The 108,918-nt window shown below is 36.8% G+C and overlaps 5 protein-coding genes across 8 annotated transcripts; 4 read left to right on the top strand and 1 right to left on the bottom strand.

The window, feature by feature from the left end:
• The first annotated feature begins 4,740 nt into the window (after nucleotides 1-4,740).
• Nucleotides 4,741-52,028, top strand: LOC121727402 (putative fatty acyl-CoA reductase CG5065). Of its 3 annotated transcripts, XM_042115238.1 has the most exons (14): nucleotides 4,763-4,857; nucleotides 20,499-20,507; nucleotides 33,188-33,395; nucleotides 38,239-38,396; nucleotides 39,381-39,471; nucleotides 40,137-40,282; nucleotides 41,102-41,211; nucleotides 45,190-45,273; nucleotides 46,596-46,704; nucleotides 48,170-48,246; nucleotides 48,845-49,007; nucleotides 50,346-50,496; nucleotides 51,235-51,341; nucleotides 51,865-52,028. In XM_042115238.1, exons 3-14 carry the CDS (start codon nucleotides 33,198-33,200, stop codon nucleotides 51,953-51,955), a joined length of 1,485 nt encoding a protein of 494 aa, XP_041971172.1. In that variant the 5' UTR covers nucleotides 4,763-4,857; nucleotides 20,499-20,507; nucleotides 33,188-33,197; the 3' UTR covers nucleotides 51,956-52,028. The 3 variants fall into 3 exon arrangements, with proteins under 3 accessions (XP_041971171.1, XP_041971173.1, XP_041971172.1); XM_042115237.1 differs by lacking the exon at nucleotides 20,499-20,507 and having other exon boundaries at nucleotides 4,741-4,851; XM_042115239.1 differs by lacking the exon at nucleotides 20,499-20,507 and having other exon boundaries at nucleotides 4,754-4,849; nucleotides 33,183-33,395.
• Nucleotides 52,029-53,663: 1,635 nt separating this feature from the next.
• LOC121727407 (peroxisomal biogenesis factor 19) lies at nucleotides 53,664-59,470 on the bottom strand. The gene is made up of 8 exons (XM_042115246.1): nucleotides 59,313-59,470; nucleotides 58,730-58,891; nucleotides 56,479-56,529; nucleotides 56,181-56,269; nucleotides 55,860-55,988; nucleotides 55,275-55,426; nucleotides 54,556-54,676; nucleotides 53,664-53,846 (listed from the first exon to the last, which is right to left on the bottom strand). The coding sequence occupies exons 1-8, from the start codon at nucleotides 59,374-59,376 to the stop codon at nucleotides 53,736-53,738; spliced, it is 879 nt and encodes a 292-aa protein (XP_041971180.1). The 5' UTR covers nucleotides 59,377-59,470; the 3' UTR covers nucleotides 53,664-53,735.
• A 4,415-nt stretch (nucleotides 59,471-63,885) lies between these two features.
• LOC121727408 (BLOC-1-related complex subunit 5) lies at nucleotides 63,886-66,982 on the top strand. Its single transcript, XM_042115247.1, has 8 exons — nucleotides 63,886-64,081; nucleotides 64,371-64,485; nucleotides 64,776-64,886; nucleotides 65,302-65,468; nucleotides 65,812-65,887; nucleotides 65,986-66,098; nucleotides 66,373-66,507; nucleotides 66,808-66,982. The coding sequence occupies exons 2-8, from the start codon at nucleotides 64,395-64,397 to the stop codon at nucleotides 66,892-66,894; spliced, it is 780 nt and encodes a 259-aa protein (XP_041971181.1). The 5' UTR covers nucleotides 63,886-64,081; nucleotides 64,371-64,394; the 3' UTR covers nucleotides 66,895-66,982.
• Nucleotides 66,983-72,860: 5,878 nt separating this feature from the next.
• Nucleotides 72,861-106,919, top strand: LOC121727399 (putative fatty acyl-CoA reductase CG5065). Of its 2 annotated transcripts, XM_042115231.1 has the most exons (15): nucleotides 72,865-72,935; nucleotides 84,621-84,628; nucleotides 96,279-96,443; nucleotides 97,962-98,055; nucleotides 99,401-99,567; nucleotides 100,239-100,329; nucleotides 100,710-100,855; nucleotides 101,134-101,243; nucleotides 101,856-101,927; nucleotides 102,298-102,418; nucleotides 103,205-103,327; nucleotides 104,045-104,164; nucleotides 104,624-104,775; nucleotides 104,991-105,096; nucleotides 106,336-106,919. In XM_042115231.1, exons 3-15 carry the CDS (start codon nucleotides 96,307-96,309, stop codon nucleotides 106,469-106,471), a joined length of 1,575 nt encoding a protein of 524 aa, XP_041971165.1. In that variant the 5' UTR covers nucleotides 72,865-72,935; nucleotides 84,621-84,628; nucleotides 96,279-96,306; the 3' UTR covers nucleotides 106,472-106,919. The 2 variants fall into 2 exon arrangements, with proteins under 2 accessions (XP_041971167.1, XP_041971165.1); XM_042115233.1 differs by lacking the exon at nucleotides 84,621-84,628 and having other exon boundaries at nucleotides 72,861-72,935; nucleotides 96,299-96,443.
• Nucleotides 88,970-89,593, top strand: LOC121727040. Its single transcript, XM_042114719.1, has one exon. It carries the CDS (start codon nucleotides 88,970-88,972, stop codon nucleotides 89,591-89,593), a length of 624 nt encoding a protein of 207 aa, XP_041970653.1.
• Nucleotides 106,920-108,918: the final 1,999 nt, after the last annotated feature.

Genomic DNA, 108,918 nt, shown 5'->3' with positions numbered 1-108,918 from the left:
TTTAGTTTTTTCTAGTGTTTTGTGTTGCTCACGTTTTGTTTTTTTTCAGTGCTGATTTTTTATTTTTATGAGAGCAGGCCGCTTTATTCCGCCGCCCCTAGGCCGTGGCCTATAACGGCCTATCTATAACTTCAGGGCTGGTATTCTTAATAACATTGTTTCCAGCTAAGATAGTGACGTGATAACAGAATGGCAATTACATAACAGCAAAAGTCTTTTATACAGGGTGTAACAAAAATAAGTGATAATACTTTAGGGTGTGTACGTGTTCCCTGTAGAGAGTTCACTGTGAAAGTAGCAGCGCTGAAAGACGAATTTTTTTTTCACTTTTGTATGGGCAAGGGCCCGAGCGTCACGAGTTTCCCCATACAAAAGTGAAAAAAAAATTGGTCTTTCAGCGCTGCTACTTTCACAGTGAACTCTCTACAAGGAACACGTACACACCCTAAAGTATTATCACTTATTTTTGTTACACCCTGTATAAGTATTATAATTATTCCCTTGTTGCGACTACATACCTACTTATTACCCTCGGTTTATTCGGCTGCTCAATTCCTGATCCATCAACATTCAACTCTGATTATATAAATGCATAAATGTGCCTGTCTGCATGTTGCCTCTTTACCGATTTAGGTAAAGAGCACATTTGAGTCTCAGGAAATGACATAGGAAACGTGCGGAACGAAGGTACTTCTAACTGGTACAGGTGTTGCCAATCTGAAAGTTTTAATTGTTTAGTTAATGAAATCAGGCGTTACTTTGCGGAAATCCATAGCTTAAAATTTGCTAAAAATAATAACAAACTAAATTTTAATTGTTTACTTGACATACAACTGCAATATCAATATTTTACCTCCGATCACAATGCAAAGGAAGCAAATACGTACGGTTGTGATCGAGGAACCATCTAGACTCTAGAGTACCTACCTAGTCTAGAGGTATATTATGAAGTTCATCGTTTATCGGCGCAGGCGCAGCTCGGGCCGCGGGCTACTGAACCACTGACCCGGCTACATTAACATTTTTAATTCGCACTTTTCATAAAATATTATCCTCGTAAATATGGATAAATCGGCCTTGTTCCACGGTCCTTACATACAGGCACGGTCGCGGCCTGAAATTTTGGAGCGAGTAACTAGAGGAGGGCGACGCTAGGCGACCGCCCAGGGCGCCGAAGGCAGATAAAAAGGGGCGAATGCGGCGCATCAGATCAATTTATCTTTCACGCTTTTGTTTTTTGCACAGCAAACTGGGCGCTGAAGAAATCTCGCCCAGATCGCTGGTAGTGCTAAAACCAGTACTGGATTTTTGGGTGGGGGAAGGGTTTCCGTAGCTCTTTTATCTTAGTCGTAACTCGTAAGTTATACACAATAACTATAACAAAATATAATAATCATAAAATAGGTAAGTACCTAGATTTGGTGGTTTAGGGAAAACATTAGTGAACAAGTAAAACAAGGAAAATTCAAGTAAAATATAATAAAAAAAACACATTGTTATGCACCTTGGTCGATACATATTACAGCTACACACCTTAAATAAATAGGTACAATATCGCCGTAATATCATTTTACTTAGTCTATGGTAATATCCATACTTATTAATATTCTTAATGAGAAAGTGTTCTCTTCACGCTCAAACCGCTGAACCGATTTTTTTTTATGAAATAAGGGGGCAAACAAGCAAACGGGTCATCTGATGGAAAGTAACTTCCGTCGCCCATGGACACTCGCAGTATCAGAAGAGCTGCAGGCGCGTTGCCGGCCTTTTAAGAGGGAATAGGTTAATAGGGGAGGGTAGGGATGGGAAGGGAAGAGAATAGGGGAGGGTAGGGAAGGGATTAGGGTAGGGGATTGGGTCTCCGGTAAACTCACTCACTCGGCGAAACACAGCGCAAGCGCTGTTTCACGCCGGTTTTCTGTGAGAACGTGGTATTTCTCCGGTCGAGCCGGCCCATTCGTGACGCAGCTCTCCCACGTATAAACCAATACGGCAATAGTCCTTATTTAATTAAATACTTTAAATACATTATTATTGATTATGGCCCTTTACAGCATGTTATTATGATTTAAATATTTAAATGAATATTTTCGAAGATATTATAAGAGACTAGCAACCCGCCCCGGCTTCGCACGGGTAAAAAATATATAGCCTATGTCACTCACTGAAAATATTATTAAAATCGATTCAGTAGTTTTTTTTATTCTATACTAATATTATATTAAGAGGTAAACTTTGTTTGTTTACTCATAGATCTTCTACTACTACTCGACTAAGAGCTGACGACCAAATCAGTCATGTAGCTTCAGCTGTGTTAAAACTCCGTTAGCTACTTCCCTGAACAACCTTTTCTGATAATCTGGGTGCTAGCAGGCTGTGGGCGGTGGGTGTGGGAGTGGTGGGGTGGGGAAAAAAAGAAAAAAAATGTAGGTTAAGCTGTATTAAAACGCAAAAAAGTTACTTTTCGATTTGCTAGTACGATTTCTTCGACTTTTTTATGTTTTTCTCAGTGAGGGACGAGGTTGGGCGTCCCTCGCTATGTTCATCTTCTGTAGATGTTCTACCTAGCTTAAACTCTTTGCACCACCGTGCCACCGTAGAATATGGAGGAGCAGAGTCCCCTAGTGTCTCCACCAAATCAGCGTGTATCTCTTTGGTAGAATTTTTTTTCAAACAGAGGTGCTTGATGACGCATCTCCCTTCGTGTTTCTCCATTTTCGTGTTGTCGCTCCGACTGTTGGTATTGAAATGAATGTAGCTCCTACAAATGACGTCCAATTTATACAATTTTTTTGCTAGGAAGTCGTGAGGGACTGAAGAAGTGAAAAACATTTTTTTTAGATTTTTATCTTCTTTAGAAATACCCGCTTATTTACTTTTTGATCGACCCTAGTATGTTTGCAGAAGTAAAGAAATGTAAACCGTTCATAGGTTTTAACTTTTAGTTTCTATACGATATAGCCTTCCGGCGGCAGCTTTCTTGTAAACAGCTAGTGTCGCTAGAAAACTGTTCATTGGTATGAACGACTACACTCGTTATTAGAAAATAGGCCGATATTCTAGACCAGTAGTCCCCAAACTTTTTTTCATGCGGGCCATTCTTGGTGTCGCGGACTGCAACAAAAATGTTTAGGGTTAAAAAATAACGTCCTTCAAAATTAACGCTTTAAAGGTGAAAAAAAAATCATGACTTTCACGACGACTCTACATTATTTTGCCGGTGGGCGTGAATTTAATGGTTTGACATAACGCGGGCCACAAATAAAGTCCCAGCGGGCCGCGGGTTGGGGATAGCTGTTCTAGACATAATCAAAGCGCATAGATGTAGTATGATGTAGTTCCAGCAGGCCGCGCGCATACTGTTGACTATTTACACGAACCGTTTCAACGCACTTTTGACCCCCCATGGGCGTACCCAGGTTCTGGGCCAGGGGGGGGGGGGGAAATTATCCAGGTTCTGGTGCCAGGGGGGGGGGGGGGGAAATTACCCAGGCTCTAGGCCAGGCGGGGGGGCAATCGGATTTTTCATAAGCTAGGTGTTTATAAAGAATAAAAGATAAATTATTTTTAGTTGTAAAAATATTGTATTGCAAACAAATAGCAAAAATTAGTTTTCTTAATTTTTATAGATAAAAGTACTAGATAATATACTTAGTAGGGACGTCAACATGATCCAGGGGGGGGCAGCTGCCCCCCCCCCTGCCCTCCCCCCTCGGTACGCCCATGGTATGTATCTCATTGCCTATTGCGAGAGCAAAGATTATACTAAAATTATACCTACGTAATATACTAGTACTTAAGCAGTATACTGTATAGTGTATACTAAGGTGTCCCTTAAATTTCAAGTTCGATATAATATTTTGACGCATATCGTCTCAAAGGTTTCGTAATGACCCTATATTGTCATTTGTCTAGAAACAAATATAAGTTCGATTCCTAAACTATAACCCGTGCCGACTTGAGGTTAAACTTCTCTTCTTCTTCATACAAAGTTACGTAAGTACTGCGTTGTGACTTCAAACTAAATGTTTTTTTTTGGCATTTCACACGTGATTTTTGAGATTATTAATGCTCCATTATTTAGTGCGTAAACATGTCGGTTTATTTACTTCTAACTGCGTGAAGAAATTTATTGATTTATATCATGTTTGGAGAGAGTGGCAAAAAAGGAAACTATCGTTTAAAATTATGTTATTGTAGCTCTTCGCTGTTTCGAACCGCGGGTCGCGGTTCGAAACAGCGAAGAGCTGTTTTTGAATTTCCCGATCCCGCGGTGATTGGAGTGGTGAGAAACCACTAATTAATAAGTTTTTTTTTTTTGGTATGGGTGGATTCGAACCACGAATTTAAGCCAACATTTTTTAGTCTCATATTTTATTTATTTGTATAATATTATTACTTTAGTTTGACTTAAAATTAATATGTTTGATTTTTTAATTTAATTATGTTGCGCTAGACCGCTTAGCCAGCGAAAGACCGGTTGCCAACTTTTCCAGTCGCCATAACTGGATAACAAATTAAATAGGTAATATTGATTAATAATTAAAACAGTTTATTGCGCTAGATGACTCGGTCTTACTGCTAACAGCAGTTTCTGCCAGACAACCTTTATTTTTATGTTAACCTTTATAATTAATTTTTTAACCCAAAAAATTGCATTATTTATGATGGAAGTTAAAAAACCCGTCGTATGCAGTCCGGTCGATATCTCGTTTAGTAGGTACTTAACTTGCATCGTCAATGTTACTATCATTCGTGTCCGTGCCGCAGTGAGTGACTGAGTGGGCCACGCGCACGCACGTCGCACACGCTGCACGCCGAATTCGCGAGTGCCGCATTGCTTTATATAGGGTAAGTGTTATGTAAGTAAAGAAAAATATTGAGTATAATAGTGAAGAAATTGTGTTTTATTAGTTAATCAAATAGTTTTTTTTATTCTGTTTAATTTAAGTATAGGACCTTAGAATACGTGTCGGTCCTAATCAAATAGTTATACTTAATTGTTTTAATAGTAAGTTATAATATACATAACTGAAAATTTTTTCAACCTTTTTTCTTCCCAACTTCTATAAATTACAGAAGATAGAAATTAGAAAAGATCGAAACTGAAAATAATAGGGTACTTACTTACCTAAAAATTTATTATAAAAAAAGCGGCAGTGAACATTATAAAAATATGTTTATTATTATGACAGAAAAAGGGCGCGAAGTTTTTCTAATGAATTTTTTATGTTACGGCACGCTTAAATTTTTTGGATTCTACGCAGCACCTCCATCGTGGGTATCGCAGATACAATGGATTTTCAATAATTGTTATGCGGCAGCCGGCTGTCGCTTGGGGATTGATGGGTTTATTAGTTTGGAGAATACTTAATATCAAATTTTTTAGTGTTTCATTATAATATTATCTTGTCCCAAAAGTCAAAAACATTTCATATCAAAAATAACAAAGTTAAATTACTTAATAACTGCATTTAGTGTAGATACAGGGATTATTTTTTTCAAATCACATCATTGAACATCGGTAGATACTTCATACTAGATGTACACAATAATTTCAAAGTTCCAAAGTTTTTCTTTATATTTGATCGTAGCATCGAGCTATTAAAGTATTAGCAGGGGTAAAAAATATATAATTTTTAAAACAGATTATTATATACTTAACAGACGTGCCTTTCTTGTCATAAGTCATAACATAAAACATTTCAGACATAGGTAACTTTTATGTTACGAATTTTGGCGCGTTCCGTCATTTTTCGTTAAAACTTCAAAACTGGTGACATGATCTTAGCGCTGTGAGCTTTCCCCAAAAAGGACTGGGTACAAGGCAAGAAGGTACAAGGTCAAATAGCATTTTAAATCAGTTTGATGAAGTCAGAACATATCAATATATCTCGTAGTTACTTTAAAACAAACTAACTCTAAAGTTAGAATATTATATTAGAAGGTCTAAAAGGGACCAACACAGGTATCACTATTTAGATTTTAGATGAATTAGTAAATATTACAATTTCAGGGTTATATCACGTGCCAAATATGGATAACTTTATTTTAATGCAATACATAAATTATACATTAATAACTTGGTCTCACCTTCAATTTATGACAATAAAAGTGAAATGTAGCATTAATTATTTTTAAATAAATGTTGTTTTGACACTACTACTACAACTTTCAAAATTAATTTTAGTTAAGGACACTGGTTATTGTATTTTTACGGAAGCGACGCGTTTTCGGGCTCCGGTCTCAAGTCTCAACGCGACAAAAGTCAAAACAACTTCAAAACGATGCATAGATAATACTTCCGGCAATTAATAATAAATAAAACAAGTTATACCTATACTCCACTCGGGCTAACTTGTCGCTAGCGGTCATTGACTCTCTGTCAAAAACTTGTCATTTTCCATATAAAACCACGATTGACAATATCTGACACTTCATTGTCAATCGCTGTTTATATGGAAAATGACAAGTTTTTGACAGGGAGTCAACGACCACTAGCGACAAGTTAGCCCGAGTGGAGTATAGTCAATGTTTAATTTTAACATATTATTTTTTTAAGAAATATCTTAAAAAAAACCAGTTTAAATATTAAGTATTTACATTTTCATGCTGTTACGGTTGTTTGTCATAAAAATAAATAACTATATTTTATAGCAAAAGAACTAAGGTAAGTACAATTATTAGAGTTAAGATTTCGGAAAAAATAAAAATGTATCTAAAATATCTCAGTGAACTTGACCCAACACATCACCAGTCGAGAGTCGAGACCCATTTGTATCATCGGGCGGTGATGAAACTAATATACATACAATCATCACAGTATACAACGGGAGGAGAGCGACGCTTGGGCCATATTTGAGACAATATCCCATACACTCAGATATTTAATTTTATAATATCTATGGACGCTTCACACCACGTCGGTCTGGCCCCGTGCTAAGTACCTAAAGGACTTGTGTTACAGGTACCAGACAACGGAAATATACTTATTTAATACTTTTATACCATACATATATATTTAAGATTTTTATTATATCATACACATATTTAATAGGTACACATCCAGACCAGGGAACATTGAAAACTTTTTGTTCCGTCGGCGGGATTCGAACCCGCGACCCCGGCTTGAGCTACCAACGCGCTCACCACTGAGCCACAGAGGTCGTCATATTACTTAACTATATTATTACTTATATTTTAATAATAAAAAAGGGTTTAACAAAAAATTGAAAAAAAAATACGACAAAATGTTTATTAAATTAAATCAAAGAAATAATAATTGAACCCACGCATTGTTTACTTCCATTCGTCGAAACTGGTTCATTTTAGTTTAAAAAAATTAAGTTAAACCTGTTCTAAATAAATTAGGAAAAATGGGAGACCAAGTGTCCCCAGCTTCCTTTATATACAGTCAATGTCGGCGATTCGCTAGTATATAACTAACTACAATTAACAAGTTAAATCACTTGTAAATTTTAAATTAAACGTAAAATAGGCTTACGAACTAATTTGTAATTTAAATTAACAGAGATATTAATAAAAAAGTCACTTACCTGTAATACTGTGGTTCAGATACCTTTTGCTTTGCGGGCTTTTTGCTTATCCTGTACAATTTGAATGGTATACTTACTTCAACCCCCTTAATTATTATTATTAACATATTTATGTCTTGTCTTTCGCAACTTATCCAGTTTTTACGAGTGTAGGCCATCATCTACATCTATCCACTACTTAAATTATTAATTATTAATATTATAAATGTGAAAGTGTGTCTGTCTGTCTGTTAGTTTTACCTCTTCACGATCAAACAGCTGAACCGGTTTTGCTGAAAGGTATAGAGATAGTTTGAGTCCCGGAAAGGACATAGGATACTTTTCAATCGGGAAAAAATGCACGGTTCCTGTGCAATAAACTAATTTTGGGGCAACGGAGTGGCGGGCGTCATCTAGTATAGTATATTTTATTGACTCAGTCTATTGGACATTGGACAGTACTTTGTTTCCAGGTATTCTACGCGCAGTATAATCTAGGCAAACTCTTTGACTGTTTGCAGCTAAGTGCCTATCCAGATGAGGCGTCTTACGCGCGAATTCCATACACGCGTTTCAATTTCTATTGCATCCAGATACCGCGTTTTACGCGCTTTTTTACGCTACAAACAATGGACTCGAAATTATCACGCTCTAATTAAATACGTCCATTCGTAACGGACTCGCGCGTAGTTGAGAATGGCACCCAAGTATGCAATCGACTCGCGCGTTTTACTGGCGAGTCGAGAGTCTCGCTCATTGCAAGCGTATTACAGATGCCTACGCGCGTTTGTAAGAAAACGCGCGTAGGCATCTGGACGCGATTTATGTATGTCGTAGGATGATTTGATAAATCGAACTTTCGCAAAAATTCTAGGGAGTTCGCGAAAACACGGATAATTAGATAATGCTATTTATATTTTTCAATTTTTCTAAAAAAAGTTAGGTTTTTTGCGAAAACGCGAGTTGCCTTAGTAACATTGCACATTCTTAACGCTGATTGGCTTGATTTTTGCTTACTGGCCAACTCTTATTCTGATTGGTTACTATCTTTTCCTATAAGTATCTTTTAGGTATTACACCATAGAATTATAAAGGGTAAGAAATGACAATGCCTCTTCATAGGAACTTTACTTTTTATTTAACCTTTTTCTTATCTCAACAATAACTTCAGAATTAGTTTCTGGATCTGTTGAACTTTCAGCACTAATTTCACGTCTTGTATCAGTCATTTTGAATTTACAGATACACTTTTAGATAACTTTTCGCACTATTTTTTAAGTCCAACTGCAATTTTAAACACATTAAAAATATCAAAAACTGCTAGCTCGCTTACAAAAACGACCACAAAAAATAACAACGCGTGACAATGAATTGACATTTAAAACGTCAAGTCTTCAGCCAATCAGAGAAGATGTTGTTGTGGGGCGCTTAAACCGACCAATCAGTGACTTTTTCGATAGTAATTAGTAACTAACGATTCGTTTCGCAATCTTCCTAAGGCGACTCGCGTTTTCGCGAAAACACGACCTTTTGTCAGTAAGGTTGAAAAATGTAATCACTATTGTCTAATTATCCGTGTTTTCGCGAAGTCCCTAGAATTTTCGTGATAATCCGATTTATCAAATCATCCTACGACATGTATATGAATTATATCTAGCTTCTAGTATCTGGGGTACGCGCGTACAACGCCTCACCTGGACAGGCTCTTACATAACATAGAGAATAGCGAGTTTATATTGCGAGTGCACACAGTTTTATATAACATTATCTCCAAACAGTCGTTTAAAAACAAATATTATATTTAACATTAGATGACGCTCGCAACTCCGTTCGTTTATTAAAATTTGTTTATCGCGCCGGAACCGTACATTATCATACATACAGACAAAGGATATATCACATAATATGTATACTTTTTACTTTTTAATGTAATTGCATGCTGTGACCAATTGTAATTAGTTATTGCATGTAGCGTGTATTTTTAAATGTCCAAACCTAATGTTGTAATTCATGCAAAACTGTTTTTGGTCCTAAATAAATAAATAAATGAATATCCTATGACCTTTCCCGGGACTCAAGGTATCCCCATGCCAAATTTCAGCATAGGTTTAGCGGTTTGAGCGTGAAGAGGTAGCAGACAGACGGACGGACACACTTTCGCATTTATAAGATTAGTAAATAATGGATAATGCAAATATATTCGTCGATCATTATATTGCCAAATCACAATTGCGTTAAATTTCTTTTATTCATACTCATAAAATTTAGGAATTCGCGAGTCGCGACTTCCGCGGTCGAGGTTGTCCGTGCAAACTAATATTGGGACCGTGCATTTTTTTTGCGATAAAATGTAGCCCATAGCTTATGCTGTGGTCTATTCTAAAACTATGCCAATTTTATCAAAATTGGGGCAGTAGTTTCGGAGCCAGTTAAAAACATACTAGCTAACAAAATTTTATTATAATTAATATTATTATATTGCGTAAGTATTTGAAAAACTATGGCGCATTGCTAAACAGTAAGCCACGGAAAAAGTTTAATGAAAGTGAAAAAGTGAGAATGTAAGGATGTTTTCTCATAGCTCAGTTCTCACGAGCCTGGGAATACCACCTGTGTAACCAGTAATCAGATCATCTGTATTATTAACTGACATAATGCAATTACCACCCCAAGAAGCAATAGCAGAACTTAGCACCTATACGTCCGCTAATTTAATGATATTTAACTTTCATTGAATCAAGAGTTTGACAGAAAATGTATATAGGTTAAGTCAAAATTTTCACTAAAGTTATTCGTATTAATAAAAGGTGACGCCGCGTTAAAGTAAAAATCGTTTTGGATATGTTTTAGATCGCTTGTTTTCTATAAAACAAGAAATGGAAAGGGCGTAAGCGACAAAATGGTTTTTGTCGCGTAATTTAAAAACCCTAAATATAATATTTTATATAAGCTATGGGCAAATTAGTGTACAGCTTGACAAGGCTTTAAATGAATGTATCAATGGGCGCTGCTGGTAAAGAAGAACTGTCAAAAATTACGTTTTTGTATGATAGCAGCGCTAGTTCCTTTTCTCGCCACGTTCATAAAAATCCTTGTCGAACTGTATGCTTGAATTAATCTATGTACTTTAAGAAGCTTAAATCACTCTCCTCTGTTGGCGAAATTAGAATCCCGGTTTTTATAGAGGTCTTTTTGATTAATTATTCTGTGTTTTAAAAGTTGACCAATCGTGTTATGCTATGGGTAATTCAAAGATAAAGACATGATGAATACATGATGAATACTGACAATAAACTTCAAAAATAGCTGTTAGTCATTGTTGAGAAAAATCGATATCGCTGCAGCCAAATTATCAAGGCGTTAAGTTTTTTTTCAATTATCAAGTCTCCGATTGCGGTTGATACCTACAGTTTCTAAAAATGAGGTTTCTTAATCTTTTCTCATGTAAATGCCAGTTCTTTTTTTCTGTACCTACAATGTAGAGGCCAGTTATTCCAATACGATCAAGGGACATTAGGTTTGGTCCAAAAAAAAGAGCGGCCAGAGCTGAGAATATTATATTTTCCAATAGCTAGTTATGTACACTTTAAACTAATTTTATGAATTTAACACTGTAACTAAGTTTTTGAGTAGTTATTTTAGTTTCCGTACGTAAGACTTTTCATATTTTTTTCTTAACTAATCAGAAAATGCAGTTACTTTTTTAAGTTCTTAATATGGTCTTAGCTATTTATTTATTTTATTCATTTATTTATAGCAGGCTACATAGGCCCATACAATATATAAGTACCTTAATGACTAACATACATATAAATTATATACACTTAATAACTACACTTTTTAGACCTAGGATTATTGGAAATAATCCTAGGTCTGGCCGCGCAGTTTTTTTTGGGCCAACATTGTATGGAATTTCCCTGATGTCCTTTCCTATCAAACATACATACGACATGTATGATGTTGTTTGTTGTGGAAGAAGTTGTTGTGTATTTTGACGTTGCTGTTGTTGTTGTAAATGATTAACGCGTGATGATGATGAGTACAGACAGGTAGCGGCACGTGCAACTCGCATTCATTATTATGAATGCGAGTTGACAACATAAGGATAGATTATAGATAAGTTTCAAATCAATTCCTTCCTTTCAATGGAAGTATTACATGACGCCATACCAACGGCATGCTTTTTATGAATGCATATTATTCAAATTTAATAAAATGCAATATCAGAAGAAAATAATCTCTAAAAGTATATTATAAAAATCAATGCCACTTTTCGTTGTAATTTTATTTGCACAAAATCGCTCGAGCGGTCCTTCGACATTTATCACATTTTTTGTAATAAAGAAATTCAATAAATTGCGGATCATTTTGTTTATAATAAAAGGGGATTTTGCTGTCAAATTGAAACTATTTTCAGCCATGCTAAAAATCATCTAAAAATAGTTTCAATTTGACGTAAGTACTGTCAATAGCTGCAAGCTGCAAGTTCTAATTAATTTTTAATTAATACGTGAGCCAAAAACTTTGTATTCCTTTTGACGAAAAATGGGGAAACGTAGGTGAATGAAATTTTGCACAGTTATAGTTTATATGTTGTAGGAGTGCATCGAGCTAATATTATTTTGAAATTATGCTTTTATCATACATGTTTTTAACAAATAAAACATTACACACACTACAACACACACACACAAGGAAAATGACAGATTTTTGAGTGACAAGCCTCTTATACTCTTTTATTTATGGTTGAAGTCTGTTGACAACATTGACAAGAAGGTGACAAATTGAAAATGGATTATAGTTTTTTATTGAATCTATAAGACTATAAGACAATGCTTACACGGCCAGTCTCAGATCAGCTGAGTTCCAGAGACAAGAGTTGAAAAAAATATGATAAAGGCAATTTTTTTTTTACAAAATATAGGTAGTAGTCCTAATGTCGTTGAATCTAAGGTCGAATTTCGACCATTGGGCGATCTCTAGTTCTAATTAATTTTTATTAAGTATTTACGCTAAAAGAAGAAAGAGAAAAATATTTTTTATTATTATCACGTATCGGGCCTAATAATAAACAAGTTATGTTTATTAATAGGCCCGTGGAATTTTTCAGTTTAAGAAATAAGGGTCCATTATTTTTTTTCAAGTAAAAAACTACAGTTCTACAATTATTGTTAGAAAAAATATTTCTAGAATATTATGGCCAAATCAATACGGTTACAGCCAGAATATAGATTTTGAAAATCTCGCGTGAGATTACACATTATTTAAACAGTAAACTTTAAAGTATAAAGTATAAACTTTATCATCTTGTAATATTGCAATAAGTTATAATTTTATGGCAATTTTTTGTACTGTATACCTATTATTGGTATCTTGGGGCACGGTAGTACCCCAGCCAAGCTTTTTAGCAATTTATAATTCTCTACGTTACTATAATCTATCAATGATATCCGGTATAAAATAAAGATTATCTATATAACGGAGACGTTTATTATCTATTTTACTGTATTTGTATTAATTGCATAATATAAAATATTAGAATGCTTATAAACTTGTATTCATCAATACTTACTTGTTATTACTTATTAACTTGATTGCGCTATTCTACTTAATTATAGAAGAGCTGAGGCTGGTAGAGAATGCCACTAGGCATTAAGCCCGCCTTTGTAAATATTTGCATGAAGTGTTTAAATAAATAAATAAATTATCAATTTACGGACTGTAAGTTTTCTTCACAATTCTTTAACTTCCCACAAAATATCTAAATAATTTAATTGAATTATATTTTATATAATTCATTACAGAGTGAATAACATTGAAGAAATGAGCACTGGGCAGATGGCGGGCCTACGTCATTTGGTCAAGTAAAGTGATTAGTGAAGTTAATCTAAGGGTCGATTCAGACCGCAACGCGACGTGTAGACGCATTTCTAGAAATCCATTTGTACGCGTCGCGTTGCAGTCTGACTTGACCCTAACTCCTAAGTTGTGACCTGTCAGCTGGGTTTGACATAGCGAAACCAAGTTACGTAGGTCTGCCTATAGACCGACTTTTCTGATAGTACACTTGTACAACATAGTACATCCAGCTAAGTTTAGGTTTCACTCAACGAAACATAGCTCTTATTACTCCGTGCTTCTGTGAGGCTAAAGTACTGTCACAGCTGTAGCTATTAGGTTGCATTAAATGCGTTCGCGCGAACTAGCCGCTTTATGGCCGCTATACCGTGTAACGACCGCGTACGTGTGATCTCTTGGCGTAGCGGCCAAACCGCTCGTTAGCGCGGACACATATAAATCCAGCCGTGATTTGTCGCGGCCTATAACATCGGTAACTCGGGGTAGTACTCGTACCACACATAATTAGATTACTGGCCGACTGACGTGACGGTAAGTGGTCACCGTCCAGTGTCCACACGTATTTTACCTCTGAATCCTACCATAATGAACCTTATATCAACGGCATAAAGGAGTAGTGATAGGTATAACAGTTGCAAATTGTCTGTCGTTGTATAACAATAGCATGCCACATTGTCTTCGCCGTATTTGTGATGAACTAAAATAACATAACTGCGAGGATTGTAAATAATAAATTACTAGATCTTTCCTTGAACTTCATGACGGCAAAAGGAAATTTCGCAATAACCGTGCTTTTCGCTGATTAATGCTAGCGTACTATGTCATTCATAAATAGTCTGCTCTGTGCCTATATATGGAAAATTTCGTCGAAATATGTCCAGTTATAGATGCCTCGTTAAATAACGTAAAAACAATTATTTCTTCATAATAATAAACTATATGTATTATAATAGACAACGATTTATATAATTATTACAACAGACAGGCGTGACGCGTGGAGCCTAGTCTACAAGATCGAGTTGTCGTACCCCCGGCCTTGTAGACTAGGCTTAGAACAGCCAGTTGCGACTTAGGTCCAAAATACGGGTTCCGTAGTGACTAATTTGATATACTTACGTATAATCTATATTTTTACGCGAGCGAAAATCTTTGGATCCCTTTTGACGAAAAATGGGGAAACGTAGGAGAATGAAATTTTGCATAGTTATAGTTTATATGGTAAAGAAATGCATCGAGCTAATATGTTTTGAAATTATGCTTTTATCATGTACGTTTTTTTAACAAATAAAACATTACACACACTACAACACACACACACTAGGAGATTTTGATTGACAAGCCTGTACACACGAATTGGACTCTTTTATTTATGGTTGAAGTCTGTTGTCAAATTGAAAATAACTAGATTTAGTTTTTTTATTGAATCTTAAATACTGCATGAGACAATGATTACACGGCCAGTCTGTCATCATTTGACTTTATTAATCTGAGTCTGTCGCAGGAATTATGTTTAAAAAATAATAAAGTCAATATTTTGATAATAGAATATCAATAGAAAAATTTCTAATTAAATTTTTTATTTGAGGTCGAATTTCGACCCTTGGGCGATCTCTAGTTTTATTTTCAAATTTGTATTTTACACGACGTCTTGTATGTGGGTAGTTGGTACGTCCTACTCGTCATAGTCATTTTAATATGAAGTTAAGGTGTACTAAACCTAAGAAATCTTCTTAGGGTGGGTTGCACCAACTTACTATAACTGTAACTTTAACTATAAGGCCCCATCCCCACTCGCGCGCGACGCCGCGGAATTTCCGCGAAACGTGAGTGTGGATCCGGTTCGCATATTTTTCGCACTTCGCGGCTGGTTCCCCGACTGCATCCCCACTCGCGCGCGGACCGTGCGCGACGCCGCGGCGCCGCGAAATTCCTGCGAAGCGTGAGTGAGAGATCCGATTCGCATATGTTTCGCACTTCGCGGCCCGTTCCCCGATTGTTGTCGGTTTTCTGTCCCGCGACAAAGAGAATTTTTTTAAATCTTTATTTTAATAAGGGCTTTTGCCATACAAGACATGCCTGATGCCAGCATTGTTTAGTGAACAGAATATAATTAATCCTACTTTATACTTTATTACTTTATACTTTATATACTTTATTTACTTTATATAATATTATAAAGGCGAAAGTTTATTTGGATGTATGGATGTTTGTTACTCTTTCACGCAAAAACTACTGAATGTATCTTAATGAAACTTTACAATAATATAGCTTATACATCAGAATAACACATAGGCTACAATTTTAACTGACTTTCAAAATGGGGGAGGTGTTATGTTTGTTTTTTTATATTCAACGATTACTCCGCCGTTTGTGAACCGATTTTCAAAATTTTTCTTTTGGCGTACAGAGTGTCATCCCAATTTGGTACTATACTCACAAAAGTGGTGATCTGATGCTGGGAGCCATGACTAATCGAGGGAACTCCTTAAAATTTATATGGAAACATGTGGTGACATCGGTTTCGTGGGAAGTAGTCTAAGCATAAGCAATCAACAAGTAAGATTTTGCACTAAGGTATACCATTATTAGATTGGGAAGGTGCTGAGAGAACTCCTTTGCATTGCTTTAAGAACGGAAAGCATATGCTACTATGCAAATTACATTCATCATCACTACCATATTATACCTTATAAAGTTATATGCATGGGATGCATTGCATGCATTATGAGCCTATTATGACCCATTGGTACTTTTCATAGTCAATTAGATCAAGATTCGATTTTGTCAAGCGATTTAAAAAATATTTATTTGTTTGATTGAACACGTTAATCACAGGAACTATTGATCCGATAAAAAAATATTTTAGTGTTAAATAGCTCATTTATCAAAGAAGGCTATAGGCTATTTTATCACGCAAACTAATAGGACCGAAGAAACAGAGGAAATGTGGTTAATACGGAAAATTATTAGCAAGGGTTTATCTCACGAACTACTAAAGCAATTTTGTATGTTATTTGGCACAGATATAGAGTAGACTACGTGAAGAGAGATAAGCTATTTTGTTGCGAAAAAATGTACGATTTCCATAAAATTCCTAATAATTTACGCGAGCGAAGCCGCGCGGGACATCTAGTTTATAATATAAAGTAAGATAAATTTGGCTCAAGGGCACAAACTATAGTGCGTCAAGAAAGTGAAGAAATTAAAAAGTGACAACATTGCGAACATGTCGCGAACTTTGCGAGTGTGGATCAGTAAATTTGGCAGAATGCGCGACAGCGCGCCGCAATGCGCGGCGCGCTGTCGCGCGCGAGTGTGGATCGGCAGTTATACAATGCCAAATGTCAAATCTTTGGTTAAAGTCAATAATGGACGCCATATTTAACGATAACCTCTACTTATTTATCGTTAAATATGGCCACAGAATACAAATTACTCACGGAGGAATATGGCTCGACAAGGCTTTAAATGGACGTGGCGATTTTTTTTTATTTCTAACAGTTTAGTCTCCAAGAGTTTATGCCAGACTAAAGTAGGTGAGTAAAGTGTTATAATATTTTACCTATAAAATATAAGGATATGAAAATAGCATATAATAGTAACATCATTTATTTCATAATACGCTTAATTACTAAGCAAGCTTTTCAGCCCCAGATTTGTAAATGAATGAACCCAGAATGTAACAAATAAATTCAATAAATGGCGGATCATTTTGCTAATGGGGATTTTGCTGTCAAATTGAAACGTTTTTCGGATGGGGATCGTGCTGAAAATTGACCTTTTTAACAGTACAAACCACTAGCCAGTTCCAATAAATTTTTATTATTATTTCACTATAAACGTAGCGAAGCACGTACCGAGCCGTTAGTGAAAAAAAATCGGCACTGATTCTATTAATTACAGTTGATTTAGAATTTAGTCAGTATATTTTATATTTATGTAAGTAATGTTGTAAGGTATTAAGCTACCTAATAAAGAAGTGACTCTGTAATATATCTTTTACAGAGTTACAATTACCCACTAAATATGGTATGTTCTCTATAGCTTATTAGCACACCATTGATAAAACTACAAAAAACATACTAACTACCAACTAACGACCTACTAATCTTAAGCAGTAAGTACATATTTCTGTACCTCAGAGGTATACAACATTAACTGACAAAACGAAAATTTTACAGGACAGGCAAAAATGCGCGGAGCGAAACTTTGAATGCAATTTTGACATAGTAGCTTTAAAGATATTGCAACAAACTGAACATTATTTTTTGTTATTATTTGTTGAAATTATGTTGTATTACACAATATTATATTAAAGTTAGTTCTTGTCTGATTTAGTGGACTTGAGGTTATTTACCTTGCATCATAAATTAACTAAGGTGTTTAAAAAAAGCATTAAGATGCTTCATACTTCTGTTTACCTCTAAATAAACCGTGTGGATGTTATTGGAATTCAGCATTTAGAAACATTATGTCTCTAGTCAGTATGTAGCGTAATGGAATTTTTATAGATTTTCTGAGGGGTTTACTAGCAAAATGAAACAAAAGTTACTTCACAAATCTAAAATCAAAATACAACTTATTTTAAACTAAATGACGCCCGCAACTACGTTGTGCCAAAACTAGTTTATTGCGCATAGTACATATGTCCGGGACAAAAAGTATCCTATGTCCTTTTCCGGGACTCAAAGTATCTCCATGCAAATTTTCAGCAAAATCGGTTCAGAAGTTTGGGCGTGAAAAGGTAACAGACAGATAGACAGACAGATAGACATACAAATAGACAGACAGACGGACACACTTTCGGATTTATCAGGGCGAATGAAGTAAGACCTAGTATATCCCACAACCTCTACATTTTGTGGTACACTTTACGGAAAAACTATCAGGCCTATTGATTTGTGCTTTTACATAGTAATTTTTATTTATATGGAGATGAGTGTTATCATCAGTCAGTCATGGTTTTTTATATAATATGTACAGGTGTGTCATCATCAGTCAGTTAAGGTGTGATGACGTGAGCCCTCACAAAGCTCGGCTTTTAGCTAGTAATATTAGTATGGAGAAGGTCTATGGATATGAAAGTATAGACAATTAACACAGCTCCTACAGGGACATCTGCAATTTGAAGATTCCTATAATAGTTAATGGAACATGACTGGTAGCCACTGCAACAATTTTTTAAGTCGTTATAATATTTGAGTCTCGTAATAGGCTTTTGTGTTTCTCGAACAGGTTTCGGCGTGGGTACAGAAAATCCTATCCGTTTAGTATCGTATGAAACTAACTTCTTCGAATGTTTCCCGGTCAAAAGAAGTTTTGTAGAACATCGAGCCTATCTCATTTTTTTCTCAATTGCATCCTTACAATAACAGAATATGGTAATAGATTTTTTTCTATGCACAAAAAGAGCTGATAACCCATTGCAGAAACAGGCCCTAAACATGGTAAATATTTCGTTTTAAATCCTAATGTTAGCTTAAAACCTACTTTGATCACACTTTATTTATGGCACTTACAAATGGACATTAATACACAGTATTAAAGATGAATAATGGAATTATTATTTAAGTATTCAATATAGAAATCTAATATGATATGTAAACAAGAATTCTTGTAGTAATATTTTGTTAGGTAATTACTATGAGTTAATATACCACAAGAATCATGTGAACCAAACTACTAACAGTTTTTGTCATTGTAAACAGTATCTTAACACCAAGAAATAAAGATCAATGGCATAAGACGTTTAAGGGAGATGCTATTGTTTACTTCTCGTTGTGTCGAATGAAAGTCCAATGAATAACATTAAGTTCGCGAAAAGCGTAGAGGTAAATAATCTTATGGTCATTTGAGGTCCTTTACCAGATAGACTTTAGTGGATTTAATGTCATATACGATTGGATATTTCTTTTTCTAGATGTAACAGGATTTAATGTCGTATGCCATTAAGTAGAACTGGTTCTCACGATTTTAATGGTGCAAAAAACATATTTTTTAAAAAAGTGGAGTTACTATTGTATACCTCTGAGGTACAGATTTATAGTACCTACTCCAAAAGAAAACTTTTTTACTCAAGTGTACTAAAGTAAATATACGTAAATGTACAAAAAGTATTAATTTAGTGTAATAATTAAAAATAATATTTAGTATTTTATTATAATGTTTATTTTTACATGCTTTTATCATTTTTATATTTTAATTTTTATATTTTATATTTTAATTTTATTAGGTCAGCTACAAAAACTGGAAAAACAGTGTTAACCAAATACATTGACGTAGTAAACAAAAAAAACCGGCCAAGTGCGAGTTGGACTTGCCCATGAAAGGTTCTGCAGCAGCAATAAGGTTTATTTTTAAGAAATTAATAGGTTTTTTGTTACTTGCTAGATCTCGCTCAAACCAATTTTCGTTGGTAGTTTTTATAGTAATGTACACCATATATTTTTTTAGACTTATCATGTACTTTAGAAGTTAGAGGGGGCCACACATTTTACCACTTTGGAAGAGTCTCTCTCGCAAACTATTCAGGTTAGAAAAAAAATACATATATTGAAAACCTCACTATGATTTTTGAAGACCTATCCATACACGCATAGGTTAGATGCAATTTTTTTTTGTTTCAGTTGTACCTAAGGGGACCACTAAAATTTTTAATATTTTTTCCAATGTTGTATCAAAATCTTAATGCGGTTTACTGACTACATTTACATACCAAGTTTCAAAAGTATAGCTCTTTTTTTCGGAGAAAAGTGGCTGTGACATACGGACGGACAGACAGACATGACGAATCTATAAGGGTTTCGTTTTTTGCCATTTGGCTACGGAACCCTAAAAAGGTTATGCGCACTAATTTTGGAAAATAATATTTCATTTTAGGACAATGCTTTGGATAAAAACGTGAATTAAAGTAAGAAATTATTAATGCTGGGTTTCTGAGGTATTTAAGTATTTTAGGTTTTGTTGAGGATTAATAGCGTTACGTCAAAACATTAAAATAAAATAAAATATATTTTTATTCAAAATGGGTATCATGATACACTTTTTGAAAGTCGTAGAAAGAACTATATATAACATTAACTAAACGATAACGATTTTGGAAAGATTATTAGCGTTTTTGGCATCTCGACCTGCCCCGGGGCAGGGCAGGCAGGGCAGGCCGCTGGCCGAATGGATACGGAAATAGCCGAACAAAACCGATGATCCACGAAGCACGTGGACTTAGTACTATACTCCACTCGGGCTAACTTGTGGCTAGCGGTCATTGACTCCCTGTCAAAAACTTGTCATTTTCCATATAAACCGCGATTGACAATGAAGTGTCAGATATTGTCAATCGTGGTTTTATATGGAAAATGACAAGGTACTACTACTACTAGCCCGAGTGGAGTATAGTGCGTAGTTTATGTTCTTAATTTAAACTTCGGCTATTTTCGTATAATGCCTGCCCTGCCCCGGGGCAGGTCGAGATGCCGAAAACGCTAGAACTGTCAACATACTTTAGGAACTAGCCATTATTTGGACAGTTGTCTATCTACTTGATGAATTAATCAAATAATTTCCACATGACAGCAGATAAAAAATAAAACTGCCGAATTACTTGTATGTGTATAGAAAGTGTTATGTTACGTTCTGTTTACCTTCACACATTAAATTATATAACTGATAACGCTAGCTAATATTTATTTTTATTTTATCAGAGGCAACAATAAAGTGCATACTTACTTAATTGTGAACGTCTTATATTAGGTTTGGGAAAAAGTTTCTTCGCATTTTATATTAAAAAAAACAAATGGTTTCTTTATAAAGTATTAAGTAAGTATATATTATATTTACAAAATATGACTAAAGTATATAGGTGCCATTTTGTTCGATAACTTTTTGTCATCTTGTTGGTAGGGACATGATCCCATTGCTATTAGTCCAGCACAAATTTCACGTCTTTCACGACGACATTACAGTCATTATTTTGCCGGTGGGCGCGAATTTCAAAATGGTTTAACATCACGCGGGCCACAAATAAAGTCCCGGCGGGCCGCGGGTTGTGGATAGCTGGTCTAGGTCTACCAGAATCTCATGGCAAATTTGTATGGGAGATTTTCAAAAATATTCTTAATCATTGGATATTTTTTTACATTGGCAATGTATCACACACAGAATCAGCCGCTATAAGGAAAAAAAGTATCAAACCTTTTGCTCCAATTTCCCCAGTATTGGTAGCGTCAATTTCTTTTTTCCATTTTTTGTCATCAGATTCTGGTAGACCTATACAATATATTATTTAAATGGAGATTTCTGCGTAAGAGACAGAACCGAATCGCAAATAACTTGGTATATCTTGCAATAATTATTATAATTTATCATCTTTATTACTAGTGCTTAAGTTTTTTAGAATATTCCATGAAAGCAACAAAAGCTCGTTACGAGTGCAGAGTGCTGAGCCAGTGGAATCTAGACGAGGTCTTACGCAACGCGTAATGGACCGCGGAGCCACACATTTTGGCAATCGTTACAAAATGTAATGATATTTTAACTACACGAGCACTTTCGGTCACGGCACGTTGCGACATATACAAATTCTCCGAATATTAATGGACTCCAAGCTTGTTATTGAACAGGTGTATTTGGTATTGTTACCTTTAAAATAACATAATATTTTAAAGGTTAAAAAGGGTTGAATCATGATTCCAAGTAGCTCTGGCATTCTAGAACTTGTTTAGGTTTAATAAAATCATATCGACGGTGGAAAGGCAAAAGTTACCAAGCGACACTAGGGGTCAAAATGAGTTATTTATATATTCGGAATCAGCGAAATTTTCTCTATCGATTGGTCTTAGTCCCATGTCTCTACGAGCACTTTTGATGTCGGTTAGGAACTCCGTGGAAACGGGTATTTTTCTTATTTTCGGCGACCAAGCGACAACTTTTTGACACCTTTTTAAAAAGTAGGCATTTGGTATTATCTACATGTTCCTTTTTTTACTTGGTAATTTTTGGCTTTACACGTTTTTAATTCAAACTACAGTTAGTAATTTTTGCCTTTCCACTGACGGAATCAATTAGGTACTTGGGACGTTTTACCTATAATACATTTATTTATTTATGGTATTTCGGACTCTTTTACAAACCCTTGAGATATTTTTTCTGTCGTTAAGTATTTTTTAACAAACCGTAATCATATCAAAAATTCGATATAGTAAATTTTATTCGCCGAAACTAAGATAATATGTGGCGCTTGGTAACCTTTTACCTGCCGTTTTATCTATAAATTTTGTTACTTGGATACCAATTGCTGAAATAATTATTTAATTTTAAATGTGGTTAGCCCAAACAAACACTTGACGCGTTGTCGCTTGTCCCCGCTGTAAATCATACCTAATATGGTGGATAGTAACGGTTTTTTCGATCAGTCGTAGTTCCACTGTCGCTTAGGCAACCAGCGTGCGCGCTCTCGCGCATTTCCTTACTACTGTTTTGTGCGATACGACACTTGGTATCTATTAAAATTATTATTTTCAAGCTAATTTGATTTTTTGAGTTTTCTGTTTTGAATATAAGAACTTACCGATGTGGTAAGTTCTTATATTAATTTTATAATAAACTCATAACAAATATTTTACTGATTCCATAACAAAAGTTGATTATAAAATAAACGAATTTGTGAAGAGAATCGCCTTTTTATTTTAAACCGACTTCCAAAAAAAGAGGAGGGTTCTTAATTCGATAGTATGTTCTTTATTTAGTTATGTTTGTTCGCGGATAACTCCACTATTTGTAGACCGATTTTTAAGATACTTCTGTTGTTGTATAGGACATAGTTGAAATTTGGTACCACGTTCACAAAAGTTGTGATCTGATGATGCGATCCACGATGAATCGAGGCAACTCCTTAAAATTTGTAAGGAAACATGTACAGGGGTATTACTGTAGTGATTTTGACTTTTTCTGAAGGATTTCAAACGTATTATGTACGACCAAAAAGTAACATTCTGCAAAAATGTATAGGTACCTTGGTTCCGAAGGTGCTGTACAGAATTTTTTAATCCTCGTAGATAGATGTTCAGGGATTTCAGCATTTAAATAACTAATTTAAGCATAATAATATGTCAATATATCAATTTCATCAATTGTCATCATCATCACCATAAAGTTATTATGCCACGCTGCACGCACCGTCAATCATGACCCTATTATTGGTACTTCTCATGGTCATAAATCAATCACATCAAAATAATATGTATTTTTTTTTAAATACACCCAGGTACAGTTAACTTTTGTGGTAGTTATATACACTTAGATAAAATTATCCACCACTGACTGCGTACAATATGCGTAATAGATAAAAAATAAATAAAATAAAATATCTTTTTATTCAAAATGGGTATCATGATACACTTTTTGAAAGTCGAACGAAGAAACTACGTTGCCTACCACCGGTTCGGGAACTACCCCGCCGAAAAGAACCGGCGTAAGAAACTCGCACGGGGCCATCTTTTGCTAAAAAAATGGAAAATTACAATGTTATGGCTTACAGCTATGTAACAAAATTAAAAGAAAAGTAACCTTCATGGAGCCACCCTATTCCCAAGGTGTGCTGTCCTCGAAGAAATCATTGACTTTATAATACGCTTTAGCACACAAACGTTCTTTAACTGCTTTTTTAAATTTGTTTAAAGGTAGATTTTGAACATTTTCTGGGATTTTATTGTATAGGCGTATACATTGGCCTTTAAAGGATTTGCTTATTTTGGCTAGTCTGAACATTGGTATTGCTAACTTGTTCTTATTTCTAGTATTTACATTATGATTATCACTTTTCTTTTTGAAAATATTTATGTTCTTTCTAACATATAAGAGATTTTCCAAAATGTATTGAGATGTGACGGTCAGAATTCTTATTTCTTTAAATTTTTCTCTTAGATATTCCAAAGACGACATCTTATAAATAGAACGAATAGCTCGCTTCTGCAGCACAAATATTGTATTAATGTCCGCCGCGTTTCCCCACAAGAGGATGCCGTAAGACATTATGCTATGAAAGTAGCTAATCGTAAAAAAATCGTAATAGTAGAAATCGCGCGGTCTCTACATCAGAGATTTCACGATTTTTTTTAACAGCATATGCTGCAGAACTAAGCTTATCTGCCAGTTTCGCAATATGTGGACCCCATTGTAACTTACAATCCAGCGTTATACCTAGGAATACGGTGGTGTCTACTAAATTCATTTTCTCATCATTTAATAGTACATTGGTTTGTACTTGCCTAACATTTGGCAAGATAAATTTTAAACATTTGGTTTTATTAGAGTTCAAAAGTAAATTATTAGCATTAAACCAATGTACTATTTTTGAGAGAGCACTATTTACCTCGTCATAATTAAATTGTCGCCTCTTCACATTAAAAATTAGTGAAGTGTCATCAGCAAAAAGTACTATCTCATGCTTATCTTTAACAAGATAAGGTAAATCATTTATATAGATGAGAAAAAGAAAAGGCCCTAAAATGGACCCTTGTGGCACGCCTAGTTTTATTTTGGTTCCATTAGACCTTATGGAGTTAACTTCCACCCTCTGCGTTCTATTTGTAAGGTAAGATTTTAGAAGTTTAAGTGCCGTGCCCCTTACACCATAATGGTGTAGTTTTCTTATTAGAGTATCATACTCCACACAGTCAAATGCTTTAGAGAGATCGCAGAAAATACCAAGTGCATCCTGCGACTCCTCCCAAGCTTCAAAAATACTATACGGAAGACTAATGCCTGCATATGTTGTAGACCGACCTTTAGTAAAACTAAATTGATTATTATGTAATAAATTATTTGAGTTAAAATGAGCAAGTAATTGAGCTAGAATTATTTTTTCAAAGATTTTACTTAAAGTCGGCAATATGGATATTGGTCTATTGTTGGCTGGGTCTGATTTGTTCCCAGCTTTAAATAGAGGCATCACCTTGCTGTGCTTCATTAAGTCTAGGAACACACCACTTTTGATACAATTATCAAAAACTAAAGCTAGGTAAGGGGCAATGATGTCAATAACTGATTTTATAATTTTTGTGGACATACCCCAGAGATCAGTGGTACTTTTAATATTGATTTATTTGAAAGTCTTGATAATATCTCTGGAGTCAATATCTCTAAAAATAAAATCGACATCACATTCCTTGACATGTTCTCTAAGTATTTTTTCTGCAACTGTAGGTGATGAATTTAAGTTCTTTGTAGTTGAGATTGGAATGTCTGCAAAAAACTTCTCAAAGACTGTCGCAACCTCAAGATCAGAATTTTTTTTTTATCATTAATTAAAAGTTCAAATTTAGAGTTACGACAGGCGACTTTTCCAGTCTCATCCGCAATTATTTTCCAGGTGGTTTTTACTTTATTTTTAGAGTCTCTAATTTTCTCTTTAATTTGAAGTGCTTTCCCTGCTTGACAGGCCTTTTTAAAAGTTTTTGAGTATTTCTTGACGTACAATTTAAAAGCTTCACTCCGGTTTATAGTTTTCTCGTTATACAAATCATATAATTTTTGTCTACTTACAATAATACCTGCAGTTGCCCATTTTTTGAAATTATTTCTTTTATTATTCAAACTGACCGTTTTAGAAGTAAATACAGCGTTATATTGCTGATTTACTCTATTGAATATATTGTTAAACGCTTTATCTGGATCATTTGATACATTCAACTTTTCAAAACTTGATAATAATTTACTTCTAAATTTCTCAATACGTTTTGTATTTATAGGTATATATTCAATTTTTTCTTTTAAATTAGTATCACAATTTATATTAAATGAAGCTAACTGTCCACAGTGATCAAAGCTTAATACATTAATTATTTCCTTCCTTTAAGGAGTTATGTTGGTGAAAATATTATCTATGCAAGTCGCAGTTGTATCACAAATTCTTGTCGGCTCGTTGAATAAATTAATAAGGTTATACGATTTGAACAATGATGTGAATCTAACAGTGGTGGAGTTTAAGTCTAGTAAATTAATATTGAAATCACCACATACTATAACCTTTTTGTTAGATGCACACACTTTTGTTAACACTTGCTCCATTATTTGTTCAAAAGAATCATATGAGCCGGATGGAGGTCTGTATACGCTTACAATAATAAGGTGGCTCAGCTCGATACAGGCTAACTCAGCAATTCGTTCAGTTGACAGTCTAACAATATCCTTACGTTCTTTAAATTTAAGTTTTTTCTTAATCAATATTAAGGAGCCACCCCTAATAGCATTCTCTCGACTGAACGAACTTGCTAGCTGATGATCAGAAAAATTAAATGACAATTCATAATTTTTTGACAAAATAAAAGACATTTAGATAACTAAAAAAAAACCGGCCAAGTGCGTATCAGGCCACGCGCAATATAGGGTTCCGTAGTAACGCTAGTTTTTGATAATTTTTCACCATCTCAGTAACATTTAAAGGAATTTTAACGAAAAATTCCTTTATACTTTTCATACATTTTGTTTATGTCATCGACTATTACTAAATAACTTGTTAAGTCTTCTTAGCCGTGAGTGTTTTCCTTTTAAATTCAGCATCTTTGCTACTCCCGTGAATATTTTCACATTTCCATAAGACACATCCACAGTAGAATGGGGGGGCGGGGCACCGGACTCTAACGTATTTTTCCACTGTAGAACTTCATATTTCACAAATGTACCCCGGCAGAGGCAAGGTTGTACTCCTTTTTATATGTGCTGGTATTTAAATCCCGAGTAGACACTGCGTTGGCCCAGGATTGGTAAGCCTCCTGCTTCCGGCGAGAAGTTTTTTTGGGGGATGAACCAAACCAGGGACGAAATCTGCCGCCAGTTGGCACGACAGAGGTCGGAATGAAAAGTTCCATCCCCTGCATCACCACATCGGCAACAGAGTTGGCAGTGTTGTCGGGATCATCCGGCGAGAAGCACACGTGCCCCCAAGGATAGGATGCAAAAAACGACCGCATCATGGGATGCGGTCGTTTTTTGCATCCTATCCTGCTACTACCCAGTCTGCTGACTTGTAGTGCCACACACGACGGTATTTAACAGCACGCTGTCTTAACACCGTCGTAAGTGGCACAGAACTCCTAACAAGGCAATGATCCGATGAACTAAGTGGTGTGGTTACGGATATTTGGTAGCCGTCAGGATTTGAAGTCAGCAGGAGGTCCAACAAGGAAGGATTCTGACCATCCACATCTGGGATTCGCGTAGGCGTAGTAACCAGTTGTGTCAAGTCGTTCGCAAGTGCAAAGTTGCAGACAGATCTCCCCGCATGATCAGTTTTACTGGAATTGAGCCAGTCGGCGTGGTGGGCATTAAAGTCGCCAAGTATTATGATCTCTGCGGATGGGATCTGCCGCTGCACAAAATCTGAAGCAGCTTGCAGGTGCTCTAAGAGTCGGTCCGTCTCGGGGTCACCACTATGGGACCTATATAGGCACGCATAGACGCGACGGTGGTCGTCGCAATCTATGCGGAGCCATAAGTTTGACAGGTCCATGACCTCAAGATTGCTGAGGCGGCGAGAGCTGATATCATCTCTGATATACACACACACTCCAGCTTTGGGTAGAAAGGAGTGCTCGAGATAATACCCTGGGTGGGAAAGGTATGATGTGTCACTCGGAGATGATATCTGCGTCTCGGTTAAAAAGAGCAAAGCCGGCTTTGCCGTCTCAAGGTGGTAATGGACGGCATTAAGGTTGGAGTGTAATCCCCTGATATTACAAAAGTCCATGTTTAATATCGAGGGGGGTGCCTTTGTGTGTTTGCTCTTGCCCCGAGCAGATTGGAGCGCAGTTTTGCCCTCCCCAGAATACGAGGGGCAGCCTGGACGTCCACGTTCAGTTCCAAGGGTTCCTGAGCATGGACGTCCAGAGAGGGATTCTCCAACGCAGTTGGTACCCTCCTGGGGTAACAAATTGTTTTTCAACTGCGGCATTTCTAGGGGATTCGGCCTCCGGTAAACTCACTCACTCAGCGAAACACAGCGCAAGCGCTGTTTCACGCCGGTTTTTTGTGAGGCCGTGGTATTTCTCCGGTCGAGCCGGCCCATTCGTGCCGAAGCATGGCTCTCCCACGGACTAAAATACATGTACACACTATACAATGTATAGTTAATGAATGTACATTTATAACGTGTTTTACATTACTAACAAATTCCTTTGAATGCTGAGATGATCAGCATTAATGTCTTCTTAGCCGTGATAGTTTTCCTTTTAAATTCAGCATATTTCTTACCCCCGTGAATTCTTTCACATTTCCAGAAGCAACCGTTTAGCTGGTAGAAGGGGGGACACTAGACTCTAACGATTTGTTCCACTTTAAAACTTCATATTTCACAAATGGATCCCTAAATCGGAAAATTGTCTTTGAATACTCATAACATTTTTAAAAAACCTATCCAACGACACTCCACACGGTGGGGTGGACGCGGAAAAAATAAATCACCCCCGCTTAATGTGTATCGAAGGTACCACAACAACAAATTAAAGGTTTTATATACTTACCATTTTGTCGGTTTGATTAAGATGTACATTCATGCCGAATTACAGCTTTGTAGGCCTTATAGTCTCTGAGAGAAACCGCGGACAGACAGACGGACAGACAGACGGATAGACAGATGGACAGACAGATGGACAGACAGATGGACAGACAGACGGACAGACAGACGGACAGACCGAAACTATAAGGGTTCCTTGTTGACTAACCGTAAAAAAGAGAAAAATAAATTATTTTCAAACAAAAAATTGGAACTGACTTCCTTGGCAAAAACAAAATTAATATTCTTATGAATAAACTAAAAAGTGTTACATAATTCTTATTTTATAAGTAGTGCCTTTTTAGGGTTCCGTACCCAAAGGGTAAAAACGGGACCCTATTACTAAAACTTCGATGTCTGTCTGTCTGTCTGTCTCCAGTCTATATCTCAAGAACGGCAACAGCTAGACATCTGTAATTTTTACAGATAGTGTATTTCCTTTGCCGCTGTAACAACAAATTCTAAAAAAAAATAATTTTCCGTTACAACAAACCTGATTTTTTGGCCTTTTTTGCTAGATATCAATAATGGCAACAGCTGGGCACTTGAAATGTTCACAAAATACTCAATTGTATTTAAACTTTTATAATTAATAATAAAATTAAAATAAAATAGATAAATAATCCCATACAAAAAAAAAACTATTTTAGCCTATTTTTGCTCTATAATGGTACGGAACCTCCGAGTTGTACACGAGTCAAACTCACACTTGGCCGATTTTTTCGATTGGACTAAGCCTAAACTATACTTATTACCTGTACTCAATCTTCATACATTTTAGAAGTCGGTAAGTAAGTTACGGTTCATTGGAATACTGAATATTGTTTTTACCGAGGAACTTCAATTATTTGTTTGAAAATTATTTATTCAAAGGCATATTTCAAATATTGTATACTTGATAGGTTTTTCTTCAACAGTTTAACTTCAGTTATTTTCAATTGCAGCATAACTATACTGAGCAAATTTCCTCACTGAGTCTAAAAAGTAAAAACTTTTGAGTTCTAACTCAAATTTATTTGGCGGCAGGTAAATAATTACTTACACTAACAGAATTTTATTTGTCGTATAGTAAATATTGCTTGTTATAATAATGGAATATTATGAAATTTAGACCCCTTTGCTTGTTCAATTAATAAAAAAAATCTCTACTTAACCCTTTTTGCTTCGAACCATTTGGAAAAAAATATATATTTATATATTTTTACTAGATTGAAAGATAAAACGTTTTTGTCGGTTGGTAACTTTTACCTGCTTCTAAATTTAGGTAAATTGTAACCAAACGCCACTTCTACGCTAAGTATACAGAAATACCTTTTTTTAATAAACCAATTAATAAAGGCATTAAAATACTTTAAAAATCCGTTGGATTTTTTAAAATATCTCTAATAGCTAATTTTCTACGATTTTTTAAAGAAAAAATGAATCTTTAAACGGCTCTCCTGTAAAAATAGCTATATGTCGCTTGGTAACTTTTGCCTTTCCACCGTCGATATGTTAAAATTTAACCTATTACGTAATAATGATATTTATTATCATATTGTTTGTATTTATAAATGAAATGAATAGTATATTTGCAGGTATGTTGTGACGATAGGGAAACAGTGTGGTCGATAAGACCTACAAAAGTACTTTATCTACCTCGTAGCCAGTCCGTAGGGCGTAGCGTAGTTCGTAGCGCGTAGCAACCTAAGACCACAGTTTATACTTAGGTCTTAGGTTGCTACTTTATACTATGATATTCTATTACAAAAAAGGACTCAAAGGACTCTATTGTAAAGTATGTACTAATAGATATATTATGCTATACTTATTAATTATTTGAGCTACAAAATATTAAAGAGTTTCAAAGTGAAGTACAAAAGTTTCAGCAAAATTTTACTGTACTTTTTTATTGTACTTAAGATACGTGCGTCACAGCCCACAGGGCGCAAGTATTATTCAAGGCTATGTCAATACGACTGTGAAAGCAACTCTCGCCCAAATAAATATACTCCATTAGCGTCCAATATAGTGGCAAGTAGTTTTATTTTGGGCGTGATGTAACGTCGCTCGTGCATAACAAAACTCTCGATACCTCAGGGCCTATTGCCTTCTTTTTAGATTTTTCTATTAGGTGGAAAATTAAAAAACGTGACAATGCAATGTTGTAAAATTAGTACAGTTACTGACGTAGATGGAGTTCTGTTATAGTGACGTATATTGCTTAGTTCATTCATTTATTTCAAATTGTGTTAACTGGGTTTTTAATGTGTAATATTGGCAGAATATATTAACCACTAGCTGTTGCCCGCGACTTCGTCCGCGTCAACATAGTATAATAACAAAGATGGATAGTCCGCTAACAAATATGAAAATAGTAAAATATAACCTCCTCCTTTTTGGAAGTCGGTTAAAAAGTAGCCTAAGTTACACCTTACTACATCAGCTATCTACCAAAAAAAGTCCCGGAAAATAGCTCCAGCCGTTTCAGAGATTAGCCGGAACAAACAGACAGACAGACATACAGACAAAAATTGTAAAAAATGTTGTTTTGGTGTAAGTATCGTATAAAGATTCATATGCATGTAGTAAAAAACGGTTCTCTCAATACTACAAACAGACACTCCAATTTTATTTATATGTATGTATGTATGTATATGTATGTATAGATGTATAGATGTATAGACGTATAGATTAGATATTCGTTATCGTGCACAAGTGTAGGCAAATTTATGCGGCAACTTCCAGAAACGTGTTTTCTTGTGGTCCCTCCAAAACTCCGTCGAAAGTTTCAGCAAAGCGTCTACCACTTTACTGAATTGACCGACTTGACTCCTTGACTGTTTTGACTTTTACCTAGACTTTGACTAGACTTTAGACTTGACGTTATAGTAAAACGATGATGAAAAATATTGTAGAAGACCCTTGTATGTGGCAAAGTACACCCCAGGTGTCAGTGCCAAAAGCAAAAAAAAAACAAATGTTTTCTCTTCGGAATTAAAAATGAAATTGATGGTCGAGAAACCATTTATCGTGAGGCCTTTACACCTTGATGATGGACGATTACAAGCAAATTTGAACATGTCGTCTACGAATTCCCACGAACCTATGATAATATTATACCGCCCCAAAGGGTCAGCATACGTGACCCCTCAAAATGTAGGTAACAAATAAAACGTACTGATTATATTCTCTTTGGTAACAATAATATTATGTATATAGCACAGATGTATAGGTATATGAGCGTGATCCATCTAAAGGCCTGCAGTTTCACCACTTTCTGATAAAGTGCTGAATAGGTTATTCACAACTTTTGTGTGCACCTATTTATTCGCGTGTTTTATGATATAGCGACATGATATATTGCTTGAAGTTTGTATTAATATAAACGAAACTAACATGCAACATTTGAATAGCCTAGTCATATTCTGACGGTCAGAAGAAGTAAACTATCAAACGAAAGCTTGGAAATTCTATGTTCTGCAAGTGGTTTATTTAATTGCTGAGTTAATATTTACGAATATGAATTATTTTTATGCTGAAATTGTTGATATATTATGAATAATCTTGTATAATATGCCGTATAAATCTCCTCGAAAACAAAAAAAGATGATTTTGAAAATTAGACCTTATTTCCAGTGACCCCCCGATCATAAAAACCGGCCAAGTGCGAGTTGGACTCGCCCATGAAGGGTTCCGCAGCAGCAACAAGGATTATTTCTATGAAATTAAAAGGTTTTTGATTTATTTTTATATTTCAGTTGATTTAATTAAAGTTAAATTAAGGTTTACCATTTATGACGTATAAAAAACTACTTACTAGATCTCGTTCAAATCAATTTTCGTTGGGAGTTTTTATAGTAATGTACATCATATATATTTTTTTTAATTATCATGCCCCTACTTTAGAAGTTAGAGGGGGGGGGGGACACATTTTACCACTTTGGAAGAGTCTCTATCGCAAACTATTCAGATTTAAAAAAATGATATTAGAAACCTCATTTTGATACCTACGAAAATTGGTTTGAACGAGATCTAGCCAGTAGTTTTTTTTATACGTCATAAATGGTAAACCTCAATTTAACTTCCATTAAATCAACTGATATATAAAAATAAATTTCATAGAAATAAACCTTATTGCTGCTGCGGAACCCTTCATGGGCGCGTCCAACTCGCACTTGGCCGGTTTTTACCTATCTCCAGTAACAAAAAAAATAAGCGTCGTTTTTTTAAGTTTTTTTTAATATTAATATTATATTGTTTTCAGGCTATCCAAGATGTCGGCGTCGATCGGAGTGTCGGAGTACTACGCGGACAAGTCCATCTTCATCACCGGAGCCACCGGCTTCATGGGCAAGGTCCTGGTGGAGAAGCTGCTGAGGAGCTGCCCCGACATCTCCAGGATCTACCTACTAATGAGACCCAAGAAGGGACAGAATATCGAGCAGAGATTGGACGACTTTATTAACTGTAGGGTGAGTTTAATGTTAAATACTATGTACATGTATGTCACGATGAAACCTATATGTAGTCCTTATTTATGAATCTATGAAACCTCATTTAGTACAAGTAGATTTGTTGCAGGAATTAGGGTAGAAGAAATATATAAAATACGTTGACCAAGAAACGCATTAATTACTTTTGGCTTGAACTGATAGGTAGATGGAAAACACCGAAAATATATTATTAGTAATTTTATAAAATGACGTAGCGATGCGTTAATCACAACTGAGCGCTGATTTCCATAAATGCTGGACAGGCTGGCTGTTTACAACTACTACATCCTGGGCATGTCTACTTGTTACTTCGATGGATGCTTTATGTAAAGTTCACAAAATCGGTCGAGCGGTTCTTCATTTATTATATTTTTTGTAACAAATGAATTAAATAAATGACGTATAATTTTGTTAGGGGATTTTGTGGTCAAATTGAAACTTTTTCAGATGGGGATTGTGCTGTAAAATTGAAACTTTTTTCAGGGTTGACAGCACGAGCAAGTTTCAAGTAGTACACAACTAGTTCCAAGTAGTACACAACTACACAATACACATACAGTAATACTACATTTTCATTGGCTCGAATAAACGGCGGTCGGTACAAAAATTTAAAGAAATGAACTGTGGATGTGAGCACTGCGGGGCTAAATTCATTTTCTTAAAATTGCAAAATGGTCACTCTGCTTGCAATTCATGTCTAAAGATCATCAAGGCTTTATAGGAACGTGGCGAAAAAAGGAAATAATGCTGCCATCATACAAAAACGTCATTTTATGACAGTTCTCCTTTACGTGCAGCGCCCCCGCTCACGTTCTTAAAAAGCCTTGTCGATCTGTAGTTTTGTACTAATTTGACATTTGTCAGTTTGACAGTTTTGACAATTCATTTGCTGAATTGATTGAGAGGAATTGCTAAATGCGACCATTTTAGCCTTGCTAAGCAGTTACAACGTTGCGTTGTTGTAACTAATTGTAATAATGTTATGTTAATTGAAGTCAATCTTAATGATAACAATCAAAATAATCCAGATCCATGCTAATATGAACGTGTGTCTATTACCTCTTTATGCTTAAACCGTAGGAGAAGAACATATAAAAGTTTAAACAAATATGAGTTTTTATCATGGTTTTTAGCATAGAAACTAGAAATTTCTTCAACGAAGAAAGTTGCGGGCGATATCTATATTCTACTTTGAGTATAACATAAAATTTAAATAAAACATAGAAACGTAGACGTTAGCCGTTAGGTAACCTCTGTTGACGACCTCTGTGGCTCAGTGGTGAGCGCGTTGGTAGCTCAAGCCGGGGGTCGCGGGTTCGAATCCCGCCGACGGAACAAAAAAAGTTTTTAATGTTCCCGGGTCTGGATGTGTATTAAATATAAAAAAATAAATAAATAAATAAATAATCATTTAATTCAGGCAATAGACCCATAAAATAACATAATTTAAGTTAAAAATAAAAGAAATAAATAAAATAAAATAAAAGTTAAAAAGTGATAAAATTAAAATACATCTAAAATGTTAAAAACTAAAATTATCACTTTTGGTTACTGCCACGATGCACCGAAAGCCAGTAGGCTGGGATCGAGTTTTCCGGGCACCCGTCACACACAGAAAGGATCTCATTGTTTGCAGAACGGATGCGAGACCAAAATGCTGCGACACGCGCCCTGATAATTGCGAAATAGTCCGGGATTCCGGCGTCGGCGAACATGCCCGAAGCACTACAGTACTTTGGCAGTCTCATCAGGGTACGGTATGCATTATTGTACTGAACTCTGATACTGCTTCTCGTGGCTTTGGAGCAGTTGAGCCAAAGCTGACACGTATAGAAGCATTGACAGTATGCTCTAAAGAGCGTCAGCTTTGCCCCAACGCTACAGCGCGCAAAACGCCGTGCAAGCATGTTACACCGTACAGCCAGTGCCCGTCTTTCGCGTACTACATCCTCATTATCTGAGAGATCCTCGGTTAAGATGTGCCCCAGGTACCTGAATTGCTCGACCCTTTCTACCTCTTGTCCGTCTAAGCTAACCGATGGGACCCTCTGCGGGCCCTTTCCAGCCTGAAATACCATCATTTGCGTCTTAGCTACATTGTACTTAAGACCATGTCTTATAGCATAGTCCTCGCAAATGCTTAGCAACCGCCTTAGCCCCTTGATTGAGGGGCTCAGAAGCACCATATCGTCAGCATAACTTAGGTTGTTAACGGGCGTGGCACCTATGTGACAACCTATTCGAGTGCTCCTGAGCTCCTCAATCAGGTCGTTAACATACAGGCTAAATAGGTCCGGAGAGGTTAACCCCCCTTGGCGCACCCCACACTCTAATATAAAGTCATTAGAGGTTGCGTCGCCCCATTTTACAAAGTTAGTTTGGTTTTCGTACCAGTATCTCAACAGACTCACAGTTTTTGATGGAACATTTGACTTCAGCAGCTTTCGCCATAGTACAGTATAGTTTACCAGATCGAAAGCGCGACTAAGGTCGAAAAAGCAAGCATAGACGGATGTGTTACGTTTTTTATAATATAAAACTGTCGACTTAAGGGCAAAGATTGCCGAGTCAGTTGAGAGACCGGGACGAAAACCAAACTGCGCGTCATCAATTTTAGCACTCCTATTTACATTAGGGTAAATCAGCCTTTCTAAAATCTTCCCAATGATAGTTCCTAGTGATATAGGTCGATAATTTTTAGGGTTTGAAGGGTCACCTGTTCTGGTTTTCGGGATAGGAACCACCATAGTCCTCATTAAATTTTTCGGCAGGTAACCTATGTTGACGCAGATTGTAAAAAGATCTGTCAACATAGGGATTATCTTATCACTTGCGTATAGGACGTGTTCTAGGCTTAGTCCATCAAAACCTGGAGATTTGCCTTTTTTCATTTTAAAGATCACCTTAGCAACGTCGTCAGAATTGAAGCCAGAGAAACATTCTTCGTCATTTTTAGCAACCGGTGTAGTATCCCCTACGTCATCAGAAACAGGCAATGGGTCTACCTTGAAGTGGTGAGCAAACAAATCAGCTATTTCAGATGGATTCTGAACGTCATTGATACTTACTGGTCTGCTTTGTACATAATTTAGGCGTTTAGTCGATTTCCAGAATTTGGAAAAGTTACCGGCTGAGTGCTGAGATGCCATAATATCCATCTTTATCTGTTCTTCATTGTTTTGGCACCATTTCAATTTATTTTTGAAAATCTTCCGGCTACTAGTCATATTATCATAGAGTGGCCCAGACTGAGGCCTCCCATTCCAAAGCCAACAGTTAAAAGCATGCCGTGCCTTTTGATGGAGTTCACGAACATGGTGGTTCCACCCTATAACCTTCTTACCCTTGAACGGTGCATCGCGGCGTATTCTACTCTGTCTGGCAGCATCTTGTAGGCATTTTACAATACTATCATAAAATTCATCAAGCACATAAATATGTTTTTTACAAATAAATAAATTACTAACATTACAGATTACACAGTTTAAAATATGACTAGAATTAGATAACAGGTTCAAATTACTTAAATTATCACAGCAAAGTTTTTTATACTTATTGATCTCATCAGCAGTTTTATTGCCCCAGTAGACACCAGACAGAGGATTGTTAGCCTGAGAATCTTCAATTTTCTGTGTTAGTTTGCACAGTTTAAGCTTGACAAGTAAAGGGACGTGATCAGACCAATACACTCCATACTCGATATTAGCAGAAATTACTATCTCACGCGCTGCCGCCGTCACAATGCAATGGTCTAGCCACCTCTTGGCCCCACTTCCATCATTTATATGTGTAAAGGAGTCTGGCGGCAGCAGTTCCGTGTCGACACATACAAGTGAGTGATCAGCACAGAAAGCCGATAACTCAAGGCCAAACCTACTGTCACCATGGGCATTAAAGTCCCCCAACACGAACACAGCCTCAATATCACTGTCACTTATGATCGCTTCAATACCACCTAAACAATTAATGAAGTCCGCCAGGCTCTCCTCGGTTCCTTCGTCATATGGTAAGTAGGCACTGATGATGAGCAGGTGACGATTGTCCAGCTTGATTCGTATGGCTGCTAATCTATAAAATATGTGTATGATATAATAAAAATCTTAAATATATGTATAGTATAAAAGTATTAAATATATTTCCGTTGTCTGGTACCTGTAACACAAGTCCTTTAGGTACTTAGCACGGGGCCAGACTGACGTGATGTGAAGCGTCCATATCCCTCCCTTTATCGTTATTTTTCATTGTGTTGCCATGTTAACAAAGCGAGCTGTTACGTAGTTTCACATTATTATCACAATAAGGCACCATTCCCAAGGAGTTACAGGTTTCCTAAAGATTAGCTTTAGTGATTGCGTTTCAAAATACCTCGTAAAGATAAACAAGAAGTTAAAATATTAGCAATCCACTCACCTCACTGGTATAATATAACAGCTGTCGATAGTGTTCGACGACGATCGATAGACGATATTATGGGCATTCTCATTCGAATGACGATCGAAATTTATTCATTTGTATGACTGCCACTCTTAACCAAGACGGTGTGAAAATCGTGCCATAGCGTACCTGACGTTCAGTAAACATGACTGATAGTGTAAAACACACTAGGCCGAAAATACGCGGCCGAAGTTCGACATGATTACACCTGCAAATTGCAATGTATTTTAAATTATGGATGGCACACCATGCCGTAATTACGTCGCGTTTACGTTATACGCATTTACGTAATCATGCCGAACTTCGGCCGCGTATTTTCGGCCTAGTGTGTATAGACACATACTGTTCAATATTCTGAAAAACTCTGTTAAAAGTTTATTATTTTCAGATCTTCGACAAACTTCAAGTGAACTCGCCGAAATGCTTCAAGAAGCTCCACCTCATAGCTGGAGACGTGCTGAAGGAGGACCTGGGCATCTCCATCGAGGACTGGGACCTGCTGCAGAAGGAAGTCAACATTGTGTTCCACTGCGCCGCGTGTGTCAGGTAAATAAAGTTGAGCAAACAAACAATAAAGGCTCTTTTCCTGTCAAGTGTGTTATAGCCCGAACCGGATGCTCTTTAGCCAAGACTTTTTCTTTATCGCTTCCTTACAAAATTACAATTGATCAAAATGTATGGAATTGACATAAGCGTTCGTTAATATGACGTTGACGTTCGACTCGTCTAATGTCAATACATTTTGATTGGCGATTCTATAAAGAAGCTATAAAGAAATCGTCTTGGCTACAGGTTCTGGTCCACATGCAAGTTGCCCGCATCCTATCATTTCATAGATGTATTTCCAGTTATGCAACACGCGTGCGGCCAGATTAAGCATGACGTTGTCATCCGCATGCGGACCACATCAGCGCGCGGGCGATTACACATTACAGGAAATGTGTCCAATATTAAAGTGTCCAATAACTCATAAAAACATAAATCCAGCCCTGCATAATAGTCGTAAACATAATTAACTATATTGTTATTTTAAGCATATAGATTATTGCCTCAGTTTATATCTTTATCTACTCGCATCACATCAATTAACAATGTCGTGAAAGTACAAAGTAATAAATCAAACAGATTTCGGATTTGAGCGATTATACTTTCGATATTAACGAGTGTGTGTAAATTTTATTGAACCATGTTAAACTTTTGGGCAAACTCCGACATAAGTAGTAAGTATTCAAAATATTATGTTGCTTCAACTTCGGCTCTCCCCGCGTTCCACTTGACGTTAAAAACAATCAAAACGCTCAAAATAGGAGGCACTTGGAGCGTTTTGATCATGTTTAACGTAAAGTGGAACGCGGGGCTTAAGTTTAAATTTTCAAGTATGCTTGATGGTCTTGACGATAACCAATTAATTATTAGTTTCGGGTTTTTTATTAACCAATGTAGGTAGGTAAATACATTATCTAAAACTATTGATCAATCATCATACACATGAATTAGTATTCAATTAAAATTTCTTGTAATTTGTTTCAGGTTTGACATGTTCATAAAAGATGCAGTGGATCTCAACATGGTGGGCACTCTGAGGGCACTGAAGCTGGCGGAGGGTATGAAGAATTTGGAGGTGACTTTCAGTTTCTTACGCCTCTTATAGTCCACTGACGCTGCGAACTGCGAAACAACGGCGAACCGATTTACTGTCTCATCCGCCACACGGCAGTGCGTTATATTGCATCTCGCTCTATTACAGTTTCGCAGTTGTTTCGCGTTTCGCAGCGTCGCGTCGGTGTACTAGAGGCGTTAATCGTTATACTGGATTTTAGTCACGATTATGTTATAATCTTTCGTGAATATGACATTAAGTTTTTTTTTTTTTATGAAAGAAGGGGGCAAACGTGCAAACGGGTCACCTGATGGAAAGCAACTTCCGTCGCCCATGGACACTCAGCATCAGAAGAGCTGCAGGTGCGTTGCCGGCCTTTTAAGAGGGAATAGGGTAATAGGTGAGGGTAGGGAATAGGGGAGGATAGGGAAGGGAATTGGGCCTCCGGTAAACTCACTCACTCGGCGAAACACAGCGCAAGCGCTGTTTCACGCCGGTTTTCTGTGAGAACGTGGTATTTCTCCGGTCGAGCCAGCCCATTCGTGCCGAAGCATGGCTCTCCCACGTATAGAAGTATGTTTTGGTAACGATTTGAGTGTTTAGAACCTACTGACCAAAACCTACATATTGCCCAAATTAAAATATTTAAAAGAACTATTCAATAAATATTATACTTTTTTTTTCAGGCGTTCGTCCACGTGTCTACAGCTTACTGCCGCTGCGAGCTGGAGTCGCTGGACGAGAAGCTGTACCCGTTCAAGCACGACCCCCACAAGGTCATGGACATGGTGGAGTGGATGGACCACAACACCCTGGCGCGCCTCGAGAAGGAGTAAGTGATGGGGACTACTGCAACGCCAGCCTTGCTCTTAGATACAGTGATGGGGCAAGACCAGAATTTGATGTGGGCAAGATATATTTTGCGAGGCCCCCTGATGGATGACGCAAGGGGACGGTTTTTGTTAAGAGAAAGATTTTTTTGATAAGTACTAAAACTTTTATTTATAAAAAATTGAGTAACAAAACTCGTAAATTGTCCCAAGGGCCTATCGTCCCTCGGACCACGAGGCCGTGGGGGCCGTGGGCGGTGGCCCATGTCGCCCGCACTTACTCCGATTCTGCTTGGATATTATCTCAAGGATCCTGAGGGCTAATATTTTGTCGAATCTAAGTTTAAGTACTCGCAATCTGTCGTTTTTTTTTATGAAATAAGGGGGCAAACGAGCAAACGGGTCACCTGATGGAAAGCAACTTCCGTCTCCCATGGACACTCGCAGCATCAGAAGAGCTGACGGGGAAGGTAGGGAAGGGAATAGGGGAGGGTAGGGAAAGGAATAGGGTAGGGGATTGGGCCTCCGGTAAACTCACTCACTCGGTGAAACACAGCGCAAGCGCTGTTTCACGCCGGCTTTCTGTAAGAACGTGGTATTTCTCCGGTCGAGCCGGCCCATTCGTGCCGAAGTATGGCTCTCCCACGTATAAATGTACTCCCGCGTATGAGTAAGGAGACTTCCTAAGGTAGATTAATGTGAGTCGAGAGAACGAAAGAAAGAAATAATATGTTTAAAAATAGAATGGTTGCACTATTCTTTACTCAAACATTTACACGCAGTCTTCTACGTCCACTAATTATTTGTAATATCTTTTCTAGATTGATTCACCCGCAACCGAACACGTACGCCTACACCAAGTCCCTGACGGAAGACCTGGTGGCGCAGTACGCCCACAAGTTTCCCATCGCCATCGCAAGACCGTCCATTGGTGAGTTGAGACGAGTCAGGGTGTTTAGTCGCCGTTCAGAATGTATGACATTACATGAGTGATGAATCGTCAATTCCATACATTTTTTAATCAGTGTGCGCTACTATTTTCTATTGACATGATCATGGCGGATTAGGCTGTATACACGTTTCCCGTATTCGATTTCCGAATTCGTTTTCTGTATTTGGAAATCCGAATGCATGGAATCAGTAGAAAATATATTAACTGGCGCACATGTTCGCTTTTTACGAACGAAACGTATGCCGCACGTACGTTTCAAATGTAAGCCGGTGCGTTTGCGCTTGAAAAAAACGAATGCGCTAGTCTCAAAATCGTAATTACACATTAGGAAATCGCAAACGGAAAATGTGCGTAGGTGTAGGACTATAGGTTATAGTTTGAGTACGGATTCATTGTATGATTAGTCAGATACAGGTTTTGACTATGAGCCTTGTTTTTGATATTCGTTTTCATTTATACAAGGATATTGTAAATTAGATGTTGCCCTGAATTTCGTTGCGCGTTTTTAACATTATGATTTGTGTGTGACTAGTACATTTTATACCGTGATAAAAAGAATAAGAATAAGAATACTTTTATTTCCAGCATCACACGAAACATCATAATAATTAAACAGTATTCAATGGTACAGTTATTATGATCTAGTTACATTTATTACAATGCTGTGTGATGCCAAAAATTGGCCCCAGCTCAGCAAACGCAGCAAGCGAGCCTGCTGCACTGATATTCTGCGGGGGCCAATGAGTGGCTTCACAACACTAATAAACTAAACAATAAAACTTACAGAAAGAAAACAATTATTAATAATAATGACATGGAACTATATACATTTAAAGAAACAACTAAATAATCTTAAAAGATAGATCGACTAACCTTGTATGTGCTGTTGGCTTTTACATTTAAGAAGAGATAAAAAAAAAAACAGATTTGACACGACGAAAAAAAACAAAAAATATAAAAACTGTCCCAGGTCCCAGGAATCAATTCTTTTCTATGTGAAATATTTTCTAGATCGGTGTAGCATTTTAAGTGTAAAGAGGCGAATTTATAATAAATGCCTAAGTAGGTATAGCAATTGAAAATGCAACTGTAATTAACGAACATAAAATGAAATTAACTATTTAAGATGATTGGTGATGTGGTAAAAGCAATGTGGTAATAGAACCTACTTCGGAAAAGTGAAAAACTATAATTTGACTGCGCAAATTAACTATTATAGCCTATGATAAAAGAGCCATTATTACGTTACATAGATTCAGATGTCATAATACACCTCTATAGGTACTAGACTAGCGACCCGTCCCGGCTTCGCGCGGGTGATCAATGAACATAATATTTTTCTAAATATATTTTTACCTTTAGGCTTTAATATTGTGGAACCTGTTCTTTAATATAATCCATACATTCATACTTAATATTATAAATGTGAAAGTGTGTATGTCTCTTCACGCCCGAACCGCTGAACCGATTTTACTGAAATTTGGTATGGTGATACTTTGAGTCCCGGGAAAGGACATAAGATACTTTTTATCCCGAGAAAATGTACGGTTCCCGCACGATAGACGGATTTTGACGCAACGGAGTTGCGGGCGTCATTTAGTATCAACAGTTTTCGCAGCGCATGCGACGAAACACGTTTTAGGGCACGTTTTACACCTTGTATTACATAAGTTACATTTTAGTCAGGATTTTTTCTAGCAATATTTCATTCAGCCTATGTTATTCAGGGTGAATGTAGCTTTCCAATAATTATGGTGCAAAAAGTTTTGAAATCGGCATAAGTAGTTTTTGAGTATATATTCATTACAAACGTACAAAAATACAAATCTTTCCTCTATGTAATAGTGGTGTAGATGTAGAAAACCCATTTAAGGCGTTAAAGTGGAACAAACGTACATAGATAGCCTTTCCTTTTGGCTTCGGCGTAGCGGAATAAAATATCCCTACAAAAGAGTTCAACGCAAGCGCACCTCTAAACCCAAATGTATCCCATGTGTAATAATAATAAATATGGATATCTGAATATAACACTTATTTTTTAATAAAGTATAATAAGGTGCCAGGGTCAGCTGTCAACAGTTTGCGGCTCCCGGACTCGTTTTACAACAATTTCTCTGAAATTAGCCCAAAATGTTACGCCATTATTGTTAATCAGAGCATGTTGCAACCTCAAACTTGATTATAAAAGTAATGCCAACGCTGATTTTCAAAAACAAAATAGTATTCTAGATTAATATTATATTAGCAACCAAAAAAAATTACTAACTTCCAATTTTAGAGGTCGGTAAATAGGCGCTTATTAAAATTAAACTGTAATGACTAATTATTTTCATGTTAGGAAAGCCTTGGCCGCGGCCCATCTTAAGAGCGGCCAACCCGTCCATCTTTCCATACAAACGCTCTTACGTGATTATGGCCTTGTAAAGGATCTTTCTTTGAAACATAATATGAACTAACTAATAGGTATCTTCTGCACTATATCTAGGTTTATAAAAAACGCGAACTCTCGAAAAACAAATTCAGTATAAGCCTCAAAAAATCTGCTTTATGCACAAATTTTATCTGAAATCTAGGCGTTTATAATGTAATTATTAATTGTACCAGTTAAGGAAATATTTGATTATAAACCTTGCAAATGTAATGGAGATTCTAAATATGAATCATTTTTTTACAAACTTGTACGTCCTATTACCTAATAAACACGTAGGTATTTCGTGAAACAAGTTTTATGACATTTCCGCACACTATTTATCGTTAATAGGTACCTACTACTAATTACTAATTATTATTAATAATTACTAATAAAAAGTAATAAATAATAATTACTAATTAATAATAAATACTATTAACCGATGAAACAACAAGCTTTTTGATCACGCCCGCGTTAACGATAGTGGGACTGGGAAGGGGCCTCTTAATGCAATTTTCTACAGGAACAGCAGCCAGAGCTTGAATTTATTCCTAGATCCATTCTTTATGGCACAGACACGTGTGTTTGTGCTATTGTTAGCGTCAAAAAGATCGTTTTGACGCTAACAATGGCACATTTTGAGCGTTTTGATCGTATTTACGCTAAATGGAACGCGGGGGCCGGGGCAAGTCATAATTATCATGTGTAACTTTTATGTCGGAATATTAAAAATTCCCAATGTTTGGAGGAAGCAAGGAATCTTTTTTTCATAGTAAAACTAACTCGGCGATGATTCCGCGCCGTCCTTTTTCACCTGGCATATGAAAGACGGACGTGAGTGTGAAGAGAGAAGAACGATGTTTGATTTTTTGGGTTAGTAGGCCTCATGATTGGTTCCAATCATTAATCTAAGGCTGAGACTTCAAAACTCGTAATTCGTAGTTATCTATAAGAAGTCAGCAGTCAACCTCTTCGGGACCATATTATACAGGGTGTAAAAAACTAAGTGATAATACCTTAGGGTGTGCACAGCTGTCCATTCAAACTCAAAAATTTATTCAGAATAATTTTTTGCAAATATTCTCTGAACGTCGGGTCTACACTGGTGCCTACCACGATTGTAGAGAGTTCACTGTGAAAGTAGCAGCGCTGAAAGATGAATTATTATTTTTTCACTTCTGTATGGGAAACTCATGACGCTGGCGCGCTTTCAGCGCTGTCACTTTCACAGTGGACTCTCTACAAGGAACACGTACACACCCTAAAGTATTATTAGTTAGTTACACCCTGTATACCTCGGTGCAATGATATTGTGGGATTAATGCGTGGTGGCCAAAGGAGGATCTTCCGACCGGGCGAGGTGTTATGCTCGGTCAGGCCGGAGCCCACGTGATACATCTCAGCTGTCGTATAGATACTGACGCGCTCAGAAAACTTCGATAGCGCGATGCAGGAATGCAGGAATGTTAGGCGAATTGTGGGTACCGCCACAATATTATATTATTATTTTGGTGCCTTATGAGTAAAGTTCCTGATGTTAATTTCAGTAACGGCGGCGTACAAGGAGCCGTTGCCGGGCTGGATAGACAACCTCAACGGACCCACGGGGCTGATGGTGGGCGCTGGTAAAGGTAAGAATTTACTTTTTTTTATAAATTAAGGGCGCAAACGAGCAAACGGGTCACCTGATGAAAAGCAACACCGTCGCCCATGGACACTCGCAAGTCGCAACATTCGAAAAGCTGCAGGTGCGTTGCCGGCCTTTTAAGAGGGAATAAGCTCTTTTCTTGAAGCTGTTTGCAGGTCGTATTGGTCCGGAAATTTTACCTACTAAACTAAACGTTTGGGGAAATTCCGTAGAGGAAATGTCAATGCCGCAGAGGGCTGGACCAAACAGCATTTAACAATTGAAACAAGTTCTAAGATAAGTTGTATGACGATTAATGTATCATTATTTATTTAACGAATTTTGAAAAAGTTAGAAACAAATGTAAGTTCTAATTCTGTTTAAAAAATAAATAAGTATACCTAAGATAGACACGTATTTGCAGGTGTTTCTTTCGGCAACCTTTTAGCTTTACGTGATTTATGAGAGGTCCGGTATAATATCATATTAACTATGTGTCATTATGAGGTATAGGGACTATTATAATAGGTAGGGTGACGCAAGATACAAGAAACTAGACTCTTGCGAACAAAAAGCAATAGGCCAATAGGAAGCCATACTCGATCAACCATCAGCGCGACAGAAACAGGGAGTGGGAGTTCACGCGTTTTTTGTTTACAAACGAAAATCACGTGTCTCGTCGATCTAATTTCACGCAGTTAAAAACGTCCTTAGTGTAAGGTAATTATGACTACCCAATTTATGTCTTTTCTCGTATAATATGGTTGTCAGTGTTGTTTACTTTGTTGTGGTATAGTTGGACAAACGTTCAGTTAATTCATTTTTTTTGAGAAATTATTTTTTTCTAAGTCAGCCTTTGGGGTAAGACGGGGTATTGGGTTTTCTGAAATCATCCGAAGGTTTGGTAGGATGTCAGCTTTGTGGGCGTTGGGCTCACAATGGTTGTGCTGGTGTGGATGATGAAAACACCCAAGAAATTCATATTTGTATTTATTGTTATTGGATTAGCCTACCCCATCTTGCCCCATTTTCATTACCCCATCTTACCCCATGGTTGCAAGAGCAAGATGGTTTTTCGAAAGCTCCTATTAAATAATTTAATTTAAAAAAATGCTATAAGTTCTTCTCCCAAATACTATGCCAAATTGTAGTCAGATAAATAAGACATTGTGCCATAAATAAATAAGCATAATAAACGTAATGATTATATTGTATTTTTGGTATTTTCCTTAGATCAGACCCCATCATGCCCCCCCCCCCCCCCCCCCACCTTTCCCCTACTATAGTGATTGAATGTTGATGTTCTAACATAGTGTGTATGTCCAGGCGTGATCCGCACGATGCAGTGCAACCAGGACTACAACGTGGACGTGCTGCCCGTCGACATGACCATCAACGGCTGCATCCTGTTGGCGTACTTCAGGGCGCTAGACAAGTGAGTCCACTCTCCATTGTAACTTGAAATTAATCACACTGTAGAACCAACATCACAAGATGGTAGGTAGGTGTATAATTATAAGACAAGGATAAAATTGGCGCTTGATGCCAAAAGTTAGCATTTACAAAGTTACGTTGTACGAATAATAAAAACTAAGGAAAAGTAACTCCGTCAAAAAAATTGCTCCACAATACTTGTCAAAAAAGTGGACCTTAGGTACACATTTCAATACATTTGCAATATTTAGGTGGCCTTGAGCGGTACTAGGCATGACGTTACATGACAGTTCGAAAGGTACCAAATTTAAAACGGTAATAGATGGGAGTTACATTACCTTAGTTTTTATTATTCGTAGGTTACGTTACAAAATCTTAAAAAAGTTACTGTATAGAATATTGTAACTTACCTAATATTTTATGCGCAAGTATAAATACTGCGCAGGCGATTTTGCAGCGCTGTTTGGCGATTTTCAACTATAACACAAGCACCAAATATTTTATTGTCGGTTGTACCTACTACCTAGAAATAATCTAGATAAATACGAGGGAACGATTAACCTTAGTTCTTTGGTAATATCAAAAACTGTTATCAACCTTAAAATATCATTATCCTAAAGTGTTACTACAGTGTGTAACAAAAATAAGTGATAATACTTTAGGGTGTATACGTGTTCCTTGTAGAGAGTTCACTGTGAAAGTAGCAGCGCTGAAAGACGAAAATTTTTTTTTACTTTTGTATGGGCAAGGGCCCGAGCGTCACGAGTTTCTCCATACAAAAGTGAAAAAAATGGTCTTTCAGCGCTGCTACTTTCACAGTGAACTCTCTACAAGGAACACGTACACACCCTAAACTATTATCACTTATTTTTGTTACACCCTGTATAATTACTAGACTACATGATGATAATGGATGTACCACTGAGGAAATTGATTCCTAGGCAGTTGAGTGTTGACAGGCCAACGTCATTTGGTCGATTCATGTCAATTCAATGTTAATTGTGATCTGTACTGTGTACTGTCCCCCATCTGCCTATCAGTACTATCAGAGAATCAACTTCTCTGATAGTACTATCAAAGAAGCCGATGCATAGGTAGATGGCGGACCTAAGTAATTTGGTCGCGTTATGTCAAACCCAGCCGACAGGCGACAGATCTGCACGACTAGCATTAAATTGACATACTTAATGCGACCAATTGAAATAGGTCTGTCAACTACCTATCAATCAATTTCTTTGATGATACTATCAGAGAACTTGATTCCTATGCAAATCGGGGACCTAAGTAGTTTGATTGCGTTACGTCAAACCCAGCTGACAGATCACAATTAACATTGAATTGACATATTCGACCAAATAACGTTGGTCTGTCAATTGCATGGGAATCAACTTCCTCGATGGTACATAGTGAGTACCTACATACCTAATACCTAGTTTCGTATAAGTCAATTATTCGTCTGTTTTCAGATCCAAAGAAGTGCGGGTGTGCAATCTGACTCAGTCCGGAGTGAACCCCATCACGTGGGGCGAGGCGCTGGAGTTGGGTGAGTTCCTTTTCAGATCTGACTTGATGATACCGACTTGGTAATGCACTAAATGTGGGTACCAACATCTCCCTGGGCATCATAAAAACACAAAAAAGTAACACAAGCTAAGATATAATACTTTAGGGTGTGTACACATACCTACACACCTGTGTTACCCTTATGTATAGAGTTCACTGTGAAAGTAGCAGCGCTGAAGAGCAAATTTTTTTTGCGATTTGTAAGGGCAAGTTGTTTTTCATACAAAGGTAAAAAAGTTAACTCCATTTTTTTAAATAAGGGGGCAAACGAGCAAACGGGTCACCTGATGATAAGCAACTACCGTCACCCATGGACACTCGCGACATCAGAAGAGCTGCAAGTGCGTTGCCGGCCTTTTAAGAGGGAATAGGGTAATAGGGTAATAAAGTCTTTGAATTGAATTTTTGAATTTGAAAATTGAAAACAAATGTTTTATTAAGCTTCGGTGTTGAATAAAAATTTAATCGTTAATACTGCCTAAGATACCTAGTATTAAAGATAACCTAAAGCCCTCTCTTTAACGTAGACACAGGCACGTACTTACGTTTTCTATGTTACATTACCTGCTTATCTTCAGGTCGTTACCACGTGAAAGACTATCCGTTCTCGATCTGCCTGTGGTACCCCAACGGCGGGCTGAAGAGCAACCGCGTGCACCACGAGCTCGCCCTGTTCTTCACGCACCTGGTGCCGGCCTACCTGATAGACTTCCTCGCGATACTGATGGGGAGGAAGCCTTTGTAAGTACATGAAAAAACTGGCTACTTCCACCTCACGACGTTCAATAATGTCTCTTTTTACTCATGGACGTACCGAGGGGGGGCAGGATATGGATCCCCCCCTGGATCATGTTGACGTCCCTACTAAGTATATTATCTAGTACTTTTATCTATAAAAATTAAAAATTAAGAAACCGAATTCTTGCCATTTGTTTGCAATACAATATTTTTACAAATAAAATTATTAATTTTTTATTCTTTATAAACACCTAGCTTATAAAAAATCTGATTTGCCCCCCACTGGCCCAGAACGTGGGTAATTTGCCCCCCCTGGCCTAGAATCTGGGTAATTTGTCCCCCCCTGGCCTAGAACCTGGGTACGCCCATGTTTTTACTGAACGTCTCTTTATATCGAATCTTTAGGGATTTAAGATGCTGGAATGGTTGACCTGCGTCCTGATCCATTCATATAGGTAAAAGCGTTAAAGCGCGATTAAAAACGAGATACCTCAGGCTTATCTGAAGCAAATAATATTTTTGTTAGTATAGAATTTTCCCTTCTTTAAAACCCCTAAAGATTCTAGTTCTCCATAAAATGCACACAGAAATCTAGTTCTCGAATATGCTGCCGTTTTATTCAGCGTTGTGCACAATTTTTGACTGCACGCAGTTATTGGCAGTTATAATGAAATCTAATCAAATTTTTTTATTAAAAATAGGTATAAAAACATAATATCCGTTTTGAACGTCGGGACTATGGTGTCTACCGGTTCGGAAATTAATCCGGCGAGAAGAACCGGCGTAAGAAACTCGCACGGGGCCACATTTTACCAAAAAGGTTGATCTTTAAAAAAAATTTAGATATAATTTTATTGTATTGTTAAATAATCTATATTTTTACATGGTAATAGAAGCAGCTTTACGAAGGAGACTTCCTATTCCCATGACGTGCTATCATGAAGAAAAATCATTTACTAGACGCGACGGTCAAAAGTCCTATTCTACTTATCTATCAAGTCAAACAACCCCAAAGTATTAACATAGAGAAATAGCTCTACCATGAGTTTAAAGCTATAGTATTTTTCGATACTCGATACCGACTACGTAAATTTTTAGTATGAAAATTTTACGTAGTCGGTATCGAGTATCGATAAATACTATAGCTTTAGGCCCAATTTCACCAACGTCTGTTAGTGTTAACAGCTTGTTAAAATATCATGTCTTCTCTTTCATTCGCATGAAAAACGAAACGTGATGCTAATTCGAGCATTAACTTTAACAGTCGTTGGTGAAATTGGGACTTAAACTCATGGTAGAGCTACAGATGGTATTAAACAGTTGTCCAACATTTCCCTACAGCATGGTGAAGATCCAGAAGCGTGTGTCATACGGCCTGGGCGTGCTGCAGTACTACACGACCAAGCAGTGGCACTTCAACAACGACTACTTCCGCTCCATGGGCAAGGCGCTCTCGGCACATGACAACGAGGTCTTCTTTACTGATATCAATGTGAGTGTCAGTGATGATATTTTAGTACGTTACATCAGAGACCAGATATTTATTACTCTATGGTTACATGCATATTTTTTATGAAATAAGGGGGCAAACGAGCAAACGGGTCACCTGATGGAAAGCAACTTTCGTCGCCCATGGACACACGTAGCATCAGAAGAGCTGCAGGTGCGTTGCCGGCCTTTTAAGAGGGAATAGGGTAATAGGGAAGGGTAGGGAAGGGAAAGCGAATAGGGTAGGGGATTGGGTCTCCGGTAAACTCACTCACTCGGCGAAACACAGCGCAAGCGCTGTTTCAGGCCGGTTTTCTGTGAGAACGTGATATTTCGCCGGTCGAGCCGGCCCATTCGTGCCGAAGCATGGCTCTCCCACGAGGCAAACGCATATGCGTGCGTAATATATATTTTTTGTGAGAGTAGGCCACTTTATGTCCGCCGCCCCATCTACGAAATCTGTGGGGTCTCTATGGACGCTGCCGCCCCTAGGCCGTGGCCTATAACGGCCTATTTATAAATCCGGGGCTGTCATGAAGACTTAAAACGAGGGGTAGGATAAGAAATGTTACTACTTACGTAACGTTTCAAAGTAAAGAGAGGTATTGAAAATGTTATGGTGCGTTACAGATGAAAAAAACTATGATAAACGTTTAAATACTTGAACACATAGCACGCATGAGCGAGCGTGACGAAGCCCGGACCCACGTATTAAGTGTTCATTAAAATGAATTGATTCCAGCTGTTAAACTGGAGCGACTACATCAAGGACTACATAAAAGGAGCGCGGGAGTTCTGCTGCAAGGAGGACCCCTCCACGCTGCCGCAGGCGCGACGCCTTCACAAACAGTTAGTATATTTTCATTCTAAAATTACTCACAAATCTGTATAAAAATTAAAAATGTTAAGTACATAATTTCTTCGATCGCGGATTCTTGGAAATCTATGGTTATCGCGGCCCGCTTGGGAGTTGATAGGTTAAAATGACCTCAAAAGAAAATATATTAAAGTGACGCCTATGGTATGTGCCATTGATGCATATGATCATAAATGAAAGGAAAAGCCGCAAGGTTTTACATCAATTTTTCATTTAATATAAAGAAACTCGCATTGTAAGTAGAGCCTATACAGATTTATTAAATACAAGAAATTGAAAAAAGCTCTGCTGTTCATAGCGTCAATGTTAATTTCTGGGTGAAAACAGTATGACATTAGCGGTCTCAGTCACACATGCATCAAATCGTGAGCATGCGAGTGAGACAAAACATACTCGGACTGGGAGCCACTCCATGAACATTTTACGGGATTTTGGATGCATCTAGTATTGTGTATTTTTGTGACTTTCAAAATAATTAGCTCTATATCTTTCCAGGCTATACTACCTGGACCTGTTCGTGAAGCTGCTGTTCCTGCTGCCGCTGGTCTACTGTCTCTACACGTATCTCGTTAAATTATTCCTTTAAGGTTAAGTATTTATTTAATTAAATTGTTACGTAGTTATGATAAGACTAAATAAATTTTTACTTTTGACAATAATTCGAACTTTTATTCCCCCTGTGAAACGACTCGAGTAAAGTAAAAGTCTATTTAATATTATAAACTCTTTATTAACTATTCACAATATGTATTCACATAAATAATTCAAAAGCATAAGTAACATCAGTTCATACTTCTATCACTACTATTTTGTTACAACAAAACAAAACAATAACATTCTTCGGCCGAGTCATTAAATACTAAAATAATATAATACAACATAACAAGTGTATCACTCATATACTATCATAGTATATTATAAAGTTGGCACTACTTTTTGCCATTAAAAATATTTAAGATTGCCATGTGAAATAAAAACAAATTTAGGTGCAAAACAAGTGTTCTAAAATATTATATTCGGCATTCTATTTCAAGATAGAAAATCACAATTTTATATGGTAAGAAATAATGTTTAATAGTTTTTGAAGAATAAACTACATGGCAAGCAATATTCTGATGCAAAAATGCTCCATTATAAAATGCTTTACTTTAAAATAAATAAAAATATTATGATATAACAGCAGATTTGTATACCAACCGTATTTATAATAATAATAATATTATGTAAAACAAAAATTTGGTGTCACATTTTCTTATTATTTAAATTACCCTAATTATTCCCAAAATAAAATTACTGTATCGAATCCGAAATATTTTGATAAAAAATTAACACAGTAAAGTAGTAGACACGAAAAAACTACTTTGTATAATTTTTATTTACCAGCGTAAATATTTTCTATTTTAATATATTGTTAGGCTGAATCTTATGCATCGAATTTTGTGTTGTGTGCAATTTAAATTTAACTACTTAAATAACCAAAATTATTTATATAAATTATAGGATGCAGTACACTTTGGGGCGATATATGGCTTGTAAATAGAAACGCCAAAATAAATGCCATTAAACTAGTTTGATACTTATCAAAACTGACCAGCCCTAGAAGACAAGTGGCAAGCGATTATCGTAAACGCTAAATAAATGTACTGCGGTTTGACATAAGTCATCACTTCGCTAGTGGATACTAATGTCAAATCCCATACATTTTGTGGCGTTGGCGTTAGCGTTTACGATAATCGCTTGCCGCTTGTCTAGGCCCTCTGTGCGGTGTAAGTAATTTTGATAATTTTGACCAGTATTCTTATTAAACTGTTTTATGCGACATAACGCCTCTAGTACACCGTCGCTGCGAAACAGCGGCGAACCGATTTGCTGTCTCACTCGCCACACGGAAATGCGTTATATGGCATCTCGCTCTATTCCTATTTCGCATATATTTCGCGTTTCGCAGCGTCAGTAACTAGAGGCGTAATGCAGTTACATTCTTTGTTGAATCCAGTCTATAACGTCATTGTAGTTTGTTTGACATTGCATTTGGATTAGGTAGCGGACTAGATGGAACAAGAAACGAATTTGCATTAATTGGGGTATCTCGTTATTCTTCTTCTTTTGGCGTATGCCTCCCAGTTTAGGAGTTGTCAGCGTCAGAGTGGAGATGCAAATGTTCAGTTAACAGTATACTGATTGTTGAGTAATGACTTGGCACGAGTGATGGTATATGCCACGTTATTACACCATTTTCACCAGTATGTTGTTTAATTTTGAGCAGTATGCCACTTATCAATTTCGGTTACATCATCAAATTCACCACAGCTGATCAATTTTGACGAGTATGATCGAGCACCAGATCACCTGTCGGTCGACTAGCACTACATGACACAGCACTGCGAGGCGTCCTGCCCCGGGGGCACCGCGAAGCCCTCCGGCGGCGCGGATATGTCGCCCACCAGCTCCGTCGGCGGCTGACCGAGGTCTTGCATCTGTCGAACAGTATTATTGAGTGTGATACAAGTTCGCTTAAACATCAAGTAACGAAAAATCAGAGGAAAGGGCTCCCACACATACCTGCGAATTCGCATTGCATCGCAAATATCTACAACAAATCTCATACTAAAAATTACATTACTATGCGATGCGAAGCGAATTCACAGTTTTGTGTGGGAGCCCGAAATGGAGAAAACCAAAGAAAACTATAATTTGGATGCGCTACTGGACCGATTTTTATCATATTTGGCTCTGATATGAATTAGATTACAAGGATAGGACACATGCTATTTTTTCGGGAAAATGTACGGTTCCCGCTTGATTCCTTACTAACGCGGGCGGAGCTGCACGGATCGTCCAGTACTTAATAAACTGTATTCATATAATTCTCGTAAAAAAAGAACAAAAAAACTTTAAAACTAAACTTAGATAAATTTTGGAGACGCAAAAACATACTGTATAGTATGTTTTAGACCAGGGGTACCCAATCTTTTTCAGCCTGCGGCGCAGTTGCACGCCACAATAGTTTGTCACGCCGCCCTGCCCTTTACATAATTAATATTTAAGAGGCCGGGTGCCATCAAAATTCTCATACATACGTAATACCAAAATCATTTTCTCATAGGAAAATATTTAACATGTTTGAGTTATTTTTCAGCTTAAAATAGTAATTCGAACGCTAAATAGCCATATCAAAACATTTACCTTTTGCATGAGATCCAGGACAACCTCGAATCTCTTTCTCTTGACATCCTCGGGGTCGGACTCCTGCTCCGGCTCGAGTTCCGCACAAACTTTCTGCATCAGACTTTGTTGCTTCTCAAATCTGAAAACAGAAAAATAAAAATTATATAACCTACCATAACTAATTGCGTATTACAGAAGTTCGAACGAAAACACATACAATTTCCATTCAATGTCAATCGTTTTTTTTCACTACGCGAATAAATTGCTATCGCGCTCCCACCAGGAAAAGTATTATAATTTATTAGATAATTAGAATTATTATATTCTGTGTATACGATTTAGCAACATAATCTACAATAATTTACAAAAATTATGTAGACTTCGTTTTCATATGTATAAGTACAAATAAAACAGTTGTTACAATACTAAGTGTATACTTTATGGTGTGTATGTGCCCCTTATATAGAGTTCACTGTGAAAGTACCAGTGTTGAAAGAACGAATTTTTTTTTATGATTTGTATGGGCAAGCGTGTCATGAATTTTTTCATACAAAGGTGAAAAAAAATGTTACTCTTTCAGCGTGAACAGTTTACAGCAAACTCTATAATATAGGGGAACCACACACACCCTAAAGTATTATCACTTAGTTTTGTTACATCCTGTGTAGCAGTTATTGATTAAAATGTTAAGTTCATGTCGATTATGATGTAACTACACCAGGGTAAGCTTGAATTACCTCTCATATTCCGCCTGGTCGATCTTGCCCTTGTTCTCTGCCAGCCAGGCCGGGTAGCGGTCAACCAGCTCCTTCATGGACGGATACAGCACCTCCTTGGACAGCAGGGATTGCATCATACCTTGCATGAAGGGCACGAACATGTTGCCATCCTGAAAACACATAAAATACAGTCTTAACATTCATATATTTTGTGAGTATAATATTCATGTTAAATTATATGAAAAATGAATTAAAAACTACAAAGTACGACCACCGACATTATGTATGTGTATAGCATTATACATATTAGTACATTTTGCACCTGGAAAAACTAGCTTTTTACAATATTTATAACAGTAACACATACACATATTTTATTTATATATATAATTTATCATTACTTTAAACTATTATCAGAGACAATTTTAATGATTAGTAAACTATAGTTAGTCAATGAAGATGTTGACAGGAAATGAGTGGATTTAATATGAAAACCTTCACGAAGTATATCCATAGGTAATTATTGAAAATAGTTTATGCCTACACTTACAGACAAAATGTAGGTATAAACTATTAAATTAAATATAATAATTAATAACTAACCTGCCCCTGTCCCTCCCCAATGTTGAAGTTATTGAACATGTTAGCGAGGTCCTGGTCTGAGAATGGTGTTTGTAAGTTTTCCGTATTCGTGTTAAGGTTTTGAAGGGTTTGTGATATAGCAGCTGACACCTAAAAACACATAAAAAAATTATATTCATAAATATAACACTCTCCTTCTAGAACAGTTAAGTAAGAAGCTAGCAACAAAATGTTTATATAAACTGTAAAAAAAGAATATTACTAGTACTACGTGATTGGTGATCTGTCACCTCCATCATAGGTATCACAGACACAATAGATTTTCAATTGTTATAAGTTTACCTCATCAATTTTTTCTTGAACACTAGGATCATCGGCAACTGCAGGGGCTTGGACGTCAGGTTGGGGTTTCAGAACTTGTGCCGCAGCCTCTGAAACAAAGAAGGACATTTTGGTACATAGCTGATTGATAATATCGGAATGTATTAGATAAATCTACCCATCAAAACATAATGTATATCATAATGTATGTACAACAAAACATAACAAAATTAAAATGTGAAATTAGCTCATTTTGTTTCAAATGGTAAGTTGTGAAACTATGGTAGTAGAGATTTTAGAAATTGTAATAGGTACCTACCTGCCATTTTGCTAAATGTTTGTGCAATTTGTTCTTGTGTTATTTGATCCTCTGGAAATAAAAAAATAATGATGTTAAAAATTATAAAAGCCCTCAAATTTTTTTGCTATAAGCAATATATTCAAATTTTGGATATTTGCATAATTAATCCTATATATACATGGTGCAGCCACTTTTTTGATATTCAAATATAATTATTACCTATCAAATTGTAGCTCCTGCCATAATAATTGGTGGGAGCTACAATTTGAATATTATAATTACTTTTACCCTGCAAACAATCAAATTTGTTTGACAAACACTTCAAACAAAGCTGTACACTATCAAATTGTTTGACAAACACGTAAAATTTGACAAACAATTTGATCGTTTACAGCAAGGGTGGTCAACCTTTCCGACACTTGGGCCAAAATTCAGAAGTAGAATTTTACCCCGGGCCGCACTATCAAATTTTATATATATGTTACGCTCAAAGACCGAAAACGCTCAGTGAGCGAAAAAATGGCTCACGACGCGTTGTGGTCATAGTGAAACGGCCACGACGCGTTCTGGTAATCACAGAAATACCACATAGCGAAATTCGTGTCGTGGCTGACGTGCTATTCGACCACAACGCGTTGTGGTAATCGAGAAAAGCCATGACGCGTTCTGAGCAATAATTTTCACCGTTTTTTCCACATTTCCCTCTATTTATTCGCTCCTATTAGTCGTAGCGTGATAAAATATAGCTTATAGCCTTTAAAAAATAAATGGACTATTTAACACTGAAAGCATTTTTCAAATCGGATTAGTAGTTCCTGAGATTAGCGCGTTCAAATAAGTCCTTTCAAATAATTTCCTCCCGTTTTTTCAACATTTTCCTCTCTTACTTCGCTTCTATTAGTTGTAGCGTGATAAAATATAGTCTGTAGGCTTTCTTAATAAATCGACTATCTAACACTGAAATAATTTTTCACATCGGACCAGTAGTTCCTGAGATTAGCGCGTTCAAATAAGCCCTTTCAAATAATTTCCTCCAATTTTTTCAACATTTTTCTCTTTTTCTTCGCTCCTATTAGTCTTAGCGTGATAAAATATAGCCTATAGCCTTCCTCGATAAATGGGCTATTCAACAGTAAAAGAATTTTTCAAATCGGACAAGTAGTTCCTGAGATTAGCGCGTTCAAACAAACAAACAAACTCTTATTATATTATATCTTATTATATCATAAAATTATAATATTAGTATAGATAATAACTATCATAAAGTTAATATACCTAGCGGAATAGAGAAACAAAGGCCTGAGCAAGAGAGATGAGAGATAAGTAACACTGCGTGGTAAAAAGAGACGTGTGATACATGACAGCAGTACTCTTTTTTTGACGTCCAGTCGGCACGTGGCGCACGATGACAATTCAATCTCATAGAAATAATGTTCAATCATGCTTGTGTAAGTGTGTATGTACACATATTTTTACACACAGATGAAACCAATTTCGGTTACGTTTGACAGCTCGAGATTGTTGCTCTATTCCACTAGGTATATAACTTTATGATTAGTATCTAAGATATACCTACATCACTACAAAAAACAGTTTCTTGTCAAAATAGCAATTAGTTGAGTAATTAGGTAGGGCCCCTAAGCAGTATTAGCCCAGGGCCCCACAAATTCAAGATTCAAATACTTGATAGTCAATTTGAATGGTGTTGTATTTTATTATAACTAGCTATTTGACCGAGCTTTGCTTCGTTTTCGATAAAACACGAATAAAATGACATTTTCTTAAAAATGATTCCTAGCTTTAATTTTAGATAGAGATTGATTTATCGCCCCCGAAACCCCCTATATATACTCAATTTCATGAAAATCGTTGGAGCTGATTCCGAGATTCCAATTATATATAATATACAAGAATTGCTCATTTAAAGATATAAGATACTAACCATGCTTGCAAAGGGAAACCCTAAAGAGACAAGCAGTATGTTGCAGTGCGAAATATCAGATGTACTAATCACAATTTTTATATTTGTAGATACCAAAAATTAAAACCATCCTGTCTTTTGAGAAACTTTTAAATGCAAATATAGAAGCTTCTCAAAAGACAGGACAGAAGTATTCTTCTCTATACTTTTTAAATCTTTATCATTATCTTCAAATAGAGCAATATTCTCCAGCTACTAAATAAGCAATGTCTAAAACAAGACCTCAATATTTTTTGGTCAGTTTGAAACTAATCCAAACACAAACTGTGAACCCTAATTATACCTCACCCGGCACTCCGCTGAAGCTCCCTAAGATTGAGGCCATGTTACTCTCGAACTGTGACGCCGCCTCCTTGATAAACTCCTCGCTCCATAGATTCTGCGAAACATTCTCACCACCCTCAACTTGCTTTTGTTCCTCAGGTTTTTTTGTCATATCTTGTAAGGCACCTTAAATAAAATTAAATATCTAAAATTATCCGAGCCCAACTTAAATGTTTAAAATACCTATTACATTACTTTTGTATCAATCATATAGACGTATATGGATGTACATATTAATATGATCAACAGCTTGAGATCTTCTAAGAATAATAATAAAACATTAATTTACCTTCTAGGATAATCGATATCAAAGGTCAACATTAATTTGCGACATAATATATGAACTAAAAGTTTTAAATTAAGCATGGATAAAATAGAAATAAATTATGACTTAAATGTATTCTTCTTGACTAGCTTCTTAAGTATTCAAAACCAATTGCAACATAGGTATGTTCTGTGCTATTTATAAATAAGTTCAAGAAAAACAAAGTTATTAACAATTCATGATCCTCAAAATGTTGTGTAATAAATAGGTTATAAAACTTACTGTCTAATAAGTCATCCAGCTCCGGATCCACGTCTTTTTTTGATTGATCCTTACTATCAGACATGTTTTTGTAATTATAAGACTAAATTAAATTACGTAAAATTAATCTCAAAAAAATAATTTATCAAGTTTGATTTTTGAAGGGAACTTTGCGAATTTGTGATCACGTAGTGATTATATTCTCTTTGTTTGTGATTGTGACATAAGATTAGTGTGACCAGCGTTGCCAGAATGTTACTTTTGTAACATTTTACGTTACTTTTGACCCTTGCATGTTACATTCATGTGACATGACTACAGATGTTACTTTTACGTTACTTTTGGTAATTGAAAAAAAAAAGATGTTTGAAACCAAAAATGCGTAAACGAAACACACTTAGTTTTATTGAGTTTTGTTGTTACAGCTGACAATGCTTTGAATGAACGTGGCGAAAAAAGCAACAAACGCTGCCATCATACAAAAACAAATTTTTGATAGTTCTCCTTTATCAGCAGCGCCCCCGCCCACGAGTCTGACTCGCTCATAAAGGATTCCGTACCGTGATAGAGCAAAAATAGGCCAAAAATTGTGTTTTTTTGTATAAGAGCTATATAATAACATATATTATATTTTCATTTTAATAGGTATATAAATAATTTTAATAATAAAATAATTATACGGAATCCAAAAAATCACTTCATCACAATATGTATAGTATGTTTTCGTGCATTCTGGATATTGCCCCCCCCCCCCCCCCCCCGCATTTAAAATATTATTTATGTAATACGAAATGTTACTTTTCCCCTCAAAATGTTACTTTTCGCATGACAATAAGTAACTTTCGAACATACAGCTCTGGCAACACTGAGTGTGACCCAGGGTGACCATATTTAAATTACAGATCCTGCCTTACTTTGGTCAGAAAAATGCCAAATCCTGCCAAATCCTGTAGTAAAAATGCCCAAATACTTCCATCTTTATTTAATGTTGTTTTAAAGTAAGAAAAGTAAAAATACACATATAATATATTGCATTTTTTATTAAATTAAACATTCGCATCGTCTTCTTCCATTTCTTCATCTTTATGTCATAGATTTGTTCATGCGATTCAAAATTTATTTTGTAGGTTTGAAGGGCAATCACTATGCTCACCATTCATGCAACATAGATGCAACAATAATCTGTTTGTTTATAAAATCGGCCAAGTGCGAGTCGGGCTCGCTCACGAAGGGTTCCGTACCGTTACAGAGAAAAATCAGAAAGTACCTAGGCAAAAAAGTGTGTTTTTTATAGGATTAAATATTTATTTTATTAAAACTTTATTATTATGAATAATTAAATAACAAATATAATTAAGGATTTTGTGAAAATTTAAAGCATTTAGCTGTTGCCATTATTGATTACGAGCAAAAAAATCACGTTTGTTGTATGGGAGCCCCCCTTGAATATTAATTTTATTTTGATTTTAGTATTTGTTGCTCCGGTTGCTTGGTTTAGCGGCACCGGAAATACACAATCTGTGAAAATTTCAGAAATCTAGCTATAGCGGTTCTTGAGATACAGCCTGGAGACAAACAGACGGACAGACAGACATCGAAGTCTCATGAAAAGGGTCCCGTTTTTACCCTTTGGGTACGGAACCCTAAAAACGGTTCCAAGTTTTTGTATTGATTTGGGAGCACATTCTTTCGCAATTCGCATGAAGCGTTGGTAAGCAATAAGCATAACAATCCCTTTGAAACATTTAAAATTATACTGTCTATTAGAATTTCGCATTTTGCCTATTGCGCCCCAAAAATTATCTACACCTAAAACAGAATTTGAATTACTACCACCAGATTCTAATAAATCACTGACTTCTTTGATGCAAAAATAACATTTATCTTTCATACCCCAATCCTGCCAAAACCTGCCAAGTTTTTAAAACGTCAAGCGATCATGCCACAGGCCAAAATAAGACGCCAATCCTGCCAAAATGGCAGGAACCTGCCACATATGGTCACCCTGGTGTGACCGGTTATTTCAAAAACTCCCAAGTCCCAACAAATTACAAAACTGCCTAAGTGCCTAGCCTAGCTATAGGTCTACCCAAGAATTTTATTTATAAGATTCTTGGGTCTACCAGAATCTAATGGCAATTTTTGACAGCAGATTTTAAAAAAAATATTCTAGTAATATCCTAAATCATCCACAACGGATGCAATGGCCTAGTAACTATATACTCGGTGATACATGGCGGTAGCGGTCATCGGCTCCCTATCACATTCACAAACTTGTCATTTTCTATACAAAGCCGCGATTGACAAGTGACAACATCTGACACTTCATTGTCATTTGCGGTATGAATAGAAAACATTGAATTTTATAAGTGGACTCGGCATAATGGTCTCTACCAAATCAAAATACTGTGGCCGGTCCGCCATTTTATGTTTCGGTTCTCCGAGGTACATAAACTGTCAAAGTGTCGTATTATAGGGATGTCAAAATTAAAAGAAAATATCGATATATCGATATTTCAAAAATATCAATATCGGTCTCGATAAATCGCGAAAAAAATAGGCACTTGAAATGTTCACAAAATACTCAGTTGTATAAATATATTAATACTTTAATAATAATAATAATTGATGGTAAAATTAAAATAAAATATATAGATAGACTGGAGAGAACCTTATATCGGTGGACGTGTAATGCGTACAATGTTATGTCCTACTTACTAGGACATAACAAAGGAGTCGGTCTGCATATTATTTTCATGTAATAAAAGTGTTAATAAAGGTTTTAAGTAAACATTTAATGCTAGATATTGTTGAATTTTGTGGTTCCGCTAAATAATAAACCATAAGAATGGTCAAAGAATGCCTTGAGGCACATGGATTTAGCATTAAATACGCAAGTTTTGAATAACGTTTTTTGGGCTTTTCAATCGGTATTTTTGTTAGCTTAAAAATATAATTTATAAGTTTATTAATCCCTTATTCGTGCTATGTAAGGCATTAGTGCTAAAAATGTCACATCAATTAATAATTTGGCTATAAAAAATGCATAGCTTTTTACGTGTATTTACGGATTCTCATCACTTGAACTATAGTTAATCGATATCATGAACTAATTGACTTTCTTTCCTAAATGTGCTTCGAAATAATCGACAAATAGAAATATTCAAGAAAATATACGTGTCGCAGCCGACTGGTTTAAATAGCCGTTCAATCAAACAGCTAGCCCTTTGACTGAACAATGCCATTCAATCACACGGCTATACGTCGTTTAGCCGACTTGTTGACTACAACGTTCAACACTACAGCTAGACGACGCTTAGCCAACTGGTTTGTTTTTGTTTTGGCGGGGGGCTGCGCCCCCCGAGCCCCCCTTTTGTTTGAAGGCGGTCGCCGGCTGCTGCCGCAGCACGCTCGCTGCGCTCGCTCGGCTCCCTCTGTGTTGTGGTCTAAGTTCTAACCTAACCTAACTAACTTTTGGACTTTCTGGATTGTGTTTGTTTTTGTTTTGACGGGGGCTGTGTCCCCCGAACCCCCCTTTTGCGGGAGGCTGCGTCCATCCATTTCATAATCTCGTAATTTCTCCTCGAATATTTATTGAAATTTTAATTCACTCGTATGTGCCTCCACAATTTTTGTCTCTTTAATAACACTTGTAACTTTTATTAACTACTTTCTTTCCGAAAAACAACCACAAACACCGACGACGACGACCTCTGTGGCTCAGTGGAGAGCGCGTCGGTAGCTCAAGCCGGGGGTCGCGGGTTCGAATCCCGCCGACGGAACAAATGTATGATATATGTGTATGATATAATAAAAATCTTAAATATATGTATAGTATAAAAGTATTAAATATATTTCCATTGTCTGGTACCTGTAACACAAGTCCTTTAGATACTTAGCACGAGGCTAGACTGACGTGGTGTGAAGCGTCCATAGATATTATTATTACTATATTATTATTATTATTATAAACACCAACAAACTCCTGCTAGTTGACGCCATATTGTAAATAAAACGCACCTAGCACCGCAGCGGTGCGCGCTGAACTACTTCAATTAGACGGCGGCTTTTGAATCAGCTGTAGTGTAGAACGTTTTGAGCGACTAAAATATTCAATATAAAAGCTAGACGTGTGATTGAATGGCGTTGTTCAGTCAAAGGGCTAGCTGTTTGATTGAACGGCTATTTAAACCAGTCGGCTGCGACATACGCACACTACTTGTATAGCCGGCGCCAGACATGGGCTTCAAAGTTTGAGCAATCTTTGCACAAATAGGAAAATGCCAGCAATTAATTTGCATAAATAGGCAAATGTCAGTGCCACACTTGGCGAATTTGCGTATTTGATCACATGTCTGGCGCCCGCCTATGAAAATAAGCACAAAATGGCCACGCGATGACGGGCTAAGACTACATCTATTATCTATGATTATACTCGACACTGGCCCATGGAATTAATATGTACATTGTACGTAGTACATATTAATTCCATGCACTGGCCATGGGTATAGCCGAAGTGCCAAAGAAAAAAAAATATAACTAATGTTAATTGTCATACATTGATTTGCTGTCAAAAATTGGTAAAAGATTTGGATTAGAGGAAATTCAAGAAAAATAGTTTAAAAAATACAAAAGCCTTTAAAAGTATATGAATTTTCAATATTACAGTAAATCGACTTTCAATGCTTAGTAGTAAATTGTAGGTTCAAGGCTCAGACTTTTCTGCTTGTCGTTGTGCATGAAAATTCGGTCCATAAAGCCTCTATACAGAATTCAAAATAATTATTGATGTAAGTGGCTATTTCTTTGACACAGGTTGCCTAGCTAACGATAACGCAGTAGGATTATGGCTTGTGCATTACTTACTAATCCATAACTTGTTAAAAATATTTTAAGTCCTCAAACCTTTCCTAACAGTCGCTTTATTTTTTACTCTTTGAATACCTATAAGCATTTAAGAGATATCAAACTTGTTTCGTATTTAAGAGAACATATTATCCATATTCAAATGTACATCATGTTTAAAAAAAAATGTTATATGTGTACACTTTTATTAGTTGTTACGCCCCTTCCTTTTAGTGATCAACTGTATCTGTAACGAAGATGGGCTCAGAACAGTCAATGCCTCCCAAAAAGCAACCCCAGAGGCCACCAGTTAGAAGAGGTTACACCATAGCTACTACCAATTTGCAAGGTAAGAAGAAAAGATAAACTTGCACAGCAGTTAAGTTAATATAATATGTGGTGAATAAATGACTGAGTAAGAAGATTCAGTTAAAAGAAAAACGCAAAATGTTTGTTTAAATGTAATTACGGTCTGAAAAAATTATAAATGCTATACTTGATTATTTCTCAAATTATGATTTGTAAACAAACCTGAATTATAGTAATTACTACTTTATCAAATCACTAAGATATTATGTTTACAAAATGCATGTAAATCATAAACATATTTATTTTTAAGGCAAAATAATTTATTTTCAGAAACTCGTAGAAGTGATGCTTCAACAAGTGGCAACAATTCCCCCGGAGCCAGCATGTGCTCAGACTCGGAGTTACCATACATATCCTATACTGTTGATAGACCTATAGGAGGTAATAATTTTATGTAATAGTACTGTACGAGCTAGCATGCACATTGATGATTTCACATAATTTCCCATTGTCCGGCAAAGCGCATACTTTCAGGCAGTTTGCTACAAGCAGTCATCAATCGTGCACTCATTAGCATTAGCATACAGTCAATATATTATCATTTTTTATATCAAGGACTTTTAATTTAACAATAAACTATCATATGTCACAAAAAGGGTGTAGTCGATCGAGTAAGCAGCTCCTACAAGTAGGTACTATCAGAGAAGTTGAGTCATTCATTCTTTGTTATTTATATGGAGATGTTGTATTCCAGTCATGGTCTTAATATTATTTGTGTTTTGCATTTAATTTCAATTAAGTATTTAACTTACTTTTATTCAAATCTATAGAGAATATATTATTCAAATGTTTCTAGATTCACCAAAACATTCAGCGAGGAATCAAAAACCTAATGACAAGAGGTCATTGCTGCAGAGAAGGCAGCTGAGTCTGCAGGCACGGAAAACAAAACGGACTCGAGACATTGTTGTTGTCAAAACTGCCACAGACACACAGCTGGATGAAGATATACAGAGATTGCAGGTAAATAAAGATGAGTGAGTGTACACATAGGCATGCGTACAGCACCTCCCTCTCCCACACTGCCTATGCATACACTCGTATGCAAGAACCTGCAAACACCACCACCACACAAGCAATAATATTGGCAAATCCATGCAAGGCCCCTCACCACCATGCAGGTTGAACACCTCGACACGCGTTTCGCCCCAACACCGGAGCATCCTCAGGATGTGGACTCTACGAACAACCTCTGTCAAGTCAGAGTTTGACATGGATGTAAACAAAAAACTGTTAAACAACATGTTTATTCTAAATACATTTAATGTACTTTCCTTTTACCTTAAGTGTCATGTTGTCTGTGTAGGAAATCCCAACATTTTTACCGATAATGAGAGGAACACTTGGACTTCCTGGAGCAAGGGATCCAGAAGTGCTTGAAGGTAAATTTATTGTCCAAACATTTCTTTCTGTTAAGTTATAAAAACTCATTTAGATTAAACCCTAAATTAAAAAAAAAACAATGATAATATTTTGACAGGTCTGGACTACGGTCCGTGGGTACGTCTGACGACGCGTCTGCAGGCGCATCTAGCGGCGTGCGCGCAGCCCCTCGCCGCTGACGAAACCAACCTGGCCACTAAGATCAAAGAGGTAACCTGTACAAACTGCTTTTATCCATTCTTCATACAAATCTTTAAAATAAGAAGAACGTAAAGAGGTGTTGGTTTCAAACGCATTATATTATACGGACTTTGGGCAAATATAGTAGCCAGCAACATCTAATAAACTATAAAATATATTATCGCTTCAGTTTTAGCCATAGGTAAAGTTAATATACTTATATATTAACTTTATGGTTTTATCTTCATTATTATGTTTCTCTCAACAGTTTCTGATTTTAATTCTCTCTCTCTCTCTCTGTCAGGCGGACGCGGAGATATCGCGGCTGTACGCGATGGCGGTGGAGCGGCAGCGCGCCAACGCCCGCCACGCGGAGCGGCTGTCGCGGGTGCGAGAGGTGGCGCACCAGCTCACGCGCTGCACCTCTCTGCTCAATCAGGTGCTGTCTTTCTCTCTCTCCGTCAGGCGTGCGCGGAGATATCGCGGCTGTACGCGATGGCGGTGGAGCGGCAGAGTGTGTCCCTCCCCCTCCGCTCCCTCTCCATTTCACCTCTCCCTCTCTCACCCCCCTCTCCCTCCCCAACCCTTCCACCCACGTTCTCTCTCTCTATCTCTTAACGATATCAAAGCCGATTGGTGAATCCTTAGATCCAAAATAAACGCAATAAAATAATATTTATATGGGTCGAATATTATCCTCCTTATTTGAAAGTCGACTAAAATCCTGCTCCGTCGACAGACTCTCCGCGACGTGGAGGAGTTGAACCAGCTGCTGCCCGAAGACAAGCGACTGGAGCCCTTCGTGTGGAACAACACGCAGCGATGATCGACTAAGATATGCGTGGCGACATCGTAACGATATCGAAGTGCGATTGTAAAGAGTAATACAACGCGATATCGGAACGACATAGAAATGCGATTGTAAAGTTGTAATACAACGCGATATCGGAACGACATAGAAATGCGATTGTAAAGTTGTAATACAACGCGATATCGGAACGACATAGAAATGCGATTGTAAAGTTGTAATACAACGCGATATCGGAACGACATAGAAATGTGATTGTAAAGTTGTAATACAACGCGATATCAGAACGACATAGAAATACGATTGTAAAGTTGTAATACAACGCGATATTGCAACAATATCAAACTACATCAATTTAAGATTGTTAAGTTGAATAACAAAGTTGTAATTATTTCTGAGCCAAGATTATTTCTTTATCGCTTCGTAATATAGAATCGCTAACCAAAATGTATGGAATTGACATAAGGGGGATATTAGATTATCATATATATTGGATCCGAGATCATTGAGTCAATGATATTGGATAATGTAATATAGACATATGATTCATTTCTTCCTTGATCATAGATTTTTGGCATTTGCTGAGAGATTGGAAATAGGTGTTGCCAGTTATTTAATATAAAAAAGAGTTTTTAATTTCTTGTTCGTTAATATGTTTCAAATAATGTAATGTAATTATTTTTCTAGTTATATACTTGGATAATCTTGCTGAAATAACAAAAAACAAGCCATATTAAAAATGACGATGTCTTTTGACAAATCGAATTCTCTGAGATCTAGTAACCCTGACGTCAATACCTGTCAGCGTTAGCGCTCTCCATTGGCTATTGAAACCACATATGACGTAAAATAGGATCAATGAAATATGATAATGTAATATGCAGATATGATCAAATGATCATATATATTGGATCCTATATATGATCATAGAAATGATCATATATAAATGATAATGTAATACCCCCCTAAGACGAGTCGAACGTCAACGTCATATTAACGAACGCTTATGTCAATTCCATACATTTTGGTTGGCGATTCTATAACCAAGCGATAATGAAAAAAATCTTGGCTCACCCCCCAGCTCCCGTAGACAAGTGGCAAAACGCTAGCGCTACAAAAGGTATGGATCTGACATTAGTATTCGCTAGCGAAGCGATGATTTATGTCAAATCGCATACATTTTGTAGCGTTAGCGTTAGCGTTAGCGCTTTGTCACTTGTCTACAGGCCCAGTACAGAGAACTATAAATAATACTTAGTTGAAAAAAAAACTAAAAAAAACACGCTTATTTTTTTATTTATTTTTTCAAAAGTTTTAACAAGTTAATGCTATGTTTTAGCTCTTAATACGTATGCAAAGTTTCGAATTAATTAGACTACTGGAGATAGGTAAAAATCGTGTTCAAAGATTCCGTTACATACATACAGCCCAGGCTTATAAAAGCGTGTTAAAAGACAATTTCGTACTGTGTATTACCTATGTCTTAGTATGCCAAACGACTTTTTATTACGTATCAGATAAGGACAAAACATTATATAGCTACGTTGAAATAATATTTTAATTAATCATATCGATATAAGGCGTCGATTTGAATGCTCAAATCAGCAAATATTCGCGCAACACTTATGTAATACTTTGTTGCAATATTTAAAATTATGTGAGAAAATTTTGTGAAATCAAGCGCAGCTTTTAATGAATAATATTGTGCTCTCTGATATAATAATTATTGTATAAACCAGGGCTTCCCAAACTTGTACTGTGACGCCCTTGGAACTTTGCCATTTCTTTACGACGCCCCTCAACCCAGCCCCCAAAAATACTTTCTAATTTTGGAATCAGCCTACATAGGTTATCATATAAACACTATTTGGATATTTATATTTTTATTAGGAGATAATACATGAGCATAAAAATTACAAGGAGATAATATGTATTTATAAAAGATATTAAAACCAGCAAGGCTGGCTAATGCGAAGGCTGCGCTTACTTTTCTAATAAGCATAGCTTCTGAAACCGGGGATTTAAACTGTTCGGGAATCCCGGGATGTATGATTGACATAATGCGCGCGACGCTTACTCGATGTGGTTGTGTTGACATGCGACGCCCCTGGGAGTTGGGACAGTGTCGACGCACTGTTTGGGAAGCCCTGATATAAATGATTATGCTTGTGATTATGAGAAAGGTATATTCAACCAAAATAGTAACAAAAAAATTAAAAGTTTGTTGGAAATTCTAACTTAAAAAGTTATCTAGATAAAAAAAAATCTACGCTTATTGTTTATGGTAAGATATCTGAATAAAGTGTGAAAGCTATTATTAAGTATGATAAGTATAATATAATAAATAAGATCATCAAATCATTCCTGTCAATCACTAATATTACAAGGTATTAATCCAAATACATACCTACCTATAATTTAAACAACTTGTTTATCATTATTCATTATACAGGGTTTAACAAAACAAAGTAATAATACTTAAGGGTGTGTATGATTCCCATGTATAGAGTTCATTGTGTAAGAGGCAGCGCTGAAAAAGCATTTTTTTTTCACTTACCCATTTTAATCACTTTCAGTGCCACTACTTTCACAGTGAACTCTCTACAAGAAACAAATACACACCCTAAAGTATTATTAAGTTACACGACGCTAACGCCTCTACCGACGCCGCGCTGCAAACTGCGAAACTGTAATAGAGCGAGATGCAATATAACGCACTGTCGTGTGTCGGATGAGACAGTAAATCGGCTCGCCGCTGTTTCGCAGTTCGCAGCGTCAGTGGACTAGAGGCGTAAAACAATAAAAAATTTAAATGTCGAATACAAAATGTATAATTAATAGATTTTTTAAATTTGTATCATTGTTGTGTATCGTCACATTGCATATCGCTTCGATGTGGGCACTGGGCAGTGGGCCACAGTCTTTGCCGAAACGATTAGCATGGCCCTGGAAGATTGGTTTCCAGTTTTCGTAGAGAAGAAATAAGTATAGTTTCTTGGATGAAACTTCCTACTTAGTTTTGAAGGCCGAAAGGGAAGTGCACTTCCCTGGTGTAAAACCTAGTTGTAACATAAACGCTTATATGATAAAAATGTATTATCTATGTGATTAAGTACCTGTAAATAAGAAATAAATTATTGTATATTAAAAATTATTTTTAATTTATCAATAATCATAATTCATGAGCATTCAATATGATTAGTCGTTCGAATATATTATTCTTTTGTTTTCTTTCTGCTTCGGTGTTTGATGGCATACTATGAAACTATAAAGTAAGAACTAAGACGTAAATCATGTACGATTATGCAACAGGAATAATAATATTATGTTAGTAATTTCATTTATACAATGTTACTTGAGGCCCGATACGAAAATAACTAGTGAATAGTATGTATTTTTTATGTTCGCTAGAACTTAGTTAAAATTAAACCTTTCAAATAATTAAGGATCAAACTTCAAACCATAATTTTTGTAGGTTTGTTGACTTCTTACGGCTTGTCCACATCTCCGCGTCATGACGTCGTCAACGTGGAACGGTGCGGTAACGCGGTGCGGTAATTTTCACGTCACGTCAACGTAGGGGAGCCCAGCTCAAAGCGGCCATAGGAGGCAAAGCGGCCACCCTTAATATTTCGGTATTTTATAATGGCAGAGCAACGTTGCTGCTCTGGCGCATAGTGAACATCCCGCCCAGCCCCACTCCATGATGCGGTAGCGATTGGGGAAGGCGCGAGCTTGTAGCGAAAAATATTGGAATTGCACGTTTTATTAAAAAAAAGCAAGGTAAATTCTTCCTGTTTTAATTATTTTCTTGTCAACGACACCAACAACAACAACACTCAAGCAACGACACCGCGAAAAATATTTTTCGCGGTGTCGTTGCTTAACTATGTTGTTTTTATTCTGGAGTATGATATGCGAAAGAAAATTATGTTTAAAACAGAACGGTTGCCAAAGGGCAAAGCGGACCGGGCAATGCGGCCAATAGGCCGCTAAGCTAAATGATAGTTTTTATAATATGATAATTACTTAAAACTATTATTAGATGGTGAACAAACTTATCAAAAGAAAACTATCCAGGGGTCATGGGAAGAGACTACGATGGCGCGTGCTATTATATATGTTCAACAAATTCGGGGTTCAGTCAAATTAGTACAAAACAAACATTGTCATACTTTAAGGAGACATTTAAAACAGGAATATATCGATAAAGCAAAGTTTTATTGATATATTTTGACTACTTTTATTTTAGAAGAATTGATTATTTTTTACAAAAAAATATTGTGATTGTTGGAAGATAAACTCCTGTCAAGAAACCTCAGAAACCGAGCAGAAGCGATATAAGTAGCAGTTTACAGAATTGTTTTTGATAAATACCTATTTTTGTACATTTTTAGCATTCATTTTATAAAAATATATTTATTTAATATAGAAAAAAATACCATTTCGTGTGAACATTTGGGCTGGCCACGTTGCCCTTACCCCTACGGCCACTTTAGGCGGGCCCTCGGGCAAAGCGGTTTTTTGACAGGTTGTCGTAATATGTGAATCATGAGCTAATTTCAAGATTTGGGTAAATATGAATCACACATAGCAGAAATATAATAAATGCACTATCTAGTAGCACATTTTTCATTTTTAAATATATAATATTTCGTCTTTTTTTCCAATTGAAAGTTAAGGTTACTTTGAGCTGACCTCCCTTACCGTACGTTGTCGTGATACGTTACGTAACGTGAAACACAAATTTACTTCAACGTAACGTGAAAATGCACGTTACGGTGTAGCAACATTTTGCGTCTTTTTTTTTTTAAATCTCTCTCTCCGTCTTCTTAACTAGGTATAGCAGAAGCAGAATAGGTACGTATTGTGGGATGAGCGGTCCATATCTAGATAAGAAGTGAAGAATGTAGCAGTTTTACAAGGCATGGTGACGTACAATGTTGCTACACCGTCACGTTACGTTGACGTAAATTTTCACGTCACGACAACGTACCGTGCCACGTTACCGCACCGTTCCACGTTGACGACGTCGTAACGTGGAAATGTGGACAGGCGGCAGGCCCTATTTAAATAATCCTTCTCACCGGGTTAGTTCCCGAACCGGTGGTAGGCACCACGTAGGACCTTCTGAAAATATTTACTTATTTTCAATTTATTTAGAAATAAAACAATTTTGGTTTTGATTTTGACCACTTAACTTGACAGATCAAGTATGGAGAATCTGTCAAAAAAGTTGTAAATAGCCTATTTGGCACTTGATCAGAAAGTCGTGAAACAGGCCCTTAAAGCTGCTAATACAATATTTTGGCACCTGCACGATGTTAATATGTAATGATATTTAATTTTATCCTCACTGATATTTTAAACGCAAAAGTATGTCATTGTTAGAAAACGCATTTAAAAAAATCAATATACTTATATCACATATTATAGCTCAAAATTAATATACCTATAGCTCAGTAGATACAATTATTGTTTATTACTTACTTCTACTACTTTTGGTACTTCCCCAGTTCTTCGGCTTTTATTCAATGTAACTGTGTTGTTTGCTAATTTGTTTGGGGAGGGAAAACTGGAATAGGTACATGGATGCTCGGCCAATACAGCTTCATAATATCTGGCACCCCTGACATCAAAAGGTTTTCGTGGTTATTATTGTCGACGCGCCAAAGGGGAGTAGGGGAGGGAATGTGTGGGCCAATGTTAGAAATCGCAATAGTGCCAGTCTATTTGATGAAATTAATAAAAGTTACATAGGTGAGTACACAAAACATGCAAACGATCTGTGTAACCGTCGGCAAACAAGCGTCTTCAAATTATGTTTCCATGAATCGCGCGGTTGGCCAAAGCGTAGACCGTTCACAAATATTTTCCGTCTAAAAGGAAGTCTATGTCCACGATTTAAGTATCATCTGAGGTAACTCCGAGGTAGAATAAGTGTGAATGGGGTATAGCGTTGCGCCAGCGCAGCCTTGCGACACGTACTTTTGCAAGCCTGAAGCCGCAGTCACTCGAACAGTTCTGACCCGGTGCGACGTATACTCATATCAAAACAGGTATGTTAATATCCTTACTATTAAATTAAATTAATTTTATTTTATTTACGAACAAAAAAAGTTTATTTTTTGTGACAAGGACTAACTGGTCCTTCAGTTGCAGTGCAGTAAAATCTAGAAATATCTTTCGAAATAAAGGACATTGCAACAGCATAATTTATAGGCATTTATTGCGATAACCAACTCTATTATTTTATTTCGATATACTTTCTCACAACCGCGGTCTGCATTCTCATCTTCTAATGGACTTATTTAGGAATAAATCAAAGGGATGGTGAGGGGTGGGTTGATATTATACGAGTATATTCCATTCCATTAGTAACTAGATACTAATAAGCAGTCTTATGAAAGTTGTTTATTTATTCGAGGGATGCGGCTAATGAAGCTCATACAACGGAGATATATTTAGGATCATTCATTAGTGATTAGATAATATAATTAGCCCTTTGGGCTAGGGCTCAAGGAAGTCCGGAGAAAAAAAATATATTTTAAAAGTAAAAGCTCTCTTAAAACCTGTATCTAATTGGGTTACTATAACTTTTAATAAGTTTTAGGGCCTGTTTCACCACGTCCTAATAGGTGCCGGATAGGCTATTCACAACAGATAGAGTATGGAGCATCTGTCGAATAAGTTGTGGATAGCCTATCCGACACCTTATCAGGAAGTGGTGGAACAGGCCCTTAGTATAATAGCTACCACATAATATGTCTATTTTATACGTATGTGGTATAAGTTAAGCCCTAGGAAGTTTAAGGCGTCGCCTTAATAATTTTGCTGTAGCGATATCGATTTTAAATAATTAAAGTAGAAATTAAAGTTCATTGTCAGTATTCATCATATCTTTGTCTTTGAATTACCCATAGGCCATAACATAACACGATTGGTCAACTTTTATAACACAGAATAATCAAAAAGACCTCTGTAAAAAAAGAGATTCTAATTTTGCCAACAGAGGAGAGTGATTTAAGCTTTCAAAATTAGTACATAGATTGGTTCAAGCATACACTTTAATTTGCCCATAGCTTATATGAAATATATTTATGGTTTTGAAATTACGCCAAAAAAAACCATTTTGTCGCTTACGCCCTTTCCATTTCTTGCTGTTCCGTTTCTTGTTTTCCGGCCTCTCATAGAAAACAATGCAATCTAAAACATATCCAACATGGTTTTTTACTTTAACGCGGCGTAACCTTATGTCTAGATCACCATCCTGCGCTTTTTGCGAAGACGAACATGAGAAGAAAACAAAGTACAACTAAATGTTTATCCATCAGGAACCGTTGTTCCTACGCAAATTTAAATTATTCTTAATGCTTATTGGTTTTTATAGGACTCCAAGTATATTCAAAGTACATATTTTAGGTACAAAATTTCATCTGAATCAGTTAAGCGTAAACAGAATATATTAAATACTTACTAATTAAGTATACAGACATAATATTTTTGAGTAACAACATTATGTGCTTACATTGTATGTATTACGACTGAAAGAGAGGTATCATAATTTTTATAGTCTTTATTTCTTTAATGATCATCTTCATAGCATAATTGTATATATTAAACTTAAGATATCATAATTATTACGCCAATTAAGTTACGAAAACGTTGCGTTCGTTTTTAACACACTACCGTTAAGTCAAATGTAAGCAATGATTGTGAGACCGTGGTGAGACCGTTTACAACGGTTCGATTAAGAGGATTCCACACCGCCATTTTTTCCATACAAACGTTGTCCCCTGGTGGTCCCCTGTTTCCTCCCTGGATAATGCTAGTAGAGTTATAATTTTTTTCCTGAATATCTACGGCCACTAATACAATGTCCCTATGTTTTCTTTTTTTTTCATAATTTAATTATTAAATAAGATATGAACGTTCAAAAACCTAAAAAAATGGCCAGATTTTCCGCTGTGTTCAAACGTCCAGAAAACAGATTTGGCTAGATTATACAAAAAAAAGCAAAACATAGGAACACAGCTCAAGCCTTTTTTTAATCTTTAATGAAAAAAGTACTTAAATCGGTTAAGTTTTGGAGAAGGAATCAGGGGACAACGAATCGTTGACTTTCTGGATTTTCTGCAGTTGTCTCTATCGCGTTCTGCGGTATAGGCTTGAGGTAAGGGAGACAGATATTACACGTACTTTTTTTCATTTCTCTAGCCCCTGGTGTATCCTCTTAAGCCCGGCCGCACAATATCCGAAATTTCTGATCAGAAAAATTCGGACGCCAGCCGGAACCCACTCGGTTCATACATTTTGCTGTAGACTTCGTCAGGAGTTTAGATGAAAATAATACAGGGGCGTAGCTACCTCCGTATTTTCCGTATCGATAAAAATCGCCCAATAATCGTAAGCAAAAATAAACAAAATCTTTCCATTTCGTTAAAGTACAAAAAGGCAAACATATATTAAGGCCAAAAATATTTTTATACGGAGTTCCTCCAAGGCACGCTACGCTTCTAACTCACTATAATTTTTGATTGGTTTGCATCAAACATTAACCAATCAACAACTCTATTGAATACATCCAAATCCTCTCAAACAACCTTGGAAACTAATGCATAGTTTTGTTGGTTTAAAACCACAGAAATTTGAAGTTTCTCTAGTGACCGTACATATATTTTTTCTGATCATAACATTTTCTTAGTTGACTTTCGTGAACTGTGGTTAATACCACAGCTCGCCCTTGACCATTTTCGTGACATTAAACCCTCGATGTCCATATTTACGGTTCTTATATCTTCTGAGGCTACATACAGGGAGGGAATACATTAAAATACAACAAAAATATGGATTAAGCCCTATTTAAAGCCTTCCGCAACTAGACCCGATACAATTTTCTCTAAAAACAAAAGCTTTCTTCGCAGGGAACAACATTAGAAATTAGTAATAGGGTCCCGTATTTACTCTTTGGGTACGGAACCCTAAAAATATTGAGTGAAGTGCATAACTTTATATGATAATTGTTATGCGATCCCAAAATTTTGGTTGAAAATTAATTTTTGATTTGTATAAAAATTGAAAACCCTGGATTTGGTGAAGTGGTGAAAACCGACAAATTCTTCATGAAGAAATCCTAAATTCTAATAATATTATGACTTTTACTGTGCATATTTTGTGAATATTTCGGCCCTTTGATTGTGCATATATTCCGATGTCCACATAACAGTTTTCTCTGCAGTCCTTAAAAAGGTTTTTTTATTATGTCACAATTCAAAGTTTACATGCCACCTATGTGTAAACTGTAAACAAACTTTAGTTTACACTTTCGCAACTTCACACTACACTTGTACTGTCAACACTCTGTTTTGGTGACGAAATTCTTCTCAAAAGGTAGGTACTTAAAACTCCACAAACACTTTAACTAGCAAAGTGCCCATGTAAGTAGATTCTTCAATTTCTCAATTTCAAAATGTTTATCTTCTTTTACCAAATGTGATATTAATATTTCTACATAATAATATATTTAGGATTAGAGGAGCAATCAAAATTTAAAAACTACAAATTACGAGTCAAAACATAATCATTAATCACCTAACCTAAGATAAGCCTAATTGTAAAACCTATGCCGGAACATCCTAATATATTAAAATTTGAAACCATATCTATAAAAAAATGCATGCGAAGTTAAGGAGATATTTAGGATTGAATAAATAATAGTTATGTAGAGTCTGACAAACCCATTACTCTGCCTGTAGGCTTCACCGTTATAGTCGAGGAAAACATTCAAAGTTAGCGTCAGTACTCGTAGTCATACGCGTTGATGTTTTTTCATGAACGAAACAAATACAATATTTTATATTTTACGTCTCAAAAAATGTATTACGTCGTAATAAAAAAAACAATTGATTGCGTTTCACGTCAAACACAATACAAACAAAAATATTAATTGTGTGTGCAGTGCCGGTTTTAGCACTACCAGCGCCTTGGGCGAGATTTCTTCGGCACTCTCGGTACTTCTAATAACAGGCGCGGTCGCAGCCTGAAATTTATGGGGGGGGGGGGGGCACTCACTATAGTCACTACACTAATATTTTTTTTATCTGCGCCCTCGGACGGTTCTGGGTTGACAGCTGTCTAAGGTCGGACGCAGTCGTGGTAGTAGATAGCTAGAAATTTCCTTTTATTATTTGGCAAGTTTTTGAGATTTTTCAATTGTACCTTAGATTTGGGGAGCCCCCCCTTCGGACCGCGCCTGTCTAATAAAAGGCGGCGCTCGGCGTTTGCGTTCGGCGCCCTGCGCCCGTTCGCCCAGCGTCGCCCCCGCCCTTAACGCTACTGAGTGTGTGATGTGAGACGTAAAACCCGTAGATTATCTCGCTGTATAAAGTCCGTGTCTAATTGTGGACGTACCGGTACTGAACGTGAGTATAGACTATAGTATTGTTTATCGCAGCACATATCCTTATAGAGACACTTTTTGTGTGTGTTTTAGTGACGTTTGTAGCATACCTATATTTATATAGATCCTCCTGATCAAAACATGTAATTAATTTAAAAAATAAAGTTAAATAAAATTTAATTGTTATTTATTAGTGGTCTCATGAATAATTTTTGATCGATCATAGACAATTTTCTTTTATTGTATTTTTTTTTATTAAAGCGTTTTTCGTTGAGCTTTCGTCAGTTTGTCTGTGCTACTAGCACCTGGCTCCATTGATATAGGACAGCGAAAGAAGAAATAATATGAATATCCTGCACCTGTACGGTGTACCTAGTCCATATTCCATACTAATATTATAAATAAAAAAGTGTGTCTGTCTGTCTTGTTTTTTAAATGAAATTAGGGGGCCAACGAGCAAACCTCCATCCATTCCATCATTCCACATGATGGAAAGCAACTTCCGTCGCCCATGGACACTCGCAGCATCAGAAGAGCTGCAGGTGCGTTGCTGGCCTTTTAAGAGGGAATAGGGTAATAGGGGAGCGTAGGGAAGGGAATAGGAGAGGATAGGGAAGGAAATATAAGAGGGTAGGGAAGGGAAAAGGGTAGGGGATTGGGCCTCCGGTAAACTCACTCACTCGGCGAAACACAGCGCAAGCGCTGTTTCACGCCGATTTTCAATGAGCCCGTGCTATTTCTCCGGTCAAGCCGGCCCATTCGTGCCGAAGCATGACTCTCCCACGTCAACTCTTCTGTCTGTTACCTCTTCAGTCTTCACGCCCAAACCCCTGAACCGATTTTGCTGAAATTTGGTCTACAGAGACTTTGAGTCCAGGGAAAGGACATAGGATACATTTGTCCAGGAAAAATGTACGGTTCCGCCGTGATAAACGGATTTTGGCGCAACGGAGTTGCGGGCGTCATCTAATTTATTCTAATTCGCGTATTGGGTTTGCCGTATGTTTCTTAATAATATACGGATTGAATATAATGTACAAACAACCAATAAGCATTCCATTGTTTGTTTAAACAATTATGAACGGTTTTCATGTGGTTATTGTTACGAAAGTCACACTTGGTAATCCTTGTATAATACGACTTTTATCGTATTCTTTCAAAATATAAATCGTTAAAAATAATTAAAAATAAGTTGGACTTATAGTACGCAAAGAAATCTTTCAGATGTAGATATCAGATAATTAATATTGTAATTGAATAAATAATATACGTATTTTAGACCTATCCATTCTCTACCTCGTTCCTAAAAATTTTTGTATATATGTGCTAAAATAAAATGAAATTTAACAATACCACAGATTACAATAACGGTTAGCAACATTTATTGAATTTAGCTTATTATAAAAATACATTGTATAATCTAAATATATCTATACTTAATAATATTATAAAGCGGAAGAGTTTGTTAGTTATTTAGTTTGTTTGTTTGTTTGAACGCGCTTATCTCAGGATTCTTTCAGTGTTACATAGCCTATTCGTTGAGGAAGGCTAGAGGCTATATTTTATCACGCCAAAACTAATAGGAGCGAAGAAATAGAGGAATGTGTGGAAAAAACGGGGAAAATTATTTGAAAGAACTTATTTGAACGCGCTAATCTCAGGAACTACTGGTCTGATTTGAAAAATTCTTTCAGTGTTAGATAGCCCATTCATTGAGGCAGGCTATAGGCTATTTTTTATTACGCTAAGACTAAAAGGAGCTAAGAAATAGAGGAAAATGTGGAAAAAACGGAGAAAATTATTTAAAACTAGCTGTTACCCGCGACTTCGTCCGCGTCAACAAAATGTAAAATACATAGGTAAAAAATAAAAAAGTTAAAATATGTCCTCCTCCTTTTTGGAAGTCGGTTAAAAAGTAGCCTAAGTTACTCCTTATTACATCAGCTATCTGCCAATAAAAGTACCGTCAAAATCGGTCCAGCCATTTCGGAGATTAGCCGGAACAAACAGACAGACAGACATACAGACAGACAAAAATTCTAAAAATTGTTATTTTAGTGTAAGTACCGTCTAAATATTCATATGCATGTAGTAAAAACGGTTATTTTAATATTACAAACAGACACTCCAATTTTATTTATATGTATAGATTAATTATTATTTTAAGAAACTACTGGATCAATTTTTATGTTTTTTGGCAAACATAAAGAATAGACCACGTGAAAGGACATAGGTTTCTTTTTTTGCGGAAAAATGTACGGTTTACGTGACATTCCCAAATTACGCGGGCGAAGCCGCGCGGAACATATTCTAGCGTATTAATATATTATTATAATACTAGGTATATTATATTCCCGTTCTCATATTTTTTGCAGTCTTGGATTTAAAAAAGAAAAACAATTAACTGGTTAAATCTTTATAGTTAAAAGAAATACATATAATTAAGTTTTTGTGGTATTCGATGACTTTGTGTAATAAAATATGACTGCACATTTGCAAGATTATACAAAGTCATAAAATAAAAAGTAAAACACGACAACGACACGGACCGTCGCGGAAGGTCAAGTATTTTATGAGATGTGGTTTTCTGTGGAAACAGCGTCCGTGGCCTAGTGGGTAGACATTTGGTTCGCACTCGAGAGGGTGCAGGTTCAATCCTGGGTGGAGGCTTGTACCAATGAGACAATGATCTCAAGTACATAATACGAGTACGGACGCTCATACGGTGAAAGAAAACATTGTGAGGAGACATTCATACGTGGGAGAGCCATGCTTCGGCACGAATGGGCCGGCTCGACCGGAGAAATACCACGTTCTCACAGAAAACCGGCGTGAAACAGCGCTTGCACTGTGTTTCGCCGAGTGAGTGAGTTAACCGGAGGCCCAATCCCCTACCCTATTGCCTTTCCTACCCTCCCCTACTCTCTTCCCATCCCTACCCTCCCCTATTACCCTATTCCCTCTTAAAAGGCCAGCAAGGCACCTGCAGCTCTTCTTATGCTGCGAGTGTCCATGGGCGACGGAAGTTGCTTCCCATCAGGTGACCCGTTTGCTCGTTTGCCCCCTTATTTCATAAAAAATATATATAATCTAGTGTTACAATGTTCTGTTCTAAGAAACTAGATATCTTGCACTATTATTAGCCCAGTAGGGTTAGATTTTTCTTTAAATTAATTAAAGTCATAAATTTTTTGCACCAGTGTTTAGAGGAACACAGACAAATAGCTTAAATTCAAAAACTCGACCAGCCACGACGTGTGCGTTAGCCGCCATATTGGTTTGAAGGTCCAATCTTTTTTTTAGCTATAACTCCTTTATTTTTTATTTTTTTTAAGCTAATGATAAGGATCAAATTTGTCGAAAATTTGATTTTCTACAACTTATGACTATATACTTTTTATTGTAAAATCAATATTTAAGGAAATAACTGCAAAAAACAAGTCAAAGTATAATTTCGACCTGTTCGACCTGTATCGCGATTATTGTCAAATACAGAAAAACAACCAGAAATAAACTTGTAGCTCTTTACATTAACCACAATTAAAATTAAGACTTCGCTGTCTATCCGTCTGTCTGTATCCAGGCTTCAAGAACGGTGATAGGTAGAGACTTGAAATTTTTCAGATATTATGTATTTTGTTACCCTCTATAACAAAAAAAACATATTATATTTAATATTTGATGGGGCTCCCATATAACAAACAGGATTTTAGTGAACTTTTTTTTTTTTATCAAAAATAGCAGCACTTAGACAGTTAAAATATGCATAAAACATTTAATTGTATTTGTACTTTAATAATTAATGATAAAATTAAAATAAAATAAATATTTAGGGGGATCCCATATAAAAAGCACAAATTTTGTCTATCTTTGCCTTATAATGGTACGGAACCCTCATGAGCGAGTCCGACTCGCACTTGGCCATTTTTTCATAATTATTCAGGTGTACGTTGTGCCGTAATTGTTAAAAGGTCTAATTCATGATCATAAATATTCAGTTTTATCCAGTCGCTTGGGTCCCGGTACATTTACCATAGATGTAGAAGCTTATATATTGATTTCTAAAAAAATCATAAGGATCAAATTTGTAGGAAATTTAATGATCTATCACCAACAACTTTGTTTCTACAATTATTTTCGCTAAATTCGATTATAATTGACATACAAGCGAAATTATACTCTGACTTGTTTTTTGCATTTATCTCCGTAAGTAAATATTGATTTTACAATGAAAATTATAAGAGCTCAAAATGTAGAAAATTAAATTTACATCAAATTTAGTTCTTATCATTTTCGTAAAAAAATATAAAATAAAGGAGATATGTCTAAAAAAAGATTTGATCTTCAAACCAATATGGCGGCTAACGCACACGTCGTGGCTGGTCGAGTTTTTGAATTTTAGCTATTCATGACCCATGATACCCAGGTGCAAAAAAAAATCTGACTATAATTAATTTCAGATTCCCATTATTACAAGGCTGAAAATACACTCCTAAATATAATATGCAACCATTCTATCGCAACAGCCTTCCTGCTTAAATGTACTGTTTCATACAAAAGTAAAAAGAATGCAGCTTTGTAGGTTGTAGGTACTGTAGCGGGCCCAACAGCACTATGAACTATCCAAGTTTCAATAATCGAATCAATATTACTACATCATCAGAAATGACTGGACTGGGCTTTTATCCCCTAACGTAACTTCCAATCCGTCTCGGAAGATTTTCTTATAAGACTGCCAGTCGTAGGCTTCAGTCTCGAAATCAGCAGGCAGCGGGGCGGGAGCGGTGGTAGCGCGTGACAATGTATAGATTATATATTAAAGTATCATTTAGTACTTTACAGTATGATTATACATGACACATAGGCCTCATGACAGATGTAATAAGCTAGTGCTAACGAGGCCGCTCTGGATGAGCAATCAACCGCGGCGTTTCCTCACCGGGATTGACTCATAACGTCGCGTGTTTTAGCAATTATTACCTGCTAATGTGCTGTTAAAGTACTACAACGGGCACTTTTACAGTACATTAATCAATAATGTAAATATATCTGAAATAAAATATTTAATTTCCGATTAATTTCCTATTCCGTGTGGGTCCTAAGTTCTAACGTCGGATTTTTAATTTTTATTATAAGTTAAAACATGTGCTAATTTATCGGTTTTGTGCTGTGTATAATAATATAATTTGAAGGAAATAAACAATGATACAACAACGCAGCAACACCAAAATAATAATAATCGGTCAAGTGCGAGTCGGACTCGCGCACAGAGGGTTCCGTACCGGTATAGAGAAGAAATAGGCCACAAATTTGTTTTTTTGTACGGTAGCCCCCCTTATTTTTTAATTTAATTTTAATATTATTAATAATAGTTAAATTAAACTTGAAATTAAGGATTTTGATTAAATTTCAAGTGCCTATCTGTGGCCATTATTGATTTCGAGAAAAAAAGGCCAATAAATCACGTTTGTTGTATGGGAGCCCCCGTTCAATATTAATTTTATTTCATTTTTAGTATTTGTTGTTATAGCGGCAACGGATATACACAATTAGTGAAAATTATAGAAGTCAAGCTATAGTGGTTTTTGAGATACAGCCTGGAGACAGACAGACAGACGGACACATATTTCCCAGTCAAGTCTCAGTAAAAGGTCCTGTTTTTACCCTTTGGGTACAGAACCCTAAAAATGTACTATGCAGTGTGCACTGGCACGTTCTAAAACTTTACTTTAATTAATTTTAATTAATTACTGTAATTTTTGCGTAAAAGTTTAACGAAAAAATTCCACATACATGCATTATTATGAAATTTCATTAAGCCTAGCAACACAATCATTTTACAAATTTTATTGCACTAACTAGCGCAACGATTATCATTGATCTTTGGCAACTAAATTAATTTGTGGTTAGTTTATAGTTAGTAGAGACTATGGGTAATGGTACTAGGAATACGTTTTGAAACAATTATTATTGTTGCAGTCAAAAGGCGAGTGGCAACCGTCACAACCTATATAAGGTAGGAAATAGGCAGTAGATAAATTATAAAGGGGCTGTTTGACCAATTCCTAGTGCCGTATAAGCTATCCACAACTTATCCGACAGATACTCCATACTCTATCATAAGTTGTGGATAGCTTATCCGGCACTTATTAGGAAGTGGTTAAAAAAAATATTACGACCCCAGATTTCTTAAGCATGAAAGACAAAAACAAAGTAAGTAGATTATTCGAACCGCTAGATATAACACTACAAAATCTTATATCTGAGTGGCAGGATCGGTGGGATAACTCAATCAAAATCTGTACAATTTCTTTCCTTCGGTACGCAAACGACTCGCTATGCATTGGATAGAAATCGATCACTGCGTTGCACAATTCCTAACAGGTCACGGCAATTTTAAAGCTAAACTTTATGGATTCAAGTCAGTTCCGTCTCCTCTTTGCGAGTGCTCGACTGAAGATAGCCCGCAAGAACAAACTGCTCGTCACATACTCTGGGAATGTGATCTCTGGCATGAGGAAAGAACCGATATGTTAAGCAGCCTCCAATGTGTTTCTGGAGTCGTATGTTACGATGATCTCGTAGGCAGCGCAAAGAATGTTCGTTCTTTCAAACGTTTTTGTCATAAATACTATTGGAAACAATCCAACACAAGCTAGTCAGTTTAAGTAAACGTCATTTTTTTTTATTAAGTAGGCTTAATACAATTTAATTATTTTCCCGTGGTGCTTCCCCCTTTGTTCGGACATTAATGTCACGAAAATTTGGCTGTCTCCCGCTTTGCTTGGGGAGGGAAACTGGATCTCTCCTACTCCTCCTACCTTTCTTCTGATTAATTTCGTTGCGGGTCCCAAGACAGATTTAGCTTGTCCCTCGGGCATCCCTGAGATCATATCAAAGGGTTTTCGTGGTTAATTACCACTGTTGATCCTGGCGACACAGGAGTTGCAGTGGTGGGAATGTGTGGTGGGCCATTTGCCCGTTTAAAAAAAAAAAGTGGTTAAACAGGCCCTTAGCGTCTTAAATAGGCACAAAAAATGATATTAAGTACATGTTGTAGCAATTCCACGCTAAGTAGGTACTACAATTTTTAATATTATAAAGAGGAAGGTTTGTTTTGCAAATCATTAAAGCTCTGTGGCTCAATGGTTGAGTGTGTGGCAGCTCGAACCGGGGGTCGCGGGCTCGAATCCCGCCGACGGAACAAAAATTTTTCATTGTTCCCGGGTCTGATGATCCGGATGTGTATTAAATATGTGAATGATATAATAAAAATCTTGAATATATGCATAGTATACAAGTATTAAATAAAATATTTCCGTTGTCTGGTACCTGTAACTCAAGTCCTTCAGGTACTTAGCACGGGGCCAGACTGACATGGTGTGTAGCGTCCATAGATATTTAAAAAATACTGCGTAATTATTGGCCGATTTTCTCAAAATTTTCTTACACAAACGTAGAGCAGATCTCGAGGAATTTAATTTTGCTCGTACGCAGTCGCGGGAAGTCAGTCTTATTTTTTTTTAGGGTTCCGTACCTCAAAAGGAAAAAACGGAACCCTTATAGGATCACTTTGTTGTCCGTCTGTCCGTCCGTCCGTCTGTCAAGACCCTTTTTCTCAGGAACGCGTGGAGGTATGAAGCTGAAATTTATATCAATTACTCAGGTCTACTGTCCCTTGAAGCTGTGAAAAAATCAAACTTCTAAGCCAACGCAATCAAAAGATACAGCCGTTTATGCCGCAAATTTTCGACACTTGCAAGGGAATCAAAACCTACAGGGTGCTTCCCGTGAACTCAGAATCTTGAAATTTGGTACGAAGCAACGTCTTATAGCATAGATAAAGGAAAAATTACGAAAACCATAAATTTTTAGTTACATCACATAATATATTTTTTTTTAATAATTTTAAACTTACTACCCATTTCCTCATAAACGCGTAGAGGTATTAAATTGAAATTCATACCAAATACTCAGGTCTATAATACCTTTAAGCTGTCGGAACCCTCGGTGCGCGAGTCCGACTCGCACTTGGCCGGTTTTTTTAAATGTAATAAGGGGGCAAACGAGCAAACGAGTCACCTGATGGAAAGCAACTTCCGTCGCCCATGGACACTCGCAGCATCTGAAGAGCTACAGGTGCGTTGCCGGCCTTTTAAGGGGTAATAGGGGAGGGTAGGGAAGGAAATAGCCAATAGGGGGTACGGAAGGGAATAGGGGAGGGTACGGAAGGGAATTGAGGAGGGTAGGGAAGGGAAAAGGGTAGGGGATTGGGCCTCCGGTAAACTCACTCACTCGGCGAAACACAGCGGAAGCGCTTACTCACGCCGGTTTTCTGTGAGGACGTGGTATTTCTCCGGTCGAGCCGGCCCATTCGTGCCGGAGCATGGCTCTCATACGTCAGATTTGTTATGTAATTATATATCAACTTATATGGTCTCGAGATATTCGACTAGTTTTAAAAAAGTAGCGATTTCGTCTGTCGTTACATCAGCAAGGACTAGTTTTTGCGGTGTTTCACAATTATTGCGGTTTCCCCGGAGGCTTCGGTCGTACGAGTCATTTAACGTGGCGTGACGCGCTGAAGCATATAGTTTGCACGAGTCATAATCTTCTTCAGGCAGCTTTTTCATGTTGATCGAGGTGGGACAACACGATTAGTTTTTGGCAAATGAAAGTAACAATACTGCACTCAAGTCATTTCATTTGCCATTATGAAAGATAAGATCGAAGTTATATTGCAATGAACGAATGAATGAATGAAAATTCTTTATTGCACCAAAACAACCTTGACATACAGAAGTTAGTAACTATTGAGTAAAAAGTACAAAAGGCGGTCTTATGGCTACAAGCAATTTCTTCCAGACGATCTTAATAAATATACAAGACGTGAGTGGAAGAATAAGGTAAGTAACATGAAAATACTTTTCGGTTTTTTTGCTTACATGGAGGCTTTAGGGCCGGAAAATTATTTGAAATACAAAAACTATGGATTAAATGTGTACTTGTGTAGCCAGATATATTAGCTAGGTTATGAAGTAGATAAGTTACAAGTTTTATTAAAATAATTTGGTAAAAATCAGTTGTCCGTATGTTACGAAATTTTACTTGTTCGATTCAATAGGACTCGACTCACGTCTTAATTATTATAGAATATATAAGAGGTAACAGACAGACAGACACACTTTCACATTTATAATATTAGTATGGAAGTATGCATACTATAGGAAGTATACAACTATAGGTTTTCGCACCAAGGATATTTTTCCCGCATACTACTACAATAAAAAGTTTATAAGTTAAGTTAAAAAACTGATGATTTATACTTTTAAAAGCATCTGTGTGAATGAGGTCCTAACTAAACGTGGTGCCTATTTCCAACTTTGATTTCAACATTTCCCTAACCATTTTCCTCAATTTCTATTTGAAAATTTTGTTAAGTAATAACTTTGCTGTCGTCCTTGTATTAGATAATACTAGCTGTTTGACCGAGCTTTGCTCGGTATCTGATAAAAATTACATTTTCTAGAAATGATTCCTAGCGACATACAAAATATATGGACGAAAAGCTTGCGAAAAGCCCATAGATAATTAAAATTACATTAATCTATAAGTACTTACTAATATTATAAAGGGAACAAATAGAATGACCACCATAAAAGGCTCTGATACCCCTTAGAGCTTAGGGTGTCAAAGCATTTTATGGTGGTCTTCTACGTCTAGGCCTTAGCTTAAGCTATGATACCCAAAAATAATTACTTAACACCAAAAATATAAAGTCTACTGGCAATACTACTGAACCTATTTTGCTGAAAGGTATGGAGAAATTTTTAGTCCCGAAAAAGGACATAGGATACTTTTATCCCAGAATGTACGGTTCCCAAGCGATAAAAGTATTTTGGCACAAGGAGTTGCGGGCTTCATCTAGTAAAAATTAAAAATAAAACCACATCATATGGTTGTTTAATCTGACATTAATCGTGGAGGAGGGCGCGTGGTTGCGATACACATACCCGGCGGGGGCCCGGCCGCGCCGGTTGCTCAACCAGGCCGACTTCCCCAAGGTTATCCGTAGCTTTACATATGCTTTTCGGGGCTGTACTTTTACCGAGCTACTTCTGGTGGATTATGTTTGTTAGGGTCATAATGTTAAAATATTTTTCACATGAAAGGTCATGAAAGAGTAAGCAACATGAAATTATGCACACGTGTTTCTTTTAATGTTGGCATCTGTGTTTCGCCGAGTGAGTGAGTTTACTGGAGGCCCAATTTCCTTCCCTGTCCTCCCCTTTTCCCTTCCATTTTCATCCCTACCCTTCCCTGTTACCCTATTCCCTCTTAAAAGGCCGGCAACGCACCTGCAGCTCTTCTGATGCTGCGAGTGTCCATGGGCGACGGAAGTTGCTTTCCATCAGGTGACCCGTTTGCTCGTTTGCCCCCTTATTTCATAAAAAAAAAAATGATAACATCACTAATTGTATTTAGAAGCATTTTCACGGTAGATGGATTAGCCGACTTTCAAAAAGGAGGTTACATATTATACAACCGGCGGTTTTTTAACGATTTAAGAATATTTAACTGTAAGAAATTCTTATTTTTATTTGTGAGGTGAATTCTGTACTTACTAGATTATTTGAATTAAGTGACGATATTATTATCAGCATTCATCTGTAATACTGCGTACTGCGTACACTAGTAGTGCCTGTAGTGAAAAACAAAACGGGTGACACATCCGATATGAACTAAAAAAAATGGACAATCCCCATTGGGGATTGTCCATTTTTTTTTTAATTTTGCTCATTACAAAAACATTTCGAGGAATAAGGTCAGTGATCGTTTTTCTGTATATAAACGAAAAAAATACCTATTAGTTACTTATATTTTTGAACAAATACGTTTAACCTTTGTTTGACCTTCAATGGCGTTAAATTAGCAATAAATTCGACCAACATTACGTTTCGAACTTTTGGTAAGCTTCTCGTATCAGCTTTCACATAATGAGAACTTGCATTTGACGAACCAGCCATTATAAATAAGATTGAAAGGAAATTTAAAACATATGCAGAGGTCAATTGGCGGCCGATGATGACGTCAGAGCAGAACTTTAAAAATTTATTGAGAAAAAACTAGCCAATGAATTTCAAAATTATTTAATTTATATTCTTAAAATACCCTATTTTAACGAAAAAAAATATAAAAAGTACATGTGATTTTTTTTGGACAATGCCCATTACCGGCCCATATCTCTCACTTCTACCGCGGCGAAGGTGCTTGACAGTGTGTTGAATGGTTTTCTTGCCGAGTATATCGAGGTCAGCGATGCTCAGTTAAACACGCTGTCAAGTATTACACCGCGAGGAGGACGCCGGTATACGCATGCTTCCTCGACTTGTCGAGGGCTTTTGACCTGGTTGCCTACGATATCCTGTGGAACAAGTTGAGGGGCTCGGGTGTGCCGGACCAGTACACCGCCCTCTTCAAATACTGGTATGCTCACCAGACAAACCGAGTGAGATGGGTCGATACACTGTCGGATGAGTATATAATGAACTGTGTGTGTGTGAGCTTGAAGGGTTGAGCTCCCCATTACTGTTCAACCTTTATGTAAATCAGCTTATCGAGGAACTGAGCAGCACATATGTCGGCTGCCACATAGACGGAGTGTGTGTCAATAACATAAGCTACGCGGACGACATGGTTCTGCTCAGTCCCTCGATAAGCGGACTTAGAGAACTCCTGTCGATTTGTGAGAGATACGCGGAGGCGCACGGCCTGAAATATAACTCTAATAAGAGTGAAATACTCATATTCAAGGCACTGAAACAACAGCCCAGGCGTGTGCCTCCAGTCTATCTTAATAGGGTGGCTCTTAAGGTCGTCGATAGCTTTAAGTATCTCGGTCACATTGTAACCAGTGACTTACGAGATGACAGCGACATAGAGAGGGAGCGCAGGGCGTTGGCGGTGAGGAGTAACATGCTCGCCCGCCGGTTTGCTCGCTCCACTGCAGACGTCAAAATAACTCTATTTAAGGCGTTCTGTCAGTCTTTTTATACGAGCGGCCTGTGGGTGTCATACACGAGTCGAGCCTACAACGTTCTGCGCGTGCAGTATAACAACGCTCTTAGGATGCTGTTGCGACTGCCGTGGCGCTGTAGCGCATCAGGGATGTTTGCGGAGGCCCGTACTGATGGCTTTCACGCTATCATGCGCAAAAAAGCCGTCTCCCTGCTGCAACGTGTTCGCAACTCTCGGAACAGCATCCTAAAAATGATTGCAAGTAAACCAGATTGCCCTATTCAAAGGCACTGGGCCTAAAATAGTCGTATAATATTGTTACTAACAATACTAACATAGATTAAGTCATGCATTGTTACTAATACATCTACTAATATTTTTATGGGTTGATGAAGCCTGAAATAAACATATTTTATTTTTATTTATTTTAATACGAGTAATTAGTGATAATAATAATTATTAAATCCTTTCTCGATGAAGGGAATATTCAACTTAAAAATAATTTTTCAATTCGAACCAGTAGTTCCTGAGATTAGCGCGATCAAACAAACAAAATTCGGCTTTTTAAAATAATAGTAAATATGCCTCTGCAAAATATGTACACGTGCACGATTTTCACTATTTCACAAATTGCAAAAATATGTAATAAACTTAATAGTTGTGGATCGGGTTTAGACATTTCGTTACTCGCGCACGGAACAATTTCAAAACCGCATATTATATATATATATATATATATATATATATATATATATATATATATATATATATATATATATATATATATATATATATATATATATATATATATATTTTTTTTTTTTTTTTTAAATTAAATAAGGGGGCAAACGAGCAAACGGGTCACCTGATGGTACCGTCGCCCATGGACACTCGCAACATCAGAAGAGCTGCAGGTGCGTTGCCGGCCTTTTAAGAGGGTATACGCTCTTTTCTTGAAGGTTTGCAGGTCGTATCGGTCCGGAAATACTGCTGGTGACAGCCCATTCCAGAGTTTTACAGTGCGCGGCAGAAAGTTACGCGAAAAACGCACTGTGGAAGACTGCCACTCATCAAGGTGATGAGGATGGTATGTTTTTCGCGTGGGACGATAGCGAAAAGTTGCAGGTGGTATGATTCCGAACAATTCCTCAGAGCACTCCCCGTGATACAGCCGATAGAGGATGCAGAGTGAAGCAACATCTCGGCGTAATTCCAGGGGGTCCAAGCTGTTTGAAACACTATGGCAGTCAACAATTCGAGCAGCCCTTCGTTGGATACGATCCAGAGGGAGCAGTTGGTATTTTGGCGCCCCTGCCCAGAGATGAGAACAATATTCCATATGAGGCCGAACCTGCGCCTTGTAGAGTTGTAGGCGTTGGTCCGGACTGAAGTACTGTCTCGCTCTGTTAAGAACGCCAAGCTTCTTCGAGGCTAATTTGGCCTTACCCTCAAGATGATATCGAAACTGGACTTCGCTCGATATGTTGACGCCAAGTATCTCAATGCTAGGGGAGATGGTTAAAGATGTGCCCTCGAAACGAGGATAAACGACCATTGGTGACTTTTTAGTGGTGAACGCGCAGACTTGTGTCTTGGCGGGGTTGAATTGGACTAAGTTACGTCTACCCCATTCAGAGACCTTCTCCAATGAATTCTCCACCTTAGACACAAGTTCGTTTCGACTCTCAGTGACATTTTGCCGAGAAATATTAGGGGAGCCGGTATATACAGCATCACCTGTACTATCATCCGCATAGCAATGAATGCCTTTGGTTTGTAACATGTCATTGATATGCAGTATGAATAGAGTAGGCGATAGCTGAGGGACACCAGCATTAACAGACTGAGTTTCCGAGCATTCGCCGTCAACTACGACCTTTATGCTTCTGTCTGCTAAGAAACTAGTGACCCACTTACATAATTTCTCGGGCAGCCCGAGAGCATATATATATATATATTATGCGTAAAGGTGCGTTGCACCATACGCTAGCTGAGTCATATTTTGTATATTTACAGACCATGGAGTCTCCGGCCATTAGAAGCAATTTTGAAAATAAACAGGGTATAAACTAAGTGATAACTTTAGGGGGTGAATAGGGCCCATAATATAATATAGACCTTGCTATGAGAGTATCAGCGCTGTCTGACTGATGATAATACATCTACAATCTACATGTTAATAAAAATTACTATTTTAAAGCATAAATCAATAGGCGTGATAGTTTTCCCGTAAAATGTACCACAAAATGTAAAGATTGTGGGATATATTACGTACGTGTACGCAAATAAAGTCATGTCACAAGTACGAGTTCAAATGTTGACCTCGTTGTCGAGATGAACAATAGTGACTACGTGATTGTTAAAAACACATCTCTTATTATTTATTATGATGGTTTACACAAACATTTTGTTATTGCAACTTGAAATAACGTTGGATAACTACGTAATACTTAGGTATAGCACATGGACGTAAGTTGTGACCTATTATGTGGTTAGGTAGCCTACCTTAATAATAAAATATTCATCGAATCGGAAAAAAGTCGTTGTATAAAAAAATATATCCACAGCCGAACATAATATAACCTCCTCTTTTTTTGAAAGTCAGTTAAATATACAGTACCTAAATGTTTTAAATTTAAAAATCATATCAAAGGGTTCTCGTGGTTGGTTACCACTGTTGATCCTGGCACCGTTGCAGTGGTGGGAATGTGTGGTGGGCTTTGCCCGTTATAGCAATTTAACTATAATGGATAATTTAACACTAACATACCTAGATAGGTTTCTTATTGTTCGGTTTAGATATTCACTTCTTAACACGATAAAATAACTTTTTTCTTACATATTGTGTAGAGTCTCTGATAACTTTATTGGTCAATATAATATTATGATTGCAATGACGATGGTTATGAAAGCATATCCTAAACGTAGGAAAATGAAGTCAAGGTCTTTTCACCGAATATTATTATTAAAGTATTGTTACCTCCGTATGGTTACTTGTCAGCTTTATTTTGCAACGGAAATGTGAATCTACGCAGATTATTATAATGGTGCTTCCTCACCGCGAGCATTCACGTGTAATGTAACATTTTTAGATTCTACTTTGAGCATTATAACACCGACGAGCGTTTACGTGTAATGTAACGTTACAGATTCGACTTTGAGCATTATAACACCGACGAGCGTTTACGTGTAATGTAACGTTACAGATTCGACTTTGAGCATTATAACACCGACGAGCGTTTACGTGTAATGTAACGTTACAGATTCGACTTTGAGCATTATAACACCGACGAGCGTTTACGTGTAATGTAACGTTACAGATTCGACTTTGAGCATTATAACACCGACGAGCGTTTACGTGTAATGTAACGTTACAGATTCGACTTTGAGCATTATAACACCGACGAGCGTTTACGTGTAATGTAACGTTACAGATTCGACTTTGAGCATTACACAGCAAGTTGACTTCACTGTCTAGTCACGTAGCATTGATGTTACAAGTTGTATCAAGATATTACACATTGTATCATTACAAGGTGCGCATGGTAATGCTCGGCTCTCCTCCCTCACTAATGTAATTCTCGACTGTGTAATATTACATTACAAGCGAATGCTTCCAATGAGGGAGCACCTTTATGATGTGGTGTATAAAAACAGACAGATTGTCATAGAAGACAAAAAAATATTGTACATAATAATTTTGTATTGTTGGCCACCTGTTGGCCCTTTACTATTCTTCATTGTTTAAGTATGTTGTTGTAATGTTGCAAAACTCTACCAAAATATAAATGACTACGGTACATAAAAACTGCTAGACTGTCACATACAAATATACATACAAATCAATAATCATTAATAGATCAAGGCACATCATAATACAATATTTCGTAGCCAGACCCTTAAGTTCAAACATTATTAATTTTATTTGTTTTATTGCAAAACTTTACCAACATAAATATCTATTATCATTTATCATGAATGAATCAACATGAATGATGTGGTTCATAAAACTGACATATTGTCATAGACAAACCATTATAATAAATTGTTCACATACCTTAGCAGCAGAGAAGACAGGTTAAGTATATCTATTGCGTTAGTAGTATGGTAAACCAAATTATAATTATTTATTAATGCGTACCTACGCTGCGTTCACCTCGGCCTAGAGAAGATACATCCCATACTATTGTTCTTCTTGTACTTAAATAAGGTTGGGTTGCACCAGAGGCGTGGTTAAAGTTAAAGTTATGGCTATAGTTAAGGCTAATTTAACTTTAACCTCAACTTTGACCTCAGAATTTGACAGAAGACGTCGCTGGTCCGACAAGGCTTTATAAGAACGTGGGCGGGGGCGCTGCTGGTAAAGGAGAACTGTCAAAATGGCGTTTTTGTATGATGACAGCGTTAGTTCCTTTTTTCGCTACGTGCATTTAAAGCCTTGTCGAGCTCTATGGTTATGTTTGTTGAGCCTGATGAACCTGGACCTACGCCATTTTGTCGAGTTTTGTCAATTCTGTGTATGTTATTTGTACCGTAGTTTGTACCATAATATTAATGTCTTATTTTTATATATATACGTTGATAGTGTGTATAACACGTGAACGCGTACAAAAAGTGTCCGGTCATCTTGCGGCCTTGCGCCCGCGGTCAAGTACGCGTTACGTCACACGGCATACGGCGCGTCAACGGACAACAGACGGTTTCCGAAATTCTCCCACTTTCTAGGTCATGGTCGATGCCCGTCACCACTTTATATCCCCACGTAACTTATATTCTGTTAGTATTCCGCTGATCACATATGTAGCAAATAGCTGTTGTGTTTTTAGGGTTCCGTACCCAAAGGGTAAAACCGGCCAATTGCTAGTTTTTGAAAATGTTTGTATGGCCAATGTATGTAGATATATTATAACGTGTTTTACACTACTTACAACATCATCTCAGTTACTTTCAATTTTCAAAGGAATTTGAACGAAAAGTTCCTTTATTTATTTATTTATTTATTTTTTTATGAAAGAAGGGGGCAAACGAGCAAACGGGTCACCTGATGGAAAGCAACTTCCGTGGACACTCACAGCATCAGAAGAGCTGCAGGTGCGTTGCCGGCCTTTTAAGAGGGAATAGGGTAATAGGGAAGGGTAGGGATGGGAAGGGAAGGGAATAGGGGAGGATAGGGAAGGGAATTGGGCCTCCGGTAAACTCACTCACTCGGCGAAACACAGCGCAAGCGCTGTTTCACGCCGGTTTTCTGTGAGAACGTGGTATTTCTCCGGTCGAGCCGGCCCATTCGTGCCGAAGCATGGCTCTCCCACGTATATTATACTTCGCCGAATAAATTTTTTTAGTTGATCGACTATTACTCAATAACTTATGAAGTCTTCTTAGCCGTGATAGTTTTCCTTTTAAATTCAGCATAATATTTCCTACTTTCGTGATTTCACATTTCCAGAAGCAACCGTTTAGCTGGTAGAAGTGGGGGACACTGGACTCTAACGATTTTTTACCCTTTAAAACTTAATATTTCACAAACGGATCCCTAAATCGGAATCCTTAATTATATTTGTATACTTTAATAAATATTAAGTAATAAAATTAAAATAAAATTATTAATTAAATTAATTTAAAAATTATTATAGGTCACATATTTGGCCAATTTTTGCTCTATAACGGTAGGGAACCCTTCGTGAGCGAGTCCGACTCGCACTTGGCCGATTATTTTATATTCATTGTCTTCAAATAGTACCTACATAACTGAAATTTATAATATTTTGTTAGTATTCACGAATACAGTAGACTCTAATTTTTTTAGAGCTTTTGAGTTTTAAACTTCGTTATCTACAAAATGTTGAAATAAGTATATAAAAAACCGGCCAAGGCGAAGGGTTCCGCAGCAGCAATAAGGTTTTATAAAATTAAAAGGTTTTTGATTTATTTTTATATTTCAGTTGATTTAATGAAAGTTAAATTGAGGTTTACCATTTATGACGTATAAAAAAAGTACTAGGCTTGTTAGATCTCGTTCAAACCAATTTTCGTTGGTAGCTTTTATAGTAATGTAGGTACATCTTATATTTTTTTTAGAATTATTATGCTTTTTCTTTAGAAGTTAGAGGGGGGGGGGGCGGCACCCATTTTACCACTTCGGAAGAGTCTCACTCGCAAACTATTCAGGTTAGAAAAAAATGATATTAAAAACCTCAATATGATTTTTAAGACCTATCCACAGATACCCCACACGCATAGGTTAGATGATTAGAAAAATTTTTTTTTGTTTCAGTTGTACCTATTGGTAAGACCGTTTCACAACCCATGGGCGATGCGTTTAATAAAATATATGTAGGTACGGATACTAAGCCTGTTAAAGTTAACGCACGAATTATAGTATCACAATATTATCTCTTTCGTTTTCTATAAAAAACAAAATCGCTTTTCTTCCCTCATGTCCCTTTGTTCCCTTTAATCTTTAAAACTACGCAACGGATTTTGATGATTCTTTCAGTGTTAGATAGCCCATTCATTGAGGAAGGCTATAGGCTATATTTTATCACGCTTAGACTAATATGAGAATGTGGAAAAGACGGGGAAAATTATTTGAAAGGGCTTATCTCGCGAACTAAGTACTAGAGCATTTTTTACGTTATTTGGCACAGATAAGAAGTAGACCACGTGAAGGCTATCGATTTTATAATCATTTTTTCAGTGGCTATATATTTTATACCCGTGCGACGCCGGGGCGGGTCGCTAGTTCATAATAAGATGTTTTTCATAATGAAAGAGAAGTCATGACATTTTAACAAGCTGTTAGCACTAACAGACGTTGGTGAAACTGGGACTAAACCAACCAAAAAAAGACAATAGAATTTCTTTTGTCTTTGCACATTATTATACCTACACATATTTATGTTCGATAAGACTAGCTTCTGGTCTAAAAAGTTCCTTCTTCAGGTTGTGCCTTACAGCTTTCTGTTAGCTTTTACAATAAAAAATAATGAGAATATCCTGTTCCAGCCTTCAAGATGTCGTCAGAAGGCTACTCGGAGGTGGAGCTGGAGGCCATGCCGGACCGGATATCGGCCACCTTCTCTGGCGTCCGGCTCTTCGTCACCGGCGGAACCGGATTCATGGGGAAGGTGCTGGTGGAGAAGCTTTTGAGGTATGTAATCCATACTAATATTACAAATTCGAAAGTGTGTCTGTCTGTCTGTTACCTCTTCACGCCCAAACCGTTGAATCGATTTTACTAAAATTTAGTATGGAGATACTTTGGGCCCCGAGAAAGGAAATTGGATGCTTTTTATCCCGAAAAATGTACGGTCCCGCGCGATAAACGAAGTTTTGTAGAGTTGCGGTACATAATATTAAAATAATACGAGCTGGTATGTTATGAAGATTTTTATGGTTTGTTGCCAGTATGTTTGTTGTTGTCAATAAGGAAAACGCATATTGCGAAGGAGCCCATGCATTATTTTGAAATAGAAACTATTGTAATTTTTGCCTCTTTACCTTCACATTCAAAATTTACATCCACATCAAAATTCATCAAATTCACAGCTCTGTTTTGAGTGTGAAGAGAGAGAAGGACGGACATAATTCCGAATTTTAAATATAAGATTAGAATATAATATTTTAAATATTATATTTCAACATTAAATGGTTCATAGATTATTATAGATCTTTTATGTACATATAAATTAAAATAAACCCATAAATTAATATGATCATATTGTTCTTTGTTCGTGTTGTTTTACTGTGCACCTAGGTCACATCCTTTAATGGCGGTGATACAAATTACGAGTTTCGTGAGATGACTATTATATTGTTTCATGGAGGTTCTTACAATATAATTATCTAGAAGAGGAAAATTACAAATGAAAATGAGAATAGCGACTGATAGAGGAAAAATACCGATTTCATAACTGTATAATATCTAGTAATAGGGCCACAACCTTGCATAATAAATGTGAAATAGTTTAAAAATTCACAAAACTCTTGTGAAGATGACTTGCAGTTCGTTATTTTTAGGGTTGCGTACCCAAAGGGTAAAAACGGGACCCTATTACTAAGACTTCGATGTCTGTCCGTCTGTCTCCAGGCTGTAACTCAAGAAAGGTAATAGCTAGAGAGTTGATATTTTCACAGATTGTGTATATTTATTGCCGCTATAACAACAAATACTAAAAACAAAATAAAATATATATTTAAGGGGGTCTTCCATACAACAAACGTGATTTTTTTAGCCTTTTTTGCTCTATATCCATAATGGCAACAGGTAGGTACTTGAATTTTCTACAAAATCCTTAGTTATATGTGTACTTTAATATTTAATAATAATGTTAAAATAAAATAAAAAAGTTAGGGTGGCTCCCATACAAAAACATAGTTTTTGGTCTAATTTTGCTCTATACTGGTACGGAACCCTTCGTGCGCGAGTCCGACTCGTACTTGGCCGATTTTTGTCTTTCGTTCAACATTTAGAAATTTGTTAATTGGCCTATATTGGCAAGAATAAATGAAATATGAAGTGTTTCGTTTATTCTTACTGGAAAATATTGCTATCGGTTACTATCGTAGTGTCTTAACCTCTTGAAACCCATTGTGATTCCATAACAAAGATTTGAGAGTTTTGGAAATAAATTAATTCAATAAGCTTATAAGCCATTTTGATTTTCAGGAAATGTCCCGACATCGGTAAAATTATTTTGCTCGTGCGAGAGAAGAAGGGCAATCCGCCGGCGAAGCGACTAGAGGATATGCTTAATGATGAGGTATGGATACCTTTTTAATAGAAAAATAAGATGTAAATAGTGTTAAGATTTGCAGACGTTTTACTTATACGACAAGGAAAACTGAAAAAACTACCTACAACTATACCGACTAGTGTACATTTTGCTACTAGGGATAAAAGTACAGAGAAATGAATTAAAGAAAAGCAAGAATGTTATAAGGCTATTTTGCGTGTGTAGGTTCTTCAGTAATTTTTTACTTATATAAGGAAAGAATGAAACAAAAGCAAGCGGATATTTGTGCAATTACATCGAATTGCAAATTAACGCATTAAACGGCTGAGAAGGCAATTATACTACAATCTACATGGATAAAGATCGGGTAAACTTTTGTTGAACATATCTGTGACGAAACCGCTGTCACAACCGTACCTTTGACACACATAGCCGTGTTCAAATACTCAGTAATGTCTATTCAAATAATGCGACTCGAAAACGCGAACGTCGCAATGGTGGTTTTAGCGAACTGCGAAAACCAAAGTGTTGGCAGAACACGAGGGTTGGCCTTGGCATGGTTTGTCGGTGCAATAATTCGTAGGAAAACAGGAAATTACATGGATGTCTTACGCACAATTTACTATCACGTAGAACTAGGAACGTGTCGAAATATAGAAATGAACTTGATATTTCCACTTGCCTATTCAATTGTGAATATTATGTCGTATTGTATTTCGGTGACCCCTGTGGTATGAACTTTCAGAGTTTGAGTCTCGTTAATGGGACAAAGAAGTTATTCTTCTTTCTTGGATGTATTAATAATTACATATTATTAGTGACATTAGTGTCAAGGTAAAACTTAAATATCATGTGTATTGTGTACGTATGTTATAAAAGTATTACATTTTCTGATTGGCTGGTTAAAACATCTATAAATTTTATTTATAAATTATAACATATAATATCATTATAATCGTTAAAATGCACCTATAGACAGGCAATAGTTTATTCAGAGAGACAATCCTACTGAGAATCTATATAGTTGCATCAATTATTTCTATGTAATTTTCCACCTGTGGAGAGTCAGTGACTCTTAGAAGTTAGACTGCCAGCCATAGACCATAGCCATAGACGGACCGTTAAAGTTGAAGTCGGGACTCGGGACCGACTGCTCTAAAGCGGTCGCGACAGCTCAAGAACTGCTCGAGCGGCAAGTTCATATCTGCAGACTGCAATACACGGAGTATTGCCGATATGAACTTAGTATGGAAACTGCAGATCGCCGTGCGGGAACCGGCTTTACTGCACTAATTCTTAGTGGGACTGCTCGTTAAAAATTAGAGCAATTATAACTTATAACGCCCCCATCATTCGTGACATATTTTTCTAGCTGTTCGCGAAGCTGCGGGAAGCGAAGGGTGGTGTGCAGCCGCTGATGGAGAAGATGGAGGTGGTGGTGGGCGACGTGATGCAGCCCGACCTCGGCATCTCCAAGGCCGACCGCCAGATGATCATAGACGACGTCGACATCATCATACACGCTGCGGCTACCATCAGGTATGAGGATCCTAGCTGTTGCGCCTACTAGCGTATTATGACGCTAACTGTTGTGGGATAAGGATAAGAGCGTCCGTGGCCTTCGGTTTGCACTTCTAGAGGGCGCAGGTTCGAACCCGGGTGGAGGCGCTCGTACGGTGAAGGAAAACATCGTGAGGAAACCCGCACAAAGTAATTGGTCCCAGACGTATTGATTAGTTCTTTCCTCTGGACTAGGACGGCTATGATGCGTCAATACGGACATTTAAAAGTCTTGTCCCAGGCACTACAGTATTTGAGGAGTGGTTACTTCGCTCTGAAAAATACTGTATAAGTCATCCACAACGGATGTAAAGGCCTAGTTTTTTTGTTGTGGGATACCTTTTGTTTTGACTATAAAGATTTAACTGTCCTTTAGATTCTTGGGTTATTTCTACACACCGTCAAGTTGCGTTGCGCTTCGTTTCGTTACATTTGATTTAAAGTTTAATGTAGATTTTTTATTTAAATGAAATAGGTATCATAATATTATTTATCTTGTTCTTCTGGCACCTTCACTTGTGATTATAATATTATATTATTTATTAAAGATACATAGTAGGTACAACTTCTAAAAGAATTTATTTAAATTATTATTATTATATCCGGATCATTCCTTTCGTACTGTGTAATCATACCGTCATATATTTCAGATTCGATGAAGAGTTGAAGAAAGCGGTGCTGATGAACGTCAGGGGAACCAAACTGGTGATAGAACTGGCCAAACAGTGCAAGCACCTCAAAGTTAGTACCGTAGCTATGTATACAAAATATGCTAGTTACCCAAATCCTACACCTAGAGGTAATAATATGTGACTTCGGACATGTACAGTGACGTGATTCGGATACATTTTTTTTATAAATAAGGGGGCAAACGAGCAAACGGGCCACCTATTGGAGAGCAACTACCGCCGCCCATGGACACTCGCAACATAAGAAGAGCTGCAGGTGCGTTGCCGCTGAGGGAATACGTTCTCTTCTTGAAGGTTTGCAGGTCGTATTGATCCGGAAATACTGCTGGTGACAATTCCACAGTTTTATCTGTTTAAAATTTTCCTGTACCTAGTCTCAAACAGTAGAGATGATAAACCAATGACTTATGTAACCACTTTAACCACCCACAGCTGCTGATGCACGTGTCGACGGCGTACTGCCACCTGCACGAGAAGCTGCTGGAGGAGCGGCCGTACCCGCCGCCCGCCGACCCGCACAAGGTCATCGACGCCATGGAGTGGATGGACGAGGAAACAGTCGCCACCATCACGCCCAAGTCAGTTACTGTGATGATAAGCATCCGCGTAATCATGTTTATACTTTATTCACCAGTGACTGTCAAGAGGGGTCCTCTTGACGGACGCTTAAGACTTAACCCTAGAATGCATGATTTTTATTTCGGCTTCAAAAAATATATAACTATATTAGCTACAGTATATGATACTATTTCTTGGAAAAATATTTAAAAAAGGTAGGTTTTCAGTCGCCGCGCTCAAAACCCGTTATAAAAGCTATGGAATAGCTTAAAAGCTTGAATTTTTATAAATATTGTAGAGTGCTGAGCAAGCTCCCGAACTCGTACGCGTTTACGAAGGCTCTGGGAGAAGCCTTGGCCGTGGAGGCCATGGAACACATACCCGTCATGGTCCTGCGACCCTCGATTGGTAAGTCTGTTAAACATCAAAATTCAAAACACCTCAAAGTATCTCCATACATAAAAAAAAGTTGTTATTTTTAAGAGTTGTTATTGTTAGGAAGTAATAGATAGACAAGCATAAGTAGGTAGGTGTAGTGTATTGATAAATAAAGATGTGCCCCGCCTACTTGGGTAGGTAGTAGGGAGAGTGGGGAGTGGTCGCTCGACTTCGTTCTGACGATCACTTCTTCTATCAGCTACGAGCCCGAGTGGTGGTGTTGAGTGATACCTATAACAATATTCTGTGTTTTACTCTCCCTAAAAGAATGTACAAATTGTACAGTAGGTATGGATGGAATTGGATAATCTATGTCATAACTTTAGGTACTATCAAAAAAGTTGATTTCTGGGCAGATAGCGGACGGACGGATTTCTGTGAATTTGGACGTGGACGTCCAAATTCACAATTAACATTGAATTGACATGATCAGACCAAATGACGTTGGTCTGTCAACTGCCTAGGAATCAATTCCTCGATTGTACATTCCTTCTACCTCTCCATAGACCTTACCTAAGTAAAAAAAATACAGCATAGTAACAAAATTACTAGTTGCTTTATAGTTCTAATTTTTCATTTCAGTGATTCCCATCTGGCAAGAGCCAATACCAGGATGGACAGACAACATCAACGGACCTACCGGACTGTTGATTGGTAAGTGTAGCATTCATTTCTCTCTTTTTCTTCAAGTCTGTTTTTCTTCTAAAGTTTCACTGTCTGGCATGGTGATGACTGAATGGTAATAGACTTCCAATTTCAAAAATTTCGAAATTATCGAACCTTCGTGATGACACCGTTGTCCTTGAAACCATCAAATGAGTCCGTCAAAATGAACAACTTTTTCTATGAGAACAATGCTGGGAACTCAAAAAAATGCCGTCTTCATACCCAGACGGATGACTGGATCAGCAATTTGTATGGGTATGACGACCGATTTTTTTTACACTAACACACTGTATAGTGGGTATTATGAACCAAAACACCTGCATCCACAATTATCCATGCCCTTTCTTGCTGCTTTCAGGTGCTGGTAAGGGCGTGATCAGGTCTATGTACTGCAAGGGTAACAGCTATGCCGACTACCTGCCCGTCGACATCTTCATCAACGGCATCATGATCTGCGCCTGGAACTACTTGACCCTAAAGTTATTACTCACTCAACCTCTTATATAACCGATACCTTATACAGAGTATAACAAAACTGAGTGATAATACTTTAGGGTGTGTATGTGTCCCCTATATAGAGTTCACTGTGAAAGTAGCAGCGCTGAAATAGCAACTTTTCTATACTATTGTAAGTATGAAAAATTCAAAACGCGGGGTCGCTTGCCCAAAAAAAAAACTTGCTTTTTCAGCATTGCTATTTTCACAGTGAGCACTTTGTAAGGAATTCATACATACACGTATTGTCACGTCTTAGTTTTGTTACACCTTGTATAGACAGTAAAAGTGCCAGCAGTTTTTTTTTGGCGAAGATTATTATTTTTTGTATAGCAATGTATGAATTTTTCCGTGAAGTACTGTAAGTACAGTAAGTACAGTAAGTATGTATAATATATACTATATAATACTACTGTATCATGTGTGTGTAGACTGTAGGGCTTTAGTCTACATTATAGCTATTCAGCAAAAAAGTTTGACAGTAATTAATAATGTTAAAGTTGGCATTATACAAGAGTGGATCACTTTCTTTTGTTTGTTTTTATATACTATTAATGTATTGTGTTAAACTAACAGGACCGACATGTATTGTTATAAAGGTCCTATAAATAAAATAGAATAAAAAAAAAAATAATGGATCAGCGCAACACGTTGCCGCAAAATATTTTTTTATGAAATAGTATAAAACAGAACTACGACTTTTCAACACCGTAGAATGTGCGCTTGTCGCACCTTCATGCCTTCTCTTTCTAACACAACGTTTTAAACAGGGACACGAAGACGACGGTTGTGAACTTCACATCGTCAGCGGAGATCAAGATCACGTGGCAGGAGATGATCGAGGCGGGCCGCGAGATCATCATGGAACGTATGCCTCTAAATGGTGTTGTATGGTAAGTAAACTTACTGTAATTTACTTCATAATCCTAAATGGTGCTATCGAAGCTTACTTATTAGGTACAGCAGTATTAGAAACTGTGGTCTAGTGGTATAGAGCGCGGTTCTTGACTCGGAGGTCGTGGGTTCGATTCCCGCGTTGGAAACATGTTATTTCCAAGTTTGGTTAGGACAGTGCAGGCTGATCACCTGATTGTCTGATAAGTAAGATGATCCATGCGTCGGATGGGCATGTAAAAAGTCGGTCCTGCGCCTGATCTCTCGCCAGTCGTGTCGGTCTTCCGTCCCACTGGGTTATGAGAGTAAAGGAATAGAGAGTGCTCTTGTGTACTGCGCACACACTTGGGCACTATAAAATTACTCCTGCGTAGCTGACCTGGTTTCAATGAAACCGGCCACCGTCACCGAAACCGGTGTGGGAGCTATTATTATTAGAAACTGTTGAAAACCAACACTCACGCGCACACAAAAACACACAATCTGCATCTCCACTCATATTGTCACAACTACAATTAACTACAGTAGATACACATACAATATTGCGTGGACGTAGAAGCTATTGAAGCTGTATGTGATCAGAATACTAGCAAATTGGATAGTTTTACGACATGAAAACGTTCCAAGTTTATTTTGTTGAACGGAAGTCATTCATACACTTTCACAAAGAATGCCAACGATTTAGTACCAATGTCTGATCAACTTTTCATACTCAGGTACCCCGGCGGTTCGATGAAGCACTCGCGGCTGCAGCACAACATCTGCGCGCTGTTCTTCCACTGGATCCCGGCCGTGCTGGTCGACATCCTGCTCTATTGTCTCGGATACGACCCTGTGTAAGTACTATCAGAGAAGTTGATTCCTATGCAGATGGGGGACCTTTGGTCGCGTTACGTCAAACACAGCCGACATTTCACAATTAACATTACATTGACATGATCCGACCAAATGACGTTGGTCTGTCAATTGCCTAGAAATCAATTTCCTCGATGGTGCATTTACCCTAGTACGTTTGATCTTGCCTTGAGGCTTGAACGGCTGATCTGTAGCTACTGGAACTTACTCATAACCTCACAATCTGTAGATTACAAAAACTTTATTGACCGTAATATTTTTTACAAACATTTTAACAAATAACGGCCCCCCAAACTAGGCGAGGCCTGTCCCCTATAATTCCACCTAATTAATTCGAGGGTGAATTGGAAAAATATTGTAATTACCTACTTAAATTATAGAGAAGTACAACAATACAAGTCACAGTGCCAACCTTTCAATTGTTGATGTTGTATTTTCAGGTTACTAAGAGTCCATCGACGCATCAGCAAAGGTTTTGATGTGTTTGAATACTACACTAACAACCAGTGGGACTTCAAATCCGATATCGCTCAGACCTTGAGAGAGAAGCTCAATCCACGAGAGAGAAGAGATTATAAGATAGACGCTGTCGGTAAGTGTAAAAGCTGTCATTCATATTTGAGAGACGGTAAACATTTCATGAATTATTGATTCTAGGTAGGCAGATGTCCCTTTGTAGTTTATAAACAGTTCTCGTCGGGCTAGTTCCCGAACCGGTGGCAGGCAACACGTAGGATGTTCTAAAAATATTTGATTCCTTATTCAGAAATAAAACTATTTTTATTTTTATGAATGTAATGTTTTCAGGTCTCGACATAATGAAATACTTCGAAGACTGCATCAGATCGGCGAGAATATTCATACTGAAGGAGTATGATGACACTCTCCCTGCAGCCAGACGGCACATGAAAGTGTAAGCCATTAAACTGATTTAGCTAATAGTGAGGGAGCCCTAGAACAAATTTTTTTGTAATTACTATACTCCACTCGGGCTAACTTGTCGCTAGCGGTCATTGCCTGCCTGTCAAAAATTTGTCATTTTCCATATAAACCGCGATTGACAAAGAAGTGTCAGAAATTGTTTATCGTGGTTTTATATGAAAAATGACAAATTTTTGACAGGGAGTCAATGACCGCTAGCGACAAGTTAGCCCGAGTGGAGTATAACAAACTAATTTTTTGTGAGTTAGTGAGCTACATTTTGATAAGACTAACAACATTTTTATTTTCGAAAAATCTCGAAAGTGGTAGTTAATAGAGATAGCAAGGATTTCATACTGTTACGTGCTAGGGTTCGAGGATTTGGAGAGAAAGACCTGGTGACTCTCTTGAAGACTTTATTAATACTAAGTCTAGGTCACACAAGCACACACTAGGTCACAACACTTAGCACTAAGTCCAAACACTAATCTCTAGGTCCAATCACTAAGCACTATCACTGTCCTAGGTCGTAGCCAAGTCGCAGGTTTCACTGGTTCACTCACTATTGATCACTTGTTGTCACTCCGAAATCGCCTCGAAGATCGCTCAGATCGAACTGAATTGCCGGGTCCTCTACCTGCGGCTATCTATATGGGTCGAGACAAGTTCGAGAACATTTTGGATCGTACTCAATTCGCGTAAACAAGTGCGGGATGTTTCTAGAGAATACGCGTACAGCTAACGCCATCTAGTATCGAGTAGGGGATTTAGGTTGTCTGTGTTCCTCTGATCAGTTTCGCTGGTTTGCCGCTAGATGGCTCTGTGTGTCCGTAACAATACTTTGACTTGATGGTCCTAAAATATGGATTGTTTTGTTTGTAGGACAAGGTTTCTCTTAAATTATATACCTATTAACCTACCAATAAACAAAAAATCTGCTGGTTAGGGTTCCGTTTTAGCTATTCACAAAAAATTAGCTTGTTAGTAATCACAAAAAAATGTTCTAGGGCTCCCGTACTATAAGTCTTTGTTTGATATTTATACTGTGCGTAAGTAATAAGTATTTAAGTTTGTTTCGGGTTTACTATCTAGAATTCTAGATAACCATTATCAACTAGTTACTTCGTTGGTCTTTTTAGCTTTGTCTAAAAACCTACAGTATAACTGTGTGCCAATTTTCAGTAACTGAAGTAAGACTTATTATTAATGCTCATCAATTTGTTCCTTCCAGAATGTGGTTCGTGGACCTGATCACTCGCTGCGTCTTCTGGTTCTTCATCGTTTACTGGCTCAGTGGATGGATATCCACCTTCTACACTTTTCTAATGGGCTCGCGGGAGACGCTCAGCACAGAGGAAATTATGTAAAGAAATTATAAAGCGCCATCTGTTTTTGACAATTGAAAGTTTGTCGAAAAACTGTCGATTGTTACCGATAGATGGCGCAGATGAGTTGTATATTTTGTTGTTATTAGTGAATCTTGTATTTGTAAATGTTGTATAGACTTCATGCCTGAATTAAATAAGACTTTTTCTAGTATTGTGTGATATAAAAATAGTCTAAATGTAGGATGTATCATGTTACCTTCCGCTACGAGGAGCGAGTATTTGAATTTGCAGGTAATGATAATAATTATGAGGACTATGTTTTTTATTTCATTTAAATCACTCTCTATTATAATTCATATAAGCATGTTTGTATAGTTTAAAACTGCTAAGTAAATAGTAAATCGTCTCTCACCAACTTGTGTTAGGTTTAGGTACTCTTATAGCTTTAATGATTTTTAAGTTTTTAAATAAATAATATGATATTCAACTTTAACTTTTATTTATGGAGCTTGCTACTATTATACTATAATTATTGCATTATTAAATTCATTATTTTATATTAAGTATCTAAATATTTCGATTTATGATAAAATGAATAAGAATTAAAAACGAGGACTTTTATTTTGTCAAGTATAAAAATGTCTAACAATCTACGAATAATAAAAAGTAAGCAAACGTAACTCCCATACTTCAACCGTTTTAAATTTGGCTCCTTTTCGAACACTAAAATATGACAATTCAGATTTATGATACCTAATTTGAAATACAAATCTGTCAAAGTTGCATATTATTTATTTCTTATAGAAATTCAGGTAAAATAACTCGAACGGACTATACTATCGATAGCAAAATACTATACTATCGATAGTAAAATATACATCAATAGCACACGCACACATTGACAGATTGAAAATGGTCACGGTCATACGACCATAGACATAATATAAATATATTATGTCTATGCATACGACAGTATATATTAAGTCTATGGTCAAAAGTAAGTAAACAAACCTATGTAAACAAATTTTAAAATGAGTTTGACAAAATTGTCATGTCAACCTGGTTGAATGTCATTCGAGTATATTACACGAAAAATGTGTACCGAACACATGCATAAATATATGCATGTATTCGGGTCACATTTTGTAGCCTTTTGGTGCACTTTTTTTGACGGAGTTACTCTTCCTTAGTTTTTATTATTATATTATTACCTATATAAGACAGAAATGTACAACTTTTTACAAAAAAAAAAAAAAAAACCTTAGGTATCCTACCTATCTAAAAATATTTGGTGACAATGTGTAAGTCTATTCGGAGCGTGCGAAGTGGGTGGAGGGGGTAATGAAAGCGATTGCCACGCTTGCCGCGGCAAAAATATGCAACCAAAAGGGCTCAGGGTCAATCAAACATGTCAATCTTGTTTTGAAATTTTTAGAAATTGGTCTTAATTATTTTTGTATCGTAGACTGCAAAAATAACAGCAGAAATAGGTAGTCAGTATACAAATTTAATGTTTTTCCTAAATCCACTAGGAAATTAAATCAGATATAAATGGATAGCTGCTGTAAAAATGAAAAAGTGTGTGATTCGATATAACCTAAAATAGCATTATCAGTCAAGTCAATTTTATTTGAGTTGCATTTTATAAAGATATTAATTAAGTACCTAAATATTATTTTAGTGTTGATGAATGATGGATAACCATGGTTTCTCTCTCTGGACAAAACTTGCAGTGATAGTTTCATAGAATATTTCATTTAAATCCAAAGTACCTATCAGGTGGAAGAAATAGTGACTCACAAATGACGATAAACCAGATACTACTTCTGGTTTAACTGATCTTTTAGGAGCTGGAGATAGAGTATTGAATGAAAAAGGTTTTTCAAGTTAGCAAGTTTTAGGTGAAAGGAGGTTAAAATTATTATGCCCCCATTTTGAGCAAAATAAAACGAGTACTCTCAAGAGGAAACCGAAAGGACTTATGATATTGCTCCATGAATATAAGTAAGAATCCATAGTGAAAGCAATGATATTCTATGTTACTATTTTAGAAACTCATTGATTGAAAGTGTACCTAACTCAGAAACATGAAGAATGTTTGCAGTGTTTTAGTAAATTTATAGACTCCGATTTTTTTCAAGAGTATTAATGTTGTAAAAAATAAATAAAAACAAGATTTTTAAAAACATTAAATTTATTTTTTTTAAGTATAAAGTATTGCTCGTATTTTTGTTACTGATTAAAGCAGCAATATGTTTGCACTTGCCGCTCTGGTTATAAACGCAGCTGCATTTTACTCCAGCAACAACCCGAAGGCCGATCATTATTATCTATCTGTAAGAATGAATAAAAATGTTTAGACTTGCTTTATCCAAATGTTTAGTTACGTTTTTTGGTTGGATGAATACTTACGTTTGAACTTGTTTTATAGGGTGCTAAAGTCACCGATGTTCGGCGAATTATATTGGCTCGTACTTTTTACGTCC

Source organism: Aricia agestis, chromosome 5, assembly GCF_905147365.1.
Source record: "Aricia agestis chromosome 5, ilAriAges1.1, whole genome shotgun sequence".
In the NCBI taxonomy this organism is placed as follows: domain Eukaryota; kingdom Metazoa; phylum Arthropoda; class Insecta; order Lepidoptera; family Lycaenidae; genus Aricia; species Aricia agestis.
Note: the sequence above shows the minus strand (reverse complement) of the source record. Positions and strands in the feature narration are given on the sequence as shown.

Coding starts and splice junctions, on each gene's coding strand:
- LOC121727402 (XM_042115237.1), top strand. CDS start 33,198: ATGTCGGCGTCGATCGGAGTGTCGGAGTACTACGCGGACAAGTCCATC. Junction 39,472..40,136: donor AGGGTATGAAGAATTTGGAG/GTGACTTTCAGT, acceptor TTTTTTTTTCAG/GCGTTCGTCCACGTGTCTAC. Junction 46,705..48,169: donor TACTTCAGGGCGCTAGACAA/GTGAGTCCACTC, acceptor GTCTGTTTTCAG/ATCCAAAGAAGTGCGGGTGT.
- LOC121727407 (XM_042115246.1), bottom strand. CDS start 59,376: ATGTCTGATAGTAAGGATCAATCAAAAAAAGACGTGGATCCGGAGCTG. Junction 56,270..56,478: donor AACATTTAGCAAAATGGCAG/GTAGGTACCTAT, acceptor TCTTTGTTTCAG/AGGCTGCGGCACAAGTTCTG. Junction 55,427..55,859: donor TTGGGGAGGGACAGGGGCAG/GTTAGTTATTAA, acceptor ATGTGTTTTCAG/GATGGCAACATGTTCGTGCC.
- LOC121727408 (XM_042115247.1), top strand. CDS start 64,395: ATGGGCTCAGAACAGTCAATGCCTCCCAAAAAGCAACCCCAGAGGCCA. Junction 64,887..65,301: donor TGTTGATAGACCTATAGGAG/GTAATAATTTTA, acceptor AAATGTTTCTAG/ATTCACCAAAACATTCAGCG. Junction 65,469..65,811: donor AAGATATACAGAGATTGCAG/GTAAATAAAGAT, acceptor TTGTCTGTGTAG/GAAATCCCAACATTTTTACC.
- LOC121727040 (XM_042114719.1), top strand. CDS start 88,970: ATGGTTCTGCTCAGTCCCTCGATAAGCGGACTTAGAGAACTCCTGTCG.
- LOC121727399 (XM_042115233.1), top strand. CDS start 96,307: ATGTCGTCAGAAGGCTACTCGGAGGTGGAGCTGGAGGCCATGCCGGAC. Junction 100,856..101,133: donor GTCGCCACCATCACGCCCAA/GTCAGTTACTGT, acceptor TAAATATTGTAG/AGTGCTGAGCAAGCTCCCGA. Junction 101,928..102,297: donor ACCTACCGGACTGTTGATTG/GTAAGTGTAGCA, acceptor TGCTGCTTTCAG/GTGCTGGTAAGGGCGTGATC.